Source organism: Struthio camelus, chromosome 3 (genome assembly GCF_040807025.1).
Source record: "Struthio camelus isolate bStrCam1 chromosome 3, bStrCam1.hap1, whole genome shotgun sequence".
Classification (NCBI taxonomy): Eukaryota; Metazoa; Chordata; class Aves; order Struthioniformes; family Struthionidae; genus Struthio; species Struthio camelus.
The window spans coordinates 117,782,134-117,926,312 of record NC_090944.1 but is presented as its reverse complement, the minus strand read 5'-3'; the positions used below and the strand labels follow the sequence as shown (position 1 = coordinate 117,926,312).

The 144,179-nt window shown below is 42.4% G+C and overlaps 4 protein-coding genes across 16 annotated transcripts; 1 reads left to right on the top strand and 3 right to left on the bottom strand.

Moving 5' to 3' along the window:
* Positions 1 to 36,511: 36,511 nt before the first annotated feature.
* Positions 36,512 to 46,709, bottom strand: MTARC2 (mitochondrial amidoxime reducing component 2). The gene is made up of 7 exons (XM_068939903.1): positions 46,417 to 46,709; positions 45,967 to 46,140; positions 42,654 to 42,816; positions 40,769 to 40,909; positions 39,956 to 40,017; positions 39,749 to 39,820; positions 36,512 to 39,211 (listed from the first exon to the last, which is right to left on the bottom strand). Exons 1-7 carry the CDS (start codon positions 46,695 to 46,697, stop codon positions 39,085 to 39,087), a joined length of 1,020 nt encoding a protein of 339 aa, XP_068796004.1. The 5' UTR covers positions 46,698 to 46,709; the 3' UTR covers positions 36,512 to 39,084.
* A 777-nt stretch (positions 46,710 to 47,486) lies between these two features.
* Positions 47,487 to 47,900, top strand: PFN3 (profilin 3). The gene has a single exon (XM_068936517.1). It carries the CDS (start codon positions 47,487 to 47,489, stop codon positions 47,898 to 47,900), a length of 414 nt encoding a protein of 137 aa, XP_068792618.1.
* Positions 47,901 to 56,300: 8,400 nt separating this feature from the next.
* C3H1orf115 (chromosome 3 C1orf115 homolog) lies at positions 56,301 to 59,838 on the bottom strand. Its single transcript, XM_068939902.1, has 2 exons — positions 59,557 to 59,838; positions 56,301 to 57,114 (listed from the first exon to the last, which is right to left on the bottom strand). The coding sequence occupies exons 1-2, from the start codon at positions 59,776 to 59,778 to the stop codon at positions 56,995 to 56,997; spliced, it is 342 nt and encodes a 113-aa protein (XP_068796003.1). The 5' UTR covers positions 59,779 to 59,838; the 3' UTR covers positions 56,301 to 56,994.
* A 3,352-nt stretch (positions 59,839 to 63,190) lies between these two features.
* On the bottom strand, positions 63,191 to 127,736 carry MARK1 (microtubule affinity regulating kinase 1). 13 transcript variants are annotated; one of them, XR_011140439.1, is made up of 19 exons: positions 127,441 to 127,646; positions 103,790 to 103,993; positions 103,098 to 103,151; positions 94,112 to 94,160; positions 92,892 to 92,957; positions 91,819 to 91,889; positions 90,749 to 90,805; positions 86,730 to 86,966; positions 86,521 to 86,640; positions 82,266 to 82,365; positions 81,588 to 81,700; positions 80,033 to 80,207; positions 78,703 to 78,896; positions 75,123 to 75,223; positions 71,424 to 71,585; positions 70,328 to 70,582; positions 69,633 to 69,716; positions 67,403 to 67,997; positions 65,163 to 65,266 (listed from the first exon to the last, which is right to left on the bottom strand). XR_011140439.1 is itself a non-coding variant. In XM_068939895.1 (18 exons), exons 1-18 carry the CDS (start codon positions 127,489 to 127,491, stop codon positions 64,912 to 64,914), a joined length of 2,409 nt encoding a protein of 802 aa, XP_068795996.1. In that variant the 5' UTR covers positions 127,492 to 127,646; the 3' UTR covers positions 63,191 to 64,911. The 13 variants fall into 13 exon arrangements, 9 of the variants coding, with proteins under 9 accessions (XP_068795996.1, XP_068795997.1, XP_068795998.1 ...); XR_011140440.1 differs by having other exon boundaries at positions 65,176 to 65,266; positions 67,403 to 67,447; XM_068939895.1 differs by lacking the exon at positions 69,633 to 69,716 and having other exon boundaries at positions 63,191 to 65,266; positions 67,403 to 67,447.
* Positions 127,737 to 144,179: the final 16,443 nt, after the last annotated feature.

Genomic DNA, 144,179 nt, shown 5'->3' with positions numbered 1-144,179 from the left:
TGAAGTCCAGCAGTCGTTTCCCCCCTCCTCCTCAGTGCCGTGGACAGCTAACCGCTTCCCCTTGCCAGGCTCCCCAGGGTCCTTTAACACTCAGTTCCCTCGCTCCCAGATAACCAGGAGAGGGGTGCCCTTCAGCGCACCCTTTGCGTGGAGCAGCACTGGGGGCTTTTCCGCCTAGAAAGGGCTTGTAGCGCGTCGGATGGTCTCTCGCCTTCCTCCCGCTCCTGCGTTCAGCAGGTCGTGTAGCTCCAGCGAATTCCAGGGCTCCCGCACTTTGGAAGGGGGAGCACAGCATTGCACTATCGTTGGTCTGGGATCCTGCCTACAGAAATAGCCATTACTCCACGCTTTAGGCAAATGGAAATAAAAACATAACAAGCACGGTCAATGGAGCAACGCAGCACATGAGGGAAGTCATTTCCTACTGATACCTCTAACACATCATTTTATATCTTGATGCCTGAGATCTGGTTACCCTTATCTTAGCCAAAACACTGTAACAGTCATAAAAGTACTTTGCTTTTATTTCCTCTGCAAAATTTTATCATGAGAATTTGATTATCTGTCCTGCAGCAGTGAATTCCAAAGGTTTATTATTTTCAGTGTCTGCATTCTCTCTCTGCTTTCTTGTTTTGTTTTCTAATTTCTCAGCTAGCTTACCGAGGCGTCCCTTCATCCTGGAATTGTGAAATAGAGAGAAAAAGGAAAGATTGACCATACTTTCCTTTCATTTGTCACCATGTCTAACCCAAATGTTTACCCTTGACCTCAGATGTATGAAATCTTTTCCAAGCCAAGAAATTCTCTTTTTCCCAGCTAAGCAATCCATTTTATTTTGAGGCTAGACTGAACGGTAATATGAATATCAACACGCGCCCACTCAGTCTACTCAGTCTGGCTTTCCAATGAATGAAGACATTGAAGATAGTCTTATTACTATGATCTTTTCCAAACACTGACAGAGTAGCACCCTCTGGTGCACACTAACAATAAAATCTGCAATAATAACAAGCCTCGTGAGTCAAATTTAGCCTTGGTGTATCGCCACTGGAATCACCGAGGACGAATTCAGCCGTAAGGCTTTTTGCTTTTATGGTCTGAAGCTTTCCCATATTTCCCCCCCCCGAGGACTACATCTTTGAATTTTGCACGCTAGTCGGCCCCACCCAGGATAATACTGGCCGTTAACCGGGTCTCCTGCCGGCTGAGGGGAGAGCTTTCATTACCTGTCAGGAAGGCGGCACGGCTTTCCGTGCAAAGATGCTATATTTCTGTCTCTGCAACGCTGTCGCCTGGGGTTAAAAAATGTTTCTTCCTGGGAATCTACCTCAGGTAGAGTTTGTTTGTGGGAGAGCATTTCAGGCAAAATGGCTCTGTTGTTTCTGAGATCTTCTGGGAGGGAAATACGTTCGCTATTGTTAAGCCATTCTGGTGGAAGCTGTAGCTTCTTTACGCTTTGCAGCAGAAACTTGGTTGGGGGCATGCCAGAACCATGCTTTTTATCATCTTCACGCACCTGCTGAAGCTGGCCAAGCTAAAGACTTTTGGCGTGCATTTGTTAAGCTGTGGCTTGGTAGTGTTTAAGAGCTAAACACCTCTGCCGAGCTCACGTCCGCTGAGGCCACACGGACCTCTCTGTGCCCGAGTCTCTGCGGTCACCACGGAGGAGCGAGGGCGCTCCCAGCCTGGCAGAGCCAAGCTGCCCCGTGTTCACGGTGTCCGAGTGCTTGTGGGTGAGCTTGGGTTGGTCACCAAATCTGAGAGCTGAGAACCTGCCTAATTTAAAAGCACTGGGACAGAGGGAGGGTGGGAGAGGAGCAGGCTGACACAAGGAGCCTGGCAAGAGCGGGGCTGGGATTTGGAGGGGGGAACTGGCACTGGCTGCTCACAGACAAAGGGGCTGGTTTCTGGGAGAATTTAGGATGAGTTGGGTGTGAAAGCTGAGACTAGAGCAACGCTGGTGAAGGCTCTGGCACTCTGTGATGTGACCCTGTGGGGGGGAGTTGTGCGACATGCAATTATGAAAAAAAAGGCTGAATGTTTTGTGTAATGTTGTATTACTTCTGGTGTGCCTTTCTTTCATTATTAGTAATTTCCATAGGTTTCATCATTTTTATTGTTGTTTAAAGGAAGGAGAACAAGAATGACAGAATTTTGGCAGAACCTGAGCAGAACAGGAACCGAGAGGGTGACCTACGAGATGAATGAGGGTGGAATGGGATTGTTGCTGGTGGCCACAATGCAGAGGTGAATTAGTTGTGTTGTGCCACGTGCAAAATCCCAAAGGCCAAATGCGCATCTAGGAATTTTATAAAAACATAGAACTAACCTCTTAGTCTCTAAAAATAACAACGAGTAAACAGCTACTTGAGATTCATAAAAATTAAAAATAAACATACCTGCTTAACCATAGGTGGAAACTTTGCCTAGCATGTCAAGACTAGAACTTCCTTTCCTTGAGAGCTAGAAGTGAGCTGTTGCACTCAAACCAGGGGAACGAGAATTAATCCATCACTGTGATGGTAAGGTAATACCGAGGTTCATAGGTCAGTGTGTGCCCACGCAAACGCTGGGGCGAGCTTCTGCCCAGCGAACCTCGCCAGGCACATTCAGCTCCTTAGGGAGCCAGTAACCAAAGTACTGCATGAGCCGAGAGGCCAGGAGTCAAAGCTATGGGAAAACCAGGCAAAGCACCAAAGCTAATGAGCTATGCGGCAGCTTCATGTACCTCTAATGCTTCTGGTTTTTAATGTACCAGGCACATTTTCAGTCCAGCTGCGGCTCCAATGTTAAAGGGAAATGTGGCTGGTGACATGTTCTTGAAAAGTGATAAATAATCATTGGGGCTGCCATTTGTTTTTGAGGAGTGATATTTTTAGGTTGACTACAAAGAATTCCAAGGTGAAGTTTGACCGTGCCGGCAAGAGGGAGTGGGAGGTGGCTCCAAGCCATCTTTGTGCTCTCCAAATTTTAGGCAGCGCTGAGGAGGAAGCAGGGGAGGGTGGAGGGAAGCTGGACACCTTCCCTCACGTAGCCTGGGTAGCTGCGGGGGCCTGCTGGGCGGCCAGCAGTGCTCCTTTGCCTCTGGGCTCTAGCGCTGCCCAAATTTGTTCTAGCGCTTCTTTGCCCCAGCGCCGCTCCTTACTCAGGGGTGGGCAGCCCTATGCCCACACAGCAGCTGACCCCATGCCTGGATGCGGGCCTGCTGCGCGGGGAAGGGGTATCTCATGATAGCCCCGAAAACCTGCAGCATTCAAGAGAAGAAACAGCTCTCTATCTTCTTGGGCTTTACACTGTATTTTACTATTCTCTTTAAATGAAGCAAACATCATTATTTCCCGTTAGGCATTTCTGGTGCAAGAGTGCTTCATTGAAAAATGGTTCTTTAATGCTAATGGGAATTATACTCCTAGCATGATTTATATTAATAAGGCATGTGCAGTTCCTTAGTACATTCAGACCCAGATGGGAAATGGGATTTTTTTTTTTTTTTGTCCTTCCACACAACATCTGATGAAGTGCTCCAAGCATAGAATTTAACAAGCTATTCTCCTCTGGCCTTACAGATGAAAAATAGTCCGTTGTGTCAACTCCTCAGATGCCTATTTTTACACCTTCTGTTTGTTCTTAGTTTGACGTTGTTAATCACAGTCCCACCAAAGCTCTATTGTTCAACTCTTCAAGAAGAATGTTGTTATATTGACTGTTTGTGCGTCAGCCCAGCTCTCTCTGGAGCTGCACTTGGATGAAATTAGATAATTTCCATTAGTAGAACATGCATTATTAGTCCCCAATGCCAAATTGAAAAGAGAGCCAAGATTACTATTTCTGGCCGTGTTCACCTCAGGAAGGAACCTTCTCAGCTTTAATGGGATTTTGCTATTGTTGGTTGCCTTCTGTTTGACACTGTGCCAGCAGGGTTGAAAATTGTTTAGAAAGCTGCATGAAATATAATAGAGCCCAAGCCATTTGCTGCAGCACATTCCAGCGTGATGTTTATTTTGAAAAAAAAAAAGGGGGAAAAAAATTATTGTCCTTGGCAGAAAAAAATCCCACTAACTTGAATCTCAGAACATATGCTTCTTGTTGCTGTTGTGTTTTCAAAAATTGTTGCCAATATCGGCGTATTACATACAGAAGTGATAAATCTCATAATATTTATAATGATCTTCATGACTTGTAAAAGCAGATTACAGGCACAGGCGGCATCTTTATGACGGGAAAGTAAGCCAAGGGATACCAGGTCAGATCCAAAAGAAAAAGTCAAGTTCCACATTTGTAACTAAAACATGCATCTTCATATTCTGTGGTTCAGCTTTCTCGTCTGTAAAATGGGGTTAAAAACACTTCTCTACCACCCAAAGAAATTAGGAAGCAGCACCGTTAACTCCTGCAGACAGCCGTGGCCAGCGCTCCCCAGCGCGGGCTCCGCGCTGCCCGGCACGAGGCCTTCAGTCCGCTAGCGGCGTTTGAGCTCTGCATCGTGTTATTATTGTCACTGTTTTGAGGGCAGCTCTCTTTTCTTCCCTTTGCCTGCCCCTCGCTGTGACCTAGGCTGAACACCTCGCTCGCATCTCAAGACGCTAATTTTTGCAAATTAACTGTGAGAGTGGAGATGGCGGAATGAGCTCTTTCTCAGCCTTGAATTCCCCACAGATCTATTTTTGCTCCATATAGTACTGTTTTGTTCTATGAATGCAGTCTTAAAATAATTATTAATGAAAGCAGAGTTGACTTTGGAGCGAAAGTTTCCGGTTACTTGGCATTTCCAATGTGTAAGCTATCTAAGGGTATTGAAATGCGGTACGTTTTTTGGATGAGATCAGAGTCCAAAAACACGTTCTCCCTCCAGGCTCCCTTAGAGCTCGGAGCCAGACCCACCTTTACTGTACTTCACCTCTTGCCTATTCAAAATCCTAAGAAGCTAAGCAAATAGAACAAAGTTACCCATCTTTAGAAGAATAAATAACTAAAGCAATCTTCAAAGCCTTCAGGCAAGCATCCACTCAACAATGCACTCATTATCATTGGGCAATAAACCAGAGCACTCTTTTATTTATATTAACCTATTGTTTATTTCTATTTCAACCAACAAACATTGACTGATTGCATATCCTTGGCTTGAAGCAATGCACCAAATAATTAAAAATACAATTAGGCTAAAATCAAAAAAAAAAAAGGGCGGCAGACTCCAGCCAACAATTTTCCTGCACGCAAAGCTGCGGCCGGCGTGCGTGGAGCTGCCCTGACTCAGTGACAAGAAAGCACTAATCGCCCTGCATAAAAATAGCACCCAGCTGCCTGCCTAGAGCCGGAGCCTCGGCCGCCTCGCAGCGCCTGCCCCGCAGAGGCTCAGCCCGCGCTCCCGCCTCCCGTGGGGCAGAGCTGGGCAGTGCAGTGCAAATTCGGCAGGCCCTGGCGGGGAAGGCCTCCTTACCGTCCGTGCCTGTCACATCAGCTGTTTCTGGACGCCGAGCCTCAGCACTGCTCGCGGCGGGGAGCCGAGACTGAGCCCCCAGAGCTAGTGGGCCGTCAGGGCCAAGGCTGAACTTTCAGCCCAAAGCCCATCCCTGCGGCACGTCCGCTGGCACCTGGCTCCGAAAGGAGGGGACTTGGGGACGCTCACAGCAGAGGGGGGTGCCCCTGCGCATCGCTATGGGGGGGCTGAGGTCTGCCGTCCCCAGCCGGGTTTGGCAGCTGGATTCCCCGGAGGTTATTTCCTCGTTTCTTTTTTCTTCTCGCTGCCTCAAGCACTGGAAAAGCGCTGTGCTACCACTGCCTCTGCCTCTCGTTTTGCAGCGCGGTCGCAAACGAACCGGTCTCGGAGTGATCGGTGATGGGAAGTCATGCGCACAGCTTGCAGAGGCTTACACACCCCTCCTCCCCCCCCAAATCCCATTATAGTTGCCATCCTTGGCAACTGCAAGCAGTGAGGCTGCTCCTCTTTGGACACATCAGGGTGCGGTTTCTGGGTCCCAGGTGGACGTGTCCAGACAGCGTGCAAGTCACCATTTTTCCAGTGGCCAGGCCCTTGCGGCTCCGCTGCTCCGCTCGGCACCACTGTCCACCCCGCAATAAATTCTGGAGTTGACTCAACAAGTAATACATTCATAAACTGTAGGTTAGACAGAAAATAATCTGTGTTCACAAGGCTGGGAGAGCTCGTCTGCACCCCGGCTATCTCTTCACATAGAGCATTTGTCTTCTCATCGACCTTTTATTTTTTTTCCGTCTTCATGCTGTGAAATGTTCATTGTCTCCTGCTAAGGCAAGTTTGATAAGGATCTTGCTGAGAGTGGCTTTTAGGAAAACCCATTGCTCCAAAAAGGAACCAAGTATTGTAGAGAGAGCACTTCAAAGTTAAAGCAGTATCTTGTTTTTTTGTACCAAATAAATAAATAAAATGAAGATGAACAATGTGTTTCCATTTAAGGGGGAGTGTGGGAAAATCCAGGTCTCATCAGACTGGGAAGCAGAGTGGTGTATGCTGACTAAGACACTGTAAATAGCGCGGCTGTCAATTGAAGGAATTCAGCGCTGAATAATAATGTTCAGCAGAGCAATCCTATCAGTGTCAGATGGGAACCGTGGCCCCAAACCTGTTCATTTGAAATCGTCAGGATTCACACGAGAAAATGCGCTCTGGCTCCACATGCGGCTTGTGGTTTCAGTGGGAAGCTCTGCGCTTGGCTGACACCCCCTAGAAACCAGGCCCAAGTTTGCACACACTTTTTCCTCACCCTCCCCGAAGCCCTCGGTAGAGCTGAGCTGAGTTTTCAGCGCATCACACATGAAGCCACGCAAGCTAGATGCGCCTTCTTATTTTGTAACCAAAGCTGGCGACAGCTCTTGCACAGCCCCTCTCCCAGGTGGCAGTGTGTTTCGGACACTTAGGTGTAGGCTGTCACCGTGTTATTTCAAGCTACTGATCCTCTCCTTACTTTCTGATATTTGGGACTGAGGTCTTCGCTCACAGAGGGAGTGCGGGCAACTGCCCTTGCCTTTGCCAAGATCCCCTTTCCAGTGGTGCCCCGGCATCGGTTCGCGGTGATCGCCCAAGGAGGGGCCGCGCGTCTGAGCACGGCTGGCACAACGCAGCCCCAAGCTTGGTCGGACGCTTTAGGGCTAAGGAGAGCGCAGGCAGCGTCTGTCCTAACTCCTTGTCGGGAGGGCGGTGACGGCAGGACGTTAGTCCTGGACTCCTCCCTCCTCACATTCGGTCCAGGCGAGGAGGGACTTCTGCCACCGTGGCCCCATCCCTCACCGCCGGGGACCCCGATCAGCGCTGCCGTCGGCTGCCCCAAACGGCCGCTGGTGTGAAGCAGGCGATGAACCCCAGTGTCCATTAATGTTTTCCTTTATGGATAAGTAACCTATTTTTTTCTTAGCTGGTGAGGAAGGAAAAAAAGAGCAGGAGAGATCCCATCCTTTGGTGCTGTGGGACTTGGTGCTGTTTTAATAATAATAATAATAACAATAACAAAATATTGAAAAAAATGCAGTGTGTCAGCATGTTTTGAAGGTTGGTGGGAAAAAAAAGACCTTCTAGTCCCAGTGGTATCAGCGAGGAAAACGTCTATTGGATTCTAGTTCTTAAAAAAAATATCTGAGTCATGCAGAGAGTGCTAAACTTGGGTAATGTGTGGTTACTCGAGGCCTGCAGAGCCCTCCGTGAGGGGGAAGGGACACGGGCTCTGAGTCCAAAGTCTCTCCATGGCCTTAAGAAAATTAACAGATTTCAAAGATGTGTTTTCGAACTAGAAAAACGCTTCTTGTCGAGGAGGAGAGGGAAGAAGAGGGGGAGGAGAGGGCGGGATGTTTCGTTTCCGTCTCTCGGCTCGCTGAGTTCAGCTGCTCGTTTGCCGAAGAGAAGATGAAGAAATGACGCTCTACCCGGCAAGATAACTTCCCCCCTAGTCATCGAAGGCTGGAAAAGGGAGGTCCGCCCTGCAGGAATTTTTCTGAACAGGTGGCGACAGTTGCACCTTTCTTCCTTTTTCCACTGTTGTGTGGAGATCTAGAGCGAGCCTCCCGCTCTGCACCCCTATAAAGCCCGCTGTGCCCGGGTGGGATGCGGCAGAGACCCTCCGTACGCTCTGGAGGAGCGTGCCGAGCACGCACGTGCGCCCGGCAGCCACCCGCGTTTCGCTCTGAGGACGCAGCGGGGCGACGAAAGGGGAGGAAGGGACGCAAATATGTCACTGAGCTCCAGCAGGGAGCTTCTCCCGAGGTAGGGAAACAAGGCAGAGGGACATGACAGGAGAGGAGGGATCTGTCGGCACTGCCAATGCCACTGGGTTAAATAAATCCCAGCTCGAGCCCGGGGGCGGTGGCCCGCGCGCGTCCCTCCGTGGCGCTGCGGTGGCAGAGCCGGCTGTGCCGGGGAAGGCCCGAGCGGGAGGGAAGCAGCCCCGGCCCGCTCCCACCAGCTGCCGTCGTTTCCTCCCAGGTGGCGTTTATACGGCCTAGGATGAACCATAACGACGCTTTGGTTCGGCTGTTACATGAAAGCTCAGATTCCTCTCAGATCATGCAGTTTAGGAGCGCTTCAGGCTTACTGCTCGAGCCGTAGTCCGCTCCCAGCCACAAGCGAGCAGGGATTTCTCTCGCCTCTTCGCCAAAAACGCGTTCACCGTGAACTCTCCGTTTTGCAGGTTTGCAGTAAAACCGGAAAGCGTCCGCGTTAAGCGCTGCTGGAGGTGAAACCTCTCTTTCATGTTTCTAAACAGTTCCCAAGGACAGACGTTTTCGCGGCAGCGCTGTGGATGGGATATGTGAGGGAGAAAGATATGGGTTTTAGTCACTGGGCCAGCTTGAAGGAAGATGGTGTTTTGTGGTTTAAATGGAGGCCTACATTTTCAGAAGAAACTGGTGATTTTGGCTGCCTAACTAGAGACAACGCAATGGGACCCATCCTTAAGGGACTGGGTCCTCAAAGTTTCTGAAATATCAGGCCCTCGGAGTGTCATCAAAATGAACAACCAGAAAAAGGGCCCAGTGACTTAAAAAAAAAAGGTGGCTCAGTTTTTGCTTCTGTCACACAGACACGGGTGTAGGCAGGAGTCCCTCAAGGTCCAGCTACCACCCCGAAAATGAACATGCCTGGCATTTCCCTCTGGGCCCATCTCTCCAAACGCACTGCAAACCCCTTCGCAAGGGGAGACACTTTATAATCTTTCCATTCATGACCATTCCTCCAAATTTAAACACACATTTTAAAAATAAATAGGGCATGGGTGATGTGGAGGAACAGCTTGCTGCTGCTGCTGCTGCTGCTGCTTCTTCTTTTTTTTTTTAAATCAATAAAACAGCCTTAAAGAGGCCCCCTTGAACAAGTTCTGTTCATTTATTTTTCTTGGAAACGTCCAGCGTCCTTAACTACTTTTAGACACATAAGAGGTGAATGATTAAGTTGAAAGTATTATCTTTGCAAAGAACATCTCCGCTGGCAGCTGGCCGAGCAGAGAGGAAAAGTGAAATGAAACAAACAAGCCGGAGCTATTGTGTTTGACCGGCTCCTGCCGCGATCTGCTGGGAAGCTTGGCTAGGTTGAAAAGAGGTCTCTGGGTGTGGGTTGCTAATGAGGCACGGCACATTTTGGAGGAACGCTTCTCTTGCCAGAAATAAGAGCGTATAAATAACCCATGTGAGACAAATTCAGCCCTCGTATAAACAGGTGCCATTCTGTGAGCTCCAGCGCGCTCACGGCCACTCCTGCCAGCTGCGAATTTGACCCTCCTTCTGCCCCGGACAAGCTACCCACCTTCTTCTTTTTTTCCTTTTTGCCACCCTCCCCAAGAAAATGAAAGCAAAGCCTTTGCCAGCAAATGACACAAACTAAATTAAGCTTAAGAGTGACCTGCTTTGCTAAAGGGCATAATGTCTGCTATTATTTTTAATGCTGCTGTGCTGCTGTCGTGCTCAGGAGCTCGGACACAGAGAGGCATCTGGCCGTGCTAGGCACTGCGAAACAGCAGGACGAAAGACACACGTGCCCTCTTCCCAGGAGCCTACGTGCTACGACGAGCCATTAGTGCTCTTGCCCACAAATCCACCCGAGACTTGTGCCCATTTTTCCTGGCTTTGCTGCTGGCTGACTGTGTGACAGTGCAAGTCAGGTAATGGCCTGCATTTCAACTTCCCAGCTCATACATGAGGAAATAATGCTTACCTACCTCTCAGAAGTGCTGCAGGGCTTATATATTTGCTCCAGCAATAAAGTCGTCTTTTCTGGAAATGAAACTAGTTCCAGACCCTGTGGCCGTACTTAAAAAATCCTCACCATCAAAAGAACTGCAAAAATTACATTTTTTTCTTAGATCTTATTCCTGACTAGGCCTTGGTTGTAGAACTGTGAAAAGCACAATTTTATGTACCCTCAGTCCTGCTTTGGACGGATGTTGCCAAGTGAGTTTTGGAACAATGAAAGTCTCATATAGCATAAAGTGACCAGCACTCACCCATCCCATTCCCGGGTCTCCTGCAGCTGTGGTTACCAGCTTGTGAGCCTGCAAAGCTGGCGCATGGCTTGAGGACAATACTGGAAGACTCTTACATTGACATCAGAGAAGCTGAGACTTATTCAGCTGTTTGTACACAAAGACGCTCACTCTGGGGCTGTGGGTACTGATCACGGCGCTTTGGTGACCCAGGAACGACAGACCCCTTGGAGAAGAAGAAACGCCACCGGGGCAGCAGGCAGCCAGCCTGCCACCTCGACATGCAGCGTGGAGCACAGCCTGGGACCTGAGACTACTGTTACAGCTAGGTCTCTCGGCAGAAATTACATGATGTCCTGAAAACAAAGTGATTTGAAAGTCCTGAATGTTTGAATCCAATTCTATTTCCAGACTTTAGACCATGGAATGAGCTAGGCTTCAAGAGAGATGTGAGAGACACAATATTGATTTATTGTTCCAAAGGAATTACAAGCAGCATCTCTATATCTTGCTCAGGACAGACTTCAGTAAGTCAGTGGATAGAGCTGTGGGATTCACACAAGCAGTCACAACTGGATGCACGTACTGAAGCTGCTTTGAAAATCTATGTTACTTGCTAATCTCATTAAAAAAAGAAGTGACTTGTAAGTGACACTATTGCAACCTGTACCTGTAGCTGATTAAGCCAAGAAAAAGCTTGAAATTGTCATCATAGGCCCATTATCTCACATATACCATTTAATTGTTGCCTTGGAATTACCCTGTTAGATTACTTCAAAAAATGGCCAGAAGTAACATTTACGTCACGAGTCACATCTGCTCCTGTAATTACTTTCCTGTCGACTGTTTTCAGCAGAGAAGGAAACCCAACTGTACTGGTATCCAACAATGGATCACAATTCACCTCCTTGAGACTCAGATTTTTCTGACAGGGGAAAAACATTGTTCACAGCTGATCCTTAGTGTTTTGCCATCAAGACAACATAAAAATCAAATACTTTGCTTTGAAAGCATGTTTACAGATCACTAACCAGGAAAGGAAAGCTTAGAAAATCTCCACTGTGAACTTCCTACATACGTACAGGGCTACTCACTGCACAACAATGCAAAAGTCACCTGCCAGCCTGAATTACTGCATGAGAGGAAAACTCGTGCAAACCTAATGTTGCTGGATTGTTCTTGCTTAATCTTGAAGCCACACGTAATCAAAAGACAAACAGTCCGGCAGCGATAGCAACAGTACCACACGTGCGCAGCACAATAGCACAGCGGCAAGGGCAAGCTGTCTGAGTGCCGTTCGCTTGCGCTCAGAAACTCAAAAGTGCAGAAAACCGGACAGGCTACAGAAAAGGAGAATCACAAGGTACAGTGTATTTCAAAAGAAAATACCCAGCATGATCTAGGCAAGAAGGGGATGTTTTCATCCTTCCACAAGATATTTTGAATTAGATGTCTTAGCTTGAATTATCTAATAGATAACCCAAACTTCATCTTACCCTCCCCAGTGCAGAACGAACAAGAGACAACATCTGTTCACCTCACCAGAGCCAGGAATTTATTTGTTTGGATTTGAAGGTATGATAGGTAAACCCTGAAGCATTTTAGCACACAGGCACAGAAAATCTTTATTCCGTTTCTGCTGCTATGTATGCTGGTGGTGGTTTCCTCTTTCAGGTCTGGATGCCCTTTTGGTGTAAGCAGCACTGCATTTGGACACCAGATGCTCTGCAGAGAGCAGGAGCCCCAGGCAGTGGCCGAGCTCGCTGCATGTGCGCTTGCTCAGGCCCTTTGCCTCGCTGGTGCCGTGGCAGTGACGTACCTCTGCACCTAGGGAAAAATTTCCTCTTTTTTTCTCCGCACAGCAGGCACCACTCAAGGTTTCTTTCTGCAGGAAAGTTAGGATTTCACACCCAATACCATGAGGCAGCGCCCAGCAGCTGTGTCAGGAGCCCAGTGCCGCACGGAGGCAGGCGCAGCAGCAGCAGAGTCACGGCCGGTGCCTGCAGAGGTCCCCAGGCAGCACCAATGCCAAGCGAGGGCTCTTGTATCTGCTAGCACGGGGCACAGCACTCACTGCCGGGCTCGCTGAGCCGCGCGGAGGTCCGTGCAGACAGCCAGGTTCCTCCAGGCGCCTGAGCTGTCTGTCCCGCATGGAAGTCCCCACCAGCTTGTTGGGTAGGGAAGGTGCTATGGAAGGCGTCAACATTTTATCCACTTCTCAGTTATTTTAATTTTATTTTAGTCACATTCCAGGTAGAAGAAAGGGTCGAGTTCACCATTCTCTGCACCCAGGCCCTCTCTGCAGGCTGTGGCCAAAGGCGTTCGGTCCAGCTCCGTCATGCTGGTTGTTGAAATCACAGCGGGTTATTGCAGCGGCCGAGCACCGCCCAGCGCAGCATCCCTGCTCCCTGCAGCCACTGCCCTTTGGGAAAGTCCTCTTCACCTGCATACCCTGCTCCCGGCCGTCACTGCACTCAGTTTGGCAGGTGGCCCTTGCCCTTTCTGCGCGTCCTCACCTGTACAGATCTGGGAACTGATGGCAGCGGTGGGGACCCACCAGTCCTTGCTGGCCTCCCCCGCTCGGGGCCCGCATGGGACCCACCTCCCCAAGCCCGCTCTGATCCCAGACCCTGCAGGGAGGGCGCAGCCGCTGCTGGCGCTCGCCCGCCGTTTCCCTGGCCAGGGACGTGCGGTTCCCACCCTGCCGGAGGGTCAGGCCGCCCGGAGGACGCTTTGGCCGCACCCCCACGTCAGCTGTTGGGAGAAAGCTGCAGCGACTTTCCCAAGCAGATGGAAAAACCATCTGCCAAGAGCAGTGGATCCAGACTTTTAGTGTGACTTTTAGCACCAAGTCTGTAGGGACCGATTTGTGCGCTGTGCCTGTCAAGCCCAGAGCGCAAGTCCCGTTTCATTCATCTTCATTTTCTTCCTTGTCTTAAAGCAAACCTAAAAATTATTCCAAAACTATTGTTTTAACAGACATATAATAAATCAGACATCGTAACGGGAGAATGCTGCTGTTCCTTGAGCCAAATACATTCCCTTATTTCCTGGATGAGGATGGTGACCGTCAGGACAAGCGTTACGTTTCAGGTTTGCTTGGACCTAAAGTCAGCGGACTACAAGAGGGTCTCCATCTGGAGTCATTTTATAGCACTAGAACTGTTCTCCTACAGCAGCAGCCACCGCCTGTTAATATAAAAATAGTTGGGAGAAAAAGCAATACATTTTATTAGGTTGGTAGGGGGAAAAAAAGCTCTATTCAAGACTTCCATTAACTTTTATGAATATCTCCAAAGAGATTTATTTTTATAACAACACTGAAGCAGAGGAATAAAACCCAAGTTTCTTGACACTCGCAATTACAATTTCTCACAAGAGGCAAGTCCAGAGTGTCTGAGGCCAAGTCCTACTCACCTCAGGCACATGAATAGCACCTTTGAAAGCAGGAGCCCTGCTCGGAGAGGAAGGATGGCCCCGACAGCCTGACATTCAGGAGACCTATGTTCAATGTGTGGATCTGTCACAGACTGCCTGCGTGACCTTCTCTTCCCTTGCTCTGTACTGAGGTATCTCTGTCGGCCTCCACTGGAGGAGGGCACGCATGGTAGAAAGTAGGTCTGGAGTAACCTGACCCACTTCTGATCCTGACCTGTGATGCCTGGAGGTTGCCTTTTGCCTGGGAGCTGAATTTAACCATTCAGTTAATACAGTGCACCCTCTCCTAACTTTGATAGCTCTCAGCATTCGTGCCACCCATCTGAACATCAGCCCTTTTCAAAACCTGCTAAATTTTTGGCCTTGGCTGTCTCCTGTGGTAGAGAGTACCCCAGCCGAAATACACATTGTATAGAAATATTTCCTCCGATCTGTTTTGAATTTGCCACCTTTTAATTTCATTGAATGACCCTTTGTTCCAGCATTACATGACACAATCCCACTAATCTGTTTTCTCTAGACTATTTATTATTTTGCTTCCCCTCTTAAAACCGAAATAAATATTAGAGAAGAAAAAAAGGGCTCCCCAGGAAATTGTCCTAATAAAAAATTGATTATATTTCACGGTGTGGCCTTGTTTCTCTCTACAGCTGTTGCAAAAAAGCTTGCGTCGCGTCGAGCTGTCACGGCTCAGGCACCGCGTGCGAGAGGCACATGGTTCACTCCCGTCCCCTGCGCGTCCCCCCACCGCCCGTCCTGCCTGACCCCAGCTGGCCAGATGCGTGGCGCTGTCACGTGGCCTCTGCCACGAGGGACCACGGGAGAGGACAAGGCTCGTGAGCCCCGTGAGCCGGGGCGTCCCCCTCTCCATGCTGCTGCCCGAGCGCAGAGCGTCCTGCCGCTCCTCGCTCGCCTCCAGATGTTCGCGAGCCGCGCTCTCACCCACCAAGGAGGAAACGCGACAAAAACACCGCTCCAACGAGTAAAAGCACCGCAGCTGGGAGCACTTTCCAGATGAGATTTCCAACGTCGGCTGGGAAGCAGCCGAGCGGCTGGGGCTTTCGCAAGGCTCGCTCTTTGAGACAGCTCTGCCGTAACGCCGGCCCCGCGTTGCGCCGGGGATGTAAATTATGCCACCGCGATTCGAGACTACGAAGCAGGGAGTCCCCGAGCCACCTCCCCACTGCCCCCAGCCCGGACAGAGCCCCATCCCGTACCATTTCTGTTTTCAGCTACATTTTTAGAGCCCTGCTGAAATCTCTGGTGAATACACTGCCCAGTGACTGCTCCTGGGAAGGAGCCGATGGCTTGGGGAGCCTGGAGAAGACGGCTACGAGTGCCTGGCGCAAAGAGCAGCACAGAGACTAGATGCAGGACTGGAGCAAGCAAGGGGACCTACAAGGCTGCAGCTCCACGCTGATCCCTGCGGACTGGGCCACAGGGGGCTTCACAGCCAGAGGGGGGCTCAGTTTCCCCAGCAGTCGCTTGTCCCTGGTAGCCCAGCCCACCATCTGCCTCATGGCCAAAAAAACGGACAGGAAATAATGAAATGCTTGAAATAATGGCTAGACCCTTCGGCAGCGACCCGAGGAACAGCATGGGCATTTGTGAAATAGCCTTGTTGTGTTTCAGCACCCTGAGGTAAACGGAGCACCTTTCCACTTGTTTCAGGCTGGCTGCGGGCTGGGACATAAAACATACTGATTTATACCCACCGCAGACTCTTGGTCACCCTTTCCTCTTCTGTCCTGCTTTAAACAGATGGGAGGAAAAAAAAAGGCCTAAATTCTGCAACACAGTTTCTGCAGCAACTTCACAAGTGGGCCCTTTCCAGCAATTCAAGCAGCTGCACCCTCCCATCAGCCACAAGCTCTCCTTTACTCTCAGAGCAAGAAGGAGAACTTGTATCATGAGAGCTCAGTATCCCTAGAGGAACGACCCAAGCCCAGGTCTTCACCGCTCCTGGTGTCGGCCTCTGAGCACCAGCCGCCACCAGCTCCAGGCACCAGCTGTACGGCCAAAAGTTACTGCGGCAACAAAATATTCACAGCCCTTCTGCCTACTTTACCTGGCAAGTTAGCCAAGTGAGTCATGTGGAGGGAGGCCACGATGTACGGGGCAGCTGTCCTCCAGAAGCAGCAATTCCTAACCCATCCTCGGGCTGCAGCAGAAAGAGCAAGGCTGACTCTTTGGGGCTGTCTGGCCCAATCCAAACACTTCAGCTTCCCCTTCCCTTCCTGGAAGAGTGGTCTTCAGTGGCCCTAAAGGGGTCTAGCAGCAAAGCATACAGTGAGCAAACATGGTGTAAATAGTCCTTTCATGCAGTTGTCCTACTTGTAAATAAGGCCAAAAAAAAAAAAAAAAAGACAGCTGTATCAGGACCTTGTCCTGTAAAATGGAGGCAAAGCTCCCTTTACTGAAATGGTAGGTACAAGTTTTTTCTGAGGAAGATGATCTGCCTTCTAGCTCTGCTTCCAGCAACTGGAAGTCCCAAAGGGCACGACGTGCAGTGCATGAGAACAGCACACATTCTGCACAGAGCAGCATGCTGTGACTGTCCCTGATTGCAGCCAGGAAAACAACTCAAGACAGCTCGATTTTAAACTCAGAAAGATTCATATTTAAGGGATGATAATGTTCCATTTCATTGCTGCATACCTCTGTAGTTCCTGCTTCCAGCTCAGGACAGAAGCTGCATATATGATAACAAAACCCCCTCTCAGTATTCCCAGCTCTAAGTACCAGATATCTTGTGAGAGAGAAGGAGCAAACTCTGATTTGAGGCAGGTTTTGCAGAAACAGAGGGGCTACACAGTATTGTTAAAATATCCAAACATCAGGTACTTATCATCTGCAGAAAGAATCCCTCAACAGTTGTCTTGACCCTGCATAACCTTGTGTCATCTCACTGATTTTACAGGAACTGCTAGCAGGATCAAATCACTTTCAAATTGTACATGGGATTCTTCCAGTTCCAGAGAAATGTGAAATCCAGCTACAATGAATACATATCTTTTTCTCTCAGGTTAAGTGAAAGCTTATGGGCTGAAGGGAAGGTACTCCCTACCCCGAACCCAGAGCTGGGAGGCCTGGGAAGCCAGGGCTCAGCCCGGAGCAGGGCTCCCCGCACCGTATGTTGTATCCGACTGCCCTCTACCCGACAGCGTGGGACGTACAGCAAACAGCTCGCTGAGTAACAGGACCCTGTACTACCTCTCTGAAAGCCATGCCTTCAACTACATATATATATATATATATATATATATGTAAAATATGTGTATATACATATATATATATAAAAAATGCACCTAGCTCTTAGGACATGCCCTCTTCAGTTTCTCAAGACTCATGCCATAATGCCCCAAGTAAGGAAAATGTGCCATTGCAAATGTTTATAACATCTGATTTAAAGTTATACAGCTTCCCCCAGCCATAAACCAGAACAAATACTCTAAGATTTATTACATCCTTCCCTCCAGGGCCTTAAGCAATTGTACTTGATTAATTTAGCAGTTAAACAGCACCAAGCAGAAGCATGATAATTTTGCATCCAGGATTCCTAAGAGGCATACTGTTCTCCACAGGGATTTAGGTCTAAAACCACAAAGACGAGTCTCTAAATACGTTCTTATCCATTTGCACTGAATAACAACATGCACTGGATATTTTTCTCTTTGCAGAGAGATGCTGAGCTAAGTTTCTCCTTGCTCCCTGACATTAGAATTACTTAGGATTTTTTGTAGCAGTAAATACATGGTCCTATTCGTGGCTTACATTCTGGACAGGACAAGTATTGTGGAACTTGCTTTGTTTTGCTATAGTGTCATTGTAAGTGATATAAACATTTCTTCAGTGCCATTAACAATAGAAGGGAAACTTCCTGGTTCTTTTCTTCTCTAAATGTTTCTTTGGTCAGCTCAACATTTTCTGCAGAGTAAAGAACCATCCCTCTACCCCAATTCCCTACACAAAATCACCCAGAATTGCCTTGATCCTGCTTTCTTTCACATCCTCTGAAAGATTTTGCATGAATTCCTTACAGCAAAGGCTCCATGAAGACAGACTCAGTTGTACTGGTGGCACGCTGGTGTCAGAGATGCTTACGATGACCGGCACTTCTGCTCTGAAAAGATACTGCAAAATCAGAGACCAAGAGTTTCTTATGGAACCCCTCAGCACCTCTCAGAGCAGATCTGTCCATACGGCAAGAGCTCTTTTACTGCTAGCTGGACCTCAGGAATGGGAGCTGGAAGCAAGTGGGTAGCCTTTTTGTTTCATAGCTTCTTCTAAGGCCACGTTCTGCCCTCTGCAAGACCTGCGCGCCAGCTTCCTCTAAGGAAGGGTGTAAGCTGAGGCAGAACATGAACCTGCCTTTGGTGTATAGTTCATGAATTTATGGAAGCAAAACCAGAAGTGAGCGCTTCAGGTCAGCATATTGGCTTTGCAGTGCTACAGCAGTTGAAAATAGCAAGCCTTGTTTATATTATCTCTGCAGTGAGCAGGTATGACACTGAACAGGGGGAACTTCAGTTAACTATAATGCACAGAATTTATTGCAAATTAAACTGTTTACTGTTCAAGGCAATTTCCAACTACTGTCATACTCACAAGGATTTTTATTGTTGATTTTTCAAGTATTAAAAAACCATCAAAACAATATTAATGGAATGCTCCCTATGCCATTCTATATCCTCAAAGACATTTACACATCCTCCAGTAATAGAGAAAAACTGCCTAGATTGTTTGCATCTGATGAGTCATTACTGTTCTACAATACCCATTGGAAAATTCATGTTAACAGCTCTTTGACAATAATGTATTTGAAGCTACACAAAAAATTGTGGAGTGTATAGGCTAGTGCTTCGGTTGATTTGAAATATAGTCTAGCATTTGTCTTGGCTGCATTAACAAGGTCTGTTTTACCAATACATTTATATTTATGATGACTAAGGGCAGATTATAGTTGTTAAAATTTGTCCTCCTGACATGAAAACACTACTTTGTCATTAATACATTTTGTAGCATAAACTATGATGTCAGGTCAATGTAAAGGGTAAAAACTTTCCTAAAGTATGCACACATCATTTTTTTAAAGCTATTGAGCCTAATGGAATAACAAAGGTCACAATAACAAACCATTACAGCTTTGGTCTTGGCAACTATGTCCACAGAAGAATCCTCCAAGAAACAATCATCATTTCTCCAATGTTATGGCATTAGGACGACAGGAATGGTTCACAAATGAGTCATGTGAGCCCAGAAACGCAGTAGCTATGTGAAAGCTGAGCAATCAATTATTCATTTGTTTACCAAGAGCTTTCTCAGCTGACATTAACCAGAACTTCTTAAAAAGAAGAACTTTACAGCTGTCCTTGGCTGTCCCATGAGGCTGTGCTCAGAGGCTGAAAAGATTGCTTAATTTCTCTGCAAGTAATCTGGTATTTTTATTGAAATAAACAACAACATATGGACAAATTAACTGGGCTCAACCTGAGACCCAGCAGGTGTCAAAATATCAAAGACCCAGGGTTGGGGTGATGATAAGACGGGATACTGGAGCAGGGAGAGGGACGTTAAAGCAGCTGAAATCTAGCGCTTGCTGGCAGTGTACCACATTAAGTTCCGAACCCCAGTAAGCTTCTCTGTACAGGGCTTCTCTGTGCATTTTGCTCATATTAATATACTTAATTAATCAACTCTAACCAATTAACATACATACTTCTTTATTTTTTGTTGATTTTGTACCCTAGACCCAGGCTTTACATTGATATCTTTTTCAATTGCAAATGAGTGAGACTTAAAGCGGTTTAAATGTCACAACTTCACCTCCCTTTAATCCACGCTCTTTTTGCCGTTTTTTGTCTGAAAGACCCATCCAAGCTAGGGAAAACTAGCTAGTCATACAGAAGGAACTCAGAAAAACTGGACATAAACACAGCGCAATCAAGTGCAAAGAAAGCACATAAAAGGAGCTGATCTGAGTGGAGCTAAAAACCAGATTTTTCTCAAACAATTTTTTATACATAATAAAGCTGATGAGGAACACTAAAGCTTAGAATAAATGCAAACAGAAATGTTTATACATGGGACTCCATCAATTTACATCTAATCTCCATTCATATTTTTAGATGAAACAAAACTGAAAAAATCTTGAAATAATAAAACCCTCATGTTGACTTTCCCATTGTGTTCCAGCTAGATTCTCAAGGTGCCACGTGCAATAACAAAAAATAAGTGATCAGTTGGAGTTGGAGACTGTGATTTTTTTAAAATTGCTAGCAAATCAAAAACTCACCAGCTCTGCTGTATCCTTTTGATATATACCCTGGTCAATCGGCCTCAATTTAATTTTGTTTTCTTTTCCGGACTGAATGCAAAGAGTGCATCTACTTCTAAAAATAAGGACAGGTAAAATCTACACTGTTTTAACAGCATGCCTTTAAAAAGCTTCCTACAGGGTTTGCGGTAAGAATTCAGATTCTGACCAAAAAAAGAGTCCAAAACTATTTGAGAGATGTTACGGCACTGCAGCAAAACCCTCTTAGATTTGGCTGAGATATTGACTGTGAGTGAAAGAAATCTCACTTTCCATATGCTTTTTAGCACTTCCAAAGAGGCCTTATCTACTTATTCTACACATGTTCCTTAAACCCACTGGCCCTCCTCCACTGTTTGTAAAAACAACTGAATGAAAAACAGGGAACCCTACTACTTACTGGAGTAACAGCTGTGATCGCTACAGTGCCTTGTTTGCCAGGGAAGGGCTTGGAGGGGACCCAGGAGTTTCAGTTTACTTTGTCCACTGGTTGTGTCTAATGATGCTGGGCACTTCAGGAAGTTTATTACTAAGCGCAGCTCCATCTTCCTACTTTATGAGGAAAGCAAGTATCAATCACCCATGTCAGAGATAAAATATATGGGACCAGAAAGGTGGCATAAGGTCACTTTAGACAGAGCTAGGAACAGAATCCCTGTCTAAACAAAAGTCTCATCCATTTCGCTCCGCTGCTCACCTCTAAATGATTATGTCAATCCCATAGGCTATAGGCTGCCATAGGCAAAATCCTGCCTTTCTACTTTCACTAACGGACAAAAAGAGAGAACCATTAACAAAAAAAAAAAAAAAAACTGAGCGTATCAGTTCTCCTGCATTAGCCACTGCAAAGAAGAAATTAAGGAAAAAAAGAGGCATCCTTATTCCCGTCATTCTGCTACCGCCAGAAAAACGCACGGATAAAATGTGCATTGCCACCCTTCCAATACATTTTACAGCACAACAGTTAATCTCTACTGCCATGAGCTATTTCCCTAAATACTCAACACTCTTATACTGTGTTGTCTGTGTAGAAGGAGTCTGGTCAGTGTTGCTCTTGGAAGACATACCTCTGAAAGCAATCATCTCGCTGCTAACGTTCGTGACCCACACACAGAAGGATGTTATTAAGATAGAGCGGACAATGCTAATTCTGCCATGATTCAGCTTTCGAGCCCTTGACTTTGTGATTTGAGTATTGTTTTTGTGTGGAAAGGTGGCTGTGGACATGAGTTTAGGCATACAGGCATGGGCAACCTGAGAGGACCAGGAGCTGATCAAAACGAAAACCTGTAGCATGAAGTCATTTATGTCCAGACTTCTTTTTTTAAAGTATTCTCATGCAAGCAAGCTTTCTCATACTTCGATTTATTTGAGCTCTTCAAGATGAAATCTACTATAAATATACACTTTTATTAGAGACAATGCTCATTTGCGCACGTTGTCTGAACTGCTTATTCGGTTCAGAGAATGAAGCTACCGTTGAGTAAAAAGTAACAACTATACCTGACAAAATGTTGAACCTTCCTAAGGTCATGCATCCTCAAAAGATCCTGCTTCTTTTGAATGTCTGACTTCCAGTCCCTCTGTGACATTTCGTACACTTGGTAAGTAAATTATATTCCATTTATTAAATCATTTCTATTGATAATAATGACTGGTCAATATTATTTCCAATACAATGCCAATAAATTAATGGAAAGCAATAATGCTACGCTAGTGTAGCTACAGTAACTTGAAGGTAGAATTGCTGCCCCCACCTTCTCTGCCCCCAAAACATTGACTGGGATTAACGCAAATGAAATCCTCATCCTTAAGACTTCTTTTGCCTTCCCAAGCTCAGTGTTGCCCCAGTGCCTAAGAATCGCAGAGGATTAAACCTCTGGTACTCCGAATGCTCTCTTTTCCAGCCATCCAGTTTTAAAAAGGTCAGATTATACCCGGCACATTAGTAATACAGAAGTAAACGGTTGCTCACTGACATAGTCTGCATTTCTGGAAACCAGTGCTCACCTCTGCACCTGCTACTGCCTTGTGTGAAGGTTCCCAAGTCTATGGTGAGATATTCACTGCAGAAACAGGTCCAAGATGTTACAGCCCTGCTTCTGGAGATCCCCGCCATAGCTGGGGCAGGGGAAAGGGTTGTGTGACAGCGCCTTACTCACTTCAGCCCAAAGCCACCCAGGCCAGCTTCACCCAGAGGTCAGAGCAGTGTTAACCAGCCTGAAGGTGTAAATGAGGAGCTTGCTGAGGGAAGCAACACCACACTCTCACTACAGTTGCTGCAGAGTGTATCAGCCCATGGCCTCAGTGTAAAGCCTAATTTTGAATTTCTTTGTCAGAAGAGTTCCTAGCCCTTTTTGTATAAAAGCTGATCCTACAGCTACCGTAGGGGAATCACTAGATTTCACATGCTGCCCCAGCATTTCCCATTTAAATACCCTGTGGCTACACCCTGCTGCCTCTGCCCTCCTTCCCCCTGTGCGCAGTCACGCTCACAGACAGAGCCACGTTCATTACTTCAGGGTCCTCCAAATGGACAGATCGGGCTCCCCACCACGGGCAGGCGGTGGGGCGGTGGGACGGCGTCTCGCCTCTCGGCCCTTGCACAGATGCGCGGCGAGCTCCTGCTCGCCGCTCTCCAGGTCCTGCCCGAGGGTGAGAAAAGCGTCTTAGCGCCGCTAAGAGGGCAGCAGAGCCCAGCACTGACCTTGGCCCTGGCACTTATTCTCTGTCTCCTTAGCACTTGCCTTTAGGTGAAAGAGATGAAAACGAGGTCTTGTTGAAATCAGTGGGAGTCTCACCGGGAATTATCCATCACAGGGTACAGTGGCTCACGGGTTTATAGTTCTGGGTGTTATTAGGAAAAAGAGCAAAGGGAATGAATATCCACAAGGGCACCAGGGAGCAGAGACGAGTAAGGCCACAGCGAGGACAGATTAGAGTAGGAAGAGCAGACAGCCAACCAGCTGGTGAGGAAAGCGAAAGAATAAAGACTATCCCAATACAATTAATGATGCTTATAACTAAATGACTTTGCAGCATTCCTTCTGCTGGAGGATGATTTCTCAGGGTCATTCTCCAAGCACAGAAAAGAAAGCAAAGCCTTCCCATCCTTCACATCTAAACTAACTGTGCTTTAGTTACATTGGTCTGCTAGAAAAAATACAGTAAAACACAAACCGTCTTGCTTGTCATATTCCTTCTGCCTCATAACTCTGCTTACCAGCTAAAACATAAGATCTAAATTGTATTTCATATTCATTTCAGGACTGTTTTCCTGTTAGGAGAAGTAAGTTCTATAAAGTGCTGTAAAGAAAACTTTGAGATTGAACATTAATATATCAGCTGATGACATGAGAGGAAAGAATAAATATAATTTGGCAAGTCATGAGATCTGTATGGGGGTATTATTTTTCAAGAGGCCTGTGCTAAGCAAAACCTAAATTAGAGGGGAATATGGCAGTTATCTCAGAAACATGGACTCAGATAAAAAATATTTCTACATAACTAAAAGAGAATATGTATTCCCTTGCTCAGTTTGTACATGGCGGGGCGTGGGGGGGTGGGGGGGCCTCAATTCCTCTCACCCAACTCCAGGTACCAGATTGTCTATCTTACCTTTCTTTGTAGTTAGGGGAAAGACAGAGGCATCTCTTGAGGGCGATTTGACCCAACAAACACCAGATACTTGTGTTGGACCCCTGAACTTAGGTGAGAAGTTTTCAGGCTGGTATCTCCAGACTGAAGTGCATCTCCAAGCACACTTAAAGCTGACGCTTTAGGAAAGACCCTCATCGAAAGTGAAACCAGTTTGTAGAGGTAATTCAGAGAAGGACCATTTAAGCTATACCTCCAGTAACAAAGAAAAATCAAAATTCACCATCAGAAATGTAGAATCATTGTTTCTAAAGCATAGTTTTCAGATAGCATTTCTCTTCCTCCAGCAATGAAAGAAGGTAACATATATTGCAATTTAATGTGTTTGCAGTGCCTGTTTGTGGATATGCAAAGATCTGCTTTCCTTCCCAGCTTGTTATCAGAAAATCCACACTTTGTACCAAAAAAGCTGACTGCGTTCTGGATTTACGGGGAGTAAAGAAATGTATTTACGAGAATTCATAAGGCTACAGGTTGCCTGGTATGGATGGCTTCTTTCACCTCTTTTACTATACATTTTTCCTAGGGTTCAATAGGTGAATTGAAATGCTACAAAATAAGGAAGGCATATAAAGTCTCAAACCATTAAAGGCTTGATCCTCTTTCCCTTGAAAACAATGGCAAAATGTCATCGATACATGGGGCAGGCCATTCCACAATGAAAAAATCGGTTGGACACTCCACAAGCAGCACATGGGAGAGGGAGATCTCTCCCAAGATCGCAGCTGAAAGAACTGCATTTCCAGTAACGTCAAAACATCTAAATAGTAAGGGGAGAAAAGCTCCTTGTAATGTTCAGTCAAGAGTGATCTGAGCTGCAGTAATAGTAACAGAGAAACCTGAACTGGAGTCCCGACAGGTGAGCAACAGCAATTATATTCAAATGTGGTTTTAAAGTGTATTTATACTTTATCGATGATTTAAGATCTTAACTTTTGTATTTATTTAAAAAGCAGAAGTACTGTCAAACAGCTGACAACAGGAGTAAAATGCAGCTTCACTGCTTGAACATCTGGAAAAGCATAGGGGTAGGAGAACAGTTTGCTGACAACTGTAGAGCTAGCACAGATTTAGGACCTAGTGTTGCCAAATGCAAAGCCTCTCCAGTTCCAGCTGAGTATCCTTCAAGAGTGAAGGATGCTCAGCTGGACCTGTCCTTTGGGATGCTGCAAAGGGCATCAGTTTCCCCAGTTAATGACTCCCTTTCCTGGAAATCTACACTTTGTTATATTTATGGTAGCTTAAAGTCAACACACAATCGTGAGACAGGCTACAGATCTCATGCCGAATTCTTTCCTCGGGGAAAAGTTTATAAGCATTTTGTAGGATGGCCAGAAACAGACAGGATTCAGCTAATTGATGTTAAGGTCCCTTATACAGTTATTATTTACCCACACAGAGGTCCAAACAAGCAGGTACCGGCAGTAGGCCCTAGCAGCACTTCTTGGATGTGGACTTCAGCTGGAACAAGTCTCACAGCAAGACTTCTGCGTCTCTAGTGCTGCATTTCTGTACATATATAACATGGTAACAAACACAGGGATGCTCCAATGTGGAAAGTTTATCATAAAACTTCGGGCTAAGCAGCTCACAGTAGAAACAGCTCTGAAAAGGAAACAGACAGGCCTAAAGTCACAAATCCCTGCAGTGCTCTTCCACGAAAATATCCTGAAGACAGGAGAAAGGCAGTGAAAGATCTTTGGTAGCATACTGAGATCTGAAGTCAAATCCTATCCACCTCAGTCAGGTGAAATGATCTTTCAGTTCCAGGTCTTGCTCTTGGAAACACTGGACACATGGCTTCCTAGGGCTTGCTCAGCTTAAACAGCTCAAAGAAGACACTAAAAATGCCAGTGATTAAGGCAGAATATATTCAAATGAAGAGCTATGGACATATGCAGCATGCCAGGAACCACAAAAGGCAGACACACAAGTAAGGAATGAGTCAGTCTAAAAGCAATTTTTAGGGAAAATTGAGGGTGAATTGTACCATATTGTGCTGTGGGTTTTTTGACAAGTATAAATGAAAACTGAAATGAAACCGCTTTGGTTTGTTGTGCTCTCTGGAAATGTGAGGCTAATTTAGTCTTTCATCATGACCACAGCTTACAAATGCCCAAGTTTTCTTCAGAAGATGAAAGAGTTCAGAAAGCATCTGAATCACTTTTAGTCCGTATATTCCTTGTACAGAGTTTTCTATCCAAAGTTATCTATTCCAGCAGAAGCAGAAATCAAGATTCGTTTTTAAAGGCTTAAAGCACCAGGCCTATAAGATAAGTGGCTGAAACCATAGGGTATCATGTTCTAAACACCTTTCCAAGCCCTACCTGCTGTGGTATAACTATGTATAGATTTTACTTAAACCCCAAACAGAAAGATCACCTCTGTTTGGGAGAGTACATAGCACAGGCTAACACATTTTTAAAAGCTGGGTCCCCCTTTTAAAAGCCTTGAGATCCCTCAGCCAGGGCCAGTATGGGGCTTCCAGACCACACGCTGCTCCCAGACTCTGGACTCACACGCAGGTGAGGCCAAATTGTTGTGGTAGATCACAAGATAAAGTCTTAGGGCACGGGAGAGGATTTTAAACATGCATTACCAGTTTGACATAAACCATAGGGGTCACACCATTATTTACAACAAGCCGCAAATTCATACTAAAATGGCAACTTTGTGCTAAGGATTTAGCATATTGACTACACTAACAGGCCTGTCCCCGCACTGGCCTGACTACAGATCGTGACAGAGAGGTTAAACGACTTGCTTTAAAGCCCTACAAGACTAGCATCTCCAGAACCCTCTTCAGTTGACCATGTGTCATGAACCAGCAAAGCTACAGGGTTGGAGCAGGGCTTGCACTGAAGAGGATCTGACTGCAGACTCCACTTCTGCGCACTGCCTCTTGCCCTATCATCACTGTGGCTCTGTCCAGGCTGCCAGACACCCCAGACAAAACGAGCAGATCAACTCCACATGGCAAACTCAGCAAGTTCAAGGCCTCCAGGATGAAGCAGCCACGTGGTATGGTTCTGTGCAATCCATCTGCCTGCACGCCTGACATTTCTGGATGCTCCAGGCTCACAGCACACGCCCTGCACAGCGCATACACTCCTATCTGTCTCTGAGAAATGCCTGGCAGCTATCCAGGAGCCACTGCTTTCTGACTGTGAAGTGTTGGCAGGAGCTAACCGTCATTATCAAAGCATTTCACCTCTTGCATTTCCCTCCGCTCCTCTGTGAGAAAGAGACAACAATTGTCCTTTCCCACCATGTCTGAAATGCGCCAGGTGCTGAACTAAAACACCTGAGGGGCAGCAAGCCCTCCGCAGGGCAGCCACCAGAGTATTTTACAAGTGGCTTCTGGCTGTATTTCAGAAGTGGTTTCCTGCTCTGCCAGTTGGCTGCAGCAACGACTCTCAGCAATATTTTCACAAGTTTGTTACCACTGAGACAAGAAACGAGAAAGACGAGAGGCCCTCGGCTCCCTCAGCCACTCACTGGTGCAACCTCCCTTGCACGTGGCGCAGCCTGCCTTGGGGTTCGTTGCAGGGTGGCAACGCGGCCCGCGAAACACAGGGCGCCCGGGGCTGAGCCGTGCCACCCGTGCTCAGGGGAGGGATTTCTCAGCCTTGCTGGCACAGTGCTCTGTTGGCAAGTGCTTTTCCAAAATGTAGTGAAAGGAAAGGCACCAAAAAGAACCTGAGAGATTTTTTTTGTAGCACCTGAAGATTGCTTTTTTCCATTTGTTCCGCTTCATCAAAGGATGTATGGAATGATGTAAAAAACAGTGATCTTTTGGCTGAAAAGAAGACATATGAGAAGGAAAACTATTTTCATGAAATCGCATTCCTGGATATAGGAATCTCCTCTCCTTCCCTCTGCCAATACTGCACACCCAGGAATGCAATTATCACAGCATGTTCACTTGGAGTGCAGTGCCCAGGCATTACCTGCATGTGTCTTTTCCTTCATAAATGGCTTTTTGGTTATTTCAAGTATTCAGAGATATCATAGATAACTCTTGGCTTGACTTTAGAAAAGATTCCCTGAGAAAAATGCTTTGTTGAATGAAGTATAATTTCTGCGATGTCATTTCGGCAAGTCTCAACATTTTTCTTAAGCTGTTCCCAGATATTTCCTTTCTAGGTGGTCATTTTTCCACACATTTAGTCCTTCTTGCAGAATTTATGAATGCGTCTTAAAGCAGAGAGGCAACTTGCACATTTTGCCCAACATACTTATTCCTTGTCAGAGACTGATAGCACATACAGAGTTTTCGAGAAACTGATCTGTGCCAAAACTTCATGTTATTATTGTTATCCTTCTCTTTCTGCCTAGCGTGGTTTTGTTTCAGGCAATTGAGACTGAAAGCTCCCTAAAGCACCGGCTGCTTTTTAGCAATGTCACTAGCATGCCTGGCATGGCAAGGCCCATCCTGGTTCCAGTCAGAGATGCCACTGAAACAATAATAATCATGCACAAAACTTCAGTCTCACAAAATGTTTGGTATAGGTTTGAAGCCAGAATCTCTGTCAGTTATTTATTTCTTGGCACCGCTGATTGCCAAGACTCTAATTTCAATACAGGAGAGAAGAGTCAAAGCAGAGAAGAACTGCTGACACCAGTGGGATTAGACATAAATACGTCCACTCTAAACCAATAAACCTGGGCCAGCCTATATCCCAGATTGATTCTGCATCTTTCTTTCCCAGTATATCATCTTCAAGAGGTAAATATTTGGCATGTATCTATGGAAAAGCCAGGTGCTAGACTAATCAAAAGCTCCTGAGATAGCACAGATAAAATCAACATATAGCAAAGCGCATCGCACTGGAAAATCCCACCCGTCCTAACACAGGGCATCTAAGAGATCACTGGGTAAAGACAGTTAGCAAAAGATTTACTGAAGTTGCAAAACGAAGATAAGCAACATCATTCTCCAGAGAACAGCAGAAGACAGCCTTCTGCAGCGAGCACTTCCCAGTCATAGCAAAAGCTAGATCAGAATAAACACCGCAGTTGGTCATTAATACACACACAAGGCTGGTTTTTAGCTGCGCTGACTTTCTCAGGACCCGCCATTTGGTGCTGCCCAGCTCACAGAGGCTTCCTTGGGAAGGCTGAACAAGCCAGTGCGCCCAGTGCCCCGTTAGAGCCAGCGCCCGCGGCTGCGCCGAAGCAACCGGCAGGGGCGGCCACCAGCCCCGGCCCCACCTCTGCGGCCAGTTCACCTGCAGAAGCTGCTGGCACGGCTGGGGGAACCGCGGCTCACCCCAGTGGCACAGACGGCCCTGACCGTGCACGCGCCTGTGCTGCGGACGGAGACACTGTGCCGTGGCCACGCTCTGGGGCTGGTGTTTTCCGAACAGGTCTACACTAATGAACTCACCTTTCTAGGAAACTGCAGGGCTCACTGGGATAAAATGTGGAAGCCCAGCAGCAGCAGCGAGGGTCCTACGTCCTCAGCAGAACCTGCCCTTATCCAACAGGAGCACGCTGTCCTCCTGGGACTAACGGGACAAACAGAAATCACAGACCATCTACCATCTTCTCGACTTATAAAAGTTGTTCTTCTCCCCTCCATTTCCCTGACCTCACTATACACTGCGATTAGCAAAACAGCTACATCGTTAGACGACAAGCTTTATTCACTCACCCGTCTGCCACTTGCCCTATAAATTCCCACAATTCAAAGATATTCCTCAGCTGTTTGACACACACACATGCACGTGCACACATCCTGCTTCGCAAAAGGCCTTGAATTCAAACAGATCCAAGGTTACTGCTAATATACTCCAAAAAGCTGGGTTAACATCCTCTTCCGTCCAGGCTAAGGCATGATCCTCATTCTGAAATTGTGCATAACCTGCTGCCTTTATTCCTCTGAAATTTCTGAGGTGACTGCAACTGAACTGCAGTTGCAGCATAGGAGACCCACACAGGTGGACCAGGAGTCCCAACTCTGTCCCATCACCTCCTTCCCCCTGGGCTGTGCTAGCTCCATGAGACTTTGTGGGAACTGGCCTGAGAGCTACCATAGGTCTAGGAAAGACGCTCAGCTTGCAGAAAAGATGACCAAGTACTCAAATATACTAAGGGATGTAGCAAGAAGGAAGGGAAATATCAGTATGACTGATACAAGTGGACTTCAAGTGCAGCAGAGAAGACTGAGGCTGGACATACAGAAAATTTTCCTAATACAGAAGGCAGCAGAGCACTGGGGTAGGTTGCCTGTGAGACAGTGGAGTCTTCTCCAGGCTGGAGGCTTTTAGCACCTCTCTGGAATGATGTGGGTATGGTTGGTACCTCCCGGTGGGGGGAGACGGTTACAAAGATCTTGCCATGTTCCTCTCATCCCTACTGTTCTATGACTTTATAAAAATAATAATCCTTGGAAAGTATATCAATGCAAGCTGGTATTTGAACTGTCAACTCCATACTTAGTGTTAAAATTTCACTTAAAAGGGTAGCGTCATAGTCATTGTATCAAACTTGAAAAAAATAGTATTTAATCTCTTAGATCTGTTCCCTCCTACAGCCAATACTCCCTTAAACCAGGTCATTTTCCAGACGCTAAGGACAGAGAAATAATAAAGGGAGAAAAAAATAAGTCAAGAAAAATAAAGAAAAATAAATGACAGGTTTTAAAGTTTCAAAAGCTAATTATCACAAGGAAACAACTTCATCCAAGGCTGGAACAAGATGTACCCCCTTGCTGTATTTCACTGATGCCAGGAGACTTTTAATCTAGTGGATGTACCAAAAGTGACGCTTCCATCTTCAATGGAAACCTGCCAGGGAAGGGAAAAAAGGCATGCACGCATCTATAATAGGTTGTGATGAGAATGACACAAGAATAGCAAGCTGGGGAACCTTCACATTTTGAAGGAATGGAACTTCCATTCCCTTATACAAGTTAAATATGTCATTCAAAAGGATGTTCTCATGGGAAAAAGTAAGCAATCAGGAATGGAAATAAAGTGGTCAGAGATGATTATCTTGCCAACTTGAGATGCTTTCAAGCATTTGTTCAGGGCAGCAGAGCCTGACAAAACATAAAGTATTTGAGTTCAAATGCAATCCATAGCATTTTGAAATAAAGGGCAATTTCTTATATATTCACTAAGAAATATACATACATACACACATTCTACAAAAGAGCAACTGACTACAGTAAGTGTTTAAGAGTGAAGGAAATGCCATGTTCATATTACATTAGTCCTAAAGAAAGTAAGAAAGGAGAGGAGGAATTGAGCTGATTTTTCAAAAATGAATTTGCAGATCAAGGGTGTTCCATGATTTCGTGGAGAACTTTGGGATTTTGTGATTTTGGGGAGAATACGCAGACCAAACATGGGACACTGCACATAAACTCCAAACAAAATCAAAAGCATTATCTGAGGTCTATTAAAAATACCGGACAACTAAATTGTTTAGAATGACCAGGCTTACTATTACTGGGGTTGCATTCAGTGTCACCTACGGGTACGCTCTTTTAAATTTACGCATACTGATGCCGTCTAATCCAGCACCAAACCCACTTTGACAGCTCCCTCTAGTTGAATATATAAAACACACTGACCTCTCCCACTTGAATTAATGGAGAATTTCTTAAACGGCATCTGTGGGAGGACCCTCCACTTCCAGATCTACAGCTAGTCAGAAAGGGCATGCCACGGACACGTACTGTATCCAAAGCTAATCCATTTTAAAAGGGCAAAAAATTCCAGGGGAACCAGGGAGGGCAGGAATTATCTGCGACACTTGCTAATAACTTTAAATAGACTATATTTTCTTCACATGGAGCGGGCATTGATTAGATTTATTTATGTAGAAAGTTCAGTGGAGTAGGAACAGCTATTTTTGAATTGCGGGGAGGTCAGAGGAATGCGAGACAAGCATCAGCATTCCAAAGACCATGGAACATGCTCTCGTAAATATGCTAAACTTGACAGAGCCTTTTAGAAAAACATATTTTTTTGCGAAGAGATGCTGGCGTATGGCTCCATAATGCTTACATGTGCTAAGTAAAGGGCTCCCCTTGTTGACCAGCAATACAGCTTTTCCTGACACCTCAGCTCCAGTCAGTAGGATCTTTTTCATAACTTTAAAAAAGGACTTTTAGAAAGTCAAATGAAACCATACTTCAACATATCAGTGCAAAGAAAGAAGTGCTAATTTTTTGTCGTTCTCTAGAAAAACAACTAGTAAAAAGGCTCTTAATGGCAATGAATCACGTGGTCAAGCCAAGTAAGGAAAGCTCCCTCTGGAAATGAGGTGCTGTGGGACGAGGGGCGTACTGGACGGCCGCTTTTCAGTATAGAGTATAGGTGGAAGTTACCCTACTGCCACTCCAGGGGAAACCTGCTGTACTCAAAGTGCCTGCGGGACCTCAGCGAGCGCCATTGAATACCTTCAGGCCCCCTGGAGAAGCCCCATCCAGGATCTCTGTCTCCCAAACAGCCTGCCTGCAGCTCCCATGGCATTTGGAGCCCAGCTCAAGGCCAGGCCGGAGTGCCCCAATCAACCACAGGCTCCGGAGTATTTCCCGTAGCAAGAGTTGCAGGCAGACTTTGTAAGCACCGTACTTTGGACACATTGCTACCTCTCGTCTCTCTGGGTGCGCAAGCTAACAACCTCTTCTGCTCCCCATGGAAGGATCAGATTTCGCTGCGTCATCTGTCTTTGCAGTTATTTTACGACTGTTAGTGAAACAGAATAATGGGGGGGGGGGAAGCATATTCATCCTTTTGTTTACTCTAAGACCTTTCCTGCGTGCAGCACCGCCCGTTTTCCCTTGGGTCCAGCTACATGCTTAGACTAAATAATCAGATAAACTTTATTCTTCCTGGGAATCTTAAAATAGGTATATACACTCCTTACCCCTTCAGGGACGTACGCAACACTGACTCTAACACTGCCACCACCGTTTCCAAAGACAGACTTGAAAAGGCCAAGCTGAGTCTAGAAAAGAAACGAGCCACGTTCTCAGCAGCACCATAGAAGTACTGGAGAGTCCTAGCAAGCTGCTGAAATTTTATCTGCTTTCAGCATCTTAGCCTGATGAATAGGTCCTCCCAGAAGGCACCGCCAGGGTGCCACCCTATTTAGATGAAGAGTCCCTCACAATGAAGGAGATCCCACCTGAATGCTTATGGCAGTGTTTTGGTCACACAGTAGTGCAGAGTTTGCCCAGTTACAGAGAGCGGCTATGCATGTGGTTACACAGAAATGAGGTTCAGCATAGACCTTCACGTGTTTATCCTTCAACAGCCAATTCACAGTTATGTGTCCTTGCACTTCAGGTGAACACATCCTTTTCCGACAACCACTTCCACAGCTCAGCAGGTACTTCTCAAAAATTCTGAAAATATTACATATTTTTCCAAGCTTCTGACAATAAGATTGATGAACATATTTAGCTTTCTGGCACCCTTCCAGGCTTAATTGCATAGCAATCTGCCCACACACCCCCATTAGGAGGTTTGTGACCCACTGGGGTACATTAATGAGCACACAACATGAGCTGGAAGACAGCTAGTTCTGCTTAAGGCTGTGCAGCCTGGGATGAAGGAAATCATTACCTGACAATTTTGATTCTCTTAAATAGAAATAAAGGAATAAAGTAGAGCTGAGAGAAAGAAAAGTTTATGTTGCCTGTCTCCATAGTTCAGCTAGTTGGGAAAAAGTTGGTATTCTGCTGTAAGTTCTGTGTTACACAAACCCAAGGAACAGACAGTTGATATTGATCACTGAACTGTACCACTGCGAATACAGTGAAAGATTTCTATTTCGGAACTAGTTGAGAAGATCAGTCTCTAACTTTGAAGGGATCAAGGATATTGTTGGTACTCTCAGCCTCTCCGATGATCTTGTAATCCACTGTCACTGTGGCTTTTGATCTTTTACTACAAATCTGAAGTTTTCGTAGTATATTAGGAAGTGCCCTGTGGCCCATGGTACGTGGAGAATAAATTTGAATTTAATAGCTATTGCTTGATTTTCTGCAGTTGGAGAAGACTGAACTCTGACCCAGTTGGCTTCTCTCTGCCCTACACTTATGAGAGTGAAGTTTTGATAAAATGCAGCTGAGAAATTCAGCCATCACCTTTTACTTATGCCAAGGAGATACAGGTAGGTCTGTCTAAACTAACTGTCCAGGAGTCAGCGCATATAATTGTGCTTGCTGTGACTGAACAATCATCGTCCTTCATAATGTCTGGAAGATAAACCTCAACTAGCAAGGGATGAAGCTGTATTGTGGAGTTCAACAGGGAAGAGGCTGCGACGGTAGCACATCAATGACAGGCAAAGCGTGATAAATGTTTCATTCTGCTTACTATCTAGCCCCTAAAGAAAGTGAGAATAGTCAGCTGCCAAAGAAGTAGCGACAAGATGTCACAGCAATTTTGTGTGCTACAGGAGACAGTTCTGCTCTGCAACGCTAGCCCTGGGGGAAAGCAAGGTCTCGCAGGTGACGAGAAGCCTAGTGCACACACTACAAAAGCAAAGGGAAGATGCTTTACCCTTACACAGGGTCAGAAAAACGGCAGATGTTCCCACCCGAGCTCTTCACGATGCGTGCCTATAGATTGAACAGGTAGAACATAACGCAGTTAGCTAAAGCCCCCGCGAGCAGTGCATACAGCACATGCTGACACGGCAAAATACAAATTCCTCTGCTGCGCTCAACCTGCAGAGAGTATGAGTTCCTGCAGGCTCCACCTGCTCTTTACTCTGGCTACAGCTACTTGTGTTTTGAGTCCCTGAAATCAATGTGATGAGCTGCTGCCTATCCGGGAGTGCAGATAGTGCATGCCCTGGACAAGGCTATGAGGGTCTGTGACAAACACAAGCAGCTGACTAAAAAAAGCCCTGAGAATGTGTGATTATCCATTTCCCTGCCTTCATTCACAGCCATGTGGCTCTTGTTGCTCCAGCCCTGACACACACCCTCTCTGTGCCTGGCCCTTGCTTACCTCCTCCCCCTTCTGGGCACTCCTGCTACCTTGGCCTGCCTGACTCCTCCAAGCAAACTTCCACTTGTCGTCCTGACACCATCCCTGCCCTCCCTGTGGGTGGGCACCTCCTTCGTCCTCCTTGGTTCGTAGCCTCTGGTCAGTCTCATCTGTGGCATTTGATGCTTGTCTTCACCATGCGTTCAGTCCAAGCCAAGTTGCTAGGCTTGATTGCCTCCAACCTGGTAATAACAATCCCAAACACACATTTACCAACTGAGGAGCCAAGGAGGCCTTAGCCCCTGTTCCACCAGCACTGGCTGACCATCATGTGGTGTGGGAGCCCACAGCACCACACAGCTGCAGCCGGCGCTCCCCTCTCCGCGGAGGGGCTCTTCACACACACGTCTGGGAAGCAGCGCAGCTGGCAGGTAGACATGGCACTGTCCAAAGGAACAAAACTCCAATAAATAAAAGAGAAGGTAATTACAAAGTGCACCTACAGGTGTAGACCATTGTCCCACACCAGGAAAGTCAAAACAAGTGAAGATATTAAATACTTTTGCATATTTTTTAGATCTGGCTCCAGAATCCAAACATTGTGACGTTTAGTAAGCAGATTCGTTTCAGAAGAGGTGCAGTGTCTGAAGCCCTTACGGACTTCATCTCTCTGGGTAAAACGCAAAAATAATTACTAATGGAAGTGACATTAGAAGCAGAGATGGTCAGCATTAACACGATGACTATGTAGAAGAAGTAAATAAAAGTAATCTTAAAAAGATCTAAATGCTGCATCTCTTCCAGCTGAAGAAAAGATTTGGTACACACGTCTTTGATGTTTGTATTATTTTTTTCTAAGACTCTTTTGTCCAAAAGAAACAAAGGCTTTGAGGGTATAGTCCTCAGCCCTATAGCTGCACAATGCAGGAAAGTCCTTAGAGATCTCAAAATGAAAGTAAGGTCAGTCTGAGGTGCTAGAATAGCAGCTAGAATCGCAGAATAGCTCCAGAACTCCACACCCTGTAGCTGCCCTTCTTGACACCTTTGTCATTTGGACAGGCAAGAGCCAGGAACCTCTTTTCCTCTTACAGAGAGGAGCAATGCCTCTGAAGGGGCCTTTTCTCCTTAAGATGCGGAAGCATGGATCTCTTCCCTTTTTTGGGGCAGTCTTGGTTAAGATATCTCCACCTCATACCCTAAGCAATCAGGAAACTTCTGCCTGTAAGGATTGTCCTTCTTTCACAGTCTTCTTCAAGAATCACGTTGGCCAGTAACTGCTGTAAAACAACTCTTAGCTTTACACTTTAAGGCCTGAAATAGGAAACATTCCTTTGCGTTGACTGAGTGTACGAAATGTTCCCACTTTCAAAGTAATTTTTCCCTGTTCTTGTACGTCCATGGAGAAAAGATGAGGTCAGAAATGCATCAGTTTTACAGTGTTTAGTCTGTAAACATCTTTTTCATCATCTAGATCATAAAAGTTGTGAAATTGAGCCTGCAGACTGTTTATGTCTGATGGTTCTACTCTTTGCCATATGACTTCCTCTGGTTTACTAGGGATTCTCCTGAACATAGAGGTAAGAGTAAAAAAAAAAAAAAATCAGTTAATTATGTATGAGGTCCAGTAAACAGCAACAGAAGTTAAATGCCACAAAGGAGAACAAAGTAAAAAGAAGCTCCAGAAATCTTACACCTTACAAGAGTTTTGATTCAACAGAAGTTTATTTTTTTCAATAGAAGAATATTTTTCTTTCCAGAGTTAAAATGCAGTTAACAGCTTTAAGCACACATACATAAAAAGTGTTATAAGATTGATAATATTTTCAGTCAATTTCCTAAAAGGCTTCACTGAAATCAAATGTAATTCCTGCAGTTACAGTCATTCAACAATTATATGAAAATATTATGAAAATATTATGATAATATGAAAATATTGTAATATTAATTAGTTACCCTCTGCAGCTCCCAAAAGGGCCCTCTTTTATCACAAAATTGACTTAAATGTCATTTGTCAAATTCACTACACTCAGAAGCATACTCATTTTAGGATTCTAGCCACATTCTTCTAAGGAGGTTTTGTAGGGGTAAATCAGAGTTTAAATCTATGTAATTTTCTTTCAATAACAAGAACACAGATGCAAAATTTCCCATTGGACAAATAGCTGCATTCCCAGATTATTCCAGTCAATGATAGCAAAGCGCAACATGACTATACTGCACAGAATTTGTGTTACGAAACTCCTAACGTGGTGCTAAGACAACAGTGGAGAATTATGCTTTGCTAGGGGCAAGAATTCAGCTCTCTTTCCTTCCATTTTTTTTCACTTAAGAGACACATACCTAACTAACTGCTCTGGAAGGCCAGCAGGCTGTCTCTGCTTAATAATGTTAGGAATTCCACAATGTTTCAGCTTCTAATATTTTTAAGGATTTTCAACATATACTTTTTTAAGTGAATCTCATGACTATTTTCATTTTAAGAAGATACTTTTTCTCTCACTTCTTCCCACTAGTCACTGCACTGGGAATAACAACGGAAAAGCATGCAATATACCATCCTAGCTGGGGACTTGTCTGTCACAGGAGAACTCAACACTTACAGAGCACTCTACTAACAAAATACTATTATTTGGAGCAACTGCCAAGTAACAAATAATACTTTCCCCATATGCCTGCTCCATGGTTGCCACGTACATCCATTTGAATGTGCTCAAAGGCAGGATGGCTCTTCACTCTACCAGCGTCAGCTGCGGACATGCAGCAAAACTCCAAACTGGGCCATGATTCGTCCTTCTTCGTACTTACTCAGAATCTCCCTTTGGCTAATTCAACACTCTTCCCAGACATACTAGTCCATAACAACGCTACAGGTGGCCAAGTGCTTGAAAGATGACTCACGTTTGTCTTTGAGTACAGTTTTTTAAAATTATGCTAAAGTTGAAGAAAAGATAGCATTGCCATCATCCAAGTTGTTTCTCCCCCCCTGCATCAACCCCCCCCCCACACACACTTGTTCTATGCAGTATAACATACAGCAGAAAACATGATGATCAGTTTCATGTAAGCGGCTGACATTTCCGTTAGGATAAAACAAAAAACAGAAAACTGAGCGTGTACAGGGTAAGGGTGTTAAAATGTTCAGGCTAAAATTGCAACTTCTTAAACCCCTGCTTAGCTGCTATTTGGCACCAGAAGTCTAAATTTTGGATTTCCCTGGATGCATAAAACTTTACCTCTCTGTACAGGCAGGTGTCTCTGGTAAAAAACACCCTCTTGCTGAAGCAGCCCAACTTTCTATAGAAAGAGATTCACTGAGCCAAAGAGGAGCTAAGCACGAACACAGCACTCTACAACAGTGGCTAGGACATCAGTTTGGACAAGGGGAGTCTCGGGATAAGATCATTCCCGATAGCTTTTTTCTCTCCAATGTATGTAAAGTCTCTGGTCTAAATAACATCTAATTCTTTTAGTTAAATTGAAGCAATTTCTACTGATATGGTAGCAAGTGCATCACTTCGAAATAGCCTATAGCCTAGCTGTTAGGGTATGTTTCAGGGGAGACAGAAATGATGATTCACGCTCTTTCAAACAGAGGACATAAATTAACCTACGTAGTTAGTCAGTATTCACACCTGTAGAATAGAGTAGCATTTAGTCAGCTCCCAACCCTTCTCCTTCTGACACTGCTCCAATCTTGAAAGACAGCGCACAGTCTTCAGAGAATGACTGCAGGTTAAGAAACACTGAAGGAAAATACATTCAGAAATAGAGTAAGCTGCTTAAGACCGAAGAAGGGCGGAATTTAAGACAAAGCCTTGCCTTCAGCACTCCCTGGGTACTAGTAATGCAGCTCCAAAGTCAGTAAGTTTACCTTAGGCTCAGCGTGACTATTTTTGTGGTTCTTTAGAGGCACTGAATATATCTAATACATGATGCAAAGCCCTTGCATACAATTTCGGATTCCAATATGGAGCCTGGCACAAAAAATTAGGAAGTGTGGCACTCTCAGTAGTGCTGTAAATTCTGCCTTTGGATTGAAGTTTCTTCTTTCACAGCCTGTGAAAAACACTAAAGATTTGGTTTCTATAGGCATGCTAGCAGATGACATGACCTGAATCACTTAGGTACTTCACAGGCTCATCAAAGACCCCCTGTGCCTTTCAAAAGAACACAACACAAAAAATATTGCAAGGAGTAAGAAAAAGTTATGTCAGTGGCTGTGCTCATGGGAAAACAATATGAGAAAAGGCATCTTCTGATCAAAATCTATCTTCCTTTACTCGACTATCTTGTACACAGGGTCTCCAACTTGAATTGTTCCAGTTTTGTCAACGGCAAAATACTTTCCAAAGAGAGGGCTGGATTTGTATATATGTCGCTCAGACGGATCACATAAGCGATAACTGCAGAGAGAGAACACTTCTTAAGAATCGGTGGTAGCAAATTCTAAATATCAAGGTATCAGTGATGACAGAGAGAGGGCGCATGAACAGCAATGCCCTGTTTTGGTCAAGTTAGTAGATTAAAATTAACTAAATAAATATAATAATTAAGAGAACTAAGCAGTTCAAACAGAGAGAAAACTGAGTGTATTCACACATCTGTGTATTCACACACACACACAAAAACTATCATAAAAAGACATGCCAAAGGTGCAAATGCAGACCCTTATATACCTTAGATATCTATTTCCGCAGGCATTCACACAGGCAGAGATGGTAAGAGACGGTAAAGTTTGCAAAGAAGAGAGAACTTCCTGAGTGTTCTTACCATATGGAAATGCAAAAAGTAGAACTGAAGCCTATATACACAGAGACAGAGCTTTATACTGCATTTTCGTGTCCAACACACACTTCACTCATGTAACTCCTGCCTAATGTCTGTTGGGATCTAGCCTACACCCACCCCCAAGCCTTGAGAAGCACTGGTATTTTTACAACCTTTTCAACGTTTCCAGCGGCTCCTTCCGATCTAGGACCCCAGTGTCTGGGTTAACAGTTGTTAAAATACACCTGCAATGACAGACAGTTCCAAGTCAATAACAGTGGTATGTATACATACATAGATATATGTGTGTGTGTATGTATATACACACACGTACGTACATACGTGTGTGTATGTATTTAATAGGAAACCCAAATGTTTACCTGGCACAAGCCACTGTCCCTTTCATCTCCACATCACCAATAAGAATATCCTCCCAGGAGTCCTGAGGGAAGGAAAACATTATGCACAGATTAGACATATCCACATGTAACCATTTTTCCAGGAGCTGGTCCTAAGCACAGTCATTCTCAGAAGAAGCAGTATCATTCTGGACAATCACCTTTCGCGCATCTTTCAAGGAAAGTGCAATTACAGTAGGGGATTATTTTAATAAAAAACCTATTGTCATTATATTCAGCCAATTCAGGACACACCAGTAATCACATTAACTGCAGAGCTAATTCTTTGTCAGAACGGACACATGGCATCAAAACACCCAGAAGCCATCAGCACCACCAGTTACCTTCATAGATATAGTGCTTTTTGCACTACCAGGATATTGTCAGAGACGCAGTTATGGTACTGCAGTATTACAAGGGTGAGTTTTTACTCGTGACAGCCATTACAAAACATCACACTGACAATTTATAAATTGTTCATCTGTATCATTAATTTGATGCATTATAGTAAGCATAACTTTTCTTACTTTACACTTAAAGATAAGCATTCAGTTGTACCTGTCACTTAAATATACTTACTCTGTCCTTCACTAAGCTAAGTAAGTATTCACAGACTTGTCACCTCCCTCAGTGTTTCACGTACATTCAAGTGAGATGAAGCCGCATCTGTCTGGAGGTCAGCTGTGAATCACAGAGCAGCAGCTTTCCTCATCCTTGTAGATACCATCCCCCAAGGAAACGGAGTTACAAAAACCATATCCAAGCCTCCAAAAAGACATTTAAGAGTTATTTTACCTCTGCATAAGCACCGCAACCTGTAACAAGAATATTTGGCCTGAAATTCTCCATCTTAATTTTCTTCTCCATTCTGGTGTTTAGATCTTCCACTGAAGCTTCTGTGAGGATCAAGAGTGGGCTACAGTCAGGGTAGGCAACCTAGGTAAATAAACACAAAAAAATCCTTTGGCTGCTGCAAGACCATGGAAGCAGAGTTTGCAGAAATGTTGAATGGCAAAAAAATCGGTACGTTGGAACCAATGGCCATGTAGTAGCCTGGCGGTCTTATGCTGCTACAGTTAGGTTTTAATTCACTGGAAATATGTTAAGAAATGAAATTACATGCCCTTTCCTATTTCAATAACCACTCTAAGTTTTATTTGCTCAGCCTGTAAAATTAAACAATACAATAAACACACACTATATAGGACGCATGTTCCAGACATTAACTCTAGGTGTTACAGATAGAGCAAAGTACGTCAGTAAAACACGTTATGGAAAGTTATGAAAGACACTAAGAAGTTTATGGACTTGCTGAACTTACCTGGTTGACTCTAATCAACTAATTGGATTTTTCTATGTACCGAACCTATCTTACCACAGTATACTGAATCATCTTATCACTGAATCTATCTCATCACAGAGAGAGAGTTCTACATACAGAAGAACCATATTAAATTGCAACTGTCCATTCATTGCTCTAAGTTTGTTTAGAGGCAAAAATGGTTGCCATTTGGGCAAATAAGGCCAATGAACAGGATTAAAAGAAAAATCCTACCTATGTCAGTTACACTGAAAAAGCAGGAAATTGTGGTAAGAATTTTGGCATAAAAGTTAGTATACACTGAAAGCCCCCCTCCTGTTTTTTCTCCTATATTATCCTTTTCCCCTCATGCATACTCTATCTTAACTATGCCTTTTTCTCCTCCAACCACAAGAAAATGAGTGTTGAAATAGCTACAAAAACAGTTGCCCTCTGTTCATGCTAGGACTCCTGAACATGATCCCTCCCAATCGGCCACCTCATTTCCTGAAACCTGTTGTCTTCTCCACTGGTCTCAGCACCCTTACATGATAAATGCTCATGTATAAAGGTCCAGAATTGCATACACTTCCTTTCGTTCGTGCAACAAGCAAACCACTACTGTTCTATAAAAAATAACATCACAACAGTAGGGTAAGGTAGTTGCAACTTGCATTTGCTTAAAAAGCTTACACTCATCAGGCTCAGTTCAAACCATCTCTACATGGGAGTTTTATTCAGACAAAGAGAGGAGCATCAGTGGCTCCAGTGATACGAGGACATCTAGGAAACGAACTGACTGAGCACAACATCTCCTTTCTCTGACTGCAAATCTGTATCTAATACCCTGTCTTCCAGCTTCTCCTCACAGGAGGAAAGAGATGAAAACTCTGCAGTCTCTTTGGATGGTAATTCCTAGGCCTGTGACTACAGAGAACTGAGTTTAGCACCATCCCTTTATACAAAATATGAGGTAAGACGACTCATACCACAATACTGCTAGACCTAACAAGGGAGAGAGAATGAAGGTTTTCTGCACAACACGGATTATACCAGCAAAATATCTTTAAAAAGATAGCTTTCTTCTATTCACTGAGGCAAAAAGGGATTCCATATAATTCTTCAATATAACAACTCCTCTTAAAATGTCAGCATAATACTCTTTAGCTGTGGATGATCAATAGCTTAGAGCAGACTTAAAGCAAAGTTCAGGCAGCAAGTTGTCCCACCAAAGATAAAGCGCATGAACATTCTCCTCAAGTACATGACTACAAACCTTGCTAAATCAAGCACATTACTGAGGACGGAACAGGCAGGTTTGGGCAGGGGTGGGGGAAAAAAGGATACAAAAACGTACTGCCGGGAAGAACATTCATTTACCTCATCCGTAGCTCGGAAAAGGTTTATTACATCCTTTGACTTTCTTGGCACCATGGAAGGCTCAAAGTGCACTAGTCGATACGGTTCTGTATTCAGGAAAGTGGTAATCCATTTAGCCACTTCATCACCACAGTCCCTGCCTTGGATATCGATTCCAAACACCCTGAAGGATCACAAGGCATAGCAGCAAGTTAGTTGGAAAGCTGAAGGCCCAAGCATGTTTATTATTCAAAGGCAAACCGCTTGTTTTAAAACTAGCAGTAAGATCCTCTAAACAAACTGCCTAACTATAACAAAGTGGAAGCTGGTCTCTAGCATAAGAATCATTCCTAGCATGCAATTTCCTTGTGGCCATCTTGTTTTGGAAGATGAGTGGTATGGACTTGGCCAAACAACATCAACCAGCCTCAGGGTGAAAGAATGAACCCTGAAATAGGCTTAGGTGCACTGAGCTAACTGCCACGTCAGTGGTCCTGTAATGAACCACATCAGTTTGCCTCACTTTCAAGCAAAATAAAGGTCCTATTCTTGCCCTTGTATGTGACTGTAACACCAAAAGACCTTTATCCAGAAAGTGATTGAAATGTAACTTATTTCAGAAAATGAATGATAGCTAAAATGGACATAGTTACTGTAATTAAAATTTCTAAATGTTATCCCTCAGCATTAAGGAAGCTTTCCCTCAAGTTTTAGTGCTGCCAAAATTTAGCTGGAGCTGACTGAAACTCTGCTGCCCAAAGACTGTTTCCACTAACATTCTGACATTAACTAATAGATTTGCATGCGCCATAAATAGTCTTACGACGAAACAGCAGTAAATATGTTATTGCTGGGGCCACAAAACAGTTTCCATTAAAATCTGATATTAACACCTTCCTCAGAAATCACACATTGGGTCTAAACCACTTGAGAATCAGTTTCTCAGCTCTCAAGACTGAGCAGAAAGCGCAATGCAAACCTGAATCATCTGACCAATGGTCTCAACAAGAGATTTCCTCCAAAAAACAGCTGTTTTCCAAAATCTGAAAGGTTTTTTCACCAGACAAACCTAACTTAAAAACAACAACAATAAAGAAGGACATGTGTCAACTTCCCCTAAAACCCTAGTCAGATCTAGTGATAAGTACCTAACTCAGTAAGCAAAGCCAAAACATAGAGATTGAGCTATCCTATATACTAAAAGAGGTTAAAGATTTATAATGGAAGCAAAGTCCATGGGGCATAAAAAGCCTCCGGCAGCAGAAAATAAACAAGTTTATGCAAGTAACAATTTTCTGGCAGGAAAAATAAACCTCCACTCGCTTTCCAATAAACCTTAACAGCAGCGATTAACAGTTTTATTACTGTCTTCAAAGCACCGATTTTCACCCAAAACTGCCCTGCAGTTTCCTCTACCTCTGTAATCATACACTGCACAGCTTAAAGCATATAAACGTCCAAGCAGTTCATCTAGCCTGTGCCCAGCTCCTAGAGGCTCTCTTCTACTCATATGAGGCAGAGATGAATGAATTACTGGGGTGCTGGCAGCAATCTCTACCCGGTGGCCTGCTCCCCTCCCTCCGAGCATGTCACAGGCTCGTCCTCCTCACGTACTGGACAGGCCAAGGGGCTCCCGGGAATCACGGCTAGTAGCGGGCTACTGCTGCCAGAAAGATTCATTTACTTCACTACTTGCTTCACGCACACACGGGCGTTTCAGGTACACCATGGGTTTAGTTGTGTGCTTGTGCACCCCAGTCACTATAAAAGGCTATGTGTCCCGCTCAGCTGGGAAAGCTGTGCACCAGGCCCCACAGAGAGCTCCCAGGGCCATGCGAAATTCTTAGCGCCACACCTGTAAATCAGCAGTCACACAAAACTCAGGTCTCAACCTGGAAAGTACGAGGCAACTTTTAACTATGGGCATTACTAATTCTACATCCTATGACAGCATGTACATACCAGACAACTTGGCAACTTTCAAAGTTCATTTACACATACCTAACTTTGCTTATTTGCATTTCCTACATCTAGCAGTTTTAAGGCCAGAGCGGGCAATAGTTTATTACGGCAAAGGAAGAACAACCAGGAGAAAAGCAAAGCACTGAGACCCATAAATTCAAAAGCCTAACATAATTTTTCATTACTGAAATGCATTTAGTCTATTTAAATCTTTTTCTAATTGCACAGTGAACTTTAGAAAAATAACATATCAAACACAGTGCATGCTTTGGAACTGTACGTATCATTGGCTAATGTATACCTATTCCAGACAGACTTTTACAAATTGTCCTCTTCCGCCATGAGAAATGCTAGCATTTTGGAGCTTGCACCTGCCTTGTGTCAGTAAAGACCCTGAGCTATGGTAAGCAGTGGTTTCCACAGCAACAGACGTGTTCTAAAAGCTAACGAATGCGGTTCCCTGCAAGCACTCTGTTAGCTTTAATTATAGCAGCTGGTACAGTAACCTGTTTTGCTATCCAAAGGAAAAAAACGCTTAGCAGCATGCTTGTATGGGCTAATACCATTTACAGTTACTGAATAGTCTTTTGTATAACTGGCATTTTAACAGGGAAAGACGTTTTGTGTTTCCCCTTGGCCACGTTTCAGCAGGGATTTCAATACATCGATAAAATAACTACGCCTGAATTCATCCAACGTAATTCTAGGCACACATCCGAGATGTCTACGTTTGTAACCTGTTCACCTCAAGTCCCCTCAAGATACAACGAGGGGCCTACAGGGAATGACTTGCTCTCTGGAAATGCCCGTCTCTCTCCGAAGACCACAGAGGAGCTTCAAGCAACCAGGCTACTAATTTGGGCACCTCAGGTAAGTGTCTACAGTCAGGGGTGTGGGAATCTAGGCCCTGATGTCTCACCAATACCACACGGCCAGTGTGCATCCAAAAATGTTGCTGCATTTATTCGTGGTGACCAAGAAACACAGCATGCACGACCGAGATTTTCACATGCAGCTGCTCACCCAAGCCAAAATGAGAAAACAGAAAGTACACACAACTGAGCAGACGTGCCATTGTAGGAAGACGGTCGATCACAGTTCATTTGGCAGGTATATCGTATATGATCTTTGAACACTCTTACTTTTTCCTAAGGTTTGCTTTCAGCAGAATCGGACAGACTGAAACTAGACCTTACGTTATTATAATCAATCCTGACCTCTTGCATGACACCTAACGGGGAGTTTCACCCTCCGATCTTTGCTGCAGAAAACGCTAAACACCATAAAGTCCTGTAAAACGGAGCTCGTAAAGCTCGTAAAGCACTGGGGGGGGGGGGGGGGGGGGGGGCGACCAACCCCTCCACTTCGGTACCTGCAGTTCAGCACCGGATTTTTCCTGGAGACGTGCACAGGGACACACAGCTTCTCCATTTCTGGGGCATTTAAGGTCAAGCAGCCGTTTTCGCAGCCGATGGAGACCAGGACGAGCCGCGGCTCCTGCCGAGCTGTAACCATGTGTCCATCCTCCTTGGTCACAAGCCAGAACCTGCGGGCGGCAGGAAGGGGAGAGAGCGGCGGGGCCGGTCGGGCCGGGCCGGGCCGGGCGGCGGTTACGCGGCAGGTGCGCGCAGCGCCCGCCGACACCGCCTGCCTCGCGGGTATTTGCCTTTCGAATAAATCCCATTTTCCTCCCGGTTTTGGCCCTTATTTAATACACGTTTGTCTTCCGACTCGGGGTTGGGGGGGGGGAGCAGAGAGCCAGGCGGAGCCGCCGCTACCAGCCCCGCGTTTCTGAGGCCGCCGCCGCCGCCGCCGCCGCTACCTGTCCCGCAGCTCGCCGCTGCGCAGCCCCATCGGCGTCACCTCCGCCCGCGGCACCGCCACCCCGCGGCACGACTTCACCGGGTACACGAAGAGGCCCGACACCGTCCCCGCCCGCTCCAGCCGCCCGAGCCGCCGCCGCCGCCGCCGCCGCCCGCCGCCCCAGCGCCAGGCCCCCAACAGGGCGCCCAGCGCCGCCGCCGCCGCCGCCGCCCACAGCCAGCCGGGTCGGGCCGCCACCGCCGCCAGGCCGCCGCTCAGCGCGCCCATGGCCTCGCTCATGGCGACTGGGCCGGGCGGCGGCGGCGCGGCGCCTGCAGGGGCCGGGCCGGGGGCGGGACGCGGGGCCGCCCAGCGCCGAGACCTTCGGGGCAGGGGAAAGCGTGTGGTGACGGCGGCGGGGGGGTCACGGGGGGGGGGCGAGGGCAGGCCGTCAGCTGTCCCTTCCCAGCCTGCACAAACTCACAGGCAGCAAATGCCTTTCTGGTTTTTTTGTTTGTTTTGTTTTTAAATCTTTAGGTTGTTTTTGTAAAGCGACCTTCCGGAAAGAAAGGAGCGAACGGGGTAGAGAGAGATCAGTAAACCAAACAGTGGGTCAACCAAGAGCAAAAGTGAGGAGAGCTGTGAGGTGGACCAAGCTACGCAGCCGGCCTGGCGGCGGGTAACCCCCGCGCCTGAGGCCGGGGCGGCGGGTCCGGCCCCGCGCTTTGGCCGATGCCCGGCCGGCTGCCTGCTGCCGGACCGGCGAGCCCCCCCGTCGCCAAGGCGAAGCCCTGCTGTCGGGCTGTGAGGGGAACGCGACCTCACAATGCGCTGCTGCAGCGGCTGGGGAGCTCCTGGACGACGGCCGGCAGCCCTCGCCGCGGCTGCTTCCTGGGCGCTGACCTCCCCTCGGCGGCCGCAGCCAGAGCCGTGTCTGCTGGAGTCCCCTGGATCGCCGGCCCGGCTTGCTGGGAGCCTCGGTCCCACACTCACGTTGAAGCTTCTAGGACCGGTTTGCCGAGAGCTGAGTCCCAGCAGGCAGAAGACCGAGAAGTTCAGCGTTGGGTGTTTTAGAGCCACCCGGCCGGGATGGGGGACTGGAAGAACTACATTAACTGCATCCTGAAGGACAGGAACGTCGAAGACGTAGCCATCGTGGGCCACTCTGACAACAAGTGCGTGTGGGCATCCAAGCCAGGAGGGCTGCTCGCAGCCATCTCGCCTCAAGAAGTGGGCTTAATCACTGGCCAGGACAGGAACGGTTTCCTACAGACCGGCATCACCATAGCTGGTAAAAAGTGCAGTGTGATCCGTGACAACCTACTGGTAGAAAAAGACGATGTGATGGATATCAGAACCAAAGGCGGAGACGGCAGATCCATCTGTATCGGCAGGACACCCAGAGCCCTGATCTTCCTCATGGGCAAGAAGGGTGTCCACGGAGGAGCCCTCAATAAGAAGGTCCATGAAATGATTATGGGCATGAAGACCTACCGCAGATAGTGTCAAAGATGGACATCTTCCTGAGCACAGGGAGAGAAAGGAAAGAAAACTGATTTTGTTAAACATGTCTTTGCCTGCCTCTTTTCGGTAGGAGGGTGCTGGGCAGGCAGAAGTGCTGGTATACTAATAGTCTGCCTGACCGTCTCTTGGTACAGAAGGGAGCGAGATTTGCATTCCTCATCAGGACGCTTGCTGTAACTTGAGTGGTCTCCAGGCCACTCAAGTGTGGGTGATCTCTCCCTGTTGTTCTCATTTTACTGACTAATTTTGCTGACTGGTTTTGGGGTAAAGGTCTCTGTTAACATCAGCTTTGGGAAAAGGCAGAAGGTACGGCAATTCCTTTGCACTCTGGTTCGCTAGTTTGCCGTTTAACCAAGTCATGCCCTAATGCCCTTTGTAGTTTTTGAGACCTTCCTGCTTCTACAAGTAGTCCACAACACTAAGAATAAGCAGGGCTACTTAAAACAGCTTGTCTTTTGTTTTCAATAATACACCATTAGGCTGTTGCTGAAAATAATAGCTCATTTTATTTTCTTTCATGTCACGTTAAGAATTCTGAGAATCCATTATATACCGTTTGCTACTCATTAATCAGAAAGGGTTGATAACAGGAAGAGTAAAGCTAGTTCAGGTATCATTTGAACATGCTAGGGTTGGTTTGGCAGCCTACCCCTCTTCCACATGTTCTGTATATGATAGACTTACTGTTTATTGTGCAATTGCCCCTGGAACAAGCCCAGTTCATTCTAGAGTTTTAACTATTGCTCAGCAGGGCCTTGTGCTGATGTTGCACTTGTGTGTGAGGCATGCATATAGTCTTCCTCCTGCTCGCCTTCCAAATCCTCTGAAACCCTTTACTTTTTGCACTACTTTGATGACTAAATTCGGGGTGGGAGGGTGATTACATTGGGAGTTGTCTGTCTTGCATCTGTGGCACAGGGATCTTCTGAAGGTTGCTTCCTGTTTCGTCCTTTCCATCCTGTTCACTCATACTGTCCAAGCTCAAGATCACTGGAGCCCCTCTGAGCCTCCCCGGACCCTCTGGGAGGATGTGATGTTGAAAGCTGCAGGCTCCCTCCTCCTTCCAGTACCCCTTTCCCTCCTGCTCCTACTTACAACCTTGAACTGCCACTTTGAGATGGAGCAGAACTGGCACACTTGAGATGGGGTCAACACAGGGAAAACTCAAGGGGTATCTCCTCGCCAGGCTTGTCCCCACGATGCTGTAAACTAACTTCATTTTCTTTCCCAAAGGCTGGCCAGACCACGCTGGGCAGACCACGCATTGAAGGTAAGCCCAGTCCCATCACATGCGGGGTTTCCTTGCTCCATTGCTCCTGGCAGCCCTGGTAGCTGCCTGACAGCAAGCCTGAACCCACCGGACGCCTTCCCACTGCAACATTGGCAGGCCATGCTCATAAACCACAGGAAAACACCCCGTTCTCCATAATCCTTGAATCCCCCCACTGTAGCAGGAAAACCTCTTGCTCTAACTGCATAGCCTACTTTGAAATCCTGACATTCGCTTTCCCCTTCCACCTCCAAATCGTCTGGCCTCCTAGGCCTACTGAGTCAAAAATAATTACTCTCGAAGAATGTACAAAGCTGCCACAGAAATGAAAGGTGAGTCAGTCCTGCTGCATGAACTTAGTACACTTGCATGCTCTTTGATAACCATTAATCTTCTAATTTAATAAGGAGGCAATATTTTGTGATTTAACTAAGCTCACAGAGAGATCTTTAATCTGCAGCCACACTCACTAACCAGATAGCGAAAGTATTAGCAAATGTTCAACAAAACTACAATAAGTAATTGACAAGCACTGTCCTCATAAGCAGTGCTTACAGGCATGAATCAAAACAAATTAACCTAAGCACTCAAGGGAAAATCATGAAAACGCAAGTTGGTTTTAGAATCTAACACTAAAAGCAGTGAATCAAATGAAATAATTTTTTAAAAATAGATTAATTTTTATGCTGGTCACAACTTTTCCAAAGAGCACAGGCATTCCTAATGAAAATTGCCATTTATTTTCATAAGTTTAAGCCAAAAACGAGTCAATATCTTCTGTGATTTCTTGAGTACGGGTAGTATTTTCCACGGTGCAAATCATAAAATGCAGAAAGCTTTCACCCTCTGAACTTTAGCCTAAGAGGCATCAAGATGGCAGGATTTGGAATAAAAGGAAATAATTTTGAATGAGTTATTACTCGCTCCCTTATTGCTTGATCCCTTTTTCTGGGTGCCAGAGAAAATGAGACTGGAGTGTATACACTTAATCAGCATGAGAATTTGGAGAAGTGTAGACCGAAGCAGTGTGCTGGTGCTGTGAACAACTACAGCTACTTCTTAGTTAAATGCTATGATAGCACAGTGGTTTACAAAAGAAGTTTCTTTCTGTTTGAAGGACCCATTAACTAAATCTAGAAATAGCTAGCCTTTGCTAGCAATAGCATCTTAACTTAGAGAAGAAATTATTTATAAATCCGAGAAGGGCTCGAAACCTCTGTTCCCTAAATCTGCCAACCTGGAGCCAAAGGAGATTTTTGTTCAGCCCAGCTCCAAAAAGCACCTGTTACGTTCAGCCTTGACTCTTCTTGAAGACTACGGCCTGAGGGAGCTTAAGGAGGAGTAAGAGAAGGGAGCAGTATCTGCATAATCTCTCCTCTCCTGCTGTGATGCAAGGAACGTAAAATTAGAACTGGCTACAAAGAGCATGGCCACAGCTTAACATTTTAGGTCTAAGACAGCAGGCTTTGAGAAAAGCAGTCTGTTCACCCACACTGCAGGCACCTCTCAAAAAGCCCCCAGTAAGTAGCTTAACCAGCAGCTCCGTTTTATTCTCTGTATCAGGCACACCTATGCTTAGCTAGGAGTCTCTAACTCCTTCTGCTATGAAACGATGTGAATAAAGCTATTCAGAAAAGATCTATTTACTGATTTGCTTACAAACCAAACACCGCCTCTAGTGTGAGAGTTGTATTTGCTGTAGCCGGACTGGGTACAGTAAACCTGAATTTCCCAGGAAAGGACCTTGTTCTCAATTGCTTTTAACTTTGTGGAAAATCCACGTGGAAAGATTTAAAGAATTTTAGTTGTTTCAGCTAACGAAAAGACAACGGACTGGGGATATTGTCGATCTTCAAATATGTGGCTACTGCTATGGTTTGGAAAGGCATAAAATACTGCTCTGAGGGGCAGATTTAGGTCAGGGCATCACAAAAAAATTCCTAGTGACAAAGATTGCCTGGAAAGGTTTGTAGTCTCTGCATGGTTGAAGACTTTTAGACAGGCTTGGTGAAAGAGTGCCAGAGTGGAACTAGGTGTGGGTCGAGCTTGTCTCAATGAAGGAATAAGGATTAAATGACCACACCAGAGATCCATTTCAGGTGTTTTTCCAGTGATTCTATCATAATTCCCAGAAGGCAGAGGGTAAGGGAATGACGCTGCTGAATAGGCAGTCATCCTATCTTCTTCATCTCCCAGCATGTCACATTGATTTCGGTGAGATGTGGTAAAAATTATATTACACCTCATTATATTAAACACACACAAATTAAAGCCTTCCTTCCAAACACAGAGTACGCAATAAATTCAAAAGATTCCTCCATAGAGAGGATGGGAGGATAAAAGCATTGCTGTTTCCTCTTATAATCTTCAAAGAAATCAGAGTTCAGTGAGTCATGCACTAGAAATGAGCTCAGTTAAACTAACGTAGGGACAAATCTCAAGCAAATAATTGGTGATGATAGAATTAAAAATAGGCTCATTAACGATAGATGCCTTTTAGGGGAGACAGAGCAATGAGTTACGGGGATGTGCTTTGTGAGGCTTTCCCTAAACAAGGAATCATAAATACATAAAAACTAGGCAGGTGGGTAGGTTACTTTGTTCACTGTGCAGTCAAATAAGAAAGTTAATTGAAATTAGCCTTTTTCCTCCAGTTAAATGTTCAACTTTGCCGTCTGTGAATTCACCCAGCCAATACAGCAGTGGTTGTTCCAAGCAAATGTTCGGTCCGGCGTCAACAAACGCAGTCTAATTACATTAAAAATTCTCTCCATCTTCTGTAATTGCAGTTCTCCAGACGAATACAGTTATCAGTCAGGCAGCTTTAGGATTTTGAATAGTCAGGGTAGAGCTGCATGGGAGCCGGGAAAGCAGGTAAGGACAGAAGGAGAGGTTTTACTGGGGAGCGATGCACTCTGCAGCACAAGAACGAACAGATTTCGGCGGAGACGACTTAGCAGCCATCAAGGGGAAGGATGGGACTCACCAAAGTACAACGCATGTTTAGGTGTTTAAGAAAAAAACGAAAACTTAGGGTTGCATATCTTTATGTTTGAAACAATCGCAAACAGGACACACAGGATCGGGATTCAACCGAGTACGAAACAGTGGTATGCAGAGACAGGTACTTTGCTGGGACCCCAGTTCCTAGAGACCAGCCTTGACAAACAAGAGGGCCTGCTGCGGGGAGGGCAGGATATCCCTGCAGGAGGAGCTGATGCAGAACAACGATCGTGGCTAACACGGATGGAAATCTGCCTTTTTCCCAGGAGATGGCACTAAAGGACAGTTGCCTTTCAGCTGGCATAATTTAGTGGAGCAGAAGCTTCGCTGAGGGCCAAGCTGTTGTTAATACAGTTTGCACTGGCGTTTTTGCAAGTTGCTCCTTGTTGTCAGAAGCAAAGCTTTAGTCTTAGCGTCTCTGGTTTTAGCTCGGCATGGTGGTGGGTGAGGATGTTTGTCTGTTATATCTGCATGCAGCAGCTATTTATGACCTTCTCATTAGTACTGCGTTAAGGCCGAACACCATCCACAGACGTTCCAGTGCTTAATTGTCGTTCTAGGGATTTTTTTCCCTGTATCCAGCTGGAACCTCCCTAGTTTCAATTTATGACCATTGCCCCTTGCTGTCCTGCTGTGCACCTCGGTAAAGAGCCTGGCTCTGTGTTGTTGGCAACCCCTTCTTACACACTGAAAAGCCGCAGCGGTGCCCCCCCCCAAGCCTTCCCTCCTCCACGCCAAGCAAGCCCAGAGCCCTGAGCCCCTCCTTGTGGGTGACGTAGGATTCAGGAAGGAGCACCGTTCTCTCCAAGCTCAGTCTAGACTTTATACCCTGAAAGAGGCCTGGCAGCCTGACACTGCTTCCTACACGGACAAGGAAGGGGAGAATTTGCTTCCATTACCTTCTTTTAATTTAATCTCCATTATCTAGATGCTCATTAGGGTCTCTGCTGCTCCCTGAAGTAAAAAAATTTCCAAAGCCCACCATGTGCAGGTAACGGCAGAATCTTCACACAGATTTTAGGACCATTTTTCTTTCTTGGAAGAACTAACAAAGAACTTGAGATACAGAAAATGAGACAACTGATTTTACAGAAGCCCAACACAAAACCTGCCCCTTTGCTGCAGGCAGAGGACGCAAAGGTCATTCACGTGTGAGGTGAACGTTGGCCTGAGACTAGCAGAGTTTTGAAAGTGCCTAAGTGCCGTGTTGTGGTGTGTTGCGGCTTTCCTCAGTCACGGCCCTTCAAAAGCGAGCTGTGCAGTAAAGTGCTTCCTTGCTGCTAATGTTGCTGGACAAAAGACAATAGCTGCGAGTTCTCTGCCATTTCCTCAGAGTCTACGGTAAACTCGAGTAGCAATTAAATTGTTCTGGCAAGAAGAGCAGAAACAAGCTTTCTTCTGCTCAGTGACTCAGTGAATTGGGAAAAGCCAGGGATTTAATTTAAATGACTTGCTAGGCTAAGTCAGGTGAGTGGACCTCGTTTCTGAGAGATATTTGGAAGAGCTGACTACTTTCTACCACTCTTGCATGTGTTCAGCTTCTTGAACTTGTTTATGGTGTCATTTGTTGTAAAACATGTTGAAAGAGGGGTAGAAATATGAGGAGACAGAGAAGTAGCACACTCCCTGAAAAATAAAAAGCTGCCAGGTGAAGCAATGGGGAGAGGTACAAAGCAAATGCCTGAAGGGAGGAGTGCATTTAGTTCAGGTCAAATCAAATCTTCCCTGTGTTTCTGCTCTACTGTAACATACTCCACTTCCTACCTTCGTGTATGAGAGGATCAGCTGTCTATTTGGACTGGTTAAAAGGAACCCGGAGACAAGGCTGCAGACAAGCTCATTTTAATAAATCAGCCCTCCTTTGCCCATTAGTTGGAGGCTCTCCCTGCTTGGGTGGCTCCTTCAAGGCCAGCCTCACTAAGAGCACATGAAGCCCATGCAAAAGCCGACGGCTAATCCCCGGCTGACCTCGGGATTTGGCATGCCACCAGGGCTGCCCCGGAGAGCCCAGCCTCCCTCGGCCGGCGTTACTCGTGCCTCGCTCTCATGACCGCGTGTAGCGATGGCGCTGCAGAGCCTGCCCTGTCCTGCCTTTTCGGACCGTGCCTATGTCAGACGTTGCGTACCGGGGGTGCTATTACAACCAACAGCAGCTACCATCAGCAGCTCTGCCATCCAACCCCACTGAAAACTGAACCTCATGGCCCTGTATCCGACTTCACAGATCTTGCTGTTTGAGCTGGGCTCGTGAAGAGAAGAGCGAGCCCTCAGACCAAGGCCTGGCTTCACAAAGCACAAGCTGAGGAGTGAAGAATTACTGCTATTAAGAAGCACTGATAAGCAGCAGTAAGTGGCAGCCTCAGCAAGAAACAAATCAGTTCGTTTTGAGGAAGGAATATAGTCCTGCATGAATCACCAGCTGTTTTACAGCAACAGTGTAGATTACTTGCTTACTTTTTCTTTCTCTCTCCCTTCTTTCTTTCTTTGTTTTTGGTCTATTCTGGAAGCGCTTTAAGCACAAGTCTGTCTTGCCATTATGTATCAAGCTCACTGCTAAGAAACTCCGTTTATAGGTCTTTCTTGTCCTGCAGTGATGGTAGCAAGGTTGTTCCCTTAAAGTTGCACCAGGGAAGCAGGGACCATAGGTCAGCAGACAAAAGTCAGTAGTCACTGTGGTGCTGAACAGTTTACAAGCTAAAGTTCATATTTACCTTTGCGGAAAGTCCATGCACTGAAGGGGCTGGACCCTGTGCGTTGCTGCGGCAGGAAACAGCCTTTCTACTCAGAGGACATTCGTATTTAACGAAAACCAGAGGCATACATCCCACCTACGTTGCTTTAGTCATTCAGAAAAGCATTAACACTTCAGAAGTGCAGCAGTATAATAAAATTTCAGGTTGATCCCAAAATTTCCAGGGACTGGTGCGACGTGCATGTTGTAAGAGAGCTCTGCTCTCGTTGCAGAGGCCACAGCAGTGACAGAGAGCCTCCAGCATGTGGTGGGGCCAGTCGGAGGGACAGAAGTACTGTCTGTAACCCGCAAGGCCTTTTGAGGCAGGAAAGCTCAGGAAAGTTAAGGAGAAACAGCTGAAGGCATGAAACCGACACGCAAAATCCCTTTGGGGTCATACCTATAACCTATACTCAACTCAAGCAGCTTTAGATCTCTCTGACTTAATCCTCTCTGGTCTAATCTCTATACCTTAGCTTTCCTGAGCTTTTCCATATAGTCTTTGCTAGATCACATCCTTCTAGAAGAGGGCTGAGGCCGCGGACAGAACAACACTGGGAAGTTTACACTGCAACTTCCCCCCTGTGCTTGGGCCACAGCTGAGAAATTCCTTCTTGTTTGTGTGCTCACTGGCGCATGCAGATAGTCACAACACATGGGTCGTATTACTTTTATTTACGGTCCAGTTAGAAGAGAATATAAAAATGCACCTTTATCTCTCTTGCTACTTTTAAAAGAAATGTACTCTGGCTTGCTAAGACAGGCAATTCCTCCTCATTCCAAAAAAAAAAAAAAAAAAGACAAACAAAGCACATGAACAGCATCTTTTTCCAGAACAAAACTCAACTCCTTGATTATATAAATATTATCAAAAATAAAAAAGCCTATAAAGCAGAGAAGTGCTAGCAGGGAAATCATTTCTTTTAAAGATTGACAGAAAATCAAAACCTAGAATTCTGAAGGCCCATAAAAACACTTACTCCCATGTCATCAATAAAAGACATAATTACGTTCCTTGAGGTGTGACACTGAAACTGCTCCATCCACATTTCTCTGCTGAGCCATCGAATGTTGACATTCTCTAGCCACAGCTTTCGTGTAAGGAAATGAAGATGGAGCTAGCAGATTATTTGTCCTCATTAGCATACAAATTGCACTGCACAAGCAATATATGTAGTTTTTCAGGTGCAGCTGGTAATCTGCCTCCCCCCTGCCCCAAGCGAACATGAGAGCGTTTGGCGTTCTTAAAGCCTCAGCTTCTAGAATCAGGTAAATTGGATATAAACTCAGTTCTCATTTAAAAAAAAAAAAAAGTGCATAAGATTTCACAGCAGCAGAGGAAAGCTTGAAAATACTAATTACAGCGAAGATAAACTGGAAGACAAACACATTTTTATTTTCCTAAAGATCTTACGATTTTTACAGCAATCTTAAGATTTTAAGGACTCATGATTTTTAGTGTTTGAGATGAATAACAGCGAAGCAGCAAAGCCCACCCTGTTTCAGACCACGGTCCATTTGTATCCAAATACATTTTAACCACCTCAGAGAAAAGCACAACAAAACAAAATGCCCTAACAGACAGAAGCCATCTTTTCCCGACCTCTCATTATCCGTTTCCTTCACTGCTTTGACTACTCCTCTTTCTAGCGCGACTCAGATCTCCTCTGCCTCCCCAGCTGACCCTCCTCTGCTTCCATTCATTTCTCTCTCTCCCTCCTCTACTTGCTTTTCCATCTGTCCTTGGCTCCCTTTCACACGTAGCCCAAGGCTTTAGAAACCCAATTCATGCCAAATAACAAACTTCAGCTCAATTAGTCTAAGGTTATTTCCTCATCTTTACACGTTCTTTGACCCGATCTGATTGTAATGGTTGTAAAGTGCTGGAGCTTCTCGCCGGGAAGAGCACTCGGTCCAGGGGAGCGGGCTGCCCGAGGGGCCGGGGCAGGGGGCCGCCTCTGGCTTCTCAGGGGCGGGTTGCAGCAGATAGTTTAATTCAAAGAAAGCACAAATCACCGCAGCGCTCCGAGAAGGCTGTTTTCCTCCGCCTCGGGACGAGCAGAGCCGCGCTAGCGGACGAGCGACGCCACTTGAGCCGCCACTCCGAAGGGGGAGGAATAGGCCGTCGCCAACCCTTGCAGGCCGACCACCAAGTAGCGGCATCCTTTCTGCAGAGCTTTGCCCACGTTCTGTTGGGGGAGATGGGGGAGAAAAAAAAGACCGACAGGTAACCGAAAATATCTTCAAAGGAAATAGCTGACAGCCCCTTCTCTAACTCACCACGTCACCGCCCCACAAAACGGTCTCTTCTCCCACGTCTAAGTAGGGCTTGTGCACATGAACAAAAATTTGACCGTCTATTTTTGTGTATATATAAATACACACCCACAGAGTATGTTTAAACCAAATGGACACAGCTTCCACAAGAAGTTTGGCTTTTATGTGGGTTTTATTCAAGAATAAAACTAGTTTAATTCACCCCTTTGTTTGCACTGGTATGCGTTTCCCTCGAACACACTTAAGTATGTTTGCGACACCTAAAAGCGCAAAAGCCTTTAAAACTAGAATTGAACAAGAAGGCAATAAATCGCAAAGAGCACTTTCATAAAATTTCATTTTGTCAAAATGCGAATGCTTTGACCTGCTTTTATGTCTGTACGTATTTAAGACTTCATTTGTGTACTGCACTAGAGATAACTTGCTACATACTATTGAAAATAAAAACCTGAATCTAACTTTAATTCTTATGTTGACACCTTTTGCTATATGATTGCTTTTGACTGGGGAATTAATAAATCTTGGCTCAGCTTGGGGGAAAATTAGAGCTAGCTGCTGGTCGGTGTCACTTTATGGTTGCCTGGGACTGGATCAAGGTTGTCTGTTATAATATGGCAAACACTGGAACACAGGATATATTTTTAAATACAAGGAAGTCAGTGAAATCCAATCAAGACTTATTACATTCCTAGAGTTTTCTGAAGCTGGATTACAACTGCACTGGCACATTAGATAACTTTAGCTCTGATGATGCCACCGCATGAGCTGAATTTTACACTCCTTACTCGCATGGACATTTATTTGAAGGGAGTTAAGATGGCAAAATAAAAAGGCAGCATGAAGCCGTGGGTGGAGCCTGGGAAGGGAGCCTGGAGACCTTTGGGAGGCCTTCCTGTCCCAGATCTGCCCCTGCTTGACCGCCTCACACTGACGGGCGCTTTCCTCCGCCTTGCGTTGCATATGATTCGCCTACCTGCACCTGCTCAGCACTTTCAAGGTTTGTTAGTTCCTGCCAAAGTGGATTTGGAAAACCTTCCTTACGAGGCTATAGCGTGACGAATACAAAAAGGAATATTCAGTGTCCAAGAACTGGCATGTGCTCTAGCTGTTGTTATAAACACCTTTATACCAACAGCACATCAGCACAGTTATTAACTGCTATGACATAACCTTGCTCATAAAACTGCCCTGTGTAAACGAAGCCTTACGCTGTAAGCTAGGCTTCGTAATACATACGTTTACTGCGACTTGGCATTCACAGAGCTGGGAACTCTAAGTACCAAATCCATCCCGAGACAATGAAATGTTTTCTATCCATCGCCTCTATATCAAACAGTAATGTTCATCAGGCAGCTTATTACTCTACTCTCATATTTAACGTCCATGAATTCCAAACGTAAGTACCTTCCCCAACCTATTTGCATTTTTTCGGATGTCAGACATAGCGGTCACATCTTCTAACAAAAGCATCGTTTTTTAAAAACGCCATAGAAAGTGGTTTCTCACACTGACATTTGTGTTCTCTCAGGTAGGAAAAGATTCCAGACAGCAGACAGATTTTCCCCACTGACAAAGAAAACATATTTTTTCAATAAATAGACAAGCCATATCTGAGATTTCTTCTACTGCGGTACTTTCACTGAACAAGAGAGGAGAATCCAACTCAGGGTAGTTGCACTTTCAGAATGAAGTGCAGCCGCCCTCTCAAAAAAAAGCCCCCGAGCCCCAACCACCAGCTTCCAAGTGCGGGGAGTGACTTTCCACACAGGAAAGTGAAGGAGTCACTTTGCTCCAAACGACAGTAGCAGAGGGAAGAACATACTACTTTTTTCCTCATACCAGTGAGGGTACCCAGGAAGAACCAGGTACCAGGGGGAGCTAGAAAGTAAACTCGTCTTATCATGATTTCTTTGACAGCTGTAAAAGAGGGAGGGGGGGAAAAAACAAGACCAATTAGCCAGAAGTTTGAAGGAAGAGCGTGAAAATGACGATGCTGCGAGGAGCGCAGAACAAAGCAGCGTAAAGCGCCTGTCGCACGGGCCAGCTTAGCCTCACTTCCAGCCTGGAGCGAGAGCCTCGCTGCCCTGTGCTCCACGCCAGGGTTCGTGTCCTTCCTCCTCCGACGGCAGCGGCGCCTCCCGGGCGAAAGCGAGCAAGTCGGCGGGCGCCGCGGGCTTACGCGCTTGTGCCCCGAAGCCAGCGCTTCTGCGTCCCGCCCGTGCGCGCCCACCGCGCCTTTCCGGCCGCTTTCCGGGGGCGCCCAGCGCGCCCGCGGCTGCAGCCGCGCATTTTAGGGCGTTTCGACGGAGGCTGAAACGCGCCGGGGCGGCGGGCAGCTCCCGGGGGTCTCTCACCTTGCCGTACTTCCTCAGCCGCGCCCGGTAGGGCCGCTTGGTGGCCGGCGGCGGCCGCAGCGGCTCGTAGCGCTCGGGCAGGACGGCGAAGCGCACCTTCCGCGCCCCCGGCTCGTCCTCCTCCTCCTCCTCGCCCCGCAGGATGGGCGCCCGGTCCTCGGCCGCCCCCCTCCCGCCGCCCCGGCCCCTGGCCGCGGCGCCCAGCCGCGCCCCCACGGCCATGGCAGTGCCGCGCCGCGGGCAGCTCCGCCGCCGCCGCCTCCTCCTCCCCTTCCTCCTCCTCCTCCTCCTCCGCGGCTCGGCGCGGCCCCGGCCCGGCCGCCCCCCAGGTGTGGCCGAGGCAGCCGCTGCCCCGGGCCGCTCGGCTCCGGGCCCTCCCCTGGCCGGTGGCCCCTCGCCTCGGCCTCCTGCCCCCGCCCCGGCCACAGCAATTTTTGAAGAGCGCGGAAGTTTCACAGCTGAAAAAAAAGGCGCAGCCGGTGCGGGGCCGCCCGCCGACCCGCCGCCTCCGCCGAGCACAGCCGCCGTGCAGCCGCAGCCGCTTCCCAAGCGTTTTTTGCCCAGGCGCCGGAGGAGGAACCGAGGAGGCTAGTTTGGTGGTACCGTAGAGCAGCGTTATAAAGTTCAGCCTACCGCGATTTAACAGTTGTGCTTTGTAACCCGTTAAACGCTTCCACTAGCAGTGCTCTGCTGCTGAGATGTTTCTTAAAGATTAAGAGTAGTAACATTGCATAGCAAGGACTGACACCATTCATTAAACCCGTTGGTGTAGTTATCAACATTTGATACATATACAGTATTTCTGACAAGCAGCTGCAGTGATAAGGGAATAGACTAATCCTGTGATGAGGATTTTTCTGAACGAGAAACCAAGCCTCAAAGCTGTCTCTCCCCCTTTCCAAGGCACGCTGTTAACATTCAGCAAGTAAATCCTGTGCCTAGCGTAGCTCTTGGCTCCAAAATCATTGTTTTCCCGTAGCCAGAGCTCCACCCAGGAGCTGTGTAACGGAGAGGTAGGAAGTCCATCATCTACAAGGTGGAAATTAAGAGCCTAAGTCTGTGGTCTGGCACGGTGGGAAAGGGCTCTATCCCTTCCCCCTTTTTATAGGAAAGGGGCCACCACTCCTGCTGGCTTTGCTGCTAGTCTTTCCAGGAGTCCTGCCTGTTTGTTCGCAGTCTCCAGGAAGTTGAGGCAGATACCTAAACCCAGGAAAGGATTTTCAGAGTCTGAGTATCGCTCCCAACTTGACACTTACCAGAGAGCAGTTGTGGCCCTTACAGCTTGGCTGCTTTAGGGCCTGCACGATCCCTTCCCAGGACCCGACCGTCTCGCCCACCTCCCTGGGCCTCGAGGTGGATGCGCGCTTGTGTGCAGCACCTCAGCAGACGAGATGACACAGACTAGCACCACAGCTCCAGTCCCAGGTATCTATTTCAACAGTGTTCATGTGGTAGAAAGCTTGAAACAGCACCGTGTCTGATTAATTACGTTTGCATGCTACATTCCTGCAGTTTTTAATGTGCTGCCCTCTTAGCTAGTTAGAAGAGTGAAGTAACTATTGATGCCGATGAAGTAGCAACATTGAGAAATAAAATATCAGTAATGTGTAAACAACTGTCAAACGTGATATTTCCTTTTGTTAACCTCACGCTACCTTGAAAAATGTTGTTTAAAAGAAGAAAATGTTAAGTAACGTTCTGGATCTTTGAAGAGTGTTTACATTTAATTTTTTTATTTAAGCCCCCATTAGTGAATGTACACTTTCCCCCTATCCTAGGGGGGCAAGGATATTGAAAGATTAATTTGTTTTCTCGAGACAGGCAGGCCTTTCAACACCCACTGGATTTTCATAGAATTCAGGAAAACAACACAAACTCATCCTGCTATCCAAAACTAAGAGCACACGTCTCTCGATTGCGACATACTGTCTCAATTCACGTGGCAACCAGGGAAACGTAACAACACGTCCTCTCAGATTAAAAGGTCCAAGGTTCGTTTTAAGTGCATGATACCACATATCAAAATGCTCGGTGCAATGCAGAGAGCTGTTAGGCATATCACGGTAATTAAGTGGCGCTAATGATGACTTTTCATTCTCAAGCATGTTTTTCCTCCACAGAAGCAGAAATGAAAGTTTAGTCTGTTCATTGTCCTGAATACATTTTAATGCTTTATATAAGACTGCATGAAAAAGGAGCTACTTGGTTTTGAAATGTCTGCATGCCTTAAATAAATAAATAAAGCCTAAAAACAACAGCCTCAAACCAAAACAGCAGAACTAGGCTCTTCAGCTTTCCCCCAAAAATCTAGAAGTGCAGCCAAGTAACCACAATCAAATATGTAAGACATCTTCAGATCCGAGACATCTTTATCCCTTCCTGGAACTGCAGAACCCGATGCGGCATTCAGCTGTCTTGCAGATTTCTCCAGTTAAAGCTATGCTGGTAATATGCCACACCGATCCCCTCCCACATGCAAGTCAAGCTGCATTTCAGATCCAAACGTTCTTACCCCACTCTTCCGAAGAGCATCTTAAACGTAATAGCTATAGAACAAGGCAGCTGTTGAGTGACTCAAAAACAGCTATTGAGGATTCCATATATGGCGTCTTACTGATTTCCATACTAAATACACTCAGCTTGCCAATAAAACTGGCAGTTCTGAAAATTCACTCTTGGATCTTCCCATCTTATTCCTGCCAGTAATAGGAAATCCTGAACATCAAACACCGTGTTCAAGTACAGTGGGCTACACCTCGTGCACTCAGATGATGTCCTTACTGAAGCATTCTGTGTATTTGTTGAGAGTATAATTCGGTTCACAACTTACCTAATATCTTCCAATAAGGCAAAAGGAAGGAGTTCAACAGAATTTGGGAATCTGCAGTTTCACACAGCTGATAGTTTCAGGAAATTGTATTATTTGCAAACGGTCCGTTTCCCATAGAGAAATATGGAATCCCCAAATGCCAATTTAATAAATGTTTCATGGGAGAATTGAACTAAAACCTCATAATCTCTGTCATCTTGAAATGCTGTCCAAGTTTTACGAAACATTAATATAGACTCATCTCCAGCTATGTAAAGTGGTCAGAAATGGTAATAACCTAGGGCAGAGTTAACCATGTAAAAAACATAACATATAAAGTAGGAAACTATCACAATTATTTAATCTACTGGCCCACAGCATGACCTGTATTTTTAACACAGAACCTCCCAAAAAGGCAAAAGGTTTTGTTTCATCACTAAATTCATACATGATCTTAGATTAACATCACAGTTACATTCTAGTGGTGTATTTTCAAGGGTAAATGAACATTCATGGATAAATTGAGCAGATCAAAAACCAATCTCTCAGGAAGGATTTGTGTGTGAATTTCTGGAAGAGTTTCTGGACATCTATCTGCATGAAGTGCTAAAGCCACTGTCATTTTCGAGGCAGTGTAGGACCTAGAACTGATGCAATGAAAATCCTGAATTCACACAATGTAGAGTAGGAAGTCTTTACACTGAAAACTAAACAAAAACCCCAGACACAATGCATACCTGCAACCAGAGACCTCTAGGCTACTCCTCTATCTGCAATAATTAATGCACATTTATAAAGGGCAAACAACAAGTATTTTAGTATGAGAACTGTTCAAGTAAGTTTTAATAGAGTGCACCAGTGAATCAAGATGACTTGCATCAAATTTTGTTTCAATGAACAACAGATTAAAAAAAAAAAAAAGGGGCTACAGTTCTTTCTTTCCAAACACCACCCTTTTTCTAAGGCAACAATACACGTCCATGTCAGAACAGAACTGTTACAGAAGAAAGCTACATCACAGTACAGCATGTAAAGTCCATCTCTGTCAAGAAGCCATTATTGAATGGCACATAAACTACACTTACAGCCTTCTAACTTAGGGTTACAGAGTTTACCACAGCTTTTTTTTTAATTTTTATTTTTTAAAGTGACAATTTCTTAACGAACTTTCTATTCTTCACAAGAGTGTGCAGATGGAGCCCATATGTTGATATTACAGTAATTACGACATTAAATAACATTGCACAACCAACCTCTATGGTTAATTCAGTACAAAATAACAAGTATTAAAATGTACCAGTACTAGTGGTTTTACATAGTTTATAATCATTAATTATGAAGGAAAAAAATGTGTTTTTTTTTCTTTTCTGTAGGCAAACGCCTAATTACAAAGCTGCACATTACAGGCATAATGATGTGGAATAAATACAAGAAATTTGATAAAATATTAAACACAAACAGGTTACATGGGAACAAACTGTACAACCACGAAAGCAGAAATCAACAATTTATCATTACAAACAATGTATGTTTAGCTGTAAAATATTATGTGGAATTGCATGTACTCTTTGGGGGCACATATTCCAAAAGCCAAGCTAATTCCTGAGGTGTTATTATTAATTTATACAATTGGTCAACACTTCAGATTATCTTGTGCTATTCAACAGTCCCAATATTAATATATTTCCATAAAATGGAATTTATAATATTCTGAAGGCAGCAAACAAGTGATATTTTACACCATGATATTCAAAGGAAATAATTTACGCTTCTCCATTTTGGTGCTACATTTGTTAACGGGCCAGGGAGTAAGCACTATAATTTGCAGACAAACCATTACTAATGCCTGGTTTCTGTTCCCCCACAGCTCTGAGCTGGCCCAAGGCAAAACGAAGTTTCTAAACTGTAAGTGCCAACACTGTAAACACGTTTGTATTTTTCAACTAAACACTGTCCAATAACAAGGTTAAGAGCCAAAGATAAGCAGGAACAGTCTTGTGTAGAACAAAAGCCGATTTATGCATCGACTTTTGGTTCAAATCATGAACAATTTTTAAATAATTAAAAACGGTCATGCTACAGTTGTGAAAGCTGTTTTTGTGCATCTGACTCAGGACAGTTTTTCTTTTTTTAAAAATGCATGATAGAGGTAAGACTTATAAAAACCACCAAAAATGTAAATGATAGGGAAGAACTTCTCCAACTCAAAGCATCAAACATACATTTCTGTGCAGAAATCTAGACAACTATACAAGATCTGTATTTAAGCAGTCATCTTTATTATACAACTCTATGAACATAAAATGAACAGAATGCTCTATATACTTACCTGTACATGTGAACATAACTTCTTTAGCTACAGTTATTTAATATAGGTTATACTGGATTTAACTTTACAATTCTGAATAACTATGTATAACCTTATTGCAATAAGGGCAATTTCTACATGGGGAGTTTCACAGGCCAATCACATTAGGCGCAACCAGTACATTCAAAGTGTAGATCATGTACGAATCTTCCCTGATCCCAAAAAATGTAGTTTCTCTTTACAGCTTAAGCTCATTTGCTATCTTGGATGCAATGTTCTTAAATGCAATAGAAGTCCCAGATATTCTCTTGAAACGAACTCCGTTGAGTGACAATCGTGGCAATTTGCAGACTTCCATCTCCCACTGAACAAGGCTATCTTGTCGTGCATCACCGTGAACACAGAAGAGCAAAAATCGCTCCTTCTGTTCATAATCACAGTTATTAGCGTCTAACACTTTTCGGATCTCTCTCATCATGTCGTTTGGGTCCATGGAACTAGTGGTTTTCATGCTCCACGTGAACCTCAGGGAGCGTGGCTTGGAATCTTTGCTATCCTCCTTCTCTCTTTCTTTCGGCTCTCCAGAAGCACTTCTGGAAGAAGTGACATACAGAGTGGTCAGAAATAAAAGCACTAAAATCAAGAGCTTGAAGAGAAACAGTTCCTGAACAGGGGTTTCTAAACTGTGACTGGCACACCACTAGTCATACATAAGCTAATTCAAAGCATTAAACAGATACTCTTGGGACAGTTGTGTGCCATCTTCTGCACTCATACGCAACCGGGCACAGCACTGGGAGCTGCTGCCAGCGCCGCTGCAGTTACCGGTGGTGGTACACAACCCAGCAAAGTTTGGAAACCCCTGCTCTAAAACACTCCAATGACAACATATGCAATGGTAACTACAGACACACATCATATGCTCCAAAGAAAGTGGAAACTATGTAAAAGCATGACTGAAGTTCCGCTGATTTCATGATCTGGGGCATGCCATACATCAACAAAACTGAAGTTGAGCGACACAATCCCAAAGCATAAATTATACTGTAAAAGCAGCAAAGGAAGGACCCCACCCCGCATTTCAGAAGTCTTCGGTTAATCCCACTCCTTCCCCCCCACCTTCATTTATCATGTATTTTTGACCTCTCTCTGAGTAAAGAGACCTTTTAACAACAGGCCTTATTCCAAGTGGTGAAGTTGAATTTTGCACTGTGTTTAGTTAGGCGGTAAACAGCTTGTTTGCCTACCAGTGAAACACACCGCCAACAGATTCTTCACAGAAGAAGGGTGACACGTAGACATGAAGTATTTCAGTTGACAAAATGACTTGGACAAAATCCCAAGTAAGTACTTTCCAATGAACATCGGTGCTACAAAGCTTCCTTACCAACCAAATTACTCATTCCTTTGTAGAAAGCATTTTGAGCAGCAGCACTAGTTATTTTAGAATTTAAAGTAATTCCACAGCCAACTGTTTCTGTTCTCGTCTCAGTTACTCAAGATGCCTGATGCCTCCTGCTCTGGGGAAAGTGAGGAGGGGAGGGTGCTGTTTTCATTTTGGTACCGTCTATACACATGGTCACTACTCAGAGAGGAGCCAAAACAAGCATTTTAAATTTAAATTTCATTGTGATCCCCAGAGAACTACATCAATATTAACGGATAGAGCAGGACAGGGGTAAGATCTCAAACGTCCTGTAACCCAAAACAGACAACGTAGAATGATAAAAAGTAGAGGAAGCTAGAGAATGAAAGCAAGAGCTGAAAGCAACTTCACGCTTAATTTTATCTGAAGACCCGATTATCTCTTTTCCCTTTCCAAGTCAAGGATTCAACAGCTAACAGACTTTGAATAGAAGAGGACCAATGCAGATAATATGCACTGTGTATTAAACAACATATCCTGTGTAGAAGTGTGCTGCTTTTTACAATAAAGATTTACTGGCTCTGTTTTGAAAACTAAGCCAATACTTTCCGTAACTGACTGGTTTAGAACGCAACAAACTTCAACGTGTGTTCGCTGCCTGTTCACCAGGTAGCACAAAAAGTTATGCACTGTACTAAGCATACCGAAAACACAGAATCATATGTTGAAACATGCCAAAAGAGCAGATATACTGAAAAATGAGCACCTGAAGGAGTGTTTTATTGCTTATGAAACATTTCTGCATATCGGTTGCCAGACAAAGTCAGCACTAAGCAGTCATCACCTTTTTTGTCTGAATGTTACTTATTTTCTTTTTCTCAGTGCAAAGGGACATTCATTTCTCAGATACTACAGAGTGTTCACTTCTGGCAAATAGCAGTTTTAGTAATGAACACAACTTGTGACTACAGTAAAAGTTTCATACGTACATACACACACACACACACACAGACACACAAAGTATGCTACATTTTCACTGAAACCTGAAATAAATATTAAATCCTTATAAGCCTAAACATGGTTTTAAAGAGGTGTCTAAATGACTGGTTTAATTCTATGTGGGTATTATTATTCATAGGAATATGCTTAAATAAGAAGTTTGGATTTTTGCAAAGTACTCAATATAAAAAGTGATGGTTGAAGGATCTCACCAAAACCCCCACCCCCCAAAATCCGTAACATCTTTTAAATGTAGACTATTTAAGCACTATTCTATTTCACATTCTGATTAAAAGTCTTTAAGAAATCACTTAAACCTTGATGCAAAGGACCTAGGAGCGAAGTATTAATAGTGGCTCCTCACCTTGAGGTGTCAGTTCTGCCACTGGCTTCGCCTTCACTTGGATCCCTCAAAACAAAGTTAAGGTTGAGATTCAATGATACAGGTGAAAAATAAAAGTTAAGAAATTTAACATTGTTCTAGATGTAGGTTAACTACTGAACAAAAAAAAAAACAGCATAATAATGATGTCAAGTCTAATACTGTTTGATATTATTTTTCACAGTTGTAATTTTAACTTCTCTTTATGATATCTTAACTTTTTCCACATCTGACAGGTAACTATTTAATATTTTTTTTTAAACCCATGTGAAGATTAACACGTTGTTCTCAACCTACTGTAGACTGAGCAATTGCCACAGGTAATTCCAGCAAATGCAGAGCAGCAGCAGCAGTCCGTCGGGGCTGGTCCAGAGAGGTTCCTCGCACCCGGGGCTGTGGCTAGAGCAAACCACCCTGCACCTTTCTGGGCCAGGCTGCTACACCTCGATCTTGAAAGCACTTAGGTACATGCCCACAGTTCAGCACAGTCACATGGTTAAAGATAAGATGTGCCCAAGTGTTTGCCAGACCGAATCTTTGGAAGCCAGTTCAGAAAGGTTACTTCCACACCTGCTAACTTCAAGCAAATCAGATGTTACATTGACTTCAGTAAGATTACTGATGAGCTACAAGTTAAACCCTATGCTTATTTATCTTGTTGAATTACAGTTGTAATTTATAAAGGAACTATTTTGTATTATGTCTTTTTAGCCTGAAGTAACTTGGAAAAATACCATAGACTGTCTAAGTCACTCGGGTACACTCCTAGAGCTGCGCTACAAGCATTTTAGTACGTAATTTCAATTAGTTGATTAATTTAATACCTTCAGAACATGAATATTTTTAATATCAGAGAAGTATCATTTGACATGAACCATTGATACAAAATACTTCAACACTCTATACATTAAACATTCCCACTATGCATTTATTTTATATACTTACCAGAAAAGGCATTTACCTTTGCCAAAAAATAAAAGTCAAAAGTCTTTCATGACACCTTCTGATGAAAGTAGGCTTTACAACATTATTTACTAAATAGCACAAAAGTTAGAGGCATGCAGTTACGTGATGCCAGTTTAAAGAACAACCAAAACCCAAAAACTTTAGTCTGTGTAATCCCAATCATTAAAGAACTCCCACACAGCTGAAGTAAAACAAACACACCAAAAAAAAAATCTTATCTTTGCTACAGGAAAATATACTCTTCATTTGACTTTTTTAGCACTATAAAACAAAATAATCTTTTTTAGAATAAGTTATATAGAAATTTTCTATACTAAAGATTTTAATCAAAAGACACCACAGTTTACTGTATGTTAACTATAAACACACAATTTACTTAAAAACACTAATCCTTCAATCTGCCTTTCAAAAAAAAATTCAAGGTACCATTCCTCAGAAGGTAACAATGAGTTATAACGGAGAGATGAAAAAAAACCAAAACAGAGAAACCAAAACAAAAAAACAGCCTGTGCTCTTATATATTTGCTGTTAAGTAATGAATCCTTTTCTTCTTGCTATTTGGAAACCTATACTAATAATACGCAGTCAGTCAACTGTGTTAAGCTGTAACTTTCACAGAGAGAACAGACTCTCCCTCTGCCCCCAAATTATGTGAGTGCTGGAGATACCAAAAATGGAGGATCATATTCTTGTCTCTTCAGGTTTCTGAAAAAAGAAAACCATTCATATACTTTCTTTTTGTTGTTGTCATCACATGAGATAGGACTTTAGGCACATGTTGACACACTATCAGCATACCAGGTGAAGCGAATTTTTATAAGGAACATGACTGAATTCCTGGCTTTCGCTCTTCTTTTCCCCTGCAAGATCACCTTAAGCAATTTATTATATTGTACTTAGGAATTTGCAACTATTAGTTTAAATTAGGAAGCCTCAAATTAAAGACACTTTGAATTTATCCTTCTTTTACACACAAATTACAGATTTCAGCCCATAACGGCATAATTCTGCAAAGAAAAATAGAGATTTTCAAGACATAGTTCCGCTGTAAAATTGACAATAACGCAGAAAGGACACACTCGTGAACAGGCTTGGGAACTATAAGCAAATTATTGTTAGACACAAGCAAACAAACTTAAGTCTCCCTTTTTGTGAAAGCTATTAAGACTCCTAAGTCAACAATCACTTGAAATTAAACAGCGCATCTGAAAATCCTTTCCAGCATCTCTCCTCATGGTAGTCTTACTCTTAGCATCATCACAGGAATGACGGCAGTTGCAGGAGTCTCCGCCACACGCACGCTTTCTCTTCTTTCAGAGCCCCAAACTTACTTTTAAAGAAGTTGAAAACATGATATGAGCGGCTGCATAGTACCAAAATATTAAGGTTTCCAGACATTCAGAACTGTACCCATTTCTAAGCTTCTCATTTGTTCTTAGAATTTAGCATTCCCTAAAATGATTTGCAAACTCCAACTACAGTAACAGTTACAAAAACAGCCCTTGCAACAAACTGCACCCATGTCACTATTCAGCAGTTAAATGTTAACAATATTTTACTAATGATTAATAATGACTTGTTTTTAGTTACTGCTTTCAATATTTAAGTTCATTTGATTTGAACTTAAAAGTAGCATCTTTGTCTTTTAGTCATAAAGCATGAACAAAGAAAAAAAAAAAAGAAAAAGAAAAACTTGAGTGTCATTCTCTTGCTCCTTTAAGATAAAGAAACAGGAGAATAGCTGGCCAAACGTGAATGGTTACAATATACACAGAGAAGTGAAACAAAGCAGGTTCTGGAAGGAACATACAAAACAAACTAAATTCACGTTTACTTCAGACTGTTAAACTGGAAAGTCTCAACGACTTTGCAATTATGGCCCTATTTATAGGCTGGGATTTTTTTTTTTTTTTTTCTCCTTAAAAATCCAGAGGTACTAACCTGCGAACAAACTTGGAAGTTATCTTGCTTATTATACCAGTTGATGTCCCTCTTCTAGCATGTGCAAAAGCACCGGTTTCGTGTGATGGTGAGGCAGGCGGTCCATTGTAAGTGGCATTACGCCGCTCCCTTAGCTGCTCACCATGGAAAGTGCTTCGACTTGAACTCCCCCGAGGAAAGCGGGTTCGGTCTGGAGTGGTAGTGCTAATACTATGAGCAGACGGGGAAGCAGCAGGCACTCTTTGAGTTGCACTGCTGGGAAAAGAGAAGCATAAATAAAAGAGAAAGACTACGCTAAAAACCCTCCTACATGACAACCATTTCTCAAAGACAGGAAAAAAAAACCCTGCTGTGATTTTTTTTTCTTTTTTAAACCTGAGCCCACTACTAATTTATTTTTATAATTCATGCCTGGAAACAATCAAGTGATATTTTCATACAGAAACTATAAAATCAATTATCTCAAGCGTTAAAAGTAGTTTAAAAAAAAAAAAAAGAACCACCACCAGATAATAGGAGAAAAGAAAAAGGAAAGAAAGCATGCAATACGAGCTTAAAGTGTTCCTAGCCCTCTTTCTGAAAAACATACTCATAAAAAAAACCTTTTAATACACAAGCACTACTACAATTTTGCAAATATTTCTTACAGAGGAACCAGCTGGCAAAATTAAATTTATAAAGCTACTTGGGCAGTTGAGAGTAAGAGCAGCGATACTGTGGTGCATTTAGACAGAAGTGAGCTTAAGAACCTCCAAAACCAACATGTTAAACATTTTGCTATTTAGTTTGAATTTATGGTGGCCTGTGTTATATGGTCGTGTCTGCATTAGTTAAACTTGTAACTACGTAAGTTTTCCAGAAGTTTCCAGAGGGAGCCAGTCAAGAAGCTTTAAGTGTCTGCAAACACGCGCCATGAACAAAATCATGCCTAAAATCGTACGTAATGCAGACATTACCCAAGAGTAAGCTACCGTGTCCGAACAGAACGCAATATGACGGTGTTGAATAGACTGTAAACGTGTTGAAATACACCAAGAACCAAACAACAATATTTTCCAAGTCTAAAGCTTTAAAGAAATAACAAACAATCCATTACCTTGGTCGGTAAGCTTCAGTGCCATCTTTGATGGTTGGCAGGGTAACTTTTATTGGATGACCAGAGGCAGACATCGACTTCTGATGTCGTGGCCGGGCTGACACAGCAGAAGCTACCGCGGAGCCCGCCGAGGACGTGCTACTTGCAGACATTTCTGTTAGGCTTTTACCAGGGGAGCAAGGCAGGTGGGCCAGGAAAGAGAGGGTAGGGGGAGAAAAGGATTTATTTAAAGGTATCCATTTCAACAAACAGAAGAGTTGATGTAAAACCCTAAAGTAGTTTCACTTTAGTTTTAAAGTCAACCCCAGATCTTGAACGAGAGTCTTAGAATTATGAACGAACTGCGTGCAAACAAACAAACAGTTATTCTAAATAAGTGCGTGTGATTTACCCAAGACGACAACAAGAAATTACTGTTATGGAAAAGTAGTTCAGTCACTCTTTGCTATACTAAATGTACCACCACCCTGGCTTAGAATTCATAAATGGAATATTCACATCTTAACAGAGGGTCATCTCAGCACAGAGAACATCTGTCAAGAAGTGCAAAGCTTCAACATAGCATGCAGGACAAGTATTAGGAACTCTACCAAAAACCCCCAATGCACATCCATCACAAGCAAAATGAAAAATGATTACTCATTTTTTCTTTTAGAATATAGAGAGTACTGTTTAAACATCATCAACCCCAGAAAGATGGCATTTCACAAATAGCTAGAGAGCTGAGTGATGAGGCTGCCTCTCAGGCAAAGTCAGAAACACAGAACTGGGGGAAAAACCATTTAATGTACATTCTTATTGTACTTCTGAAACCGTAAGTCAGATCACTACATATGTTAAATCAGGCTCTTTCATTCCTCACAGGATTGAGGCTTACAAAAAACACTCAAACTACTGAAGAAAGACCATATGAAAATGATCAAAAATACAGTAAGAAAGAAAGAAAGAAAAAATCACAGGAGGCTTAAACATATTGATTAAATAGATTCATTTTTTGTGAGGCAAACATCCTGATTTTCAGATAAAACCCCAAGACCTAAAACTCAAAAAAATGTTGATTTGGAACTGCTGACACATTTTTGCTTGAAACTGATCTTGTTTCTAAAGGACCAAGTTGTACTTCTCCTCCCTAGTTTTCCATAGCGTATTAAGGGAAAGTAGCTTTATCAGAAAGCCCGACCCATGGAAGAGAAGGTGAACTTGCGGCGCCCAGTCAACAGCCACAAACCCAGTTCCGAATTCTCTCTCCCCGCACCTTGGATTTATCTAAAAGTTGCCACTTGAATTTTCTCTAGGTGATCAAAATTTTCTCAGGAGAGTGAAAAATTCCCTTTGATTCTGATCGAGTTCTTCCAAACATTTTCAGCAATTTAAATAATTAGAGGTGTCGTATCAACATGAGATCATGCAAGACACGAGCAAAATATGGCCAGTCTCGTGCAGATGTTTCCAATCGCTTTGTTTTCTCTCATGGCAATGTCTTGGAACATGATGTATATGGAATTACTTGTTCCTTATTACATGACAACTATGCTTCTTCAGTAACGCAAAGTTGTATTCACTTTCGAAAAACATCTCCAGTATCTTGGAGAATGTCAACAGGCCATAAAACGCCTTCGACAATGACAGCACTGGAATTTGAAAAATGCTATGGTTATTAGTAACTGTGGCTGCCATGCTGGATTTATTCCAAGAGACGAAATTCCTACAGGCAAATTACGACCAAAAACTCACCAATCCCGCCTTTGATGAGTTTTGAAAGTGAAATGCAATTTTAAAAGCTATAAAAGGTCACTCAGGAACTTAACTCTCTCACAGAGAGACAAGGTTTAGAAGTCAGCCACAACCCTGGGAAGCTGCCTCCCAGGGGCTGCTGAGAGGCACCGATGGGACCTTGCGCTCATGACCTGAGTGTCACACCGTAGAGCCTGCAGTGCCTTCCCAGAAGGACCAAAACGGGCCATCCTGTTTTGAGCACTAAGTTCACCTTCTGCATCAGTCCACTATCCCAGTGACTGCTAGGCTGCATCCACCCTTTCATGACAGTTGTTTCCACTAGTATTTTTATTTCTGCTTAGCCTGAGTGACAAAGAAGGGATGAAAGTACCAACAGAAACTAGTGTGTTATGAATTTTTAAACCCAAAGGACTTGAGCTAAATTACAACTTTGCTTCCACAAGCATAAATGAAGTTACATTAAAACTGTATTAGAAACTACTACAAACATTATTTAGCTTTGTGACTGTTAAGAGGAAAGCTTTCAGATTCACAATAAACTGATGATACAAGAGGTTCAACTACACCAAACACACATTGAACTGCAATACAGCGTACTGTAGGAAAGCCAAATATACAACTCAAGAAGATTATTTTCTTTCATTTTTCAAAGAACTGAGCATATTTATTTTACTGATGCTGTAAAAAATTAAAAATAAACTGTAAAACAAAAAACCTCAAAATAAGATAAAACCCCTTCTCTTTATAGTATTTTGGTATTACATCTATTATACAAAAACTTTAGCAATACTTCCTTAAATCGGAAAAATACATTTGAGTACGTATTTTAAACAAACCATGTATCTTTCTTTTTAAAAAGGGTCTTTTGTTAAAAGTGTTGTTCAAATCTTTTAAATTATACATAAAAATTTGGAAATACATTTATTTTTGAAAACATCACCTGATAATTTGAAATTAACTCAATATTGAAAATTATTTTTTCTGCCTATTTCTGGACCTCATTAAAGCAATTTAAATAACTGTTTGACTGTATTTGTATAAAATAATAACTACTATTTTCTGATAATTATTATGTAATAGGTCTTATCTTTCTTTTCATAGGTTCCTAGCTCTTCATTTTAGTGCATATCAACAGCTCTATATTTTTCTTTTTTCCCCCAAATCAAATATATCATTAAAAACTTCAAATATTAAGATAACAAACAAAAAAAAACCTAGTTTACGAGATTATGTTATTTCCTGATAGGTTTTTTTTTCCTTTGTACTTTAATAGCATTATTTAAATTACTTAGAAATCAGAATAGGTTGGCTATTGTTTAAAAATAATCAATTTTTATTATACTCCTTTAAAAAAAATCCTGTTATTTTAACTACTGTTTTATTTTTCAATTAGATACAGAGGATAACTACACCAAGGATTAACAGAGAGGATGTTGTTAAAAAAGTAATCGTGGTAGTGTTAAATACTATGCTATGTTTTTCTTAAATACAGTAGTAGGTGTAATTATCATCCCACCTACAGATATAGTTTGCTTACAATCACTACAGAAGTATTATTTGAGCTAAAAAGATATAGAAAAGGATCCATGTGCCTTACCATTTAAAATTTTTTAATGATTACTAAAGAAAACGGAAAAGGATTATACTAAACTGCTAGAGTGATCCATCTGAAGTACTCTGTGGCAGAATTAATTTGTTAGTTTAAATCGCAAATATAATTATTTTCTCTGTGTTGGAAGACAACTGTTAGTAATAAATATGATTCCATATAAAGGGGCAAAGGTAGATCTGATTATAAATTTCATCACAAATTTAGAAACTTCCGTGGAAGGTTAAATGAAAACATGCAGTCAGACGTTACACACTTCACACCACGTTTCACAATTGTATTGATGAATTGCCCACCTCTGGCATTCCTCTTTTCTCATACCCAGGTTAGTAAGTGAGTAAGTTGAAGAATACCTGTTGTCCTTCCCGTTCTGTATTGCAGAATAGCGATCTGAAGACCGTTCACAAACATAAGTGTTCCTTCTTGTCATTCCAGTGCCAGCAAATACATTGCTCTAGAAGAAAATTAAGACTAAATTAAAAGAAATATGAAATTAACTCTTCTACTACATATAAAGCTGCACAAAAAATGCAAGCATGAGAAGCAAATCAGAACAGAATTTCAGGCATTTCTAGTACATGTGAAGACATTAAGAATGTACATGTTGTACCTGGTAACACAAATCAGTTATATCATCAGCTATCCCTTTCCAACACCTCTTTCAACATCTCTACTGTGCCATTGGGAGCACACAAAAAGAAAGCCTAGAGAAGCATCATTTTGCTGACACTTGCTTTACTAAGTATTACTCAATTCCCACACACTGTTTCTGATTTATTTGGCTCTGGGATCAAGAGCTACAGGAACTAGAATCCCAAAGAATATATATATACACATATATATATATATATATATGGCTGCCTTAAACGCTTTCATGAGTGGATTAAGTTGACAACTAGAGCTTCAGCCTTACGGTTTGCTGCCCCCTGTCGAGAGGGTTTACAAAGTTAAAATGAAAAGATCAACCTGTGTTAGTCAAACTAGACATTATGATGCACAACTGAGGAGCTCTACCGTAAGACTTCATAACAAAATTGTAAATATTCTAGCAATGAACAATGATGGGACCCTCTCTTTTTGTTACTTTAAGTTTGCACACGTTTCATAAAATGCATGCAAACGTTCTTCCTCCCCCTGCCAAGCATCAATTGCCTCCTCTTACCTTCAGTACAGGAAGTGCAATTCTGTTTTTAATATGGTACATATCGAATTTGCAATGGAAGAGGTTTGTAAAATGCTAACTTGATGTCATCATGCATGCTGGCAAAAGGTTTAGTTTTATACTAAATTCAAGTACCGTAGAATATAACGAATTCTGCAAGATTTACTATATATTTATAAAGAAGCTTAGGGAAAAATAATGATAAAGAAAAGTATTTTAGTTAACTGTATTTTATGTATGTACAAAAGAATGTGAACTAGATACTAATTTTAAACCGTTATCAGAGTAAGAAAAAGGCATATAAGTGCTTAAATTCCATAATTTTCAGCTACCCTGAAGCAGCTGGTTTATAATAGGGCACGTATTGAATATCTGCTGTGAACTGTTTTCCTCATATTGCATATAGTACGAACTTTATAGTAGTAAGTATATTTAGGGGAGCTTTGCTGTCCTTAAAAACCTACATTTAAAAAAAAACCTCTCCTAGAAGTAATTTTGTATGGAACGTGCACAGAAACGATCATCCTTGTAAGATTAGATCCTGTTAGTTGACTATAGATCTTCGTGAGAAGACCAGAAGTACTTGTACGTGCCCTACAGTGCCAGCAGACCATGCATCCACCTCTCTAACTAGAGTCAAGGAAAATATAATTGCCGCAATTCCCCTCCATCCTAAGGAGACCTAAACGTAGATTCTGTTTATTCTATTAATAGTGCTCTGAACACATGGTTGTTCATAGCGTCACACAGATAAATGAAAACAAATAACTGTGTAGAGTAGTTAATTCTAAAGTTTAATCTACTGAACAGATTTTTTTTTTTTTAAACAAAAAATCCTTTATAAAGTTGACACCTTCCTTAAAAGAACATAGCGTTTTACTGAAGCTACATTGTTTGAGGTATAACTCTCCCCCATTTGTCACCCTTACCAACAGCTTCAACAACTTAGCATCTCTCCATAGCAGAACGGAAACTTGTAGAAACTAGTAAATGAACTGTTCCAAAGCCAATACCATTTATAATGAAGATTAATTTGAAAAACAATTATTGTAGTTGGTTAAACTCTTAAATTAGACTAATATATGACTGAAGGCAGTTAATATTTTTAAATTAATCTTGCCTTCCCTAACAACATGCTACCCTTAGTTACACAAAAAAAGTGTTTTGAAATTCTCTGCATTAAATTAGCCAGAAGTTAATTTTCAGTGAGTTTTAAAGAAAAACAAATTCATGGGTTTTGTATAAGTTGCTCAACTGTAACTACAGTTGAAATTTCAGATGCCACTCCACCTTAATCTTGCTCATCACAAAGCCTTTCACAAAGTCCCTAAAATAGTAACAGATCTACAATGTACAAACACTGAAGTAACTATGAGCAAGCAAATCAATTCCTCATTCTTCATGGCAAAGATGCGCCATTTAATTAGCTCTCACAAAGCAGAGAAATGCTTTCGACATATCAGCTTATCATCACTGTAATCAGCTTTGGGGCAATGTACTTTTGGGAAAGCTTAGATATGAAATCTCATCTTAGAAGACTAAGTCCCTGCATGCAATCCACACTGCCATAATTTTCAAGTTCCTTTGTGGGAAAAAATGTATTAAAGAAATTTGAAAAAAAGTTTAGAGCATCTCTGGATGTACTGCAGATACAGTGTGTAGAATGTTAAAGAGTTCAGTGAACTTCAGTGTATTTTTTTTTAAAAGCAAATTCTAGTAGAAGTGTGTGTTGTCTTCTCAGAATCCAAGATGGGAACCGGCATTCGGAATCCCAAAAGGGCAATGAAAATTCCTGCTCTCTGCTTACTGCAGGAAAAGATGGCAAGTATTCTTGTCTTTAATACAGTTTGTCTCTTAAATAGCAAAACGTATACTTGTATCTTACTCTACATTTTGATTCATGCATATTACAAAAAAATTGTTTTCCACATGGACTCACGCTCCTAAGTAGTATACATTTTCGTTTAAACACCAGACAGTATTTTTCCACTGTGTGCCCTGAACACTGATACCACTACACGTGAACTTCCACAAGACAAAGGAGAACACTTCCACATAAGAAGAGACAGACTATTAAAAAAAAAAAAAAAAAAGATTTGAGGCAGTAATATGATAGAGGTTTACAAAAACTATGAATTATGTGGTAACAGAAGAATTTGTAAATTAATCGTTTCCTAACACAAGGACCAGGTTGTAACTCATACCATCACCAGGCAGCAAATTTAAAGACGCAAAGTGGGTTGTGTCCCCGCCGCTTGCACAGCTTGTGACCATCCTGTGAATTCTGCAGCTTGTCATGGAAGCCCAAAATATAAGTGGCTTCAAAAAGCTAAATACACAAATTCATAGAGAATAAGTTCATGAGGAATACTACAAAGTATCTTTCAGATGAAATCTTCGATTTGGGAAGTCCCTTGGCTTCCTTCTGGATACACAAGCATTGGTAAACCAGAGAAAGAGCACTCTATACTGGATCTGTTCTTATGTTCTTTCTCTAAATAGCCACCATTTGTCTCAACAGATCTTCAGTTTGCCTGAGTGCAGACATTCTCGCGCTTACAGTTAGGTTAGTGTTAGAAAAAGTAAAGTTGGGCAGAAGGAAAAATTTATTTTAAAATACATTCACCATAGCCCATTTCTGTCTGCCAGTAAAAGTTACCAGAAATAGTCGTAGTGGCTTATTCAGTAACCATTATGTCTATAGTAACTTTATGCAGCAGATTTTGTTTAAATAGGGAAAAATAAATATAACACATTAAACACACACTCACACTTGGAACTGTAGTTGACTTCTTTCTTTCTGGACCCACAAGTGGACTTGCAGCCATCTCTCCTTTGGATCCCACTGCAGTGCTGCTAAGTTTGCGTGATACATCTTTGTCCCAGTCCTCTTTCTGTTCACTTTCCACACTATTTGCCTGAGCCCTTTTTGTGTATGACACAGCAGGAGGAATTGATGGACCAACTGTCAAGTAAAAACAATATTAATACTACCTAAAAATAACCACTGCTTTTTCCTTGGTCAAAATACGCTACGATTTCCTGAGTACAAAAAAAAGCATCTGCACAACTACCACTGCAAACTTGGCATGCACGCCAACCTATTAAATTGAGCGGTGACATTCTGTTTCTTATCCAATCTCCCTTTGTTACCAATTTGCCGTTCTGAATTAGTTTCTATTTCATATCAATATGTAAAAAACTTAGAGCAGCATTTTAATACTCATTTTAAACCAATGCAATTTGTTTTATATTAAGAAAAGAAAGCAACTAGAGGAAACTGGTTTTGATTTTTTCTTTGCTTTAGTACTTTTTGCCTAAAATCTCCTACGTGCACCAGAAAAGATCTTTTTTTCCCTAAAAAACTAAAACTACAGTGTTTAAACTGTGCTGATATTTGGAAAAAGACAGTTTTTCCCTCTCATCTTTTTTAAAATGCTTTGGGGCAAATCCTCCATCAGTAGAGGTTTACACTCCCTTGAAGTAAAAGTTTATCAGCTAATGATAATGCTCCACAGTACCGGTTACTTTCTTGGGTGCGGGGTGTGTGGAAGTCATACTAACACAGGGGGAGAACAGTACCGGGAAAAAATTAGAAAGAACGGGAATCTAGACAGAGAGAGGGGTCAAAATTTAAAAAGCTTCTAATAATTTGATAGTTGTTTTTGAGACAAAAAAAAAGTTTCGTTTATATTTTTTAAATATGTACTGCTTTCCGATGTAGCCACTTTCACCCAAAAATGCTTCCTGAACAGTTGGCAAAATTGTTGTCTCCAAGAAACCAACAATTTGGCCCCAACTCTAAATGTACTTATAAACACAATGGTTTCCAGTCTTTGAGTTTATTCAAACCAGGATTATACCATTATCTCCTAAGCAGGAAGCATCCTAAAGCTATTATTCAGTTAGTCAACCAAGTAATGAGTCCAAAAAATTAATACTGTATATTAAATTGGCCCATATTTACCATAGAAGCTTTCCTACAGATAAAAGCATCACAGCAGAGCATGATGAAATACACAACAAATGCACAGAGCGGTGGACCAGCCAGGTTCACAAAAACACTGCACATTCAGACTTAAATTGTGTATGTTACTTTACTTGTTGGAATGTCATCCCCACCATGATCACTGAACCGCCGTTGCTTCTGATTAGTTGATATACTCCGCTGGACCTTCAAGTGAGCAGGAGACTGCACAGAACTGTTGTTGAGGTCACTGCTAGGACGAGACCTTTGACTCAGGTTGCTGCTGGACAAGGACTCGCTTCCTTCAAACTATAAGAAAAACATTTTGAAAGCCTAAACAAAATTGAACATTATTGGTACTTTTATTGGCACAGTACAGTGAAGAATTCCATTCAAAAGCTTTTTTTTTTTTTCTTTTAAAAAAAAAAAAAGGTATTCAGAGTACATTTTTCTTCACACTGACCCTTATCACTTAATCTTTATTATTGCCCTTGTTGGGCCTGTAAAACAAACAGCCCCGCAATCATGTTCTCAAACTACACCTGCGTAGGCTTTAAAAATACACACCTAAAGCTATGAGAAAGGGTTAATGAATGCTCAAAATAAAATTGGAATAATCTGGACAAAAACAAAAAAAACCTGTTACTTCAAAACCCAAACCAAAGAATGGGTCCTCCCTGCCCCCCTTTATTTTTTAAGTTTAAAGAGCATTTCTAGCATCAGAACAATTTCAAAATGCATCAGATGAACCTGGAACACAAGTCGGAGAGGCTAGAAAAGCAAGTACTAATGATTCAAGGACTCTTTACAGCCTTCAGCATGTTTTCAAAAGATATGCATCTCGGCCATAGGTTTTACAGTTACAGGATAAGCAGCAGACTTTGTAAGTAAAAGCAGTGTAAAAGACAAACTTCCTCTTCCAAGCAGTCTGAGTTAAAATCATTTCAGACAGATTCCCTCCACACTGTGCAACCACATGGGAATTCTGGTTCAGAGATGTTGTGGGAAAATGCACTGAAGGATGCTCATATCAGAACTACACTATCTTAGAAATTAAGAAAGGCCCATGAAGCAGTAGGAAAATAAAACTCCTTCAAAGAGAAGGCCCTGGCTTGATTTCTTGAGACTCCCCATAGCTCCAAAATATTTGCACATCCCTCTAGTTCCAAAACAGTTGAAAGACCTTCCATTACAAATTTACTAATGATTATGACACAATTATTTAATAAATAATAAAATATACTGTAGTATACTGAGTGAGAAAGAATGAGTTTATGAATGAGAAAGCAAGAAAGGCTGTCACAGCTTAGTATTTGGAAGAAAAATTGCCCTAGTCAAATTTTTAACTATTTCAGATTTTAACTGTGAGCATACGTGACACATGACAGGAAGACGACTCAGCATTTAGAAGTCGCATCACTTTAGATTAAGAGCTAGCTTTTTTAATAACCAGTTCAACATATTTGCAAGCAAATATCAAGATACTTTGTCCAATCTATTCCTTCACATGGGAACTAACAAGATATCAAAAAAGATTTTAAAAAGGGAAAGACATAACTAAATTATCAATTCCAAATTATATATATTTAATTTTACGAAATAGTTCATAAAAGAAACCTGAGAAACAGAATATTCAACTTAGCCAGATGTAAAGGCCAAATCAGCAGATGTAAATTAGGAAGCACTTACTTCAGGTGGTTTTCTACCCAGAAGCAGGTAAGTAGCCATGACCTCATCGTACTTTTGGTTTACTAAAGATTCCTGGATTTCTTCTCTTGAAAATCCCATAGTGACCATTATGTCTAAAAATAAAGAGTTAGATACATCAGCAGAATTAAGTATTTGGGATTTACTGACAATTTAAGAACGCTGAAAACAAAAAAGACTTAAAACGTAAAAGGTAACTAGAAATCAAATCAATTAGTATCATCTTTGCTGTGCAAAACCTAACAACAACTCCCTGTTCCGTTGCTGTTTTGCTCTTGAAAACTCTCAACACTACTACATGTAATTCAACAAACAAATAAAACACTGGCAAACAGAAATTATGAATAGCTACAGGGCCAATGCAGTATCTTTCTCTGTCCAAGGCAGATAAAAATCGTTGCCTTCGTAACAAAATTTGTTTTCTTCTGCCCGCTGAATGCTGTAATCTTAGCTGTCCTTTGCTGTGCCTGTAGTCACATCAGCTCAGTGAAGTCACAACAGTAGTTATAATGAGGGCTTTGTAATGTGGTCTCTCATTTAAATAAGAAGAAAACATTTTAGTTGTATGGTAAGCTTTTATCTCAGTTTCTTTAAAAAAAATTAATTTGACTTGCAAGATAAAATTGGCTACGTACATCAGATGCAACATCCTTGTCTTACCTATTCTCTTGGTGTCATTAAAATCTGGTTCAGGCTCAGTATATGGCTTTAATTCTTCTTCTTCGTGGCCAACATTCATCCACCGATCCTTCATAATTTGCTAAGAAAACAAATGAGGCTTAGTTCAATATGCCATTTACCTACCTGATTAAACTTGTGCTGGGTGGTCTGGGACATAAAACAACTTAAAATTCTTATTAATTTGAATGTTGTTCCTTCCCTCCCTCCTTTTCTCCTCATCATCTTCTACTTCCTCCTTTTATCTTTCACATATTTTTTGCTTCCATTAATTCATTCCCCCTGCTATCCACTTATCCTTTACAAGCAACCAGCTAAAAACATCAGGAAAAACTATCGAAAGAAAGCAGCACTTCTCACAATCACAATTAATTCGTTTTGGGCCCTTCACTTCCACTGGCCTCTTAATCCTGTCCTGCTGAGCGTCCGACATGCTCACACCCTAATCTTGATCAGGATTCCTAGATGTTACCACAATACAAATTCCAATAAAATAAATTCTAATAAAATAAAACAATTCCTTCAAATAATAGCAAAAGAAATGTTTAGAAACTAAAGAACTATTTTGGAAGTGTGCCTATGTTATGTATTATCTAGACCTTGACCCCAACTGGTCATTTTTTTCCTATGGGTCTTTTCCCTGCACGAGAACCGCACGTGTTCACATTTCAGCTGGAGGGGGAGAAATGCCTTTAACTCGCTCTACGACATGCAGATATTTACTTTAAAAAAATTTCGCATGTGTATCTCAGGAAAATTTCCTTCTGCTGTGGCCTGGGTCTCCCATGCGCCTGCAAGACTGAGCAGCTGGAACCCCTAATCACCACCGCAGTTTCTCCTCAAGCACTTATTTTAAGACTGCTAAAAAAAAGTTTCCTCCCACAGCAGCAAGCAGGCACACGTGCCTCTTGAGGGACAGGGGCGAAGATTGCTCACTAGACTGACAGCAGAGCCAAACAAGTGCCAACAAGGCAGCTTTCCCACAGGCTCCAGATATGCCTCTCAAACGCCGAATTAAGCTCTCTCACATAGAGCAAAAGATTCAATTTTCCATTGATGTAACCAAAGCCCTTGTATGCAGTCATGCTGCCAGATTACAGACCTAAATAGCCGTTTCCTTGCAAGAGCAGTTCGCAACACCATACTTGAGCCAGTTAACGTTTTGCTGACAGTATGACGTAAAGATTTATTCAAAACGTTACCACAAAATTGAATTGTGAAAGGCATCCGTTTTTGGAGGCAGGCAGGAAGGGTTGTGGACACATATTGCTATGTTGCAATTCGAGCACACAGGAGAAAAACTCACTTGACAACAGGCTCTGGTTATTTGTAGCCTTTTAGTAACACGACACGACTCCAGAAAGAGCGCCTGCAACTACCATCTTTTAAGAATACTGTTAATTAAATGTAAGGTGAAGAAAGAATGGGGTTTTTGGATGACAGGAAGCACACTGCTTAAAACCCCACTTCCCTTTCTTGATCCTCTTGGAGTTAAGAGATAAACTCAACAATTCCCACTTTGTTTCTTGTGTCTCTTGCTTAAGTACATGGATCTACAGTTCAATGCAAGCTCCTCCAGGTTTCCATCTGTTAAACAGCTACAGTTTTTCTATCTTCTGTCTTTCAAATACAAGATCTCACAGGCAGACTCAGTTATTGGGCAATATTTAAAACAGCCTCTTACAATGAAGCATTTTGAAATGACACAAGCGATCCAGCTTCAGTATCAATGTTACACGTGTGTAAATTCACCTTGGCTTCTGGTCAGCTGATCACAGAGCAGCAGCCTTGGTCAGGATATTTAGAGAGCTGACTGTCAACCCAAACCGTATTAAAACCAACTGGGCATCACTGATGAACTTTCTCACAATCTTCAGGAAAGCCATCTAATAAAAGTTTGACCTAGCTCAAGACTCGTTTTTCCTCAAAAATATTTGCCTCGTTCCTCTCTGTGAGCATAGGTCTGCTCTGCTGGGATTTCACAGAGCTGCTGTTCAAAGAACTGCCGAGAGTGGAAAAACCGCTCGACGTTCTGCCCGCGAAGACGGTTCCACGTAGTCTCTGCTACTGCACTTTTCCCTCTTTCTTCCTGCAAAGATTTACTCTTCCGTAACGCTCTTTTGCTTCTAAAATGTTTTCTCTCCGCTGCCACTATGAAAAAGTCCACACAAACCAGTATTATAAAAATTTGCCCGATTCTTACCAGAGGAATGGCTAAGCTTAACACATACAGTGCTGATACTGTGTCAGTCTCAGCTTTGATGCCAGCGCTGCTGGCAAACGTCTTATTGGATGGTCTGGGAAAAACACGCATGGGAACGGCAAGCGGGTGTGAGGCTGGGACTGAGCAAAAAATTAAAAGACAAAGTACAAACCAAAATCCTCCCTATCTAAGATAACGTTATCTTTCCACTTTTAGAAAGCTTCTCATAAGTGTATATTGTCATCTTCAATATGTATTTTTAAAAGTGCTCAGACAGAAGAAATAATCATTTCTTCCCAAAACTTTCCACTTCCCATAGCTTTCCCACTTCAATCACCATATGATTTCAGGAACATTCCTCAAAAAAAAGGAAATTTATTATGTCTCTCTCCCTCAGATTACAGCAAAGACCAACGTCCGTTATCATCAAAACGGCCAAGACCCCCATCGCACATAACGTTTATTTGCTCTCCTCCACACAGTCTGACAACTATGCAGTTCCAGGGAAGCCGCTCTCAAACACCTCTCCAGGGACAACGAGGAACTGTAAGAGTTGCATAAGACTACTATATAGAATGAAAGTGAAATTAGATTTGAAGAGAAACTGCAGAAGCTCTGGAGAAAAGTCTGATAAAAAGAAAACCTACTTCCTAATACTGGAAACATGACACTGGAGGGGGGGGAAAAAAAAAAAATAGTTTCACCATCTTGCAGTGACTCAGCTCTTATCACAATCACTGTGTCCTCTAGACAGTAATAAATATAATTAAGGAACATTAACAAAAGTAGAAGACACCATTCGCTGCTCTCTTCAGCGCAGATTTTCTTCAAGTTAAAGCTATTTATATCAAGTCACAAAATGGTATCAACTTAAAAGAAACTGCATGCAGATGGAGCTAAGTGCATGCTTTCTTGCACAGGTAGCATCCAGGCCAGGAAGCATAAGTCACTCCACAAGCAAAAAGCTGCTTAAATGGGATTTATTCCCTGGAACACCATCCACTGCTGCACAAGTATGCACAGAAAGATGAAACAAAGGTCACTGGTGATTAATCCATGCACGTATTATCTCCAAAAACCATTCTATTTATCATCTGCTATACTTTCATTTCTAAAGTAGGCTTCATTTTTAAAAGTCACTCTTTGTTAAAGAATCACAAAAACAGAATGGAGAGACATTTAGAACGAATTTTGAACAAAAAAAAAAACCAAACTTGCTAAATATCAGCTCCAGAGCTATCCAGTAAGCACACACCAATACGGCAAACAAACAAAACAGCTCCTTAAAAACACTGAACCCTTCAGACACCCTACAAATGATGTGCACCCCTGAAAGGGAAGACCTGGCTTACTAACAAAAAAAATCCTAACTCCCTATAAAAGCTTAAAATAGATTTTAGCTAATGGTCACAACAAAAGTTATTATATATGTTAATTTTCCAGCTATTCAGAAAAAACGTTGCCAGAAGGGGTAAAGAAAGGACTAAAAAGATAGCTGATGATTATTAGCTTATCACCATTCAGAGAGCTCTTCGTATTTATCTGCATTACGGCAACAAAAACACCTGGCTTCCTATCACAGTTAAAAGTCGTTCCTCTTCTATCCATCCTTTTTAAGAAATTAGGCTGGAAATCGCAAGTTATGCCACAAGTGTTTACAGCGCTGCCTGCCACTGCTTTTGATCTTCTGAAGCACTCCAAGCACAAGATATTTACAGTCTTGTTCTGCTCTCCATATGTTTTGAACAAGCTCCAATGTCTGATGAAAACAAGTGCGAGCTGTTTGCACTTTGAAATGCTCTTACAAATGACAATCTTTGGTCAGCTGAAATTAAGCTTAGTCTTTTATTCAAACACCTTCTCTATTCAACCTGCACTGTTTCTGTGATGTTTCCTTGTTTTTTCCTCAAGACTTTTAAGCCCCTAAGACAGAAATAAAGTACGTATCATGAAAAACAAACAAATCTTAAGCAGTTACTGCATTTGCTTCATTCTTAATTTGAAAAAGCTATTTTAAAAGATGAAAGTACTTACTTCCAAGCTACCTCGTTTTATTGGATTCAGTACTAGTAGCTTCTTGAGCAGATTTTCACAGTCTGTGGACATATAGAACGGAATACGGTACTTCCCTCTCAGTACTCGCTCCCTCAGTTCCTTTAGAATAAAGTTTTAAAAGGTGAATCTACTAACCGCACGGAAGATTTAAGGAAAATAAAAGCCAAGCTTTCATATTTCAACCATACCTTTAGATTCTGACCATCAAATGGCAACGATCCACTCACTAGCGTGTACAGAATGACCCCAAGACTCCACACATCCACTTCAGGACCATCGTATTTCTTTCCTTGGAAAAGTTCAGGAGCAGCATAAGGTGGGCTTCCACAAAATGTGTCCAGTTTATTACCAACTGTAAATTCATTACTAAAACCAAAGTCCGCAATTTTAATGTTCATATCTGCATCAAGTAGAAGGTTCTCTGCCTAAGAGAAAAATAGAAGAGGAAAAGGACAATATATGTACCCGAACAAGATCAACATATTACAGTGTATCACTTATCAATAAATGGAAAAATGTTTTTTTCTTCTCAAGTGGTTAACCATCGGTGTATTCTTGCAGAACACAAGGAACTGGTCCCTCTGAAAACACTGCAAATATTGAGAATTGGTTATATTTACCTAGGAAAACAGAACTGTTAAAATCAGCTGAACAGATTTGAAAGTTAACTAGTGAACGCGCTACAAAATTGTTTTTCTAGATGAAATGACTTGGAAAGCTCAGCTTCAGACATCAAGTATCTAGACAACTCAGAAAAACAGGTTCAGCTTCTGGCAGGTTCATGCCAATTTCTGGTGCTAAGAAGCATAAATCTAATCCCAAACATCTATGATTTTGATAGACGTCAGAAGGGATTTAAGACTTTAGAAGTAGATCTCTTCTGCTTACAACATGAAACACTTCAAACTGTGCATTGTATCTTAGCATCCTAGCCCCGAAACAACTTCTCCCCTTTATCATTAGGGTTTGCTTTAGCAGTTACACCACCAAGGCATATACCCTCAAGTATTGCATCGTGTATGAAAAAACGTGTAACACAAAAATATTAATGTCTGTGCAGCAATTATCATGTGACTGCAGTATTTTATGTATACGTAGATGCAAGTATTTAGGAACCTGCGGAGTCAGTGAATAGTATTTTATAGTTAACCTCACAGGTAGGTCAAAAGATAAATAGAGTGCAGTTACAGAAATATTAATACATCATTAGAAAAAATAAAGTGCATTTCTCAAAATGCAGGGATGCTGTGCAATGAGCGAGGCAGAACTGGGCAGTGTTTACTCATCTGACTGGGTCCAGGCTGCTGATTTGCTATCATGGAGGATTCACCTAATTGCCAAACATCAGTTCTACAACAAGAATGGACACATCTTGTTGAATGCTGCACTCAGAACTGAACCTGTTCGAAGCAGATGCACAACTCTGCGTTTTCCTTCCAGGCAAAGACGACAGACAAATCCCTTATTTCAGACTCAGAAAAGCATGCAATTCACTAGTCACTTTGATAAAAGGGGCAATGTGACTTTTTGGTTCATTTTTTGTTTGTCTTTAGTAATTTCACTTATGCTCAGTGACCAGAACCAGAAACAATTTACAACCAGTACATCAAGACACAACATATATCAGGTATTTATTGTGTGGGAAACACAATTTAACCTTTGTTAGGAGTAAAATATAGACTTTTTTTTTTTTAAAAACAAACTAACTATCCTGGAAAATATTTTATTTTCCCAATTCATGACCTGTAATCTCAGCTGGTTCCAGCTGATATGACTGCAGACAGTCTCACAGAGATATTTTCCAGATTTGACAGCCTTCTACATTATCGCACAAAGACTTCATTTTCCTTGTGGTCAAAACTTTATTATTAGTGCAGCTGCTCTGCAATTACAATAATCCTACTAGGTCAACAGTACTCCATTACCCAAGCACCCCATGCTTTTAGGTTTCTTTCTTAAAAGAAAACACCAAAAACCAGCTTTTCTACACAGCAAATAACCAAGATTATATTTATGTTGGTTAGATGCTCAGAAAAACAAAAGCATAAACAGTCACTCAAAAGGTATAATAGCTTACGTGCGTCACAGCACAAGAAAATGCTGGAACCAGTTATGATGCCTTCTACTCAAAACTGTTTGGAATCACAGAAACAGTTTAAGTAGCAACGTGCCTTGTACTCCACTCCTCCTCCTTCTGTGAGTATAGGCTAGACCAACCTGTACATTTTCCTATGCTTCTTCCTAGCTGACTATGAAACAACTTACATTTGACAGAGTTTACCCTTCCTGTTGTTGAAAACAAAAAGGCTTATTAAATCTCCAAAGGAGTGCTAGACCTCTGCCTTCAGGTGCTGACAATGCAAATTGGTTAGGCTTATAACATGGACAAAGGAAGAGCAGATGTGAATGCAGATACAACTTTACAGTTCCAGCTCCGTGAGAAGAGTTTCAAGTGCGACAGAGATGACATACAGTGTTTGGAAAGGAGAGAGGAAGTGAGAACACATCCTCAAAGCCAGAAGTTTAGCCCTTTTTACTTTGGATAATGTATTTTCCATTGGCGAGGGTGCCTGGCTCTCATAGTCACACTTAACACTGAATGTTTCAAATGCGTCTAGCATAACTCCCTCTAAGAGCAGGGAGAGGGAGAAAAGCAAACAAATCATCTGGGAGCCTGCCCTCCTGTCTTGCAGAAAGGAAGGGAACAAGCAGCAGAGAACTTGCAGCAGATGGTAAAAGGGAACTTGTGCGAGTGCTGCAGGGTAATTTTGGAGAGTCCTGTGAGCTATGCAGCGAAGTGCACGCACGCTATACAACCAAGAGAAATGAATGCTGGGTGGAAGCTGGAGTGGGCTCTGAGAAAGAGTGAGATGCGGGATGCTAAGTAACTGCAGAGGTGTAATGCAGTAAAAGCCAGTAATGCAGCTTGGCAGCAAGTGCTGAGCAAGGACGGAGTGATGCTACCCCACGAACAAATATAGGGCAGAGACAGCCAAGGGAAGGGGTTTGGCCAGCTGAGCCAATAGGTCCCTAGGTGCAGCCTTTCTGGAAGGCCTGACAACAGAGGCTGCAGTAAGCCCCAGGGAGGCTGACAAAACATTCACCAGGCTTCAAACCACCCTGCAAGATGGAGAGGAAATTTTTAATCAAGATCTCAATGAGATCCAGCCCTTTCCTTCCTTTCATTCTGTTTTAAGAGCGCTGGCCATGCAGTAAGCCCTCCAAATTCACATGAAAATGGTCCTGGCACAGGGAGAGCTCAGCAGAAAAGGATGGATTGTCCAGCATTGTGTGTATATGCAGAAGCTGACAGATCAACAGCTATAAGGAAAAAAATTGTAATAAGGAGACTGAGGGCATGCTGCAGTGTGTTACAACAAAGCTAGAGAAAAGATGCCGGTGAAAAAAATTTAAGGAAGAACTTGTCCTCAGCTTTTCACAAGCATTTAGAAACACCAGTAAAAAAGAATCTACATCGATATTTTCTTTGCGACTATACAGACAAAGTAAGAGTGCAAGCCACGTTTTAAGCGGATGAGGATCTTGTGCCCAAGTCAATATCTACATGTCACAAGGACAACTTTAGACTGCAACTACTATTGCAGAACTCTATGCAACATGGCCTGCTATGTTTATACAGAGAGATGACTACTAGAGAGCAGCAAAAACACCAGCCAAGCAACCAAAAAAATCTTAAAGTCTAATTTTTTTGCCTTCCATTTCTCTTTTCTGCCCGAATTTAATTTTAAAGGTATAAATTACTATGGTATAAGTTAAAAATAGATAAAAAATGAATATATTTCTTATGAACCTTTAAGAAAGGAATGCTTTACATATTTTGCTCTACTTTTTTTTAAATTGAAAATATTTTAATTAAGTAGTGCTGACTGCTATCATTGACCTTCTGCAGCGTCAGCGTGTAGGTATCTGCATGCTAGCAGGTATAATTCATTGGAGAGTATTTCTTCTTCTTAAAGTCAAAACTAGGATGAAAGTAACACATGTTCTACTCTTGTCTCTCCCATGTTCCAATTGGGAAGCCACATTACTTCTGTCCTTCAAAAACTTGAGACTAAAATACAAGCAATTGGTATTTCCCTCATTTACATGTCTGAGGCATTCAGAGTCTATGGCGATAAGCAGTAGACAGGATGAAATTTAGTCTACATTGTCAACTAGTAAAACAAAAAAAAAGGTAACAGCCTACCTTAAGATCACGATGAACTATGCATTTCTGGTGACAGTACTGCACAGCAGATACAATCTGAAACACCAAGATGATCAGTAATATAGTAACTTGAACCTCGATATAAGTTTGCATACAGCTTTTAGCACTTTTGCCTCCTGATAGGATTCAGGAGAAAATAAAAATTTAATAAATAAAGCTTTTATTTTAGACTATATAAGACTTATTAAATCTCAAATATTAAAACTGGAAAAATCCCTAAATGCATAAGAATTAGTTCTTTTTGGCACATCACTGTCTCCACAATGAGTTATAAATATATAAAACATTACTGATATAACTCCATTGTAATTTTCTCATTACAAAGTTGACTATAAATGCAAAGATGGTTATTACAGAGTTCATAGTTCAACATACTTATAAAATAGGAGACACATCCCTTTTAAATGCAGATCATCCGAGTGCAAGCACTATAAAGGGCAACCATAGGTTTTTTGTTTCTGCAAAACAAATAGCCAAATGGGCCATTTCAGACTTTATTCTCCGAAATATTATTAGCATACCTCATCCCTAATAGATTAATTCATTATACCTAACATTTTCATATATACCTTTTACATATGTATAATAAAACACAAGTTTGAAACAGTAAATTAAAAGCAGGATGAGAAAAAGATTAAGATGAAAGAGTTTGTAATAAGGAGATAAAAATCTGTTACAAAATGCCCTTCATACCAAATAAAGTGATACCATACAGCAGTATGCATGTAATCATACCAAAATCTCCAGACAGAACATCTGTTAAATTCTAGAATATTCAAAAAAGGATTAAAACCTAAAGTGAGTCACAATAAAAAATTTGGCTCTTAGGAACAACCACTAAAAAAAGAATGCAAAACAGTCCATTACTATTTTTAGACAGTACTTAGGAAACAGATATTTTTCTCCTCAGGGATTTTTTCCACTCCAGCTTTAATAAACATCATCATAACAATAACAGTTTTTTAAAGCAGAAGAAACATGCACACGCTCAAGTCTATGTGAAATACCATAAACAGAAACAAAAGAAAGAGTAAATATTCATTTCATACCTGCCTGAATTTTGCACGAGCTTCTTTCTCTTTCATTCTTCCATGTGCAACTAGATAGTCAAACACCTCTCCTGAACCAGAAAAGGATAAAGCATCAGTCCTATTGCCCAGGTTTTATTTCTGACTGTCAAGTAAAAGCAAGTATTACTTGAAAATAAGCCCTCCTGCTCCCAAAGGAGAGAGAAATGGAAGCAGCCAGGAAAAATGCCTTTTTACTGCTTGCATTTCTTTTAATTTTTCAGACACGCAATTAGTCATGAAATACAGAAGTGAAGCCCTTCTTTCTAAGGCTTCTTCTATGGTCTTCTATAACGTTATTTTTAAAACACTGTAAGACGGGAAGGGAAAAAAAAAAAAAAGAATGAACTGTGATCACGAGAATCATTTACCCTGGGGAATAGACAGCTTCCTACATGCTGGATTTTTGGGGTATCTCTGTCAGTTTCATTTAACAATATCTGCATTTTTTTTTTTTTTTTTTATATGAAGCTGCTCAAATGCCTTTCAGATCCTCACCTTTGCACTATCCAAACAGCCTTTCCTACCTGCTTAGTAACCCTGTGCTGGGCTCCCTTCTTGCACTCAAACATTTCCCAATCAGATGACAAGCAGCTTCTCAAGCAAGCTCCCACCATCAGTCATGCTTTTTATGATTCTGCTGACCACCCTTCCCAAATTCCTTACTTCTACCCCATGGACCTGCCTCCCTTGAAGTGCTTTGACACACATGTTCAAAACAGAAAGAGAGGCCAGCGTTTGTCTAAATATAGCAGCCACATACTGAGTGGCATTTTTGCCAGAATTGGCACCACGTTATATCCTAATACTTCAACTATAAACTGCAGAATGACAGCTCTCCTTCAGCACAAACCCAATAGGTTACTTTACAAAACATTACGTAAGGGAGAGAAAAGTCTGTCCAGGGAATTCTGTTCGGACCCTTGTAGGGGCCGAACTGGAACGACCCATTAACCATAAAATCCTCAGATTTTTAAATTGTTCCCAGGGCATGCAACCAGCAATGCTTTCCATGCTTCGCTTTATCCTTAAAGCAGAATTAAGGATCCACTTACCCCCACTGGCATATTCCATTACCAAATACAATGTCTTTTCAGTTTCAATAACTTCAAATAATTTTACTGCAAGAAAAGTGAATGAGAAAAAAATTGCAGCAGGCAGCAAAAGCATAGCACAAACAGAAAAGCCTTATTCATGAAGTGAGTGTAATTTATTGCCAGTGATGACACTAGACCATAAGAAAACTTGATATCCTTTGAGTTAGAAATCTTTTGAGGGGGGGAAAAAAAGCAAATTAATTTCTAAACCACAGTTGATGACAAAACATATTAATTTACAGTCTTCTCAGAGTTTATGCACACTACAAACAAGTTCATGCTGGAATTAGTGTTTAATTTGACACAGACTTCCTTAAGATCATACAGACCTCCTCTGTTTCTCTTGTACACTGTTTCAAGTTAGAAATTTGAGATATTGACCAACTATAAAATGAGTAGATACCATAACTGTTAGAGTCTGGAAGACTTTCCTCGGATTACAATAGTCACTACTCTCATTTCAAACAACCGCCGCCACCTCCCTCCCTCCCCCCCCAAAAAAAACAACAGTAGAAGCTAAGAAAGCTGGAAAAGCAACAGACAATTTAAGGGATAAAAAGGGAGTGCCTAGCATGTAACAACTTGTATGCCTTGTCCATACCTTGTATGCAACAAGCCCTCTGGCCGATTCAGGAACATTAAGTGTCTCTGGAACAAGACTGTCCAGCCCTCCTCAGCCAGAAGAATTGTCATCACAAAGTAGGGCCCTGAAGCTGTGGGGTAGGGGAAAGAACTAAAGCAGAAAGGGAAAATTACATACTTTGTAATTCTAATTTTCTGGAAATATCAGTTCGCGGGAGCCTTTCCTAGACTGAACTAATGGCGCTTTGCTAGCTTCACCTAAGAAACAAATGCTTTTTGGCCACTGAGAGTAATTTCAAATGTAAAAAGAGGAAATTAAGTCCTCAAAACACCACACAGTGCTCAGCACCCTTTACTTAGCGTTGCTGCTTTCCTTGACTGAACAAGTTATCCCCTCAGAGCAAAATTCTTGCTTGCAAGTAGTGTCCACGAGGTACTTGAGACAGTAAAAACAGAGTGCTTACTGGATGCTTGCTGCCTCATTATCTCAAAAGTGTTCAACAAAAACAGAGCTGTAACGCACATTCAAAATAAAGCCAAAAGAGCACAGTGTAAACAGTACAAAAAAAAAGTTTGCAGAAATGTAGGGCTCCTACCAATATTGGGATGATTCAGTATCTTCATTATTCGTACTTCTCGAAACAACTGTTAAGGAAGCAAGACAATTTTTAAAGTGTGTTTACTAGGGAAAAGTTACTTAAGAGACAGTTTTGTAAGGAGAAAAGGAGCAGCATAAGCCACACAAACATTAACGTAATATCTTATATTTCAACAGGTAGATAAATATAATGCCATGAACTCCAGAAAACATAATCCACGTCCTATACATTATAGAATAATAACAACTGATATATAGTAACTTATGGTCCTGGCTGTTATCAGTTATTATCAGCTACATATCAAAAATACACTAATTTCAAAAGGTTTGTATAAACAGATACAGGTAAGTTTTATAACGCTTTGTGGAGTAGCAACTTTTTTTAAAGAGTCTCTACTGACAAAAGTCAGCAGAGTCTCCCTAATGTTTTTGGCCACTAGCAACCTCAGTTAACTATCCTGAATACATACAGAACTGTGGCTACAAGGTTTAGAACTGGGAAAAAAAGATCTAATCCACCAATTTTAAATAGAATTGAGTATCAGGAATCGTAACGTCCCATAGAGGTGAGGTAGGTCAGTTCACATTTCTCAGAACTAACAAAATTTACACTGGGTCACAAAGGACCCACCCCCTTCCCAATCTGCAGTTTTATCATTGATGAACATCTGCTTTATGATCCTGAATCACATAATTGAAAAAAAAATCGGACATTGGACAAAATTATAGCCCTAAATATATACTTTTCACAAAGTGTTTTTTGTTTGTTTTTTAAAGAAAAGCAGAAACAAGACATAGCATTAAAAAAAGAACTTTACTTTTGCATTTCTAGCATTCATGGTTTTATCAAATAAATAAATAAATAAGAAAGAAGTGAAGCAAGACTAACCTAAGAGCTCAAAGGGAAGAAGGCAAACAAAAGGAATCTAAAGTGACTATATAGTTCTGTTAGTCTATACTTGAAGCTGGCAATACTGATAAGTTTGTAGTTTTATACTTCAGGGAACAACATATCCCCACTGTCAAATCTATTCAGTATGCTGGACACTCTTTAGTCCCATATTTCATCTGGACCTGAAGTAGGATGCTGAAATGCAAGAAGAAAAGCTCATTGGCTTCAGCACGTTTAGCCATTTTGGAAACAACATGTTAGACCTACAGTCCTTCCTACAGAGCAGTCTGGCTCAAAGCAAAAGTGCCTCGCTGCTGTTTTGCTTCTGTCTGATGTCTCAGAGGACAAGGTCAGCAGTGCTCTCCATTTCCAAAATTAGTCCCATTTGTTCAGATGCGGCCTTTGTAAAAAGCTACAAAGATGCAAGCTACAGACTTAACGCCTCCTCAAAGAGTAGCGCTTCAGTTAATATTTTGCAATGGCTGAGGCTACAAACTAGAGAGATTAAAGTTATTTTGCTTAAACACCACTGATTTTTTCATTCGATTTGTGTCATTCAGTTATAACATATTTCTAAAATTCTGCATTTATTCTACAAATAGAACTATAGAAATGCATGTTTTTGAAATTCAGCTTTTGAGCAAGCAATAGTCTTACAGGTCAATATTTGCATTATTTAAGCATTTCAAGCTAGTTACTATCGTCTCCTCCCCACCCCCCACCAAAGCACTTCTTGCGCAGGTCGAAATCGGTGCATGTGGGCTTAGAGCAAAAATTGGATAAGGCTTAAGCACAAGAAATTGTCTTAGGTGATACTTATGCACACAAACCATGCCAAGTGCAAGCTGAGTGGAAACTGGCTATTGTATTTTACAGATGGGATGGAGTCTGCCTCCCCACAAACGGATTAAAGCAAGGAAAAAGATAAATCAGTAGAATAGAAACCAGAAAAATAATTTGTTGCCCATAAGATTTCCATATACAAACCCAGGATCACGGGAAAACGAGTGTCTCTGAGTTACTGTCGCCGCCTTCTTCGCTGCAGGGAATTCTGTCCTGCTTCTGTGTATAGCAGAATGCTGCTATATCGACATTTTTCCCAGCCTAGTACTTTACGCGTGCCGGTCCTCCCTCTGTATTCTCCACCGACTCCCCCTTTTCACTCAAAGATGATAAACTATTTATCTTCACATATCTTCAGGCCCTTTCCCTGTCCTCCCTTCTACGGGTAATCTCTGAACCACCGCCGGAGTGCCCTGGCCCTGGCCCATGCAGAATAGGAGTGCGCAGCGGAAACCAACAAGTTCCCCCAACTTCTCTGTGCAGTTTCGGATGTTCTCCTTTCACGCGAGGCAGATGACATTGATAAAACTACCTCAAAACAGTCTTTGATGGCTACAAAAAAAAAAAACTGGGAAAGGTTAGGCTGGTGTTGAAACAAAACCCACTGCTTTTCAAACTGATCAACAACTTGCCTTTTTTTTTTTTTTTTTTTTTTTTAAAAAAAGAGTTTGCTTTGCTCCAGCTCCTGCATCCACTCACGTTTTCTGGCCACAGTTATACTGTGAAGCTGTAAAATACTAGTCCTGAACTGAAAGCTACTGAATAGCTGAAGGGAAAGAAACCCTTTCGGCAACAACAGTCTTACCAGAACTATTACACAAAACTTTTACTGTATCATGAACATTCTTGTTACATAGACTGAAGTTAGAAATACTTTGCATTTCTTTACAGGAGGTGGTATTAAATATCAGTTATATCTTTGATCAAATTAAAAACTACATATCATTTGAAATATGAAGCTGAAGTCTTAGAATGTCTGTAGCTAGCTACTGACGGGGCGACTTGTTCCCAAAAAGGGGTTAAAAAAGTAAATACTTGTACTCCCTACAAAACTCCTCTCCTTGTAACGGACTTTCCTGACTATCCACTACGGAAACTGCAGAATAAGGGGTGCCTGCTTTACGGGAAGCTCGGCGTTCCTCTGAGAGTTTGTGTTTTACAGCTGCTGCTATTGGCTTCTGACAATTTTCAGGCAGTTGCTTAGCGGGCTGCTCACTTGCTGAGGCAAGTGACAGTACTCGCCAATCTTTTTTTAAAGGAACTCAGAGACGGGCATCTTGCAAATTAGGAAGACGCGACAGACGTATTCCACAATACTGCTGCACAGCTACGCTCGGCTACGTAAGCTTTGCTAAAGCTGCTTGGCGCGGTAGGTATCTTCCGACCCAGGGTCAACAAGAGAACTGAAATACCGGAACAGCATCGCTTACAGACCACAAACACAACCACACGAAACCTAGGGTAGTGTCTGGTCCGTATAGCCCAAGGGTCTCTCAAATGCTGAGTGGGAAGAAAGAGTAGGAAACGTCATTTGGATATAGATGTTCAAAACAGAGGAGGGGGAAAGGGATAGAAATTGAGCAAATACACTGTTTTCTGAATTCCTGGTGGACAGTCAGGATTTTACTTGGTCCCCAAATAGATATACATTTATTCAAATTTAAAAAATGCCAGCATTTACTCCTCCACCTTCCAAGCTTCTCAGAAGAGAAATAATCCATGATATATTAAGAGCATTCAAGTGTTAGGGTAAATTCATATATATTGCAACTCTGTATTCTTAAAGTAGTGAAGCACTACTTCAGTATAAATCTCACGCAAGGGGAAAGAAAAAAAATATAGGTATTTGGACAATTAACACTACTCATGTCAATAACTATGTATTTCCAAACGGAGATTTCGCTAAACAGCCACTAGGTCTCCCTCAATGATACCTGGTGTTCCGCTACATGCCAAAGTAAGAGATATATTAAAGCAACCAGAGCATAATTATTTCCTGCAAAGCCAAGTTTGTCAACTTTGTATAAACCTAGACAGAATACAGGGATTAGCTCTCCTCTTGTTATTAGGAAAGCTGCAGAATTATACGGCAATCTATTTTACTGATATAAGAAACGGCACTTTCAGAGTTTGGCCATGTTTTCTCGAGCGCTGGTTTACTGCTCTCTCAAAAGGCAAAAGTCCATTCTGAACTTTTTGTTTTTTCCCCTGCTACACATTGTTAAAGATGAAGTGTGGTCTTATAAAAGTGCTGCTGATCAAAAAGTTCTTGAACAAGCTTATCCTTGCTGCAAACAGGTTATGGCCTCAACAGCTTTACTTATAGCAGAGGACAGCCAGGGCCATACTCATTTTGCAGAACTTACACCTATGAAGAAGGCACCATGAGGCTTGATAACGCAATCTCTGCTTCTGGAAATTACATTTTTCAGGGCATAGATTATAGAAAACACAGACCCTCTGTCCCCTCATTGCTGACACTGTTACTTGCCGTCAGACAGACATCTGCGTTTAAAATTTACTATTTAAATCATTATAAGCAAACTAGAAATTCGTCAGTCAATTAAGGTTTTTTACTGCTTTGAAAGGCCTTGATTTGAATGTTTCTCTAGATCATAAATCATTATTCAGAAGGGTTGTTGCAAAAAACCACAGGTTTTAATAGGTAACATATTGAAATTGCTCCAAGTCTTCTACAATTTACTTTTGTTCTGCTTTTCTTAATGACAGAAAGAACCTAAATTTTAGGCTTCAGATACGCTTAAAGAAAATAAAAAGCAGCCTGCTGACCCCCCAAAAAGGGGAAATCTGAAAATGCCACCTGCTATTTAAACCTATTAAGGGGGAAAAAAAAGCATCTTCTGCTCCACTAGCAGTTTGCATAAGAGCAACAGACCGCGATTCCAGAAACACTGCTAGTGAAGCCAGTACCAGAAAGTAATTTAACATAACAGAATGCAGAAAATAGAAGAGCTATTTTGATACAAATTCAAGATATGATGCCAAATACTTACATTTGGCAAAAACTCTAGTCACAACAACGCAAAAAGCTAAGTTGGTACAGTATGTTACTATCAAGACAGAAAGTCCACAAAACGCCAGTTCTGTCTTCTAAACAGGTGCTTGTTAAACAAGATGGGGGCCACATGCCCAACAACTACAAGACAAAGAATTGGTTGGAGTGTCCTCAACTTGACATCAATTTGCCTACTTAAAGAGGTAGAGGTCCTGAAGCAAAAAGTATGATTATGAACTTAAGACTATCACATTGTATGTACATGGAGACCAAATTAAAAATTCAGAAAGTCAGCTTACTTCTGTCCTTTCCTAACATTCAAATGTTTTAAATCAAAATAATTAGGATTGCAAAGCAACCGGTCCGTATTATATGGCATATCCTGTTAACAAACGTTAAGGCTGGAAAGCAGCTAAGGACAAATTAAACTTTCTTTGCTTTCATACCCATGGCCAACTAAAGACCCAACTCAACACCTTCAGCACCTGAAGCGTGTGTTCAAATATTTCCGTTTACAAAACAGAACAGTACCTGAACAACCATAATGCCTCAGCTCATTCTACCTAATTACATCCGTACCAGCTACCAAAGCAAAACCTAAAAGGCAAGGCACAAGGTCATTCACAAAACTCAAGATCACTACACATCTGCACTATTTAGTTAAGCGCGCGTCAAGGAGGTAGTGAAGGCCCAGGAGTTGCGCTGCGCGGTGCGGCATTCACAGGCTTCGCGGTTCGCTAGACCGGAACGCCGACCACGCTGCTTCAGAGGCCTTCCAAACGCACCGGCGCCACTCCTGCGGCACTAACTTCAGCACTCCCCTGCAAACACTCGTTACAGAAGCGCCTGTTCCTACTAAAACAATACTGCTAGCACCACTTGGCATTCCTAACACCACCTCCTGAAGAGAGGTTGACAGCCTAGCAGTCCTAAGTACAGGAGGAGCCTTAGAGCAATCCCCCTCCCCACCCCCAAAACCTACACGTGCAAATTAAACAAGCTTTCCAGGCAACAGGCTAGAAGGCTGAAAAGTATTTTCTGCTTCTTTCAAAATAGAGAGTACAACCTTCATCACAAAATTACAAAAATTCACATCGCAGTGACATTATATAGCACGCAAGGAATCACAAACTTTTAAAGTTACAGTTGAACTAAAAGGGAAGCTACCACAGCCTTATTAAATAGGCAGAATACTGAATATAGGCTGTTCCTTGTGCTTATTACTCTGTTAGCTGCCTGTTTCTGCCCAGGCAGCTAAATTTATCCAAGTTCAGGTCAAAAAAAGGAAAATAAAAACAAAAATAAGAGAGATGACTGTGGAATTTGGAGATGTCATCGCACAGAACAAGAACTTTCACAAAAAGAAAGAAAAAGTTTCCGTAATGCACAGACAACAACATGGACATTAACGCACAAATAAAAGGTACAATTCTGACCAAAGCAACTCTAAGGACACTGAAACGTCAAACCATCCTCCCACCCCTAATTTACTTTAATAAATGATAGTTGCTTGAGTGACTGCACAAAAAACAGTGCTTATGAAAGCTTAAAAGCTTTCAGAGCAGCAAAATTCAGTTTCACTCAATGTTTTCAGAGAATTGCAGCGAGCTGAAAGCAGACATTTAGTTTCAAAACAAAGATTATTTTCCTGAAACTTACAATCGAGAGGTTATAATGAAAAACGTTATACCAACGAATAATAACATTTCCCAGTATAAACAGTAGTTGCATGGAATAAAGAGTTCTAAGACGGATTGATGAAGGATGCCGTTGTGCTTCTGTGGTTAAATCACTGAATTTAACTTCAGCCCTTCGGCTACAAGCTTCTTCTAACCGTACCTAAAAAAGTTCATCTTGCCATCAGCTTCCCACCCGCAAACAAGTAACCAGCAGCACCATCTTGCTACGTAACTATGTTAAGGCTCAGCTACAGTAAACACAAAATATTACTTGTGCAATGTGACTGCATCTCTTCTAAGTATAAGTGGAAACTTTATAACATAGAATGACTTCTTAATCAATTATTGGATTTTTTGTGTGAAATACAACTTATTTATCATTAAAACAATTATCCTAGAAATAAGTTTTTCATGCTTAGCCTTCCAGAGAGTTATAACTTTGTGAAAAATCCTTGTAATACCATGAAGTATATTGTTCCCACAGAAATATGAGGAAGTGAAAAATAAATGAGATAAAAAAAGTTTCAAAATTTTATCTTACTATGTTGTGTTTTAATTGCATGGAAGTTTGAAAGTAAAAAAGGTAAAAAGGAAAAAGCAAAAGCTGCATCACATCTCATGAGTTTAAGGACTTTTTACATTTTTTGTTTTGCAAGTTTAACCTAATTTTGAATACCTCAGTCCTTCTGTGGGGTGGTCAACAGAAAAGTAAATGTTAAAATAGCATTATGGTTTTAGCACAGTCTATCTAAATCTTTGTTTCAGTTGGAACAAATATTCATTTTCTCCATCCTAACACACAAGCTCCAAGCTCAAAGGCAGTTGAACTGTACTGCATACAATCCAAAAGCTGAAGCACTGTACGTTTCACGCACCCTAGTAATGTTTAGCGTAAGGTGTGAACTAAAACATGGCCCATTTAATGCACATTAATTCATATTTGTTCGGAATTTTTTGCCATGTAAATGAGAGAGAACATGCCAATTTAAAAAGGAGAAATCGGCTGGCTACTGGGCATTAAATATCCTTTAAGAGTCTTGCCTCAGAAATAGTTCTTTTTTTAGACAAAGACACATATCGAACTTTTTCCTCCCCCACTAACAGCTTCTCATGAATTTGTACCAAATTGTCATTTCAGGACGCCATAACTAAGCGTTTTTGCAGATTTGCACGCACAATGTCAATTCCCACGGAAAATGGCATTGAAAATAGCCAGAAGGATGTATGTGGAGGCTGAAATTAAAAGGTCACTCAATTAAAAAACACTAGCAAAGCACATCTTTTACCCTCTTATTGCTAATGGACAAATTCACCTAGCTTTCCCAGTGAAATTCCAAAGTAGGTAGGAAACAAGCTGCGCGAGCAGCACAGGGCTTCCCCAGTAGGTCCTGTCGACACTGCCTCAATGCGTCCCTTGTCACTAGCTCAGTTGTCGTCAGCAAAAGAGATTTGCTTAAGTCAAAGATGGGAGTTAAGCATGACGAAGCTTTCGCATGGACTCTTCACAGCAGGTTGAATTCAAAAATAACACCCAAGAACCACACCGAAACAAAAAAGCACATGGGAAAAGACAATTAAAAAAAATTACAGCAGCCAAAAACCTAAGTCACACAATAAAATAATGCAACTGCAGCCAGAGGGAAGAGAGCAGTAATAAACCCATTCTCTCTCTTTCTCTCATTCTATAGCTATAGACAGCAGCAGTCTAACATTTGTAAATAAAAAATATCCCAAATTTTTGCTAACACATGACCTGTACACATAGGACAACACAATTTTTCAGTGCCTCAGCCAAAAACAAACATATGCATGCACTAATTTGGCCGGGGTGGGGGTAAAGGGAGGAAGACACACACACACACACACACACACACACTCACACATCAGGGTTTCAGTATAACCTCATGCTCTCAGCTGACCCATCTTTGGTAAACACTTCACACACCACCACAATGCCTATCTATAAAGGGTTTCTGAATTTCTATCTACAGGCACCAAAAATGCAACAGAGAAACTAGACCGTTCGGATCACCTTTGGTCATCTCTTCAGTTCTATAAACAAGAAGTAATTGTCAAAGATCCCTTCAGCTTAGCAAATATTTTATTAAAATTGAAAGAATATAAAACAGAGCTGAAAAACCATGAAAGCCATAAAAACTGGCACCCTTACAACTCCATAAAAACCATCTATTATGTTAAAGAAAAATTCAAGAAAAACTGTTCTTTACAGGGTTACATCTTAATTTAGAATGTAGACAAGTTATTTGTGTACCTAATTAGCCACAAACTTTATTGGCAGCACAACTGAAAGCTGGAGGAGGAAGGAAGAGGAAAGAAGCAATGCTTAGCTAGGAACTGTATAGAGGAACTGCTCTCAAGCAAATTGCAAATGCACATTACAGCTAAGACAGCACTCTACCTCCCAAGGTCATACATACAAAGTCAATAAAGAAGTTTGCTTATGAAGGTAAAGGGATCAAAGATTTTTGTCACGAAAATAGAAGACCAGAGCTTAACTCTGTATAGAATTTCAGATGTTATGGTATGTTCTTACCTTTTGCAGACTAGTAGGATTTAGTTGGGTTTTATCTATTATTTTCACAGCGACCTTGAAAAAAATCCATTGATTATTAAACTCAGAAAAATGTTTGTACAACAATATACTGCACATCTATGAGAAGAGTATACAGGTGCATGCAAACTGTATATATCTGCTTTCATGGTCTATCAAGCAAAATCCCTCACCTATGAGCATCTGCCAGCAGCAGTTCAGCGCTTTGCTGTTGGATGGTGCTACAAAGGAGCCAGTTTTACGTTTCTGCCAGCATTGTGGACACAACAGTGTTATCCTGCCCAGGGCAAAACGACTCCCTCCAAAAACCAGATGGGGTTCTAGCAGCAGTTTTCCTTTGCTTTTGGAAGCGGTTGGGGATGAACAGACCCACCTCTAAACCCCAGAATAAAGCAGCTAACCAAACCTTGCTTTCTCACAAACTTTTTGATCTCCTCACCAAAAAGTTACACTTTCAAAAGGGCTGGATCGAGGGGAAAAAAAAAAAGCTACCACCACCACCACTCAGGCACACCAGATAACCAATTTCGTTTCTCCTGAAACATTCTCGTTCTGTCTTACTTTATAACGATAAAAAAATGTTTTTAGCTTACATATTAAAAAAAACAATAGCAGAAACACTTATAAAGACAGCCAAAGAGAGTATTTCTCCTTATTGTGTTTGAAAGGCTTACCTCTCTTCCAGTAAGAACATGCCTTGCCAGTTTCACTTTGGCAAAATTTCCTTTTCCTATTGTTTTTAGCAAGCGATAATTTCCAATGTGAGGATGCTCTTCGTTGGTAGATGTAATTGAGTTTCTACATCGGGGGACGTTTTGTCTGCTACTTGATTTGATAGGCTGGACGTGTGGTTCAGTGTATCCATCCACAGAGGTATGCTACAAGGCAAATAAAATATTTGGGAATTTACCTACTTGGATTTTAGATAGTTACAGCAAACCAATCTAAAAAGCATAAAGAGGAGATTTTTATTTTACTTATTTTTACAAGCATAATCGGCAACTTTGGATTGTGGCCCGTGCAGAGCATGCTGCCTTTGAGCAGAGTTTGATGCATAGATCAAGAAAGAAGTCTGCAAAAAGGCTATGCCTATTCCAAAAGCAAAACTAGAGACACCTAGATACTAATCAATAAAGATATTTTTAATGTGAAACTATGCCAAACTACACACTAAACCACTACGCTGCAAAGATGCTTGTCTAATCATAAGCCAAAGTTAGTCTTTTAAAAATACACAGTACAAAAAAATATTTGTAAGAACAGCTACACATGCTTAACTTGAAATGATAATTAAGAGCATATTTGGGAATACTGTTGCACTCAAAAAAAATTGCTTTTAAATATCTTTTCATCCCAAGTAATATTTTTGAGAGAAAAAAAAATATTTCAAGTAAGCTTTGTTCCCAAAACCTGCTTGCATCTTTTTGTAAGCCATACGAGTTCTCATTCAAGTAATGAGCTACCTGCATTCTTATTTAAAATAAATAATCTATTATTAAAAACAAATTCCATATCATCTCATAAATATGTTCTAAATGTCAAAAGTCTAAAGGGCTGGAAGGATGTCACTTTGAACGCAACCAACACACCATCCCACACCAAGTTAGTAGCTTAAAGCTGCAGTGCTTCTATACTCAACTTCCAAGTAGTATGTGAGGGGCAAGAGACACCTGAGGCTTGGAAACGTTCCCGGCAGAAATCAAAGTAACAGAAGATGTTAAAGGGGTGTTAAGTGTTCCAGTATTTCAAATGTTTTCCAATATCAAGATGGGTACAAACGTTTAAAGGGTAAAATTTAAGTTACACATTCGAAGGAAGGTCAATACTATAGGTAGAGACAGTCGCCTCAGACCAATTTTTATATTTGGTAGAAGGAAGGTGTGCTTACTCACAAGTGTGTCTCAATTTCTGGTAGGCATAAAGCATGAACAAAACTTAAGATACTTCAATATTTTCTCATTAGTCACTGCTTCAGTCAAAAGCTGGCTATCTCAGGATATCTAACTGAGCCAGCTTCTTTGTGGCCCAAAGATGTCTACATCTTTCACCTTACGCCACAAGCAACACACTGAGAGCGCAGCACTAGGTTTCACCGTTTCTCCCAACACACAATCTAGCATTTGCCTATTATACTGATCTCACCTGCCATTCCTTATACAAGTAATTAAATTCTGTTTTATGTAGCAGAAGAAAATAGTGTTTCCATCTATAGCATGCATTTAAGACAGACTGAGGCCAAACCCCTTCTGCAAGCACCTAAGTTTGCAAATCGCTCCAGAGAGCTGAATGGTATCATTGCAGGGCATAAGCACTAGTAGAATTGGGACAACTAGCAAACAGCTGTAATGAAACCAAAATAAACCAAGGAGTATACCACAGCCGGAACGTCCTTCCCAAACATAACAAAACTCTGCTTACCTCACCGCTAACATTAGTAATTATTCACTGTGACCAGGGGAATAGTCCTAAATTTAATTTTCCGGTTATCTTTTCATTATCTGAGTGTCTCTGCAAAATACTACTTTACCCCCACTGCTTAATATATAGCTAAACTATTTTCCAAATTATTGCACAACGAAGCAAGTCAGACACACTTAGATTTTGTACATCAGACAAGTCTATTCAACCATGAAATAACATGGTAGCAATATCCCTTAGAAGCACATAGTTAAAATTCTTTCTGAGTCTACAGAAAGTAAGGTTCATAAGGACAGCCACAGGCTAAGAAGCTTTAAAAAAAATTCCTGCAATATAAGATACTAGTCCTACATGCACTAAAAAGGAGCCCAATCAAAAATCCTGCCTCAGAAAACACCCACGATCATTATTTCCATGTTGCTAACAGTGAATATGATAGCTGTACCTAGAACCCAATCCAGAGCCACAGCACTGTTACACAAGCAAGTTTTAAAGTCTTTGAGCTCTGCATCCTACTTACGCACACAATTACATCCGCACTAACCGATATAAGTGCTACCAGAAGTATTAGCCGCTCTACTCTCAATTGCCAATTTCACGCACATCATAGGACTAGCTTACTTTCAATTGGTACTGGAAGGTATCTTTTAGATAAACAGTTGCATAGGCAAGTAAAACCAATGCTAGAGGCAAAGTGAAGACAGCTTCACAGGATAGATCCTTTTAATACAGATTTAAAGGGGAAGTCAGTTATTCCATCATAATGACAATATAAGTCAGAGCCAATCTGAAGAGAAAAAAACAGAAGGAAAGATAAAGTTTGTGGTCATGACAACTCTAGATTTTGGTCTTTTGTGGCAAAAAGGCTAAGCCCCTCAGGATAGATGCGTATTTATTGCCTCTTAGGGGGATTTTCTTCATAGTCAAACAGATTCTCTCCAGCTATGCCTAAGAACGACAGAAAACATGCATAAAAAAGGTCAAGTTTCTCAGTTCGTGAGGCACATATGTATAATTTCTGTACTTGAACAACACTGAATATATTACAAATTATTTTTCTTAAGTTTTGCAATAAGCCTCTCTTTTGCACATAAACAGCTTGTTATTGCTGGAACGTATAGAGGAATTTAAACACGAAGACCAAGAACTCACCAACTTTATCGAACAGCTTTAAACAAAATAAAAAAAGATAATAAGGCTAAGAAGTTGGGGAAAAAAATGAAGTTAGGTCAAAGCAATGGTATCTGAGAGCATTTCCAAACAGCACTAAAGCTGAAAGCTGAATTCTGTAGCAGCATGCAATGTGCAGTTTTCAAGCTCTGTTTATTATAATATGTTCATTCATGATGTATGCGGCTATTTAAAAATGTCATTTCAGAACAACAAGGTATCTGCTACCTCTAAATTCTGAGGAATCTTTTAGGATGCTGGAAACAGCTGGGGTGTAAAAAAAACACCCCAAAGTTCTCCTCCTTGGTTCACTGCCATTAAACAAAAAAACAACCAAAAAAACTACCTAACAACCTGTATTTCCTGCAGAGTGTTTTAATAAGCGATTCGGTTGTTTTTCTAGATACCGTGATAATATCTTTTATTGCTTCTTAAATATTTATTTCAACATAACTGTGTGCCTGGGAAACACTATGTTACAGTACATCATGAACTATACGCTCAGTTTGTGTCAGTGTTGCATGAAATGTCTAAAAAAATCAGTACATAAAATCAGAAGTTTCCGAAAGCAGACTGCAATTTTAAACAAAAAGCAGATAAAAGTTTAGAATTGAAACAGTATGTTATATTAGCCACTTAAGCGTTTTGCATATTAGCCATGCATTTGAAGAATTTTAGTCATGTATTCAAAGAGAAGCAACCTTTCCAGAAATCTCAGGAAAGTAATTCCAGCATTCAGTTTCAGATTAACTGAATAGAGCTCAGCTAACACTCACTTCTCCTATATAGGTTTGCCTCGGACAAGTTACGTTCCACTTCTTACAGAAGGCCAAGCTCACTAAAACAAAAATCACAAGAGAGCTAATCGGATCCACGGCTCCCCCCAGCCCACCCCAGGAACCAAAGCTGTTGTTGTCCTTGTTTACCCAACACAGCCGCGCAAAAGCGAGACGACACAGACACACCGTGCCCAGAAACATCATCTGGGGAAGCCCTACAGAACTAGCCCCATTAAGCAGATAAGGCATATGATTCTCTACTTCACGTATTCATTTCCGAAGAATCCTTTAGCCACCTAGCCAGCCAACGGGCTACGTTCTCACTGACTATATACGGCACTTTGATTAAACTTGCATCAACAAATATACTAACTGCGCTTACAGCTCAGTCTTACGAAGTCCCCAAAACAATTCTAGCCATCAAACCACACGTGCTTGCTCAATCAAACCACAAAGGTCTCCATAGTCCTTCTGAGTAACAGAAGCCCTTTGTCAGCTGAGCATTTTGCAGATAAAGGCCAAGGCTGTGAACTTGGCCATGTATCAGCATTATCCATTCACCAGCATGCCTACAAACGCACTTCACTGGTTGAGCAAATCGTTAAGTCCAGAGTTTTCCCCTGCTTGAACTGCCACAAGTCAAACACCTCATTATAGTCAACCCATGGCATCAAAGCATGCAGGCACATCATCGCGTTTCTCCTCCCAGTGTTATCTCCCTTTCTGAGCTTCAGCTTTTTGCAGTCAGTTTTTATATTCAAAACCATGAGCATTTTCAAGCACGTGCCATACACGTGAGCTTTTGTAACAGCTGTCATATTTTGCAAGGTAATCATAATTGCTAGCCCAGATAAGAGAGTGCACTCTTAACCACATCCTGAACTTTTACTAAGTGGATTATTCACAGGTTTATTTTTAAATTAAAAAACTTAAAGGCGTTCATCAGCTAGAGAGCCATTAACACTATGATCAGTCTCCTGTGACTGGTTGGTACTGTCCTCAACTCAGCTTGCACTCCAGCTCTTGCACTAAAACCGCCTTTTCAGCCTGCTCGGCAGCAAAGAACATCTGTTATCTTAGGGCACAAAATACACACAACAGATACTAGCTTTTCGGTTTAGCTTCCTGTCAGAAAGACAAGTGGAAGTGGGGTGCATCAATCAACTAAGAAGGCAATTTAACTGTATATGTCATAGTCTTTATATAGCATATAAACGTAAAATAGGTCTGCATCTTCAGCAAACGTGCCTTGATACCATACCAAACGGAAAGCGCACTAGCTTCGTTTGGTGGACTGCATATGGCCCTCACATAGATCTCATAGTAACGAAAACACACTTTCGGACACAAGTTATTTAAGTTTACCTGAAGCATTTCTAAACTGCCCCTCCCTGAGGATTTATAGAAAATTTCTTCTAAGGTGTGTTTGACTCAAACTCTTGCCTTTCAAATACCATACTGCAGAAGACCCCCATTTCTCAGTTCCTGAAGCAGAAGGGCTTAAGAGACACGAATCTTAAAAATTACTTCCACTGTGAGCTTTTGGAGATGCCTGTGGTTACCTAGAACTTCATAAATTACACTACCCATTATTACTTATGATGGCCCAATATGTCATCAACAGATCTATCAGCAGAGATTCAGTTTAGGATTACCGTATTTTAACTAGCCAGCATCAGAATTCCAAATGCATAGCAATGTGACATGAAGACAGTGAAAGAGATCTACCATCACGTGTCTTCTGTAAGGCTTTGTTTTGCAGCAGCTTTGATTCACAATGCAGAGGCAGAGAGAAAAGAGAAGAAAGAAGATGACAAGGGATGCCCTAGACATCCCGTTGTTTTCACATTTTAACTGCTTGCTGTCTGCAACTATTTCTTTAGTACTTGAGAACTAGCAAACCACCTTAAGCAAGTCTTTTTCTTTTGCTAAGGTAACAAATCAAACCAGACTAAAAGATTCAAGGTTTTTTGAGGGGTCTTTGGCAGCCTCAATATAGAAGCCAACACAGATGTTCAGATGAGCTTCTTGTACATCATACATCACAAGCATTCAGTGTGCTCCAGGCTGACAGGTATGACTTGTGGCACAATGCCACACAGCATGAGATGGCAGCACCTAATCCATCAGCTAGTGCCAGAAGAAGGGAATTCACTCCTCTCCAGGTAAACTCATATCTGCACAAAACTACAACTTACCCTTGCCACATGCGTCCATCGTGTCACACTATCACTAAATCATCTCTAATTTCAATCAAAAACATTAACAGAGCATTATCCACTCTCGTTTTTTCCCCTCTGACTTGCTTAAGAAAGTATGGGGGGGGGGGCAATTAAAAAGAGAAAATAAATGATTCTTTTCAAAATTCCTTACCAGCAGTTAAACGCATACTAGAATGTGACTGCAAGACAAAAAACTTTGTTATATAAAAAAGGTCAAAAAAAGGAAAAAGTAGCAATCAACCTACTCAACTGAAACAGAATAGATTGAAAAAACCACATACATACACACCCCCTCAAAGAGGGCAAAGGACTAAATAGATCTTAAACTCGATACCAAGATCAATGCATGGCAAACACAGAAGAGAATCAAACAAGACTGTGAAAAGTTTGTCTTTAACTCCTACACCCTGGGCCTGCTCACATAAGCTTTCCAGAAGTACATGGTGAAAATAATCAGACACACAAACGTGCATCCTTCTGTTTACATCAGATGTACATAACATTTAAGAATACCAGGCATAAACTTCTGAGAGAGCTTGAAGCTATCAGGAACTCGAAGCTGATTTTCAATAAAGCAGGTCCCAGTCAAGCATACAGGAACTTTCACTAACTGATACTGTAACACTGAAAAGCGTTTTATATATCAAAAAAAAAACTTTAAAGATATCCAAAAATGTATGGAGCTCAATGTATAGTATGAAGTGAGATACTACGCAAAACTTCTCCTTACCAGTTTTTGTATTTTTCTTTCCTCTTCTCCTTAATGCAAGATTCTATACTTCACAACTCCAAAGAAAACTTTTTTCTACTACAAGATAAAGTGCAATCCACTAATGCCCAAATATAATGAAAATTCCTCTCTAAAAGCATACATACATGCTAGGAATAGGTAAACTTATTGTTGCCCATTGAGCTAGTAAGTCCTAAGTCTTATCCTGTGCTTGTTACTATGGTATCTAAGCTCCTTAGAAGTTTTCAGCTTTTTAAGTGCTCAACGTAGCTTGTGAGACATACCAGAAGCGAGTTTCTCAACTAGAGACGGAGTTGACTTTTCCGGCCACTGACTATACAGCATGCAACGTTTACAGCTTCAAGCATTCTAGGCCCGAAACCTGAGCGCGTTATACCAATGCGATGTCATGTAAAGTTATCCAGACTTCATTAAAGAATGTATATGTTTAAAAGTACACAGACAAAAAGTTCTGCAGAATATTTGCAGCTTTCATATAATGATATTAACCTCATAAATGCTTTCCATTTTCTAGTAGGCTTCCAATTTTTTAAAGTGACAGAAAAATCATGCGGAAGGGTGGGGTTCATTATCAAATGGAATCACAGATACAATTTATTCAAAAGGTTAAAAAAAAATGCATTGGTCTTCCCCTGCAGAGAGGAGTCGGTCAAAACACTTTAGAACAATAAATACTTTCATAGCCGTAAATCAGGTCTTTAACCTGAAATTAGCCAGACCATTTCCTCCTCTTATCCCCCTTCCTCAGAAAGCCTCAGTGCCTAGGCAGGCACGCAGGTGCAGAAGAACAGCACCTTCCTGCATTTGTTTCGTTTCGCTCAAAATTGGCATAGTTATTTCAATCTGGCACTTTCACTCCTGACTCATCCCAAACGCACAATCAAGATTTTCCAGGGCTAATTCAGGACATGCAGCCCATATCATCTTCATTAACTGCTACGGCAAGCCAACTTAACACCACCCCCCCCCCCCCCAAAAAAAAAAAAAAAAAAATCAAGACAAGACTTTTAAAAGCTGCTGCAATAAATCCCCAGGGTAAACAACGGGAGGAAAAAAAAGAAAGAAAACACTTTTTCATAGAATTTTTGTACCTTTACCTATTTCCAGCTCCTTGTCATTCAGTACAGTACTAGAAGCCACAGAATCAGTCCTACCAAGCAAAGGAGTACGCTATTTCCTATTTTGTCAAAACATAATAATTAAGACAGTGACACTCAGCTTCAAACACAGGAATTGAAGGCTTATTTCGTTTACCATTTCGTTCGTTCTGCCTTTGTAACTACGCAAGTGAAATCTATTACGAATCAGTGTTTTTGAAGAAAAGCACTTATATAGAGGTGGAAGGGGGGAGGGAAGGGAAAGGCTACTCCTGCTGCAGCCTCCTGAAAACGCTGCCCTTCTCACAGAGAGTTCTTTTAATGTTCCTCACTAGCCATTGCTCTTTTCTCAGCAGGTCATCAGTTTAACCTTGCCAGCTTTTACTGAGGTATTGCATTTGTAAGATCTTCAAAACTGCCAGCGCATGGCTCCAAATGAGCATTCTCAAATCCTGACTCACTGAGAGCATCTCACCGCCAGGCTCAGAAACCTGGGCAGCTACAGGCACTGCCGCTGCATGCCACGGCGCTCCAAGTCAGCTGAAAAACATTCAACAGAACCAGAAAGAATTATGCACTAACCTTGATAGGTAATTGAACCAAACACACACAAACAGGAGCACACCCCAGAAGCGAAACTTCTGGCACAGGGAACCAGCAGAAGTTTTTACTGCACTTACAAATAATGTCGCCAAGTCATTTTTCATCTGGCCTGATGAAAGGCAGGAGAAAAGGGATATGAAACAACTTACAGTTCAGCACCGTGTCAAGCCTATGGAGCTTCTCAACAGTTTGCACAAATACAAGAAATGGAAAACACTTTAATATCACACTTCAAAAGTGAGGGGAAAGGGCTGTTTCCAGAGTCTGGAGACTACAATCTGGAAGACTAAGGCTTGCCTCCAGACAGTGAGAAGAGAAGCAAGATGAAAGGCTTGTTAACTAAAAGAGTGACCAGCTTTTAAAGCTAATTGTCTCTGAAACTCATGACCAAACCGTCTTCCAGGGTAGCTGAGGTTTTTCCTGCAAAAGGCAGAAGGAAAACACACACACACAATTAATATCAGGACAGGCTTTGAATCCCACCTCGTTCTTTTCTCAAGTTTACGAAGTGCAAGTTTTTTCTTGCCTACTGAAAACCTAACACAAATCTCTGGCCAAGTCAGCACGTGGCATCACAGCTGCTCAAGCTAACCCACCTTGTGCCTACAAGGGGTCTGCACCCACTTAAAACTGCACTGCTGCTGGCACAGCAAGGCACAGAGGCAACACAGGGAGGCAAGCCAAACTAAAACTGGCGACTTTTCTACCAAGATAACTCCCAGCACACGAGGAAGAAGTGGGACTGCCCAGCTGGTGGGACCAGACCAGCTCCATTTGAAGCTGCTGTAGAACCACACAGTCAGAACAGGAAAGACATGGAAAAGAAAACTGATCATATCTCTTTCTTTCATAATCGAGAGGCAAATCAATGCTTCTAGTGAAACTGTAGCTTGCAGATCTTTATTCCCATTCTGTACTAAAGTGGAAAGCCAGACGGACTGGCAAAAAAACAAATCAAAACAAAAAAACACCATGCAAACAAAAAAGTAGATGTGCTTGTTTGGTTTTACGCGACCTGGCCTTGTGATTGAGGGGAGAACGTATACTGTATGCTGAAGGAGTTACACTTCAAGAACGACATACATGGGCAAAACACCTTTAACATCTCCCGCACATAAAAGAGTTCATTAAGTTATTCCATCATCAAGCTGGACAGTCTGTCTAAAGTCTTTACAATCCCATTACGAGATCCATCCAGTGGATCCACTGATGGATACATCAAGACAGATTCCCATCTTACTGTTGTACATCAAGGTTTAATTAACTTTAAGTACCTCTTCTAAAAAGTGAGGAGATTACCAGTTAAAACATCCAACCTGATAGCGCTGTATACCGATTGACACACAGATGTTCTATGAATGAAACTGCAGGGCAGTGCAGGGCTCTGCAGTTGCCATGAAACTCTAATCCAAAGGGTGCAAAGACTCCTCACAAAGCATCCCTTCATACAATACAACACACACCATACAAACAAGCCAAAAAGTAGTTGGGTAATTGGTTAGTTTTGAGAATTAGAAGAGGAAAACGTTCCATGGATGTACAGCAGACTAATAAAGCCTACTTCATGCCCTTCCACCCGAGCTGCCGGACAGACACAGGGGCTGCAACCTTCAGGGGTGCAGCAAGGCGACCTTCCCAATTGCGGCCCCTTGCACTGAAGTGTACTAGTTTAGTTTCTTCAACTTTTAAGCTGGGAAATATTTTCTGATCTGATTCTCTGCATTGAGGCCTTTTGACGTCATTAACAAGCCCTGCCTCAGTCAACGTACCTACTGGACACCTTCTGCTAAGGAGATGTAGTTTTAATATTTAAATCAGGATTTATTCAGACCCAGCATTTTACAAGCATATCTTCAGTTTTAAATAAGTACAGATACAAAATGTGATTGAGTAGGAGAAGTAATGTATACTTTGGCACAGGAAAACTAACTGAATTACTAAAAGGAGGAAGTACCTTAGACAGTATAGGACACTTCGATCAATGAGACAGCATTCAAGTACCGTTCAGTTACAATGGTTTTATCCCCTGATAATAGTCTAGCAAAGTCTGATCTGACGGTAGGAGCTGCAGTTCAACTGTTGTTTTTCCTCGTCACAATACGGAGCGTTTTAAGAACACTGCTAAACTCAGACCAAAGTCTTCTGAAAGAGGAAATCATGTTTTAAGTATATAACAAGATAATCATTACTTATCCAAGCCAGCAGGTACAGGGGACATGATGAACCAAAAAAGACAAAGCAAAATGAAGACTGTCTTCTGTTGAGTGCACTGTGCCCTGTTTTTCATATAAATTTTAATTAATGAATCAAATAATATGCACTCCATTGGGCTGCAGTAATTACTTACTTTATGTGAAAAATACTACACCACATTTCAGTTTAGCAAATATATCCCCATCCTTGCACAGATTTATCCTTAACTTTAAGTCATCCAAACATTCTGCGCCCCTGGGATGAGTCATAAGACATGAGCTGAAGAGTGTGCTCTGTGTAAGTCTCAGACTACCATCTCCTCAGTGCCCCCTGCTTCTAAACTCATGCCACCACCTTTGGGATTTAACCATTTATGATCGCAAACCGTCTTAATTTAACATGTTAGAAATACATGCAACTAGGAATTTAAATCTTAAAAACAAAAAAACCTACAGTAATATTCCTCAAAGATTTTGCAAAGTACGTGATACAGCTAAAAATAATATTCCTTTATATGTTTTAAACCAGCTGATATGGTAATACAGTAGATCATGAATACTGTCAATCACACAAAAATATACTGCAGATATCTGACAACATTTTGAGCTCAAAACATAGACAGAAAGCTAGCATACCTGAAATTATCTGTGAATATAGGAAAGATGTCAAAGCCAAGCATAAGAAACAGAATGAACATAACTACTGAAATAGTCCAGGTTACATAAGTGAGCCAAAAAAGCAAAAGACGAAAAATATCACAGGATGAGAAGAAAATATTAAAGACAATAGGTGCTGGATTTTCTGTTTACTAGAAAGACAAGAAAAACTGGAAGAAATAACATAAAAAAATAGAAGATATGGATGAAGCTTAGGAAGAAAAAAAAAAAAACCAAAGAATCTACAATGAAAACGTCAAACAAGAACCAGTATATATTCAAAATAAACATGCTGCCGTTAAAACAAGCAGCCAATCCAACAATAAGAAGGAAAAAAGTGAGTACAAAAAAAAAAAAAAAATAGGTACAGCTTTCTCTCTCCGGTCCTTGACAATCAGGAGGTGGAGGATCACAGATCCCAAATTACAGTTTTTTGACACTACTCCCAGCCTGCAAGTCAGGCATTTCCGGACTTCTTTATCTAGCTGATAAAGATGCAGCCAAGTAACCAGTAGCAGCAATGGTAGCCTCCAGCCCACCATTAACGGTGGCAACTCTCTGCTCTGTCCTGAACTAGTCACATTTTGAACCAGTTTCGATACCTCTAGAGAAATGTGCCAAACTGTTTCACAGTTTGGAAATCACCGATTTAGGTGGCTCCCCTGAGGGGATTCTGTCTCATACTATAACAGGAATCTATTTGACTCAGTTTTAAGGGATGCTGAGGAAAGCAGACAAGTCATTTATGGAAATGCGAGGACAACGTCAGAAGGTTAGAGGGATTATCTATCCCTCTATCAACAATTCGGAAGCCGTCCTCCAAAGTCGGCTGTCCTTACACAGATTTCACATGCTCGTTGCTGAATTTTTCAAGTCTTAGCCTAGGTCAAACACTAATGTCCCCTCTCCCATCACCAGGCCTGTCACGGCTCTCCACCACCCACAGCCCTAAGGTGTTCCCTGCCTCTTACGAGACAAGGAAAGCCACAACACTGTATGACATATGAGCGCACATCCCTATTATGCACGGTCGTGGTCCCTAATTTACCTAAAGTTCCCTGGAAGCTCCATCTGTACTTTTTCCCCTAAATTGACCAAATTCAGCAGAACCCTTCCAACTCCAGGGGGACAGCTACCAATTTAAGTATCTTCTCACGAAGCAAATGATAAGAAAATTATCCACTTTCTATCTTCTTCCTACCATCCAATATGTGACCTGAAATTAGGCAGAACCTTTTAACCTTTCTCAAAAATTATCTGGAAATAAAGTTAGCTCTAATATATGATAACTGTACTACCTGTCAAGATATCTGCCAGTTTCCTCAGCTCATGCCCTTCTTTGTTCTACGTGTCTCCCACTGAGCTAGTCTTGCTAATATCTTCAATTATATCAAGATAATACCAGGAAAAGAGCTCAGCCACAGTTAATGTTTGTCTTTATCAAAATAACTTAGCCTTTAGACTAATAACCAAGCATTATATTTAATTTAGCCTCTCCAGGTTAATAATTAGTATGTGAAGGGAATAAGAACAAACATATGGATACAGGAGCCCAGCTGGTCTCTTCCATGCTACTCTAGAAGGCTTGACACACTTCCCTTTGAAAATAATTCCATTTCAACAAAGTATTACACACCACTGGGAATGGATTTAATGAGAAATGGTGAAAGAGCTTGCACTTAATATCAAAATATAAAGATTTCCAAAAGCTTGCACACCTGCCTCAAAATCAACTAAACAGAAAAAAATCAACATTTTATTTTGTAATATTTGGAAAATGTCTAACTTGATTTTCTATGCTTCTGCAATCACCAATGAGCAAAGATGGCTTTGTTAAAAAGGTCTTTTAAATGTAATTTTCATTTTATCAGTCTACTTTTCTTTACACAGATCGAGTGATCAGATTTCTCTTAGCCTGTTTATGAACACTGCTGTAGGCGTACGTACTCCAATAAAAATGTCCTCCAGTGCCCAATTCCAGCACCTATACGAGATCGACCCTCATTGGTCATATCAACTTTCTGAATGTAAAATTTCTCTGGACTACGCAGTAGATGGAGCAAGAGTTTCACTGTGAAGTACTTTCATATATTTTCTTTGTTCAAGTGCATCTGATGTCCGTCACCAGAAGAACGAACTCTAAAAAGCAGTCAGCCTTGTTTGTTCAATATCAAAGTAAGAGAAACAAACTTGAAAAGCTATTATACATAGGTGTGCCTGCTAAAGGCTACGCGGAGACAGTATTTTCTGCATAAACCTCATCATACTGCATGATTACAATTGTTGTTCCTTCTGGAGTCTGCTGTTAAGGAGAAAATACTATTTTAGCCTCTCACCAAGTAATGATATTTTCCTTGATTTTTTAATTACCAGTAGACAGTCCCTACTGTAATAACTGCAGGAAAAAAACCATCCGATTACTCTTGGAAAAAATTGCTAAAAAAAAATCTAAATGCTTTGAAGAATTCTATTACCTTCAGTCAATAACATTATGTAATCTGGGATAGGGACAGCAGTAAATACATTACACGTGAAACCCTTTTGTGGGAACCTACTGGATCCTCTGTAAAAGCTCAGCCTAGCATTTAACAGGCTAAGGCAATTTCAATGGCAAAAAAATCAGACTCTTGATGTGTGAGATTCTCTGAATTTTTGAGCTGTGCCTCTGCTTATTCTACGTAATGACAGAAACATCTAAGAATGAGAAAGATACTTGCATACAACTGAAGCCAAGCACGCACTCTCCAAAGGAATTTCAGATATTTACCATTTTAGCACAAACCAGCAACCGACTACAGCACGTGCAGCTGCAGCGTACGTTGCAAACCGAGCTGCCGTAACTCCGCGGTTCCCTCCCAACATACTCCTCACGCACCAGCTGACTTCCCAAAGAACATCTCTCTCTACAAAGGACATCACAAATTGCACACTCTTCCTAACTAATCGCTGTAAAACTCTTGATTACTCTCGGCTGTTATCTGAGAGAAGAGAGCACAGAAACTCTTACCGTGGGGAGGTGGAGACGTATAGAGTGAGGAAAACATGGTCTAATTGGTTGAGCATTTAAAGTCGCAATAACCCTTTTCATTAATAATTTCAAGAAGAACCCCTCAAATAAAAACCACTCCCTCCACCTATCCAGAACAAAAGATTTCTTTACTCCCGTCAGCTTTACTACTCGGATAATTCTCCCACTAAAATCCTCCGTGGGATCTATACAAAAGGATATTACTTGAAGGATAAACAAGAGATACAACTACATAGCGTTAGTAAAGCTTTGTATTGATTTTGGTTATGTCATTAAAAGAGCAAAACTGGAAAAGGTCCCAGAAAGAGCGAGAAGCATAAGGAAGTTGGCAACAATTACCCAAGCTCAAGCATGAAAGCACTTTTGTAAGCAAAACGTGGGGGGAAAAAACACAGAAGTGGGGGGCAAAATGCTGATAAAATAGGAAGTTACAGGTAGTAAATGGCCAGCAACTGAATGAACTAGGGTAAACTCAATCTCAGAAAGGTGGATATTGGAAAGCACATAACAATAAAGCTGCTGCGACAACAGCTTAGATCCTATCATGTTTAAAATGCACTAGACCAAATAATTTGAGGAACTAAATACGAAAAACGGTCCATGTAATTAAACAGATTAAAAGACCTTTTCCACTTTGAAAAAAGTGGCTGCTTAGAGACAAGTAAAAAATATTTTACTTTATTTTACTTTCTTCCCAAGTATTTCGCTGAGATGGGAAAGATGTGAACCACCAGCGGGCAAAGGAGGAAGTTGGGACGAAGGCGTCCAAGGAAGCTGAAAATAGCACTCTTCCACTGTGACTAAGACTTCGTTTTCACTTACAAAAGAGACGTGCGTTTTAATGCATCATAAGTAAGGAGTGAATCCTCCCACAGAAGCACAGCAGAGCACAGGCACTACAGGTTTTTCCGTGAGGTTTGCCTTGGGCAGGAGCCTTTACAGCGAGCTTATAAGAACCTCGTCCGTCAAAAAGCTAATCTATTTTCTCCAACCACATCTATGTAATAAAAGATAACAATCCACCCTAACTTTGTCTTTGCTTGAAATTTGAAAGTTCTCATGCACCACTACTACTTAATAATACAAAAATAATTAGACTTTGTCACCAGTAGCATCATCATTACCTGCTCTTGCAAAAGACTGCCATAGGCTATCCAGTAGCTCTATATATAATACATTAATGTTCATATAGCTGAATATAAGGGCTTTCATCAGAGGTGAAGAGCTCTGTCTTATTATTCAAGCTAGCCATATCACAATTGTATTTGTTTAAAACACAGTACTGCAACAACACTAGCCAAAGCTCCTCCTAATTAATCAATTAAAAATCGATTGAAATATATCAGCCTGGATATTATTTTCTTCTTTATTTAATATCTCTTATTTTGTTACTTACGTCTTTTATTTTGTTACTACAAGACAGATGCTTAAATACAGAACAGGATTATCAATTCTATTTATCGCCAGAGTTATGTAGACCAGTGTTCACCTTGTTCAGAAGTTATGAATGTGTTTCATTCTCCCCCCAGGTTTTCAAGTCAACGATATTTATCGATCCTTAGCTGAGAAACCATCAGGACTATGAATACATATATCCAGCAAATATGCTTACAGGATATTCAAAATCTAAATGTTGTTTTACTGCTTCTTTTTTGTAAGTGCTTTTTTGGGTTTGGTGTGCAGCTTGGAAATTAAAACAGTGAAACTGGCTAGACGTTACTGTAACCAAATAGTCCTCTTTCTCCTATGTTACCGCTCTTTGAAGTGCGGTGCTAAGCACTGCGCAGAACGTGTACATGTGAAGAAAAATATCCCCCCCTTTTTTTTCAAAACATATTGAATTATTTTGTTGTGAATGCAGGTTTCTATAACATGTCTTGCATTTTTATAAAATGTCAAACTTGAAATAGTTTTGCACATAGGTGGTCAGAAGTCGCTGGCACAGTGCACTTAAACAGCTCAGTAGGAGCCTTTACAGAAGTCACCTTGATCGTGAGCCATATTAGCGCTAACATCATAAGTGGAGCGCAGACCACTTCTCATTGTTTCACCCACAGTCTACGTACACCTAAGGTGTCCCACAAGCATAGAAACGGCAAAATAAAAGAAGCAAAGTGACTTTTTGCTGCAAGATCAGCACGTAGCAAAACAGAGTAAGAAAACCTGAAAACACACAGTGTCTTTGTTCCAACAGAACAGCAAACCTGCTTTCCAAAGATTTAACTGAACGTAAAAGAGACTGTTGATTTGTCCTGTTAAGACTGCACATTTAAAAATAACATAATGATCTTACATTCAACAAAGAGATGTACAGAAAATCTACACACTTCTTTGTTAACATAAATACACTCTACTTATCAGTCATTACAGTCTGAACCACGGCACTGCTCCCTGAGCACATGTGGTTCATTGCTTTAAAGGTTAATGGTAGCCTAGCTGAATTTAACTGTGCAGAAGCCTATTACTATGAATGTGAACATATGTCCTTCAGCCTAAGTCAGTGTTTTCTTTGAAAGCATACACAAAGAAATCCCTGACAAAATGCTCATCTCAAAAAAAAAAAATATATATTTTTTTCCAACTGCCATCTTACTTCACAAAGAAGCAGGATTAATGTAAGCAGAGTACTCTCTAATGCTTCTGCCTTAAACAATTTTACTATGATAGTTATAGCATGTTTGATCACTACTTAAATAAAATAAGATTAAAATAGCACGGGGAAACCTGCTTTTAAAAAAGGACCATTTGGAATTTTTTACCTTAGTTTCACTAGGATGGCTCATCAAAACTCTGCCTAAGCTGCATTATCTTGAACAGCTATAAAGTCTCAAACTGACCTTGAGATCTCAGAAATTCTTTGAAGACCTATTTTGGTAAGTTACTCAGTAGGATAAAAAACTAAGAATTATTTTTCTTACACGAAATAGTGCCTTCCCAATTTAAAACTCACAATTTAGCACTGAGCTGAAAGAAATATTAATTCAGAGACTGAAAAATAGGATCAATATTAACAATTAACCAGGCTTGCCAGTGGATATAGAGAAAGAATGAACTTACTAAAACTCATATTCAGTTCCATCATATTCACTACATTGAAGCATATAAAAGTTTCAATGTAACTTTCCCACTCTCGTAATTATTTTTCAAAACGCTCAACTCTTGAGACAATTTCTTCTTGATTTACTACTATCCAGAGGGAAGGAAAGCTTTAAGACTTCAAAAATCTTCCGATATCCTCACTCTTGCCCCCCAAAAAAGTGATTTTGAAATTCCAGAAAGATTTAAACAAAAAACAAAAAAGCATACACAAAGAGCATACACTGCGTTTCCAATGACAAAATATGAATACATCATCTCATGAGCACAATACCAATTAAGCCAAGTTTGAAACACATCACTATCTGCTATTTAAAAGGGGTATATTTAACTTCCAGGTCAGAATACAGCATAAATGTTTATTACAAAAAAAAAAAAATATATCAAACAGTTGAAGCTACTAAAAGATGGTGGTATCAGAGTTATATCAGTGGTATAACTCTGATAGAAAGCTTTCTCTCTGCAGTCATTTAGCACTTGAAAAGTTTGTTCCACTCCTTAAGTTGTTACTAGGCTAATCTGTAAGAAATCCTTTTTAAGGCTTTATTTGCACTTGAAAAAAATGGGCGGAAAGGTTGTTTTTTGGAGGGACTTTGGCGGGGGGGGATTCCTCCAGAATTGTAAACACAAAGCTCATTCATTTTCACCACGGATTTAGAGCTCCACATTAATAGTAAAATCATCTCTGTCCTATTTACACAGTAGTTTCTCAATGAATCTGTACTACTGCAAAAGAGTTTCTTAAGTCCTCTCTCAAGAGATCGCTAAGATAGTAAGGCTAGGTCTCTAGCCAGTTCTAAGAACAAGGAAAAAAAAAAAGTCCTGCAAGCGTAAATGCAAGTCACTGATCAAGAATGTAATTATACAGAAATATCAGTATTTGCACTGAAAAGAAAAAGGACACCTCCCCCCCACCCAGTGCCTAAGCTATAGCTACCAGTTAAAAGTTTGCAGGAGCTCCCTCTACTCAACAGCAACAACTGCAAAGGGAGAAACTTACCACATTTACAGTAGAAACAGTAACCTCTAAATGTAACTGGGTGCATCGGGGGAAAAAAAAACTCCTGCCTTTACTGATGATCAAAACATTAAGAGCTGAGACAGAAAATAAATAAGAACATATAACATAAACAATAATTCTGCATGATCAGACAAATACGAAGGTACAGACCCCAACAACAACCTGGCTACACAGAGCAATCTCACTGCTCTAGTTAAACGTTTAACTCCACTGATCATGCAAGAATGCCAAACTCAAGCAATCGACTGCTTTGTTTACCTACAAACCTCAAAAAACCCCACGAAGTATGAAATGAAATAAGCCGTACAATCAACCTGCATTAACTCTTTCTGAACTTTAACAGTTCTTTTACAATGCCCAAAAGAATAATGCTTCAGTGTTGTTCTTATTTGCCCCAAAATAATTCCTTTTGCATAATAAAAAAGAAATATTGCATACAGAGAAACAGCTGTCTTCCAGGCAATTAAAATACAGAATTATTAAAAAAAATCAGAAAGAAGAAAAATAAGGAAATTAAACATTTATTTCATCTGTCCCACGATTATTTATGTTTCACATAGAAGATTAAATTCAAAACAGGTAACATGCGTCATAACAGAACAAACACTGCTCTTTCCTCTGCATAATGCTCTAAACGTGTGTTTCCCCCTACAACACAGGGGCTCGCTCAAGAACTGAAGCGGGGGAAAAAAGGGGGGGGGGGGAGAAAAATATTCTTACATGGAAAAATATAGGCAATTTCCACTTTGCTAAAGCCCATCACTTGTGGATAAGAAAGATACAGCTGTACTCTTGAACCCATAAGGCTTGGAAACTAGGCCATTCTTCTGCTTAAGGCACTGAAAGAAAGAATTCTTGTCAGATACTTTCTCCCACGCCCCCTCCGTGCAAATCAAAACCATGTGTTCTTGTTGTGCAAAAGCAAATCCAGGCAATAAATAAATAAATAAACCATACATGGTATAATTATTATTACCCCCAACCCAAACACTCTATTCCATCCTGTTATCACAGAATCGTTTAGGTTGGAAGGGACCTCTGGAGACCATCTAGTCCAACCTCCCTGCTCAAGCAGGGTCACCTAGAGTTATCTCTTGCTCTACTCAGTTTCCCTTTAAAATGCATCTCTCTGTTAGTCTCCATCATCAGAAAGCCATCCTAAACCACACCTGCTTTTAGCTCACCTTTGAGACACCACCCTTCTCTCACTAGCCTCCAACTCTGTGCGCGCATATGCACGTGTATGGAAAGTACCATAATTCTTCATATGATAACGAGGCAAGCCACACGATCAGTCACTGTAGTATTTTTACTTAAAACCCACCTCTGCCATGACATCTCTTAACCATTCTCATATGGCACTGGCTAGATAAGACAAACTACAGTGCCTGCGTTCCTCCTCAGTTCTGGTCAGTGCTACCTCACCATCCCACCGCTCCTGGCTCGCCTCTTCATTTTTCCACAGTACATATGTAAGATCGCTGGAGCACAATCTACCAACTTTTTTGGTGTCTGAAAAGTACATAGCACAATTTTACCTTGAACCTTAGCTGCATGGGCAACACCACAACACAAATATTATTAATACCCCCACAGGATTAAGTGATATTCACTACAGATTTCAAGACAGCTTCTTACACCAGACTAAGAGGTCTTCATATCAGAAAAAACAAACTATAGCACTCTCATATTTTTTTTTAATTTTACTAAAGCAAACTGTATATAGCCTACTGTCACACCTCTATGCATCTTCTGTTATGTAGAACCCTCCATAAAGATTTAAGAGAATGAATCACCAACATATTTCTTTTCTTTTGCCTTAATTCAGGAAAGTCATTCCACATTTTAGTCACATGTGGTAGCACAGTATGAAGGGGAAAACATAAAAGCCCCTCTTCCCTCAATTAATACCAACTCAATAGAAACAAAAGAGCTACTAAATCAAAGCTTTCGGTTTCTGCCCCTGTCCTCCTCCAGTCTCCAGCCTCAGCAGAGTTAGGAAGCTCTGTTCACCCAAACTAACCCCACTTGCAAATGTTTAAACACACCGCAGCATTACCTAGGCAGCCTACAAACAATATGTCAAGAGGAAGCTGTAAATAAAGTTACATATACAAAGGCAAAACACAGGAAAACGTATTTTCAATACTACTCTTACCCTTCACTTCAAAAAAAAAAAAAAACACACACACACACAAAACAAAACTGATAATAAGCATCCAAACAGGCTTTACTGTACTGCATCCACCTATTAATTTCCTAAGCTTATCCAATGAACCATTCAATAGGAATAATAGTGCTTGACAACCTTTTTATATTCTGTTGCCTTTAAAACAGGAAATTTTATTTCTCTTTCACTAGAACTGTGAAAAAACATTTATGGGAGTATGTTTTAGAAGAGTTAAACATAGCATTGGGAGATGTAGAGAACAGCGAAAAGAAGTAAAATTGGGGGCTGAATGTATATAATGCAGGCTGATCAACTGATCATTATATGTTATATGGATTATTTCACAGCAATTTCCCTCTGACCACGCTTGGTCCATTGCAGTCGCTCCCCTGTACCTTTCAGTAGCATTCTGATAAGAACTTATCAAGTCATCTACTGCATGACTCTATCCCTTCCAGGCTATTTTCAAAGGGCACTACGGAATAAAAGGCATGAAGAATTATGGAAATATGCAAGTTTTCCACACATCCTGCCAGGAAGCCCCATAATTCCTCAAGGAATGTATATTCTTATGACAGGTGCTTTATCCAAATTTTTTTTCAAACGACAGAACACATGCTTGCATACTCACCGAGAAAAGCGCACACTGAATTTTTTTTTCCTTTTGTAAGAAGAACACCGAAAAGAACACTGAAAGCAGCTGCCAAGAGACAGGGGGTGGTGGCAGCGGTGGTGGCAGGGTAGCTCCCCATGATTTCATGCAACGACCTCATGCCATGTGCAAAGCACAGCTGGACGCATACATGGATTTCTGCACAGAACCATCAATCAGCTTTCCCCAGGACACATAGCTACAATCTATCCCTTGAGATTCACACAATGGAGCCACATTTCTCAGAGATAGCTGCGAGTACAAGAAGGAAAAAAGACTGCTCTCCAGAAGATCACCATTAAACTGCAGAACTTCTGAAAGCTTCACTAATACACATACTTGGAAATTGAAAATATGCCCTATAAAGATGGATTTAAGTTTCCAGGCCAAAATATTCCTTCTTACCTTACTCTTTAACTCCTGCTTTCCCAACCCCGCCCCTTTCAAATATTTACTCCCTTCAGTTGCAACTTACCACCTCAGTTACCCAAAGCTAAACTTGGGCACCAAAACCCATCTGCATGAGCACTTCATCAGTCTACTAGCGTTTATTAGAAGGAGGAGGCACATTAAGTCAGTTAAAAGTCCCACCTCACCCTGACAAAATCCATTTTAAATCAAGGAATTCTGCTGTTCTGGAAGTCAACCACCAACCATCTCATTCATCCCGTGTGTGCCACATTAGCAAAAATATTTTCTGCAGGGGAGATCACCAATAACATGCAGGGCTCTGGACAGCATATTCCCAAAGAGCCCTGGAGGGTAGGAGTGACAACCTCCTTGAGGGTACTCTGCTCCAAAACCCAGCAGATGCCCTACCTTCAGCAGCACAGGAATTACTTAGTGCAGATCTGGAAACTTACTACTGTATAGCTTTTCACTGTTTATCTGACTGCAGGATTATACTCATTAGTATTAGGTTACAGGCTTACACCAAGGCTTCCAGAAGCAAATGTGCCATTTTGAGTACTTTGATACCCTGTATAAATCTGATTTTTAGAAAGCTGATACCCAAAGCTTTCTCTGAAAAAAAGAACGAGGGAAAGGAAAAAAAAAAATATTTACCTGTCTCTGGTTGTCAAAACAGAGTATTCAAAAGTAGCCTAATACCTCGCAAAGGAACTACTAACACTTTAATTGACGTTTGCTTTCTATAGAAGATGATGATAGGTTTGAAAATATCCCCACTTGCCTTGTGCATTTTGCAAGTCTCATGTACTGTATTATCGGACATACTCATACACCTTTCTTACCTCTTCCTGTCACCTAGGCCTTGTCTGCATTCCTATACACATCTGAAACGCAGACTCAGAAGTAACGGGCATCGCTCAAATATGAGCTTTGCTGTTTAATTAAACCAAAATGTTTGTTTTCATCTTAAGGACTTTTTTCTGTTCTGACAGCAACATAGGACCCATCAGTCCACGAATAGTAAGGGCAGGCCAAACGCATCTACCTGCTTTAAGCTTTAGCTAGTAACCACACTGATATTGCTACGTCAGTTAAACTTCCACTGAGTTACTGACGTTAAAAACTCACTGCATTAAGACACCGAGTTAGGATTTCACTTGTTTAACTATATTATCTCATTTCTGTTACCTCTGTCTCATTCCTCTTCCCGTACTCACTCTTCGTTTCACACGACCACCCAACACAGCAGACGCTGCATCCGCGCCTTGCACCGCGGCGCCCGCTGCGAGGCCCGGGCCCCGGCTGGAAGCTCGGCCCAGCGATGCCCCACAAACAAGCATCTCCCGTTTCAAACCGCCAGGCCGTTTTTCTCCCGGTCTCAAGCAGCGAGCGCTTCCACCCAACTACAGGGTGGGCACAACCCCACGGGGGGGGGGGGGGGGGGGGGGTTGCTCATACAGCCCCTGCTCGGACCCCTCCCGCAGCCCCTGCCCCAAGGCGACAAACGGCATGCGGCAACGCACCTCCCCAGCTCCCAGCCTCGGCTCCCTCCCCTCAGGCGACAATGTCACAGCCCCGGCGCCGCCGCCGCCAGCGGGGAGCAGCACAGACCGCGCAGGATTTTTAAGCCTTCTCGCGCGCTTCGGCACCCCAAGAGGGAGGCCAGGGCAGCCGCCCCGGCGCCCGCAAGGCCGGCGGGGAGCACAAAGGCGGACTCGGGCAGCTGGCGCCGGAGGTGCAGCCCCTCAGCCCACAAAGCGGCCGGCGGCGGGGCCGCCCAGACAAAGAGCAGGTGCCCGCGGCAGCCCGCCCGCACCCGGCGGGCCCTGGGCTCCCGGCCCGGCCCGGCCCGCAGGCCGCGCCGCGGCGGAGGCCCCGAGCCAGCGGCGGGTGCCCGCCGCCGCCCGGCCCGCCGCAGATAAGGGCGGCGCGGTCCCGGCCCAGGTGCGGCGCGGCGCGGCGCGGCGGAGCCCGCCCCAGCCCCAGCCCCAGCCCCAGCCCCAGCCCCAGCGCAGCCGAGGCGCAGGGCCGCGGCCGAGCCGGGCCGCCAGCACTCACGTTCTCGGCGTCCCGCTCGTTGACGGTGGGCAGCGGCGTGCGGGTGGACATCTTGCGGGCGGCGGCGGGGCCGCGCCCGGCGCGCTGGCCAAGGCCGCCCGGGTCTCCTAGGCCGCGGCGGCGAGGAGGAGAAGGAGACGGCGGGGGGTGGGGGGCCGGGTGGCGCCGCCGGAGCCGGGCGCACACGGCGGGACGCGGGCCTCCTGCCGCCGGCCGGCCCCGCTAGGCGCCCGGCGCCATGGCCTCGCCCGCCCCTCGGCCCTGCGCGCAGCTCGGCCGCGGCTCCTCCTCCTCCTCCTCCGCCCGCTCAGGTGAGCGGCCGGCAGCGCAGGGGGGCCGCGGCGCCTCCTCGCAGCATCCGCCCGCGGCACCGGCGGCTCCTCCTCCTCCTGCGCCCGCTGCCGCCGCCGCCGTCCCCCGCGCTCCCTTCTGCGCCGCCGCCGCCTCCTCCCCGCCCCCAGCCCGGCCCCGCCGCCGCCGCCGCCGCCGCCGCCGCCCCGAGCGGCAGGAAACGGCGGCCGGGGCCGCGCTGGGCCCGGCCCGGCCCCGCGGCTGGTGCGTGAGGGGAGGGCGAGGCGGCGGGGCTGCGCGGGGGCCGCCGCCGCCGCTCGGGGAGGGCCGGGCTGGGGTAGGGGCGGCCCCGGCAGCGGGTGGGGGGCCGCGGCGGCCCCCGCGGCCCGGCCCGGCGGGTCGCGGCCGTCAGCGGGGCGAGGCGGGTTGGCCGGGGCTCGCCTCGCCGCCGCCGCCGCCGGTCGCAGGCTGTCTGGAGACTTGCGAAAAGCCCGTTGTCAGCGTCTGGGTAAATCAAGTCGTTTATTGAGGCGGCCGCCTAAGCCGGGCCGCTGCACCCACTTAAACCTGAAGTCCGATCAACGAGGCGCTGTGCGACGGCGGCTTCTCCGCTCGCGCCCCACCGGCGCGCGCGGGCCTTGAGCGTTTCACTCATGACTTCATGCACTTAAAATTAGAAACGTGCACGCGTTTTGGTCTTTGGGAAGTTGCCAGGCTTTACGCGGCCGCAGCTTTCGCTGTAGAACCAACCAAACCCTTCACCGAATTCTAATCTGCACGAATAAAATAAATCCAAAAAAAAAAAAAAAAAGCCTCCCACCAAAACCAAAAGAAAAACAATGTGCCCGAATTTCCATTGCGATATTTCAACAGATTTTTCATAGCGGAATGTTGTTAAATAAAGTCTGCAAACAGACTTTAATAATGCTGTAAACAAAACCCATGTTCTGAAAGAGCTGTCTTGGGAAAAATGTTCTGGAAGGCACTTGACAGGCTACATGCCTGTCTCTGGGAAGTCCTTATACACTCTGGCGAAAGGAAAAAAATTATTATTTACCACCTAGAAGTAGATTTAGTTTCGGCCTGAGGCGGGATGCAAGAGCTCCCTCCAGTCTGAGAACTTTTTTAGCCCTGCTCAGCCAACACCGCAGTTTTCGAGATGTGTGGAAAAACAGCTGTTCATCTGCAGCTGATACAGGCGCACACAGAACATCTCTACGTTATACGAGCAGCGCGACTGGACTGGCTCTGAGCGCGTTCAGCATGATGTTGTTCTGAGCGTGCATGGTTTGTCTGTCCGGAAGGACAAGAGCTTCCCAGTTAGTACTTAGCCCAGGAGCTCCAAAATCCTTGGCTCCTTCTTGCTCGCTGCTCGCGTAGCTGGCACTCCGACTGCTAGGGAACTTTGAGGTCCTGCGTTTTTCGGGGAACAAAATAATCCGAGTTTGGGTTTACTCAGGGTAAACAAGTATGGTTTAGCCAGCATGCCAAAACAAGTTCGTAGACAAACTGGATATCAACCCAGTTTGGTTGCTTAGCTCATCAAAATGCATTCACTTTTATCCCAAATGAGAATCTTACAGGTTGCATCTAGGGCTCTGTGTAGGACCTGATCCTACAACCCTTACTTGGTCAAAACTCCCACTGATGCAATGTTACCATCATGGTATAGATTTGTCTATGCCCTCGGGGTCACAGAAGAAAGTGTAAACTTAAACATCTTCTAAATGTACTTAGTGGCACCACTGACTAAGGGGAAGCTTAGAAAGACTTCCTGCAATAGAATTTGAGTATGTTTTAGTCAGTTATTCACACAAACGTGTTGGCTCATCAGAAATGAAAAGTATAATACTATAATAATTCTTGTGATCTGAAGAGCAGCTTTGCAGTTGCTTCCACCGTGGTTGTTACTGTTATCATGTGCTTCTTTCATGCTAATAAGGTCACCCATTGATTTAATACTTTAGTCTAATTTTGGTTGGTTATTATTGCAGGCCCCTCTCCTCCCCTGGTGAGAGGATGCAGAGATGGTGACTGATGAGCTGCGTGGAGAAGAAGGTGGTCACAGAGATGATGCCATAGTCCCTTAACCGCTCTCTGAAGAAGCAGAACAGAGCATGGGCTGGGCGATGGGCTGAGCACAGAAATAGCCTGGAAGAAGGACGCTCCAAACTGCCAAAGACCTGCAATAAAACATGCAGAAAGTTATTGCTGCTTCAAGCAGCATTAACTCCCACTTCATGCCCTGCATGAGTCACAAAGCGCAGGCAGGGCTCAGAAGCCAGTAACAGCACGGCACTGCACTCAGCCGCTGCTGCTATGCAAGGGTTTGAACAGCATGCAGTGAAAGGACAGCTGTAGTTTCAGGAAGGTGGGAAGCAAACAGGAGTGTTTCTCTTGGGATCTATGTTTTGAAAGGCTGGAGGAAGTCTTGACAGCTTACGTCAGAAGTAAAAGGGACAGGCTTATGTACATAGAAAAAGAATAGGTTTGGATAATGGTTGTAATCTCAACTTTTACCCTGAGCTCTGAGAAACTTGCACAGGCCCCTGCTTGAGGCTGGATGAGTGCCCAGTTTTTTTTTTTTTTTTTTTTTTATTCCTGGCTGGTTGTTCAGGCAAAGAGAAAGGATGCAGAGTGCAAGACTTACGCTCTTACACCATTATTATTCCGAAATGTGCTCATTCTGTGCATTTTTGCCAGAAATGACATGTTTATTTATGACTAGATAACTCTGTTTAGTGAGGAAACTAAGGTGTCAGTCAGCTTTGTAGGCACTGTCCCTCCCAAGGGGAGCTCTAGCAGTGAGTCAGCTTCTTGGCACGCAGGCAAAATGGACTCATTGCTCTGTGCCTTGTGCAAAGCCAAGCCCATATGCCTTGTTCTTCAAAAAGCCAGCTGGCTGGTGCATAAGCCCACTTCTCTTTTTGTTTGCAGGGATGTGCTGGACAGGAACAGCGAGCACGCCCAGGCAAACAGAGAAACTGCAGTCGCCCCCCAGTTGTTGCACACAGCCTGCTTGCTGGATCCAGCACTCCCTTTTGACCCACCTAAGACAGCTAGGAACATGTTGCCGCTCATTAAATGATTGGTCTGAACTTCAGCAGTGGAAGGGTAGATATTCCATCGCCTTGATAGTAATTGAATCAAGTCCACAATTGTAGTAGCAATTTCAAACACTGACCTGAATGAAATCTTTTCCACAATTCTTAAATTTAATTCTCGGTAAAGCAAGAGCGACATACAGAAATAACACAGGAAAAGATGACCATTTAGATGTGAACAAAACAGAGCAAAATCTTGTTCTTTATTGCCTTTCATAAGGCCAGGTTATCTACAATATTGTGAAAAATAAAATGAAAGAATTGGCAGATATATAAGCAGTAATATACCTCCAGCTGTATGTAATGAGACTGCAATAGCATTAAGGACTCCTGACATCATTATAAACTGCAGATACAGGGCTCAGTGGATTATTTAATTTCATGAGAGATACAAGGTAGAATTATGTATATATGTAGACTTTGTGAATATATTGTTAGTTATAGACAAGATTCTAATCTTGCCATAAGAATCATTACAAAGTATGGTCTTGATGAAGGATTAAATCAAGGAATACCATTTTCTCCAAATACTTACTTTATGCCTCCAAACAAATATGCATTTTTTTCAGTTTAATAGGAACAGCATATCTCTTGTGAATATTTTTATCATGTATATACAGAGTTCTGCATACACTTAACAAGGCAGAATTTGCCTCAAGGTCGATTGTACTGAAATTTGTCCCTAAATGTGCTTAAGTCTGTGTCTTTTCTAGATAAGATTTTTATACCAATTTGCATACCATTGTAAGGAACTGCCGTAAGAATGTCAGCTTAAGAACTTCGTATAAAAACAGTAAAGAAGAGCAGCATTTGTCACTATTCAGTCTGGATCTCTGGAAGGCGTGTAAAGCAAACATAGAACAACTTTGCAGTTACTGAGCCTTCTTGTACTGGTAAATCCCAAAAGCCTCTAAAAAGGCTTTGATAAGTCAGTAAGTCTATATCACAGGAGGAAGATCACCTGAAGAGGAGCTGCGCCTTTCAGGAGTGAGCGCTGCGGGCAGCTCTAAATTATTTGGGTTGCCAATGGCCTGAAAAGGCCAGTAAGGCAGCTGGGGATTACAAGGAGTTCCCTCTGTCCCTGGGCATGCTTCAGGGAGCCTGAAAAACGGAAGGATAATGTAAATTAGTCCTACATCACTAACGACGACTCTTACTGATCCTAGCTAAAAATGGCTAGTTTCAATTCTTTCCTTCAGCTTTGATATCTCAACTTTCTGTTGACGCCTCCAGTCTCTTCAGCCACACCCAACTTCTTCCCACATCTAAAGAGTTTCAAAAAGGAAACTAGCAAGCCATCATAGCACTGAGATAGAACCACAATGAAACGTGGGGCAATTGCATGACTTTCAGCACTCGTTTTCATTTGGTGCTGTCTATTTTGGCTGTTGTGGCTTTCAGTAGTGGTTTCACACTTACTTACATCTTAAAAATTTTGGTTTTTCCTTTCTTTCTTTCCTTCTTGTAGCTTGAGTTTAGATTAAGTATATTGGGAGAGGAGGTGAGGCTCAAATCATATTCATGCACCAACGCTGTTGATATCTTGATATTCATTATCTTTAGATCCTAACATTCTTAGAAGAAAACCTATAATAATTATCAGACTAATAAAAGGGAAAAACATGTATTCAGATAGCAGGATGTGTTTGATATGCCTGCAATGTAATACGATATTTTGGGATCCCTCTCATCTGAAAACATTTATTTGTTATGAATGTGACTTGGAGAACAGTTTTTTAAAGTGGGTACTTCTATGGTTCCTGTCACAGCTCCACCTGAGCATTACTACACAGCGTATAACATGCCACTGCATCAGTGTTGCCAAGCGGGGAAGTTTCCAGTGCTACAACTGTAGAACTGAGGGACGGGGAGACTAAATGGTCTGTGCAGCAACCGAGGAGGAAGCCTGGCACAAAGGAGAGAACAGATCCACTCTAAGTAGTCCTCTGGGACCTCTGGACAGACTTTAAAACCAGACTTAGATAACCCCCTGAGATGGGGGCGAGATGGCAGAATGCCTGCAGCAAGGCCTCGTGATCTGCAGTTGATCTTCAGGGGGCCATCAGAGACCAGCCGTGGGGGAATAGTTGGGAAAGGCAATTAACCTAAGTGGTCACAGATGTTCTTACTCTACATCTGCCCTCTGCAGACTTCAGTGGTGTGGTGTGGTTTCTGTGGAAACGGAAACTGTGCTAAATGAAGCTGCTATCCCTAGCAGGAACTGATTTTTCTGAAGATGTGTTCTATAGTAGTGCAACAAGAGCTTGCTGGTGCAGAAAGGTGTGAAATTGCCCTGCAGAAGCATTGCATATTCAGGTTGAAGCTAGAGCAGCCTTTTGACTGAGGAATAATTTCATGTCTGATATGAGCCCATCCAAGAAGAGATTCTGTAACAGGGTCTTTGCAAGGACCCTACATAGTCCTCAGTTTCCTCTCCCCCATTGCCAGGTGACCAAGGAGAGGACTATAAACGAAGATGAAAGATGATTTTAAGACTAGTTCTTGCCTTAGGATTTGAGCTAAACTCCAGGCTGGGAGGTTCAAGCATATGTGTGTCTGTACGAGTGAATTTATTTGTGTACTTTTTTTGGCCAATTTTTATAATAGCTTCTTTACTTCAGATACTTTGTTGACTGAACTTGGTTTCATTTTTTTACTGAGTCATTCTACAGTTTGATAAGGCTAAAATGACTTGGAATGTTGGGAAGTTTTTCTCCATCCCCCAAAAGGCAGTCTGCCTTTTTGTTTTCTGCTGACTGCATTAAATTGGCAGAATAGTCTTAAAGATAATTGACGAAATGACAGGATAGCATAAAAAGCTGGAAGAAAAGATCTGACACAGGCATCCTTGGACTTTATAACAGTTAAACCACAATAGCCTGTTCAAATGAAGGAGTTATTCCCACAAGAGAAAATAAATTTTATCCTGTCCAGAATTTGTATGTGCAAGAAAATGGCAAACAACTGCTTACTGTAATGAATTGTACTGACTATGTTTTACAGCAGACTGAAGACTAAACTAAATTTCATTCAGACTTCTCTGGGGTTATCCAGAGCAAAGAAAGGCTATCAAACTTCCTGTAATAGCAGCTGAGCTGGAGCTGGTGATAACCTTGAATATGATAGCTTCAGTGATGAGTTTAAAAGAGGACAGTTTCCAGAGGACTCCTTTAAAGAGCTTACAGCGTTTAGCAAACAAGCACACTACTGGCCTAAATCTTCTTGTAAATAAATGTGTTAAGGCCTGATCCTGTATATTCTCTGGGTGCATGAGCATCGGATTAAAATCAAGAGGAAGTCTACATGCGTATCACTTCCTGGATCAGGACCTATCTTGGCAAGACGGCTACATCTCTACATTCTTTCCGAAGCACCAAACTGCTCTTTTGACTGGAGAATATAGAGGTGTTATATTCGTGCGACTGTTAGCTCTTGGAGGGTGCAGGCAGTCCCGAATCCACAGCTGCTTGCGTTGCCTTTCACATGGAGTTTTGCCTTCACAGGAGCACCGTGCACTCTCATTGCCTCTCCCTGGGCCCCTTCAATCTGCCACTGACCTCCAGATGAAGACGTGGCAACGTCCCACCAGGCAGCGAGCTGTGGGATCTTCTCGGCTTATATTTGGGCCTGATTCTTGGCTGGGTTGAATAGCTTTGCTGCTTTTGCTGTGCAAAACTGTCAAACCAGAATGACAGGCAGTAAGGTTGACTTTGCGTAGACTAAATGAATAAATGAAACAACATGCCAAAGAGCCGGGCTCAGTGAGAGGAACGTGGGCCTTATGCTAAATCACCCGGCCTCCCCTGAGATGTGATAGCTCACCATAAATGGCTGACCTCAGCCTGCGACCCCTTGCAAAAGCACATCATCTTGCCTTCACAGTATGTGAAGGGAGGGTACGTGGAAGTAAATATGAGAACGCAAAAAAGCAGCGTGTTGTCAGATTTTACTTTTTAAGTTAGCCAGAGAAGTGAGAAACAATGTCAACAATATTTTCAGAATGAGATAAAAATAAACCAGAAGGTTTATTTTCAGATGTAGCAAGTATCCAATAACAGCTCAGCTTTATGGCATGTAGGAATGGGATCCAGATTCTGATTCTGGTGATATTGCTGGAAGTACTCCATTGGCTTAAAAGATACTTAATCTTTTCACCAAGTAATTTGGCCATAAATCTCTTGTTGCTTGATGTGAAACACAAATGAGTTTGAATAGAAAAATAATTTAAAAAAAATAGAAGCAATGTATTGATCTACCTCACAGGCATTTTTTTAAAGTTTAAATGTTTTTAAGTGTTTTGAAAATGAACAATGGTACAGACATGCCATGCATTATTAAGTGTTACATAACTGCATAATATCAAGCCCACTGTTTTCATCTTTGCCCACAGCATGATAATGATGTCTCTGTACTAGGATGAAATTCAATGCTATATTTAATAAAGGTTATGGATTACATTGGTATTTCATGTAGTTAGGTGATGTGCTGCTTTTCATATCTAGGTCACTATTCAAATCTGTCAGGAGTTAACTGTGGCCCGTCATTACTATCTGACACCTGGTATGCTTCTGCTGCTGGAAAAGTTGTTCCCCCTGTAACTCATTAGCACAGTTTAAACCCAGTGAAAATGCTCTGTGATGGTGCCAATGATTGCATGAACGGAAGAAAATGCCATTCTTTATTCTGGAATATCCTATTCAAAACAGCTAAGCTATGTTGGTGATGGTGGTATAAAATGAATTAAGGGCATAGAGCTAAAATGCTGTCAAATCCAATGTCTTTCATGAGCACTAAAATGCTAATTAAAATATAAGACTGAGTTTAGTAAATTAATGGTTTAGTTGACATAATAGTTCTTTTTTGCAGAGATCTGATATGCTTGCAATGAAATATGGAAGAAAAGATCTCACTGGAGTACTAAAACATTTTCTAGCAAGGTTTGCAAGTTCAGCTTTCAGAACACCAAAATTTATTTCACTTGCAAGAAAGGTATACAATTTTTTCAGATTAGATTTGTGTCTGAAGCCTAACTTTTGGCATAGTTCCTCCGTTGCCAGTGTTTGCCCCACAGTAGTACATTAAAAACCCACTGGACCAAATTTTAAGGCCTTCTAGTCAGTTTTTATTGAGGTCTTACTAGAAACAAAACTCACAGTGGTTCAGATCCTGATGGATGAAAAGCAGCTGAGCACGCACCCTTCCCTCTGATTTCCATAGCAGTTGCTGCTGAGTAAGGGCTAGATGCTGGCTTCTGCTCCTGCGTCGGGACTGCTGACATTAACAAGCGGGAGGAATATCAAGCTGCAGTGAGGACGGGCTTCAGGAGCAGGTCCATTGCTCTTTCACACGGGTGGGAGTGGTCACAGCGCACTTTCCTGCCTAATCAGTCTCAACAGATCGTTGCACAACTCAAGCTGTTTCAAGCTTTTAAGAAGGGTGTAGGAGTTCAGGAAAAAAAAAAATCCATTCCACCAGGAAAAACTTAATTGCAAAGGTTTGTTTTCGTGTAGCACGTAGAGTAAACTGGAATCACTGAAAGTCAACCACACGTTTGTACAAGTACTTTTTCTTTCCCTAATTTTCATTCCTGGTTAGCTCTTCATTTTATTTACCTTTAAAGAAAAGACGCTTGAGATTGCATCCTACTCCCAGCAAGGCTTATGGTGCAATTCCCAAGGCCATAATCTCTGGGGCCGTAAAACAGCTCCTCTCTTTTGACCCTCCTGGGTCTGTACTGGCATATACCAGCAGACCGTCTGGTCCCCATCATCTTCAATGCAGACAGGATCAAGTCCTCCTCACTTATATGCCAAAACAAACATTACTGCATAGTAATACCAAAATAGTGCTAGGTTCCACTCTTATATGCAATTATATTACTAATCATGAGTGCTACTTATTCTTTATAACTCTATATTGTATTAATACTCTGAGAGAGATCAGGACCCTGGTATTTAAGGCTCCAGTCAAACAAAAGCCTTGGTACTACAGCACGCTCCGCGCTAAAGGCCCATGCGTATATGCAACTTCAGTGTCGAGATCACAGTCTTTGCAAGTTCTGTAGACGTCTGCTGAAGCCGACCCAGAAGCTTCAGATTTACTCCTCTTTTGACTTACTTAGAATATGAATCTTGGTTATAATTATGGCCAGCGCTATAGCATAACAAGGTGTGGGGGATAAAAGGAAGAACAGTCTAAAATCTAAATGTTGCAATAAATGGGCATAGTAAATAGCAGAGGAGAATAGAATACAAAGGGACAAAGCCAAGGAAATGATTATTCAGTTTAGGCAAGATGGTCCAACAAAATTGACAAAAATTTTAACAACCATGTACTCACTGTGGAGTCATTTATTGTGACCAGCAATAAGAAAATCACTACTGAATGGTTAGAAAAATATATCGATTGGATCCCTTTACACGGATTCAGAACAATGCCATCAAGGAATAAATGAATTCCTTAACTAGATGAGGGGGAATCTAATTCAATCCCGGGTACTTATGCAGTCTCTCTTACAATGGCCTCTGATTGTCTTTCTTGCAACGGTCCTCATACCCACTGCAACTGGAAAGCTGTAGAGCAGGCTCATAGCAGCAGGCAGCCCCCCATGGTGGCAGGCTGCCAGGGCTGGTGCAGCAGGGCAGGGAAGGGTCGTCCTTGCCTGAAGGGCTGCTGCTCCCTGTCTCCTGCTAGCACAGCCCTCTGCTCCTGACCCCATCTCTAGCATCCACACTCCAAGCCTTCTCCATCCCATCCCACCCCACCCCATCCCATCCTCTTCACCTTTGCTCTTAGCTTCCCTGCAGCAGGGCCAAGCCATATCTCAGCCCTCTTTCCTCCTATTCCCAGCCACAGAGTAGTTACAGGAGAAAAAAATGGGACTGCAAATTGGAGGAGAGAGCAGCTGCTTTTGGAGAGGTGGGAAAGAAAATAAACTTTTACTCTTCCTATTCCTTCCACATTTCTCTGATCTTCCTAGGTCTCCTGCCCTCAAACCTGCTCAGTGACAGACTTCACTTTTGCTGATCTGCCTTGGGAGTCCTGGGAAGTCGTATAACCTTAGACTAATAGAAAGTGAAGCATGGTGAGAATAAAGGAGGTTATCCAGAAAGTCTACAGTAGAGCACGAACCGAAAAACGGATCTTCTAAAACCCTGGCTGTTAGCCTAGCAACCGAGAGTTTCTTTTGGTAGAACGGTTTTTTTTTCTATATGTTAATCCAGGCTATCTCTTCTCCTTTCCCTCATACCTGTGGGTCTTGAGTTCAGTAAGAGTATGTTTTTACTTTTTCTGACAACGTGAATCAACAGAATTTCACTTGCAAGCATATCTAGGCTGGAAGGCAGTTTGGCAAACGCTGGTGCAAACTGTTCCTGCAGTTCATTAGAGAAGCTGCATGTCACGATCATCCTGAAACCTTTTTATGGATTTGAGAGTTGTGCAAGTAGGGAGGAGAAACAATGCCATGTGACAAAGCAGGCCAAACTACAGATAGCTGATACTCTAAACAGCAGGGCTAATGCACAGTTCATGAGCAAAGCATTGGCTGAAATATGCTTGTATTAATTATTTATCAAATAAAAGCAAGGTCCAAAGGCTAGATCTTATAAAAGGAGGAAGGGGGCTGATTCCTGCACCTTTGCATAAGGAATGTATCCTGAAGCCCATGTTTATGGAACTACCAATTTGTTCTTTGATCTCTTACCAATAATAAGGTTAAAGGAACGCAGTCTTTGCTGTTACCATTTTGCTTAACGTTAGTCTTGGGAAGGGTCATTTGTGTGGTGTAGCCACCTTGTCACTCTCAAGGGACATGTCATATGTATTAAATGGCACAAATCAATATATGAACACAAAACCTTCCTAATCCTAAAGTCAATTCCTAACATCCTCCCTTGTCTTTCCTTTCTGATTATTTGCCTCTAGCAAATTCCGAATGAACCCGAGGCTGAGAGTGGTAGAATTTGGCCTAGAGATGACAGATAGGTGATCCTGCCCCTCTCCTCAGCCCTGATGAGGCCTCACCTGGAGTACTGTGTCCAGTTCTGGGCTCCCCAGTCCAAGAGAGACATGGCACTCCTGGAGAGAGTCCAGCGGAGGGCTACCAAGATGATTAGAGGGCTGGAGCACCTCTCCTAGGAAGAAAGACTGCAAGAGCTGGGCCTGTTCAGCCTGGAGAAGAGAAGATTGAGAGGGGATCTCATCAACGTGTACAAGTATCTGAAGGGGGAGTGTCAAGAGGATGAGGCCAGCCTCTTCTCCGTGGTGCCCAGCAACAGGACAAGAGGCAACGGGCACAAACTGAACCACAGGAAGTTCCATCTGAACCTGAGAAAAAACTTCTTCACTGTGAGGGTGACAGAGCATTGGAACAGGTTGCCCAGAGAGGTAGTGGAGTCTCCTTCCCTGGAGATATTCAAAACCCGTCTGGATGTGATCCTGGGCAATATGCTCTAGAGGACCCTGCTTGAGCAGGGGGGTTGGACTAGATGATCTCCAGAGGTCCCTTCCAACCTAAACGATTCTGTGATTCTGTGATAATGAGACAATTGTGTGCCAAACTTCCTGTGCCATAATTCAAGCACGTAAGTCCCCAGTAAACTCAGAAGTGAAATAAGCACCAAAGCACTTTACAACGTGTTAGCATCTTTCAGGGTGGTCAAATCAAGAGAATGTTCAATACTGAGTACTTAGGAAACATGAAATTTTTTGGACAAAAGGTATTATTTTGTGGATTGAAGCTACTTCTTTCCACAAGTCTTGAAAATAGTATTTGCCCTTTATATAACCTGTTCCATTTATATGATTCTTTAAACTATGCTTATGAAATTATTTTATTAAATATTAATAAATATTTCTGAAACTTTCATAAACTTCTACATAAATCCTTGCAGTGAAAAGCTGTGTTTGTCTTCCAGAAATAACATTTAGAGCATTTTAAAGGTGCAGTAGTGCCACGTGTGCAAAACAATTCCAAATTCCAGTTAAAGAGTAATACCAGGTTGTATTGTTATCAAGTTAAATATATGCGCATAATTTATTATAGGTATAAATGAGTGTGTTTAAATTGCTACACACATTTGAAAATGGTACATATCACTGTGTATTTATATCTTTATGCATAACATACTGCATAGTCATAGATACACTATGTACAGTTTAGATACATTCCAAAGACATCCTCAGTTACTAACATTTTTGTTGGTGGGAAGGAACGTGATCCCTCATAGCAATGAAGTAGCTGTTTATTTTTTCACTGCCATTTTGTCACAGGAATTAGACATTTTGGGTTACTTATTACCATGAGATAATACCTCCTGGTCTGCTGAAGCCACAAGCAAAGCAGAATGTTTCCTAATTCCCACAAGGCATGTGTTATCTCATGGTAACATACACACATTGCAGTGTGACATTCTTCTTGATACAGGTAAATGGACCATACTGTATTCAGGCTACAGCTTTGCTCTTCCAGTAGAAACTTACTTGTATTTCTCTGGTTGCAAAGTATTTTTTCAAGCTGTAGAGTACAGAATAAAAATTTTGTGAGGTGCTTTTGCCACTGAAACTTTAAGCAAATCCAGAGAAAGAGCAAGCAGAAACATACAACTGCTAAAATGGTAAAGAGATGCCATTTCGGTGGAAGCTGCTGTATTTGTACATGTAACAAATGATATTGATAATCTCATGCTATTGATGAGTTACAGTTTATGGACAGCTGTCTTAAAACATAATGTGAATATAAAGGAAACAAACTATTGCTAAGTGTTTGCGTTATGTTGCTGTCAGGGCCTGAATATAGCAAAGTTTCCTAACTTCTAGCAGCAAATCATATGAATAGCCTTCTGCAAGTATTCTCTTCCCTAGCTGTTTTTATAGATCAGTATTCTCAGTAAGGAGCAAATCCGTGCACGTTTCAAATGGCTCTTTGTATGTTCGGTTCTGCAGCTAGCAGTTTAGAAAGATGGGCAAGTTTGTGCAGCAGTCAGCCCTCTTGCATCATGTCAGCCTCCCTCCAGGCCAGCTCTGACTTATTTTTCCACACATTCATTTACTCTTAAGCAGAGATTCTCCAGGATGCTAACCTCTGCTCGAGGCAGATGTGAGAGGAAAGAAGGAGGAGGAGGTAAGGGCAGGCATCTCTCTGTCATCAGCTCCCAAATCCATTATTAATTCCTCGCAGTTCCCCGTAGTAGTTTGTCACTCCACTACTCTCTGCTCTTTATCTCAGTTTAAATTCCATGGAGATCAATGTACAATACATAGACATGAGAGGACAGAATAATGCTAGATTAGGGAAGGGATAGTGAAAACAGCCTACTAAATATTGTACTTGGGGATTTCTTCCAAAAACTAAATTTCCTCCAGATTCTTTCAGAGAGGACTTTGCAGCCGCTAGCCACGTTGCTACCAATAAGGTGATACAGCCTTTGCTTTTTGTACAACCAGCTATTGCACTTGCAAATAAAGTCATGCATGCATATTATAAATACGATCTCTGAAACTCAAGCACTACTATGTTACAGAATCACTGACAGAGGAATCTCTTTCTTCTATGAAATGGGAACTTGGAAGCTGTGTAATTCTCCAACGGGAGGACCCGTATACCATAAAAATGGTCATGAACCTGGTTATCTTCTAAATACGGTCATAAATTACCTTTTCCTTTCTGTTAGTACAAAAAAATCACCCTGATTAGTTTGAGATATTAACAGATGAATTTGTGGAAATAGTTCTTAGCGCTTCAAATGCTTTTCTTCAAGAAAACGACGTTTGGATTGGAGGGAACTGGAAAGGAACACTTACTCCGGTACAGTTAGCTGCAGTAGCAAGACCAACATGAAAAATAGATTGGTTAAGCTGTGGTTTTCTTTTTTCTCAAAGTTGTCTCTGGGACTAGGTCCCCTATGGATGTATTTCTCAAGATGACAGCCACTGCTTTGCATCTGTTACACCTGGAGCTGAACAGAGGCAGAGAAGTTCGGAACTGGATTTCAAGTCACTTAGAGTTAAAGGAAGTATTCAGACTTGGGATTTTGGCTTTGTTTCATAGCTAACTATATGGGGTAAAATCCTAGCTGTCTGGAAGTCAATGGCACAAATCTCATCGGTTCCAGTGGGGCAAGAATGTCACCTCCTGCTGTTTAGAGGACAATTACAAAAAAAGAATTATGTTTCTGACAATATAATAATTATCTGTCATCTTTATTCGTTTCTCTGTCTGTCATCGTATTCTAGGCCTGTTTCCCTTATTATATGCTTATAAAGGCTCCCCTGCCTGTGTCTTTGTAGGATTTTCGTAGGATCTGTTCAAGGGGTATGAACTTCATATCCAAGAGACAGAAAGAAATCACTAAGAACGCATAAACTGATGATAAACTGCTGATGGCATTTTGGCACTTTAAACAGAGTCACAGGACAGATCCCACTTGCTTTAATTGTTTCTAGATCTTCTTTTTAATGCTTGAGAAGTACTGGACACCATTAGACGAAACATGCCAAAAGTGTTTGTCAGAACAAATTGGCAATAATCTTCTGTGTAGCTATAATCTTCATTTTTTTATCAGCATGTCTTCCTCAAAAATTCATGGCCATATATGGTGTGAACTTTTTGCCTTTATTCAGGAATTTCCTTTTCAATTTCTCTTTTTCTTATGGCAGCCTGTACTAGGACAACGTGGAAAAATTCTGGAGTATGATCCAGTCCGTCATGTTCATATCTGATAAACAGATGGTTCTGTGAGCCTCAGGCAGTGGAGGAATATCATCACATTTATAGAGTTTTAGTGATAACTCAGATAGTTACTCCAAAACATCATATGTTACACCACAGTTTTGCACAAACTGAGTAATGTAAAATGTTCTGCCAAGCCTCCTCGGTGTGCTTTTTCACAGCTGTTATGCCGTCAGTCCAAAGACAATGCCTGCACTGAGGAGCCCCATGCTCTCACACACTCTCAGCTGTCCTGAGGCTGGGTCTCAGCCAAAAGGTTCTTGAAACATTTTCCAAGGCGTTTATCCTGATATATATTGCCTGGTGCATTCATACGGTTCTTTCTAATGGGAGGAAGGTTTGCAGGATGATAATAGCAGGGCTGGTTTATAGTCCACTCTGAAAATGTGAAGAGGTCTCCTCTGTAGTACTAACATTAGATTATTTTATATGACAACTCTGAGTTTACACAGGAGTATCCCATTGCGTTAATTTACTCAAACTTCCTTTAACTTTGTGAACTTTAAATATATCCAAGCCACAATGCTGGCTTAAAGTAACCTCCTAGTGGACCACTCTGTCCATGTAGCTATGACTTTGTTCGAACGAACTGCTTGGTGTTCTGGGAAGACAGCCACAGGTGCGGTCCTTTGTACCCACCTGTACACTGTGGGGTGGCTGCCACAAAATGTAGGGGCTGGCAGACTGGAAATTACTGTACCCTGCTTCTTCTCTCGGTATTGGTTAGTTTGGGGTATGCCGTCTGCAAACTGCTGGCAGGCAGCATGGCCTGCCTCCTGCTGAGCGCTTTGGGTGAGGCCCCTCCAGCCACCGAGGCAGCTGAGTGTGGCGGTGTGTAAAAGTTTAAGGCTTTGATGAGGACTGCATTTTGAATATACTGAAGAAAAATGTTTAGTGTTGAAGTGTTAGAGGGAGGCTCCCAGCTCCAACTAACACGGTAGCAGAACACTGTAAAACTGAAAAGTTGTTTAAAACCTCTGTGAAGTGTGAGTTGTCTACTGAATCCTTTTCAACTTCGGCTGGTAGAATTGGTGTGGCTGCCGTTCACGGTGGCTTCAGTATTTCTGCCTGTGCTGGGCTCTTGTGCAATTTTCAGCTCTGCTGAGTTTTGCAGTTTTGGCTGCCCTCATACGTCTCCTCCTGATTGAATCCCAACGCTTACATGAGATCAAAGGAGCTTTCAGTGGATTTTATGCTGTTTGTTTTGCTCTCTTCAGTGCCTGCTCTGTTGTCTTGGGCGCTCTGTGAATAGATAACCACCACATAACATCCAGATTCTCTGCCTGCAATATTTGCAAAAAGGGGGTCCAACCTGTCCTTTGGCAATTCCTTTGGAGCTCTCTAGCTTTGCCTTGGTAGAGTAGCCAGGCGATTTTGACTAACCTGTGAGAAGTATTGACAGACATCCTACATACAGCCAACAGATGTTCGTGCAAAACTAGTGAAGGCCCAGAAATGACAATTCAAACAATATGAGGAGAAAGGAAAGAAGGCAATATGATTTGGAGGTGAAATCTTCTCAGGCCTCCTTTCAACATCCTAAAGAAGGAAAGGGAGAGAGAAAGAGAAAGAATAATATGATTTAAAATAATTTCTTCCTAGTCAGGTAACCT

Excerpts from the sequence above, each read along its gene's own strand:
- MTARC2 (XM_068939903.1), bottom strand. The coding sequence starts at position 46,697 with ATGAGCGAGGCCATGGGCGCGCTGAGCGGCGGCCTGGCGGCGGTGGCG. Across the intron at positions 40,910-42,653 it reads TTTTCCGAGCTACGGATGAG|GTTGCCTACCCTGACTGTAG; the intron begins GTAAATGAATGT and ends TTATTTACCTAG. Across the intron at positions 40,018-40,768 it reads GTTGCGGTGCTTATGCAGAG|GACTCCTGGGAGGATATTCT; the intron begins GTAAAATAACTC and ends TCCTTCCCTCAG.
- MARK1 (XM_068939895.1), bottom strand. The coding sequence starts at position 127,491 with ATGTCCACCCGCACGCCGCTGCCCACCGTCAACGAGCGGGACGCCGAG. Across the intron at positions 103,994-127,440 it reads ACGAGCGGGACGCCGAGAAC|CATACCTCTGTGGATGGATA; the intron begins GTGAGTGCTGGC and ends TTTGCCTTGTAG. Across the intron at positions 80,208-81,587 it reads TGGGTAGAAAACCACCTGAA|TTTGAAGGAAGCGAGTCCTT; the intron begins GTAAGTGCTTCC and ends TTTTTCTTATAG.
- PFN3 (XM_068936517.1), top strand. The coding sequence starts at position 47,487 with ATGGGGGACTGGAAGAACTACATTAACTGCATCCTGAAGGACAGGAAC.
- C3H1orf115 (XM_068939902.1), bottom strand. The coding sequence starts at position 59,778 with ATGGCCGTGGGGGCGCGGCTGGGCGCCGCGGCCAGGGGCCGGGGCGGC. Across the intron at positions 57,115-59,556 it reads GGCTGAGGAAGTACGGCAAG|AACGTGGGCAAAGCTCTGCA; the intron begins GTGAGAGACCCC and ends CTCCCCCAACAG.